Raw genomic sequence first — 142,622 nt, forward strand, 5'->3', positions numbered from 1 at the left:
CATCCAAATGTCAGAACAGGCATTTGTTTATTTGTTTCCCAGACAGTCAGGTCCTGAAAGCATTACTTCCAGGTCCCCTGTTTAAAGCCTCTTAAGCTTCTGGACTCCACATGCTGAGTGGGAGTGTGGATGGTGTGAGGAAAGACATCAGCTCTGTCAGCCAGCTGAGCTCAGCTGTGAATTTCTGACACCCCTCACCCTCGCCCCCATACCTGGAGAATAGATGTGACCATTCACTGAAGAAGACGGAATTAAATTCTGGTGGACGTGGGGAAGCCTGAAACAACAGCAGTAGCCTATTCCAAGAGCACAGACAATTTATATAAAGAAAACTTCACTAGATCTTGTTAGATTTTTATTGTTATAAGCACAGAAAAGACACAGAGCTGTATGCTGGCATGCTATTAAGACACGGCTGAAAATCCCAAGTTATAAATTAGAAACCTGTAGCATCTCATTCCAAAGCTAACATCTTTGAAATGATGAGACACTATTTTCACTGGCGTTCAGAAAATACATGAGAGAGACAGACCCACTGAAAGCCCCTCCTTTATTTTGGACACTCAGGGAATCAGAGTTCTGTTGGCCTGAGTTATTGACTTTCTCTTAGGGGTGCAGAGCCCCATTTAACATCACCTTCACCTGCCACAAATAAAATGCATTCCACCTACATGGCATTTCTATGACCACACTTGTTTCCTTTTGTCTTCTCAAATGGTCGTGACTTTCTGTTCCACTTGCCTCAGAATAACTCCTTCCCCCACCTGTTCTTGCTGGTTGCTATAATCTTTCTCGTCTCCATGAAACTTTTTTTTTCAGTCTTCCAACCTCTCTGAAGGTCCCTAGATAAACCACAAAGGGCTATGACTTCCCACAGTGCTTCTTAATTTCTGGCCTTAGCAACCTACATCCTGAAATCCCCATGGACCTGTATTTACCTCTTTCTCCAAGTAAACAGTAAGGCATGGGAAGGAGGATGGCAGATACATGACTCATTCAAGAGATGATGTGTTGCACTGGCCTTAGAATATTATACTGGGCTTAGAATATTTCTGTAGTTTATATTCATTGCTCATTGGTGAATGCTCCAACCTCACAACCTCTGAAGCATTAGCACAGATCCCTTTGCAAGAAACTGACTTCGTAGAACATCCCTTAATGCAAGAAGGTTTTGGCCCATGGAACGGACTTTATACACTGAGAGATTTCAGGGACGTGGGGAAAGTATTGCCCACTTTCCAAGTGAAGTTGACCCCATATCTCACTTTGTATCAAAACCAGAGCCCATGTTCTCCCTTCCCTCGGAAATCTGCTGTGAAAAGCCTCGGAATCCTTGCGGATTGAGAACTGGTGACCTTGGGGCCAAGCACAGCTCCGGCTTTCATGTAATTTACAGATTCACGGACCACTGTTTTTTACAATTTTGAATTCTGTTGCTTATTTTAGGATCTTGGCAAAGAGCAGTGGCTGAACTATGTGTCTTGCAGTTGAGCAGAAAACCAGCAGTTATTGTCTTTCTCCAATCTTTTGTTTGTATAGCTTTCCTGGGACTTGGATCCGGCGCTGTGACTTGAAAGGTGGGAGGTACGTGCACACCTCTGTGTGTGTGTGTGTGCTGGGGGTAGTGAACGTGCCCCCGCCCCATGGTAATCAACGTGGAGAGAGAGCCAGATCCACGTCCTGGGGAGCCCTGCTGAAGGCTCCTGTCATTACAGAGGTCCCCTTCACAAAGTCAAACACAATGATTCCCAAAGGATCCCTACAGAAGCGGGTGGAAGGTCAGTGTTTCTTGTCACTTTGTGGTTTTGAACACGAGACCCACAGCCTCCAGGGTGCTGTGCTTTCCCTGGCCGATCACATCAAGGTGGCCGTGTTAACATACTGTCTAACCCTGCCTCAGTCCACACTGATAGAACCCCAGAGGCCACAGCAGCAACGCCGTGCTTTCCCTAATAGCTAAATCTAATTCAGTTCATCCTCCTAACCTCTGGGTCTGTCTTCTAAGTACCAAACTCTGCCCAAAGTTGATCATTCCCTGAAAAATGTTAAGCCTGACAATCATTTCCTTTAGGGACTTTAAATAATGAACTATTCAGCTGGGATAATGATGTGACAATTTGCAGGCAAATGTGGGCGTAGATGTCTGCGTCGTTTGTGAATAGGTATGAAAAAAGAGTTCATTTCCTTGAAACATTAGGACTTCTGTCTCACCTCCCCCTCTCCATAAAGAAAAGAGAGATGAAAATGGAATTTAAAATTTAAAATAAACGGAAGAGATTTTAAAGAGTTAAAACATTTACAGAATACTCTTTCCAACCTCAATAAATAAATGGTTGCTGAATCTCGGACTCTTTTGGCCTTTCTTCCTGGTGGTTGGACCCGTTTAAATTTGTCCTTATGAAGACCACACAACCCACATTTTCAGAGAAGCCCCACATTTTTATTCTGTTTCACTGTCTCCCTGGGATCCGACTTTGATTTGGAATGTACGGTTGCTGTGGCTACGGTACATGGTTAACATTTTTTTTAAGATTAATTTATTTATTTTGGCTGCGTTGGGTCTTTGTTGCTGTGTACGGGCTTTCTCTAGTTGTGGCGAGCGGGGGCTACTCTTCATTGCGGTGCGTGGGCTTCTCATTGTCGTGGCTTCTCTTGTTGCGGAGCACGGGCTGTAGGCACACGGGCTTCAGTAGTTGTGACGTGCGGGCTTAGTTGCTCCACGGCATTACGTGGTTAACTTTGATAAGGATGCTATTTTAATCTTTGTATTTTTATGAACTGCACACACACAAGCAAAATACACACATGCACATAATTCACAAACAATCTTCACCATCTGTTCATCAAGGTAAAGTGTCATCAGAAGCACAGACTAGCTGGTTGTAAAATTTCTTTCTAGAAGATTTCCACGTGGTTGAAATAAACACGAATTAGACAGTAGAAAACTCTTAATGTATATTGGTCTAGGAACTTAGGAACTGAAAGAATTAATACATAGAGAGCTATACAACACACCCAGGGCCCCTAAATCCACAGTAACTACAACAATAATAATATACAATGCTGTAAGGTCATGAAAATCTATTCTATCATGCACAGAAAAGTACCTGGTTAAAGCTGTTAATATATGACAGTAGAGGGGGCTTCTGTATTTCAGTGCAATATATCACATTTGGAAATGAATGGATATAAAAATATATTTTTTTTGCTTTCAAAAAGTGGAAGCAAAACATAAGCCTTTTCTGCTAAACTATAAAAGTGTAATCAGCAGTTGGTCTGCTGTGATCTAATAAGGCATGGCCATCACACTTTCTCTGTCTATTCATTCCACTTAGCTCCAACCTTAACATACAGTAGCATATGTGTATATGTTTAGCATCAGGAGAATCATGTCTTCTTCCATGAATTTCTTATAAATATTATCATCCACTTGAAAGCATCTTTGATATAATTTCCTCCCTAATTTTTTCATTGCTTTTGTTTTTTTTTTGGTCCCTCTTAACTAAGGAAATACCAGGAAGATATTGAAGTTTCTCCACGGCTAATTTTCCATTTCCATTTTGGAGTCATTTTTGAATTTTCAGTGTTGCAGCACCTGAGAAGCAATTGTATTAGGTCATTAACATGGAAATCTTAAAATATGGTCCTTATGTTGTTCTCTATTTTTTTCTTTTCCTTCTAGTTTCCTCCATCTCTCCCTTCTTTCTTCCTTTCTTCTTGCCTTCCTTCCTTCCTTCCTTCCTAGAATTCACTGAAGTATTTCCTAGGTCCTAGCCTTTCACTTATTATTTTAATCAAAGCTTATCTTTGGGCCCAGGGTGTGAAAAGTAAAAATGTCTCTGAAATTCTATTTTACAATATAGACAGAGAAGTTGGCTTGAGTTTCACTTAAATACTATACACATTCGGTATCACACAAGGGGTGGGGGTAGGGCTGCAACATAAATGTAACAATTCCTTTTAGTCTGTATTTACAAAAGAAAGCCCCTTCCCTAATGAAAAAGTCTCTTCAGCATCTGTTCCCTGAAGCCTGCGGAGAAAACATTTTATCCATGGCTTGGTAAGGATCTCTTTTTCAGAGAACGTCCACTGTTCCCCAAGAGGTTCCATGGGCTGGATTCTCCTGTTCTTAGTTGAGCAATGAATAAGCACTGGATGTGTTTTCCAGGGATGAGCTGGTTATTTCCGGGGTGGAAACATTGTATGTTCCTGAAAAACAGAACAGCAGCTCAGCTGAAGGCCAAGTCTTCATGATTACCAGGGTGTGAACCTCTGCTCATGGACCAGGGGGCGCTCTACTCCAGGAGCCAGGTAAGCTCAGGCCATGCCTGGATAGGAACACATGCCTGCCCTCCTCCCCAGACCCAGAAGTCCTGGAGAACAAACAAAGCTGTTCTCAAGCATGCGTGGCGGCCGACAAGACAAGCACTAACTATTTCACATCATACCAGCAGCCAGATTTCTACAAAAGACAGGGAGATCGCGACAGGGGCAGCCCTCTGCATGCCACCACATGCACTGGCTTGGAGGCATCCGTGGGAGGGAATATCCCTGGTCCCTTTGGGTTGGTGTGACTTTGGGAAGCTCTTGGGAGGGGCCTGGGGACTGAGCTGGGCAAAGGGAGAAAAGGAAAGAAAAGAGAAAATTACAGGAGAAGAAAAGGCAGGACCGAAAAAGCAGCAGGAGTCAGAGAATGCCAACAAGAGCGCTGAGGATGAGTGTAGCAGGGCGGGTGGCCCGCGAGCTACTGCACAGGCTCGTGTCAGCAGGGGGGTGGGGACTGAACACGGGGACGGTACGGGCTGTGTGTTGGGCAGGGGAAGCGACACAGTGCCCCACCCTACCATCAGACGGGCGGACTGCCACGGCTAACAAGGTTTCCATCATTGCCTGGGGGGCCCTTTGTCGCTGCTGACAACACAAACCAAAGTTACAGTGATTATGGACCCCTCAGATAGGCCAACCTGGATCTGCATTAATGACCCTGAAAGGCTAAGTGGCAATGGCCGGGGCCCTTAGGCCCCGAGACCTCGGGAACAGGACCCCAACTCTTGACCTGACTGGCTCAGAAACAATGAATACATTTTACTGACCTTACATATTGCATAATTCTGATTCTGTGGAATCGTTTCACAGAGTTTTCACTGTTCTTGCTTTAATGCAAACGATAAACATGATCCGGGGACAGTGCTGGCCAAAGGGAATAGTTCTAACAGACCCTGGAGATCTGATCATTTCACAACAGGTCCAATCAAAAGTGAAGGTCCTCCAGTTTCACGAGCCATGCATCAAAATGAAGCTCAAAACACCAAGTTCTCTGGAGTTTCAATAATTAATAGGCATTCTCAAAAGTTGCTTTATATGAAAAGCTTTAGTCAGGAAGGCTTTTGATACATTTGATACATGTCTTCATTTGTGAGGTTTGTTCAGTTTTGAGGAGCTGAAAGGAAGTCTGGTGCCTATTTTCCTAAGGGGAGGAGGTGGTGGTGACATGGGACAGGAGTTTCAGCTTGCCAGAACAGCTGAAACCCACTCCCCAAAGTCATTAACATTCTTTATCTTATGTCTACAAGGAGGAAACGTTCACTGCGCCACGCCCCTAATAGAACGGCTAACTTGGGTGATCCCTCATATGTATGCACAGTTTTATAAATGTCGATGTATAAAAGAAGCACACTCCAAAAAAAGAAAAGGGAAAAAAAAAGGGAAATGAAACTCACAGCATGGGATCCTATGGTAGGATTCTCTAAATATATTCTTCGCTGCCCTGTAACCCATAAACATGACCGACCTATTCTTATACAACAGGAATAGAAGAGAACCGTGTTTGACCAGTCCAGCAATTTACAGTTCCCAGTTTTACGGTGGATACAGTTTTTATGGAGAGCTCTCCACAGGTTGAAGGCAACTGCCCTCTGTACCAACCCCTTGGGTGTTTGGGAAAATATAAGCAAGTACTTAACCTCTGCCCCAAATAAGGTCATTATGGGTCAATGCCATGAAGTGGGCAGTGGGACAGTAGGGGCGTGAGATTCCCCCCAGGGAAATATGTTTAGGTCAAGCCAGGAAACATCTAGAGGTCAGCACGTACCTGTCTTACCAAACAAATTGTTAAATCTTCTTGATATTGGAGAACTCATAGAAAATACTGGAGTGGATGAACCTAGGGATGTTGACTAGAAAAGAAAAGAAGAATTACACAGCAAACGTGTTAGACCAAGGCCCAGTTTTGATCTGTAGGATGATTCGTTTGCTGCCTGCCGGTGGTCACTGACTGCATCTTTCATTTCACTTTAAGGAGAGAGCCTGGATGAGCATGAATTTCTATTTCAGACAAACTAAGCAGGGGAGCCACCTTTTGAAACACTGTAACATCACCACCAGTAGGAGGGAAATAGCTTCCAAATACATTTTTTACTGTTCGATAGGGTTTACTATCTTCTGACATAGGAAAACAAATATATTTAAGTGCAATAGTTATCTTCCAAGATGAACTACAGAAAATTCTATTCATCATTATTCTTCAAATTTTGTTCTTTATGGCCTTGAGTTTCCCCAGAAGAGTACTTCTCATTGAAATTTGGTTTTAACCTCCAGTTGATATTATCTGTGCTATTTGTAACCTCTATTTAAAGATGTGGGGACAGCATCTTAATGCTAGTTCTGTTCCATGACTATGTTTAATAGGCAGAATCAGGTAAGAAGAAAACACAGTAGAATAATCTATGTTATAACTGGTAGTGGAGAGAGAGGGGTTTGTGTAAGTCTCTACAAAGGAAGTATTTACCTTTGAGTGCTGTGAAGACCATCTCGACAGTGAAAACTTATTCAGCAAGGCTTCCTGTACCTGCATCATTTAAAAGAAGCCATTGTCAACTCAACATGTCACTGCAATTTAGACTTTTCTAGAATCATGACGGTCACTGTTCTTACCTTCTGATCCCAAAGGCATCCAAAGAGTAAAATGAATAATCCCTGAAAAAAGAATTGGGAAGAAGTGCATTTTAATCATATTAATTATATTAATCACATTGTAGTCTAGCAAACCAGGAAGTATTGTTCACCTGCTATAGAATTTGTACTACCTCTTTCCACATCTGCATTTATGGTCCAGTAGATGACAATGATGTAGTAGGTCCACACCAAGGGACCTCTGATGTTATAATGTCATAAGGATATTTTCAATTTCCCTATTTCCACCCAATTGTGCGCTGGAGATCCTGCTGGTTATGTTATTAAACATACCTCTTATGTCTACAGTAGCCCTCATGTAGTTGTGATGAGAACATAGGGCATGAGGTGGAATAATCAGTCCCTTCTAGTCAAGGCATATTATAAACATCATTAGACATGAGCCTTAGAGTTTGGAGCCATGGGCCCAGTAGCAGAAGTTAGAATTTGCATGGTCTTGGCGTTAGCATCTAGGGCAACGTCTCGGCATCACCTCCAGATGCCCTGGATCCTCACCAGCTCATGGGGACCTAGGCCTACCACTGGTTGAATCAGAATTAAGCATCCCCTTCCCTGTGCTCCAAAGGCTTGTTGTCTGTACCTCTGCTAAAGCCCACCTAACAACGTGGCTTGTATTATAGTTACATGCTGCTGGAGAGCAAAGAGAATGTCTTTTTCATTTTCACATAATGGAGCAAAATGTCTACCTTAGAGCATTCATTCTTTCATCCTTCAGAAAAATGTTGCCTGAGAACCCACCATGTGGTACAGAGCCTTCATTGCATTTGCCAAGGTGCTCATGACTGAGCATCTAGTCTGTGCCAAGGTCTTTGCAGGCACTAGGAATGTACTGATAAATAAGACAGACGCTGCCCCTGACCTCACCAAGGCAGGGCTCGTTTAATGCTAGTGGAAATTAACTGGAGAGATTGTTTGGTTTAACGGTGGTATTTTCATTTAGGAGATAATAAACGGCATCAAGATAATGTTAGATAAATAGCAAAATCCAGTGTAGGGAAGGGACTTTCCTCCTATTTGTATTATCAGGGCACTTAGAAGAGAGGTGCATAGGCAACTAAATTATAATGCAGGTGATAAGAGGCATGTGGTTCCATGGGAGCAGAGGAATGCACCCTTTCTATTTCACTGACTTCTCGTCATTACCGTTCTTTAGGGCTAGGGCCTCCTAGGAACAAAAGTCCTTCCCCGTTCCTACCCCTGTTTGTGTTTCTATCATTATAGATCCTTCCTGAGAGCGCTGCCCTGCAGAACGTACCTGGAAGGCATTGAGGAGGGTAAATACAATATGGAAGACAGCATTGCTCCCCTGGAACACGGTGGCGAGACCGAAACCCCAGGTGAGCCCCAAGAGCGGTGTGAGGACCCCAAGGCTCTTGGTGATCTGGAACAGGCTGCTTTTCTCCTGCCTGCTCGGCTTGTCCCCGATGGAAGGTCTCAGGATCTTGGTGATGACCACGACCGTGATGGTCACGTTGACCACCACAATGATCAGTGCTGGGATAACGAAGGCCAGCAGGGCCTTGGTGTCCTCCCAGTTGAGCCAACAGGCATTTTTCCTCGTGTAGACCTCCCGGGGCTGGGTGGCCCCCACCGTGATGACGGAGATGACCAGAGGGCAACCGTAGCCGAGAGAAAACGCAATGGCCTTCTGAATGGACTTGCTCGTGTCATGCAGGATGAAAACCAACCGGTAGAAGAGCATGAGGCCCAGAGTCAGCATCCAGAAGAAGACGCTGAGGTAGGAGAAGTGGACGAAGAAGGTGGCAGCCACACAGGCCGTCTGGTTGAGCGGGTAGCGGTAGTTGTGGACGGCGGCGGCCACGATGAACCAGACGTCGGCGACCAGAAGGGAGGCCGCGATGTTCACGATGCAGATGTGGCGCATGGAGGAAGTCCGGTTCTTGGTGACCGATTTCCACACCACGGCTTCCACAGCGAGGCAGGCCGCCAAGCTCAAGATGGAAAAGCACAGCCCGATGTAGGAAATGATATCCAGCAGGATTTTCAGGAGAGAATCAGGGTCCGGGGAATCAGGGGACATGAGGATGGAGAAGGATGTGAGGTGGTCACAGCTGCAAGACACACTGTCCTCAGTGACTTCTTTAACATAACACCCACTGCTGTCCCACCCCCCTGTGTGGTTGGCGAGGTTGAAGTTCCAGAAGACACACCTCGGTACCCTGCCCGAAGGGTTGTTGTTTTTGAAGGTCATCGAAATCCTGAATGGCGATGGCGCGGTTAGATTCTGGCTGACAGTGGTTGTCATCACTAGGCTGTTTGCAAAAGTCTTTCCTGGGACATCCTGGGCGAGGATGGTTTTGAGAGTTGGGAAAGCCACGGTGACGATAAATGAATCTGGTTGCAGGTGTTCCAGCTGGCATTCATTAATAGTCACGTTGCCCCAGAGCTCAGAGTCTAAGAAAACAAAGCTCTGTGTGTAGGATTTGGGGTGGCCAGATTTTATGACCATGCTCTTCATCTGAACGTTAGGTTGGGAGATGGTGCTATCTTCTGACCGCAAGGCTCGGGAAAATCTTTCCAATGAATCCAGTAACTGTGAGCTCTGATTGGTCTTTTGCTGTTGTGACATCATCCAGGTATTCAAAATGGGTTTGCCGAGGATGACGTTGACCGTGGAGAGGACGTGCTGTAATTGACAAGGCATGGGATCAAACCAACCGAACGTTTTCAATCGTAAGAGAGAAGAAGAGAACATCTCCCTGGAAACTCATTAAGTGGGTACAGGGAAGAAGAAAATAGAAGAGAAAAATGCAGCATCACAGGCTGTGGAGGACTCTGATCCACCTTCTTATGGAGGGAATTAGCAGGGGATGGGGCCTCACAACTGCGAGACTTACTAAACACTTAGCAGTCGTGACGGTGAGAACTGCCCCCACCTCTCACTAAGGTCGACTCAGCAGGCTGACAGAGATATTTATTAATTGTTTTATTTTATTTTAAATCTCAAGCCTGTAAAGGCTTTTGGGTGGGTGGTATCTCACCAGCAAGGGTGAGGTAGTCTCAGAAGACCCTCTCAAATGCTAAGCATCAAACACGCCATGGGAGTGTTGTTAAAGGCATCTTTCTTTTCAGCTCAACATTTTGATTCTCTCGCCCATAAACTTGGCACTGTCATTTGTGGCTTCTCTCCATGGAGCGAAGTGGCTTTTTCTCTCTGCCCTTCTTTGCCTTGTTCTGTTCTCTGAAATGATGAGCCCTGCAGTTAGTTGAATGGTGGCCCTTATTTGGAGAAAACCTCATTTGGAGAAAGCATCTTTGTAGATGTAATTAAGGATCTTGAGAGAAAAATCAACCTGGATTACCTAAATGGGCCCTAAATCCAAGTATCCTTATAAGAGACAGAAGAGGAGAAGGTACATGGAGAAGAAGAGAAGGTCATGTGAAGACAAAGCCAGAGGTTAGAATGAAGCAATTTGTTACAGCAGCCCTAGGAAATCTGTATAAGCTCCTTAGACTCCTGGTACCCAAGCTGCTTGCCAGTTACCTCTGGTTGGGTTTGGCCAATGAGAAGCATCGGCGGGAGATGAGAGGGTGAGAGAAGAAAGAAGCTGAGATATATTTTTCCTGCTACCCGCTGCACCTTCATTTCACTCTCAGCACACCTTTGGTGATAGTTCCATACTTCCAATACTGTAGTTCCTGCTCAGTGACCCCTCCTCCAACGCTATGGGTGCACTATTTCCTCTCCTTCCCACCTTAATCCTCAGGGTAGTAACGGCTTCTAAATGTCGCTGGTCTCTGGGTGCCTTATGCCTTTTTTTTTTTTTTTTTTTTTAATTCCTGGTTTTACTTCTGTAAGTATCCCTTCATTAAAGTCTCTTCATGTGAATTCTGGTGGGTGAATTCTCTTTGCTCTCAGAATGCGGATTGCTTCAAAGATCATGTTTTGTGAGAGACCATTGAGAATCCCACCTTGTACATATTCTGAAAACCTTTCACTCCTAGTTTTCTTAGAAAGCAGGTAAGAATTCATTCTCTTTTAATGAAGATACTAAAACAGACCTTCTCTAAAGAAATCTTAAGATCCCAAAATGTACACTGAAAATATTCACTGATATGCTAAACGCCGGAGCTGGCAAAGCGTTGTTCGGGAAAAGACAGAGAAGAAGTTGCAATGGAGAGAAGTTATGTTTCTTGACCCCAAGTCCTGAGGGATGAAAAGACAAGACCCCAAACTCCTGCAAGGCTTAAGCAAACTCACCATCATCATTTCTGAATTCACTTGGGTTGGAACTGTTGAGAGCAAATCAAGGATGTTAATAATGGCTCCCAGGCTCCCAGGAAATGACTTGACTTCAAGTTTCACCTGGTTTGTGCTAATGGAAAGATTCTTTAGGTATGAAGGGAGCTTCTCATCCTGAGAGGGGCTCTTCATCAAAGCCTAGTAAAACAAAAGCCGACACAGAAAAAAACAAAAAACTTGCCCATCAGTCATCAAATACTGCTCATACATCCATGACAAAAATCTCTCACATCTGAGTTTCCTTTTTGATTCCTCCGTTCTCATAAGTATATCCCATAAGGTAATGTACTTATCTCTTAAACTGTGCTTGCTCTTCAGAATAGAATATTACATGAGACCTCACACACAGAAGGGGAACAGTAGAGCATATGTCAACCTGAAGACTCGTTGAAAAGAAAAAGGAAGGGAAGTAGATATGACTGCTAGAGAACTAGATTAAAGTTGCATGAAATTGTCACTTGACTGTCTGTATGAAAGCACATTTGCCACTCTGAGGTTTCTATCCCAAATTTCCTGGGACAGTTCTGGTTTACATCTGATGTCCCAGTGTAATTATAAATAGTGTCCTCTTTTATTTTCAAAAATGATACAAATGAACGTATATACAAAACAGAAATAGACCCATATACATAGAAATCAAACTTAAGGTTACCAAAGGGGAAAGGGGGGGAGGGAAAATTAGGACCAACAAGGACCTACTGTATAGCACAGGGAACTATACTCAATATTTTGTAATAACCTATAAGGGAAAAGAATCTGAAATATTCTTTTTTAGATTCTTTTCCCTAACGCAACATTGTAAATTAACTCTACTTCAATAAAACACACACACACACACACACACAAACAAAAAAACCAAAAAGTAAAAAGTATCCTGGTTTGGATGATGAATTATATGGTCACCTTATCTATAATGATCACATTTGTGTTTTCTAACTATCTGACTCCTCACTATAATTAAAGAATGAATTAAAAGTTGGTCTTCTCCATAAAGAACTTTGATGAGTGTTCTAACCCAGGGGAGTTTCTTCCTCTGAATGCAGAAGTATTTGTTTTACTTAACGGAATTTACATTTGTGACATCTCTACCAATGTCATCCTGTGTTTTAATTTCAATCTCTCTCCCATTAAATGATAAGCTCCTTAACAATGGGAACCACGTGTTGCATTTCTTTGTATCTTCTCATATCCCATAATCCCTAACATAGTCACTTAACTTCGTATGTAGTAGGTATTCAATAACATATGTTGAATGGATAAATTAGACGGAGCATGATAGGTCAGCATGCCCCCTTTCCACTGAAGGGGTATGTAGTATCTAGAATTGGGACCAGGGCCCAATGTTGAGTTCAAATTATAATTTCTATCTTCCTCAATTGGGATAGTTTATATTCCCGATGCTTTACGCATCAAGGTCTAACTCAGATGCCACGTTTTTCAAGCAGAACTTCCTGATTATCCTAGCCCCAGTTAATACATATATAACATCTATATTCCATATCCAATCAGAGGTCAAGTTTTGATTTGGCCCCTTTACCCTGATAGCACCTATAATAATGCTTTATACATAGTCGGTATTTTAAGGAATTTGATGTGAGACAAGAGATAATTAGATAAAATGCAAACCAATATCACCCTTTTTTTCTCAGTCCTTCTTCCCAGGATGCAAGAATTAGGAGCTAACCAGATGTTAGCTCCAAATATAGCTCACAGTCTGAAGATGTTACCATGAGCTATAACCCCACTAATTGCCTCATTTATTGTAACTCATGGAATTGTAGGCGTCTCGAACTTTCAGCAACCTAAGTATGAGAGGTAATTTATATTTATTTTGATGAAGTGAAACATGTTTTTCCTACCACATGGCAGTAACCTCTATTCTAGGTAAGAGAGGTCAGCGAGGCCCTTCTATAACTATAGGCTACCTCTAAGGATTAAGGAAATCTCAGACTTGTAAAAGCGTAAAGCCCAACTATTTTTTTTGACTGATGAACCTTATTTTTTGTGTTGCTCCCCTTTCTGAAAAGATTAGCGCTATTAGCTTGATATAAAAATTCTTCAAAGGAGAGCAGTTAGAGGGGATAACACGACTTCCATCTTGGAGGTAATGGAAACAAGGTATTAAGAAGTCAAGGTGACGCTGTACAGCTGGTCCTAGGGCAGAACACGTATTTCGCTGCCTCCATATTTGGATTCAAGCAAAATATTCAGCATTTCTAGGGTTGCATCTTCTTTGGAATTAAATAAGTATAGCTTTGAGAGCAACACCAAGCAGCTCAAAGCCCGTTTTCCTAAGTGCTGAGAAATAGGATCAGCTAGACACACCTCCCCACCAAGAGTTCAGAGTCAAGTGTTTAAGGATCACCTCAGGGGGCTTCCCTGGTGGCGCAGTGGTTGAGAGTCTGCCTGCTAATGCAGGGGACACGGGTTCGAGCCCTGGTCTGGGAGGATCCCACATGCCGCGGAGCGGCTGGGCCCGTGAGCCACGGCTGCTGAGCCTGCGCATCTGGAGCCTGTGCTCCGCAACGGGAGAGGCCGTGACAGTGAGAGGCCCGCGCACCGCGATGAAGAGTGGCCCCCGCTTGCCGCAACTAGAGAAAGCCCTCGCACAGAAACGAAGACCCAACACAGCAAAAATAAATAAAATAAATTAATAAACTCCTACCCCCAACATTTTATAAAAAAAAAAAGAATCACCTCAGCCAGCTGGAGCAGAGTATTTATGGGGGCAGAGATGCAGTTGTTTTTCTTGACCTTCCACTGGGAGCCCACACATCTGTAAGTTATGATCCCGCCAATGGGACTCCCAGGGATTCTGGGAACATTAGAGAACTGGCAAAGCTTCTGGATGACTTTTCCGGGTTCCCCAACACCTATGATAGGATCTTGGCATGTGACGTTCTCCCCTGCATTGGAAAAATGGACATAAAAAGGACAATTGAAGAGAGGAGAAAAGATAGTGGAAATAGGGTCAGGCTTAGGTAGAGCTTTGATCTTTGAACTCATCTTCTTTTTTCCTTTCAGTGACCTTTTCGGAGTTGCCCAATTACTTTATTTTGCCCCTGATTTTCTAAAGCCCCTTAGGGCTTTCCATGCAAATCCGATTCTACTCTGCGCTGGCTTTTTCTAACAGAATTTATTTCCTCAGTGCCTCATTCCCACCTCTGACCTCCAGGAATCTTCCCTCTGATGCCTGTAAAACCTAAGCCATGGAAAATAATGAGAGCTTGACGTGTACTCATCCAGATGAAAGACAGGCAGGTTAACAAGGGTCTTAGGGACATAATGACTTAATCCAAGGGGTTCTCAGCTCTGGTGTATTAGAATCTTCAGAGGAGCTTGGAAAATACCAATGTCCAGGCTCACTCCAGCCCAAGAAGATCAAAACCCCTTGGGCTGGAATTCAGGCATCAGCAGTTTTTTAAGCTTCCCCGGTGATTCTAGGGTGCAGGCAAGTTTGAGAAGCACCACCTTAATCCAAGGATATAATTAGTAGCAGAAATCCCAGGCACCCATGACCTGAATATTCTGGGCAACATTCCTAAGCATTTATTCCTTCTGGTTTCCCGTAAGGATGACTTTTCTTTACCTCGACTCAAGACAGACTTGAATGGGAAAATGTCATTTATTGCAGAATCTCTAGTCTCCAAGGGACCCTGACTCTCTGATGAGCAGACCCCCGCTCTCATCATCTTTTAAACTTAGCATGAATTGAGTTCTTAGCCATTGTGTAAAATCTTAGAATACCTAAGTAATGTTCTATTAGGAAAAAGAAGAGGAATCAGACTTGGTATGAAGAAAGAAGAGCAGAACAAAGGTAAGTGGATAAAACATGATGATGTCTAGGCTAAGATGGAGGGACAGTGGAGAAGTGACCTTGGCTGCCCCCTGGAAGAGGTGTGCTTGGTGGGGTCCAGGGGACGGTGACTCAGAGAGACAGGGAGCTCTCAGTGGCTTCCTACTTTGTTGTCTAGGGCTCAGATACCAACAGATGTTGAGAAGGACCTCAAATCCCTCAGTAAACTCAAACAAGCTTGGTAATGGAGCCATGGATCCTACAGACATCGCGGGTTCTATTAGAGAGAAGATTTCTGCAGGGAGGGGATTGCTTATGATGCAAGCCCAGGAGTATCCTTTATCCACTTGCCCCTCAGTTGCTACTGAGGAGAGTTCTTCGGTATTGGTTATTACAGAGAGGACTCCACAAATCACGACCTTTTACCTTGACAATAGTATTTAGGGGGATATTGGCTCAGTGATGACAAAGCATGGGAAAGACAGTTTCTGATTCTTTTTACGTAGCCCTTTTTACATAGTTTCTGATTCTTTTTACGTACGGAAATACGGCTTCATCTGCAAGGCTTTCTTGATCAATTTCTCCCCACCTAATCACTAGCAGAGTTAAACCAGGCAGCCCCTTCTAACCACCCACAACTGCCTCTTGTTTAGAATCTACCACATTATATGTGATAACATTTTAAAATCACATTTATCTCTCCCCTAGGCTTGAGGCCGAGAAACATAGCTTATTTCTTTTCAAAGCCCCATGCTTAGCTCAAGGCTTGCTCCATGAACGTGATTAACATGTATTTATTGATGGATGAATGAGGGAGTGAATGAATACATGAATCCCTGCTCATGACTATAACATTTTAAAATAATTTAAAATGCTCTCACCAGGAACCAGATTAAGCTTCATAGATGGGCTCCGGACTGAATTATTAGCGGTATTGGTAATGTGACAAAACACATCCATATTTTCTGGACAGGAAATTGAGTTTGCCACGAAATGGTGTTTGTAGCACACTTGCTTTCCGTTAACTTCTTTTGCTAAGGTACAATGAAAGAATGAAGTCACAGCATTAGTATTCAAAGCACAAATTTTGTTAAAATCATCCAATGTGGATAAACTTGTCCAAACTTTTCCCAAGAATGTGCCACATTCACTTTAATGTGGTTTTCAAAATGCCTCTAGCCTAGAAGTAGCAGTGAATGTACGCGTGTTGACCACAGAATGTTAAAACACTTAAATAGGTCGGTACCCAGATTGATTTCATATCCCCCCTACCATGCAGTCTCTAAATTGTCCGGTCTTTATGGGATCCCCATTTTTCTGAACTTCCATAGTTCTTTCTATCTGTAGTGCTCATTTTGTATAGTTAATGCTCTATGTACTTTCTTTTACAACATACGCCCTTCTAGGTATCGATATATATGCCCCACTTCTTTTGTCTCCTTTTCATTGCCTACTTTTATGTTTTGTATTAAGCATAGGTCCCAAAGAACAGCTCTTGAAAGTATGAATGAGCTTAAAAATCCCTCGTGAACGTGTCCATGCATTACGATTTGTGGTTGTGAGTTCATATTTGGTTGACCTTAATCTACAGCAATCCTGAGGGATCTGGATGGAGGGTACATTCAACCAGAGAGGATTTAAATTTTTTGGCCAGGTACCACTGAGTGCTACCAACGGACTATTTTAAGTTAATTACTCCTCAGCTTGGAGTTATTGGACCACATAGGTTGTATAAATTCAAGCCCCAAATCTGTATGTAGGCAGGACAGTTATACTTCTCAGGGGAAATTCTTGCCCACCCAGCGCTGAGGCTCTGAACTCTGTCAGATGAATTTTATTTTTCTAGCTTCTTCTTTTACTGAGCATGTCATTGTCTGAGGGTCCTGACATTGTGTTGATGGGGTAGGTTGCCTTAGTTACTGCATTGGGAGCAAGGCCTTTTCTTTCATACACTTCAGAGCCTTCAAATTCAAATTCAAGATTCTGGGGTTTCTGGGCTTCCCTGGTGGCCCAGTGGTTGAGAATCTGCCTGCCAATGCAGGGGACACGGGTTCGAACCCTGGTCTGGGAAGATCCCACATGCCACAGAGCAGCTAGGCCCGTGAGCCACAACTACTGAGCCTGTGCGTCTGGAGCCTGTGCTCCACAACAAGAGAGGCCGCAATAGTGAGAGGCCCGCGCACCGCGATGAAGAGTGGCCCCCGCTTGCCACAACTAGAGAAAGCCCTCGCACAGAAACGAAGACCCAACACAGTCAAAAATAATAAATAAATTAATTAAAAAAAAAAAAGATTCTGAGGTTTCTGATATTGGCAGATGCCCTCAGGGAAACTCCAGCATTAGCTAAAGCATTACCTCTATTTTTCTTTTCTTCTATGTTTTTGACCCTTGGTTATTTCTCTTACTCTCTTGCCTGCTCAACTGTGCATTTAAAAGGATTTTTGCCGTACTTTTTTTTTTTTTTTTTTTTGCTGTACTCGGGCCTCTCACTGCTGTGGCCTCTCCCGTTGCGGAGCACAGGCTCCGGACGCGCAGGCTCAGCGGCCATGGCTCACGGGCCCAGCCGCTCCGCGGCATGTGGGATCTTCCCGGACCGGGGCACGAACCCGTGTCCCCTGCATCGGCAGGTGGATGCCCAACCACTGCGCCACCAGGGAAGCCCCTGCCATACTTTTATTGCGTGCTGATTCATAGCATAGAGGGAGCAGTGATCAGAATATCGAGTCTACTGAGCACGTAGAAGGCTTGTGACGGTAACTCAATACTATCTTCAACAGCTGTCACTAAAAACAGTGGGCTCCACCCTCACAGACTCTCAAGATGTTGTCACAAACCAATGAGCCACTGGTCACATAGCAAAATAGAAGGCAATAAAGCCTCATGGGCTTCCCTCTGTTACATTATGTCTCTGAAGCAATCCCTCTGTCTCTTTACCCCTATTTTAAGAGTAAAGTTTTAGACTCGACATATATGGAATCATGTGTCCTTACAATTCAACAGTGGGCATCTTACCAGCCGGAAAGGACGAGGAACCAGCTTGGAAAATGACCTTGTAGTCTCTGTCCTCCTCAATGCAGCACTTGATGTGACGGGAGCTTGTGCATGGAATGGCAGCTTCCAAAGGATCAACCATGATATTGGGCTGTAGGGGCAGCGGGTGGACGGTGACATCTTTGGCCATGACGCTGTATGAATTCTTGTATCGAAATATGCAGTGATAGGTTCCTGAGTGGAAGGAAGCCAAGATGAGATGGAACGAAGTCATCGCTCCAAATAGACATTTGCTGAGAAAGTTGAGAAGAGGCTTGGTTTTCCTTGTCAAACTGGGGCACAGGCACAGCACCCGCTCCTGGGCCCTGGACTAGAAAATGCTCCACAGGTTCCCCTCCTGGGATCGCTATGCATTTGAAGGACTAGCTCATCGCCACCTAAATATTCACTTACTTCCGAATAAAATCAAGTGGCGTATCCAGAGTCATATAGCCTGTTGGGGGTGGAACTGAGTTTCAAATCTGGTTCACAAAACCTACTCCAAGGCTCTTTCTTTAGTCGGGGTTGCAGCGGGGGCAGAATGCGAATTTTGGGGTGTGCTGGGCTGGGGAGTTCTTTGAAGAAAGTTGCCAGTGAGAGGGAAATAGAGCACTGCGGTCCTGCGAGGCCCCCTTTCCCCATCTTTAAGGGAGTAGGTGCCTCTGGTCTGGGACCTCAGGGTACCACTAAGGAATGTGGGGGGGGAGTGGGGAGGGAGGGAGAGAGGTTGACTGTGAGTTCTTGGGAGAGCTTGGTCTGTGGACTCTGAGATTAGATGTCTGACTCTTATCTAGAAAAGTCTAAAGAGGAGAGCAGGCCGACTTTGCAGGAGTGAAAAGAGAAGGCTGCAGCAGGAGTTGCCTGCACGCCCAGTGCTTGGTGAAGCAGAGAGGACTGTGGACAGGGCTTGGGTTGAGCTTCATGAAAGGAACTTTTCCTACGGGACTTCACACCAGAGCCCATCAGAGGATGAACCGCCATTGGATCAGCTGTTGTCGGGACAGTGGAAGATGATAACAGCATCTACAGTTAAGCAGGACCTTTCAATGTTCCTGACATTCCTTCTCTTTGCCCCGACTCTGGAGGAGCCAGAGTAGCCGCTAGCCAGAGGGGAAACACGTAGAACGAGAACAGAGAGGAAACGCTTTTTGATTCCCATTGGGAGGGAGGGGACATTTACATTGAATATAAAATAAAAGTGTAGTCGATTTAGATGAGAATAGATGATTTTTAGCACCTGAGACTGTTTAATAGTTCAGTGTGACCAGAACAGCCACAGCTCTTCCTAAGTTATTGCCTGATAGTAGGAAAGGGCAGTTGGGCAGAGCAACTCTCCTGTGTGAGTTCAGCACAGGAGAAAAAGACTCCCATTTCCCGATTGTATCTACCAAGTCCAGCCAGATAATAAGTAGTTATTTCTACAATATTGCCTAGGCCTTATATGAAAAAGTGAAGAACTCACAGGATCTGGACTGATTAAGCTTATAATGAATGAAACGCTTTAGAATAGAGGAGTTAAGAGTTGGCCTCTGTAGCAACACAGTCTCTGTTTCCCTTTGACTTTGCTGTCTACTAGATGTATAACCTCAGGTAGTTTCCTTAACCTCACTGGGCCTCAGTTTCCTCATCTGTGAAATGGAGATAATAATAGCACTCTCGATTCCTGGAGTGCAGCAAACAAAGAAGCAGTGAAGCAAAGCCCTTGTCCTATTCCTGTGTTTTCCTGGGACAGCGAAAAGAATGACAAGGACTCCTGGAGTCAGCTTTGCACCGAGGATTCTCAGGGCCAGTGGGTCACTGCCCACAACTCTAGAGTTCCTTTCCGAGATGTAACCAATGACCGGAATCAGGGCTTAGGACAGCTTCTTAACAGCCCTTGGGCTCAGCGCCAGGATAGGACCACTCAGTTAAATCTGCAGCCTGATTTGCTCTTTACCCAGGACTCTGAAGGTAATCAAGTTATCAGGCACCAAGTCTAAATGTCTTTGTGAGGGTTTGGTTCTAGAAGTATCTTGAAATGACATATAACAAAGTATCTTCAGGAGGTGAGTATATTGGAGTGGGGGAATGTAAGACCTCTGTTTTAGAAGGTCATTCAGGAGAATGATCTTGGGTGGGAGGGAGGCATGGGATGATGCTGTTACGACTGAGCATCTCCTCTGTGTAAATAAAGCAGGTGGTGCCGCTTGTTGAGACAGTGTGATTGGCATCGTGCCCCTCCCTGAGGAGCAGGTGGCTGCTATATTCCCTGCATGAGTCTATGGTGAACACGGAGGAGGCAGGGCAGGTGCTCATCTCCCCACTGAAGAGCCTGCTACTCAGCCTGCACAGAGCCACCTCTCTGCCCTTTCAGATGCCTGACTGGGATACTGCTTCTTATGGATGTGTGGTCTTTTCATCTCTGGCTGTAATCTTACCCATGCGACCTAAGCTGTGACCATTACTCTTGACACTTTTTTGAGTGATAAGGCAAATCTCCCAGACCCAGGTGTACAGGGGCAGGGAGGATGGAGAGAGAGGTAGAATGATTAGGTAGTTTTGTTCTTTTATTTTTGTGGTAACTTTACGACATTTTAAAGTTATATACTATATGTTTAAACATCTCCCTAAAAAAGGCTGACCTATATAACAATCTAAATGGGACTATATCATTCTGCTACTACAAGGTGGGAAAGAATTCCCTTTGTAAAACTATGAATCCAAATAAATGACTGTTTACAAAAAAATAAATAAATAATAGCACTCTCCTCTAGGTTTATTGTTTGAAATTAATTCATACACTTAAATACGTAAAACAATACCTATCACATAGCAACAGCTCAAGAAATGTCAGCTATTATTGAAGCAATTCTATCAAATGCCCTTTTCTTTCAAAAATTTGCATTTCCTCCCAACCTAAACAATGTCTAGGGATAAGTAGAAAACAAAAACGTGTTTTTCCCCCCTTTGGAACTAGGCATATAAAATCTTTAGGCAGAATTTTTATACCTCAGTTGGGTGAAACACAAGAGTCTGGTAAAAATATTTTAAAAAAACAATCCTCCTAAGAGTTTGGAATTAACATATACAAATCACTAATACGGTAAGTCCCCTACATACGAACATTTAAGCTGTGAACTTTCAAAGATGCGAACTTGCCCCTGTATGCCAGCTGTTGTACTGTACTACTGTACTTTTCAAGGTACTGTACTGTAAGATTAAAAATGTTTTATTTTTTGTGTTTTTTATGTATTTTTTGTGTGAAAAGTATTATAAACCTATGACAGTACCGTACTATATAACTGATTGTGTTAGTTGGGTACCTACGCTTAACTTTGTTGGACTTATGAACAAATTGGACTTACGAACGCACTCTCGGAACGGAACTCGGTCATGTGTAGGGGACTTATTGTATATAAAATAGATGAACAGCAAGGACCTACTGTATAGCACGGGTACTATACTCAATATCTTGTAATAACGTATAATGGAAAAGAATCTAAAAAAGTGTATATGTGTGTGTGTGTGTGTGTGTGTGTGTATAAAACTGAATCACTTTGTTGTACACCTGAAACTAACACATTGTAAATTAACTATGCTTCAATAAAAAAAAAATCCTCTTAACTTAATGGCAAAGCAAAGACTCTAGAATCAAAGAGACTAGTTGTAATCCTGGCTCTACAGCTTAAATTGTGGAAACCTAGGCTCACTTTGCACATCTGTAAAATGGGAATAGTGACATCTTCCCCCGGAAGGCTGCTGCACTTCGTGTGAGCACATATGTCATATAGAGTGGCTGGCACGGGCATGGCCCAGGGCAGGCCCTCCAGGGATGGTAATGATTACAGTGTGTTTCCAGGGGTCCAGGTATCAGGGTCCAGTGTATCTGGGCTTTCACTCACCGTTCCACTCCCTGGTCGAGGTCTTGACTGTCAGCACCGACTCTGCTCCATTAGGATACCTCCTCGTGGTATAAAACCTTTTGTATATTTTAATTCCAGCAGAAGTGTTCCAATACACCTCATCATAGTTACTCATATCACTGATGCACCTTATAGAAAAGCTTTGTCCCTCAGAAACAGAAATTGGGTCCGGGGTTATTTTTAGGTTGGCTAAAAGAATGCAAACAAAACAGACAAAAGAAAACCAATAACAAGTAAAATGTTTAGTCTTTCTGGTGACATCAACACCTGAGTGAAATTTCACATAGAGACAGAAAGCATGGGCTGTCCTGACTCTACTAGGGTCAACGTGGGATTGGTACCTTGCTGCTCCGGAGCTTTACTTGTTTCTAGGCTGTTCTCGGTGGTGCTCTGAACTGTACCCATTTCCATCACATGCCTTGGGAACTCGTGCACTTCCCCTTTGTGGCTGGAATTATCTCCTAATGATCAGCAGGGCAAAAGGTTGTAAACTACGGTGTCGACTTAACCCAAACTCCCCTCCAACCTTTTCCAGGCACCTCAAGGGGGACTCAATGGCTCAGTTCTTATAACCACACCATTCTCTACTCTTTTAAAATAACTTCAAAAAATACCATGCTGTATTTTCATTTCTTTCTTCTGTATCTCTTCTCCATAAACATGTGAGCCCCTTAAGAGTAGGACCCTCTCATCTGCATCTTCACATCCCCAGCATTAGCATTGGGTCCAGTACCCAGCCAGTGCTTTCCAAGCAGACGAGTGGTTTTTGGAATTACATGTTAAGTACAGGGATCACAGTGTTTACTGCCCAAATAATTATACCTGGGCTGGGAAGTACAGGCACCCTAATTTATGTCCCTATTTACTCCTATTTCTGAGAATTTTCTTGTAAGTTCATGAGGAACTAGTCACTGAAACTGTTAACCAGACCCTTATAAATAAAAGCTTCTATGAACATTCTACTGGTTTTGCCTCTGGTTCTCTTTCTACTCCTCTTTGAGCATAGCTGTCATTTCAAAATGCCATTCACTCTGCCTTCTCTACGTGGACAATGTCATACCTTGAGCCCACAGATGCTGGCCAGCTTTTCCAATCAGTGTGAAATCTTATTCTTAGCCATAAACAAAAGAAATCAGGGCTTTCCATAGTACCCACCAGAAGTTGGGATTCAAATGTTCAGATGCAGCCCCAAAGTCACAGAGAAGGGATTCATTCATATGCCCTTCATGTTGCCCTCCCTGGCTATAAGGATCTTGAGATGGTTTTCTAAGGCTGAGTTGTTTCTGAGGGTGGAAAGGAAAAGGCGCATGGAAGCCTCAATCTGGTTCTCTTGATTCCAGATGAGAATCAAACTACCAGACCGGTGGTTTTCAGCGAAGACTAAGCATGTCCCTGAGATAGCCAAAAGCCCACAGAATCAACACAACTCTCTGAGTTAAAACTTGCAGAGTATAACTGCTCTCATTCTAGAAAACCGCAAATACCTCAAAAGACCCTGAACTTTTCTATAGTAATAATGTTTCAGATAAATCTAATCTTGATCTTTGTAAAAGTGCTAAGTCAGGATAGTAGAAAATGGAAACAAGAGTAACAAGTATGTTTATCTCAGTCCTTTCTCCAAATTGTTCAGAAAGGGGAACTGAGGATTTATCTAAATATAATAGTTTGTATTTGTATGATGGGTGGGTAGAAAAACACGTTTGTCTGCCCCACTTTAGCAGATAGGGATGAAGTTATAATGCTTTATGATATGAGCAGAAGAAATGATACTTTTAAGAGGCCTAGAATTACTTAAAATATTTTTTAAAACCCATTTGTAACAACCGTAAAATAATCACAAAATACCAGACTCTTAAATCTTCCTGCAGCATTCTCTCCGGAAAAGACGAAATGGGAGAGAAAGAGGGGGTGGAGGATGGTGGGGAGTGAGCCAGGCTATTGGAATTCAAGGGAGGCAGAATGGGATTATGGGAGGAAAAAGTGGGAAATTGGCGGTGTTATCCTCATTCAGTGACTAATCTGAGTGTGAAACCCTACTTCCCATCCACTTTCTGTCTTTCTAGTACAATGCAGGCTGTTCCTTCCCTGCAACCGCTGTTTCTTACCCCTACCCTTCCTGCTTTTAAAGACTTCGTAAGAATTTAAAGGGCAGAGATGGAAATCCCATTCTGTGGTTGACCCCAGTCACACTCTCACTACCATGGAAGGCCCTGCTTTACTGCTCATGGATATTCCCAGTTGATTGGCAGCCCTTAGTTTGAAGTGCAAGGCAAAAAATTCTAGCGAAAGAGTCCTTACCCACAGAGTTGAATGTCACTTTTATGTCTTTACTGCCTCTGGCTCCGTGGGCGCTGATGAACTCACACGTGTAGATCACTGTCGTTCCAGACAATCTGCTCGGACACTGAGTGCCATTGGCCGTGAGGGTGTATCTGCTGCAGCGAGGGTCTGCGTCTGTTTCAGGGCTTCCTGCAACCACATAAGAGGTTCTTTTACTGTCACAGCTGGCTGACTGTCTGATTCGGTAGCAAAGAAGCCAAATCAGTGAAAAGGAATTCTTATTTCAATTTCTTCTCTTTGAATGGAGAGGCGGGATGGTGTAATGTTAGCCCTGCCACCTCCGCATCCAGGTGGCCCGGCTGCAGATTGCAACGTTACTACTTACCAGTAGGGTGTTACTGGGAAAGTCACTAAACCACTCTGTGCCTCAGTTTCTCCAGATGTAAAATGAGAATAAATAACAGCTGTGACCTGGGATTGTAGTGTAACTGTGTAAACACTTAGAACAGTGCCTGGCTGGGGCCGACCCCTAACAAAGACCCTTCGTGATGGTAGTTGGAGTGTGAAAAATAAAAAAGGAAGCCATGTGTTTGGATATGACTTCAACTGGAAGGAAGAAAATGTCAGATTATTTTGACTATTATTATTGTTGAAAGGAGGAAGAAACAGGACACGGACTCTGATATTCATCTCATTTGAGACCTGTTTTCATAACGTGTTCCTTCTTATTAGTATATATGTTTTAGTGGAAGCTTCAACGTCATGCTTTCTCAGGGTAACAGCAATTTACCCTTCAGAATAGCTGTTCTTCGCTATCTTCCTTTCCATTCCCGACGCTGTGCCCTCCAAGCCATCCTGCCTGTGGCTCTGTAACAGCCTCTCGGCCATTTTTTTTGGTTCGGTCCTTTCACTCTCTCTCCTCCAGCCCTGCCCTCTGCAATGTACTTCTGCCAGGCGTTCTTCAAACACTGGCAATCTTCCAAAAATTAAAGAAAAAAAAAACCCTTCTGATGAACTCCATCCAGCCTTGGCTGGATGATCAATGATCTTTAAAATATTTTGATAAGTCACCAGCTTTTCTCCCCAGTCCCCAAAATGGTCGTTCAGAATACCAAACTGATTTCCCACCTTGAGTAAGTTACCTGCTAGTTCATAGGTACAAATGTCCCTTTCCTCTCTAAGGCTCACCCCTCTACTTATTTTTGGAAAACCTACTTTCTCTAATTCCTCCAGGACCTCACTCCATCCTTTATCGTTCCTCTCCCTTGACTGCAGAACAATGGAAGTTACTGAATGCAGCCTATAAGTTCGCGCTCTGTTTTCTGGAGTAGAGCTGGTAGGCAGTTAACCTAGCAGCGGCTCAAGGTTAAATAATATCCAGTGAAAATTGCCCACGACACTGAGGATACATAAAGGCATGATTTGCAAAGCTTTCATCCTTACCAGAAAGCAGTTATTGCGGCAGATGCAAAGTATGCAACTGTTTTAAATGTTGACATTTATCTTCTTTTTTTTCCTCCTCTCAAAAGTCTTGCAAAGTGGGTACCATTGTCACTATTTAAAAGATGAAGGTCTGGGACTTCCCTGGCGATCTAGTGGTTAGGACTCAGTGCTCTCAGTGCCACTGCCCAGGTTCAATCCCTGGTCAGGGAACTAAGATCCCGCAAGCTGTGCGGCGCAGCCAAAAAAAAAAAGATTAAGTTCTCAGAGCCAAGATGACCCAACTTGCTCTGCAGCAGGAACAGGGCAGAGCTGGAATGACAGCTCTTCAGGACCAGATTCTGTCTTACTGGAAAGCACGGGTTGTAAGGCTAATTTTTCTACAGTAGAAGCCTGGGTTCAAGTTCTTTTTTTTTCTTTTTCCTTTTTTAAGCCCAATTTTGTGTGCATTCCTACAAGTAGAGAAATCACTATTTAAAATCAGATTTGCCTACAGCACCATTAGGAACACAGAGGGAGGCACAGGGGGTAGGAGAGAGAGCAGTGGGCGAGGAGGGGACCCTTGGTGCTCTCGGGGAGATGGTGGGCAGCTCACGGAAAGCCTCAGTCTCCTCATGTGGAAGACGAGGGATGGGATGAAATCCGTGGTTCTCACAATAACATCTCCTGTGAAACTGAAGAAAATTAAATTGCCTGGAGCCCAAACGTGGAGACTGTGAACGAGTGGCTCTCAGGAGGAACCTTGACAGCTGGTCTTTTTCAAAAGACAACTGTGGACACCCTGAGGGGCAGCCAGGCTGGGAGAGGCCGCCTCTGACGGGGCTGTTTGCCACTTCCAGCTGCTTCTCTAGGTCTCGCCTCAGCCCCCGAGGCAGGCCTGTCTCTAGCGGCCCTTTATAATGTGACTTGAAGGCCACAAGGCCGATTTCTGCTCAATAAAGAAAAAAAAAGTCTCACTTATCTCTTACTTATGTCCTACTGGGCTACAAACATAACATTTCAGATGGCACAGAAGCATAAATAATAACACACAATTAGGGCTTCCCTGGTGGCGCAGTGGTTGGGAGTCCGCCTGCCGATGCAGGGGACGCGGGTTCGTGCCCCGGTCCGGGAGGATCCCGCGTGCCGCGGAGTGGCTGGGCCCATGGGCCGTGGCCGCGGAGCCTGTGCTCCGCAGCGGGAGAGGCCGCAACAGTGAGAGGCCCACGTACCGCAAAAAAAAAAAAAAAAAAAAAAAAAAAAGTCAGTGGTAGTCAGGGCAAAGAAGAAGTTGACGAACTCGTCTGGAAACTGTTCTGTCAAAGAGGGAATTAGACTGTTGTTTTTTCATCATCGCATAACAAGAGCGACGGTGAGAATACAAACGCTGTTGCCTTTAAATTTCCCAGGTGGTCAGTACCTTCCCGTACAGGCAAAGCTAGCGCTAAGTACAGGCGAACCAGAAGTTGCACTAATGACTATTCGTACCTCTGTTATTACTACTAGTACTATTAACACTATTACTTGTTACCATTACCACTTATATCATCAACCCATGCCCCATGATTTGAAATAGCCTCAGAAAGCCCTCCCTATTCGAAAAAGACCGCCTTCTTAAAGCTAGAAATTGTCACGCAGATTACTTCCTTTCTGTCTTATCCTTTGCCAGAAGTGCTTTGAAAATCCAGTGCAACCGTTTCTGAGAAGCTGTAATACATGCACTTCTAGATGCTTTGGGGTGAATCATCTAGCTAGACTGCTTTCTGCTGAGCTGGAAAAACGGGTGATAGAAGAACTGGTGGAATCTGGAGAAAGACTGCCGCAGAGAGGGGACGGCAAGGGAGACGGAAGGAGGGCAGGGTGTTGAAAGCAGGGGCTAAATTCATCAGAGAAACAACCCTGCCGGCCCCCGGCGGCCAGCCCTGTGGCAGGAAATCCACTGTTCTGCCGGTCGGTTCAGCCCACCCTGGGCGTTACGAATGTCTGTAGCAGCGGTGGCCACAGCGAGGTTCCTGAGCATCTGCACAGCAGACTTCCTGGTTCTCTTGCCAGATGGCGAGGCTTTTCACCTCTCACAGTTGAAAGCGTCTAAGTCAGTACTCCGGGAACTGTGCAAGGTCCTTCTACCATCTGGCAGTTCCTCCAGGATGTCTACACCTCCTCTTCCTTAAAAATTAGGGAAGTGACTAAATGGACCATATGTCAACATGTTCAACAGTTACCAGATGCTTTTTCCATTCTCTGGAGCACTTTAAGGTAGAAAACAAATGTGCTTTTCAAACTAGATGTGCTCAGAAAACGTTACATCCAAACTGATCCTTATTTTATTTATGATTTAATAATGTCTGATAGCAACAGCTTTATAAAATAAAAGCTCCACCACACTGATGTATTTCATGGGTAAAGCCACATTTTCCTTTAAGAATTTTTTACTAAAAAAGGTGAGCAAGAGTTTCCCTGGTGGCACAGTGGTTGAGAGTCTGCCTGCCGATGCAGGGGACGCGGGTTCATGCCCCGGTCCGGGAAGATCCCACATGCTGCGGAGCGGCTGGGCCCGTGAGCCATGGCCGCTGAGCCTGTGCATCCGGAGCCTGTGCTCCGCAATGGGAGAGGCCACAACAGTGAGAGGCCCGCGTACCGCAAAAAACAAACAAACAAACAAAAAAAAGGTGAGCATATAATACTGTCATTTCTTAAGGGAAAGATTGGATCTTGTTATGTGAGGTTTCTAGGCAGAAAACAGTCTTCTGTTTCAATACAAATTCTGCCGGATCAACTCACTCTAGTGCTGGCTCACCAGGCACGTGTGATATAGTTTGACCAAGGCGAAGGCTGTGAAACAAGGTGAGTCCCAATTCTTTTCTTTTCCTAATTATGACAATCTTGGATAAGTCATTTCATTTGAACCTCGATTTCCTTATTTGAAAATGGGAGGCAAAAAAACGCCAGCTTCAAACTTGTGGTCAAGTTTAAGTGGGATTAAAAGTGATAACATATCTTTTAAAAATCGGTTGATCATAAACTAGTATACAAAACAGAATCACCAATGCTATTTTAATTTCTCCTTCTTGTCATTCATCAGTATAAACTGGAAGGTGGGGAATTTCCAGTGATATCTCAGATCTGCAAACAGGATCAGAAATTGACATTGGTTGAGAGACACACAGGTTGACAGAGAAAGATATAAAACCAGAGGCATGGAGTCAGATAATACAGAAAGAGACACGGTGACAAAGGCAGAGAAGTGGGAAGGACAGACACCAAGAGGAGAGACACAGGAATGAGACTCTCAGAGTCAGACCCCAAAGCAAAGCCAATGACCTAATCCTTGGCTCTCTGCTGAAGAGGGAAAGGAGAGGGCGGTGGGGACAAGCTTGTCTTGTCTGTAGGCAAGACACCATGCACCTGCATCATCCCGTCACTCCCTCTTGGGTCTTCTCTGCCAGAATCTTGTCTACAACCCAGCATGAAACTTGTGTGTGTATATTTTGGGAATTTTGTTTTAGAATGGCTAAGCTGGAGCTGGCATCAAACCTCATACTTTTTCAGTCTGGAAAAAAACCCAGCCACCTGACATTGGCTCTTTCACCGACCGCATCTCCCATTTTTACTTGGCCAAGAGGCAAAAACCTGTTTGCAGAAGGGCTTCTAACAGTCTCACCTGGAATGCTTACAGACCCCTGTTGCTTCCATTCAACTTGACTCCAATTCACCGTCATCTCACTGCAGCAGTTCAAAGACACAGGACTGTTGTCACACATCACCTTCATGTCTTCATTTGCCCAAATCTGGATGGATGTAACATCTATTTTTTTTCTGGACCCATATTCAAAAATATCTAATGTCAGTTTGCAAATATATTCACCTGTATTGAACACACAAAGGCATTTATTATTACTATTACACATGTCTATTTCCTTAGAAGAATGATAGCCTCATCTCATGTGTCATGACGGTACTTCGTGAAACATCACTTCCAAAAGCATCTGAGACTTGGTCTAAACAACGCTAAAGGAAGATTCAGGAAGTGCAGAAGGTCAAGGCAGGTATTTCTGATGCCATAAGATAAAAGAGTAGAGAGCTGTTCTCAGGAAAGAGCAGAAATCTGAGTCCTTGCTAGTAAGAAAAGAAGTGTGGGGATGCTTCAGAGGTAGAAAGGGAACATGGGAAAACCTTGGAGAATTAGGAGATCATGGATAATTTTGGCATCCTGTTTAACTCTGTGGCAGGTCAGAGTCAACAAACATACGATAGAACCCATGTGTCTGCAGCCCAGTTTCTCATTCAGAGAAAAAGAGATGCTCCTGTTGACATCTGGGTTACCATGGGGCTATTAAATTCTAGAATGTCAGGTACAAAACGTATGCTTCTGTGGTTGCTGGGGAGGGACAAGCGGGAGGGATTAAAACAGAGGACAAGAAAATGGGCGGGGGAGGAGAGCAGGCACCCATATGTTCACTACCTTGATTGTGGTCATAGTTGTACGGGTGTACACACATGTCAAAACTTATTAAATTATACACTTCACATATGTACAGCTTATTATATGTCAATTCTACCTCAACAAGGCTCTTCTAAATTTTTTTTAAATGTTAAAAAAAGGAGTTTACTTTTTGTCTTAGGTTCCAACTCAAAAGCTTCAGTAAATGTGGAAAATTATATTTGTCTCCCAAGGCTAAAGTTGCTTGGCTCATTCATCATGGGATTAATCTTCAGTTTTGAAAAGCTGAGCCTGGTGACTTCGTTTTGAAGAGGAAAAGGCTATCTACACACACCACCACGGTCTGATTCTTTCTTAGCCCTTCATTCCTTTCCTCGCCCTGGTTACTGGATGGCAACCCACCCGCGTCATCCTGCGTGATGTTGTAAATGGTGAGGCGAGACACGGAGGTCATGTTGTTGAGCACGTAGGTATAGATGGAGAATCTGCTGCTGTTCTGGATGTCGAAGCCTGTGTCCACGTGCTGCCAGGATACGTTGGAGGACAAAACTTCATTCTCACACATCAGAGTTACCGTATCCCCTTCAAAGATGATTTCTGGGGTGATGGAGAACTTCGTTTCATCTGGAAACCCAAAACAAAAGATATCAGGGTCCCAAAGCAAATACATGGAATTAATGCTACTCTCTGAATGCCACCACCACTGGGGTTCTCGAGAGGTCTTCGTGATGATGAATGAGGCAACGCATCTTCCTCACTCCACCCCTGGGCAGCTGGGATCTGAGGCCCCAGAGTGACAGTCTGCCAGCTACTAGGGACATGGTTCCCAGTTTGGGATCTTTGCACACTTAACAGTCCTCAATGGTACTAATGGGGATCCCAAAGCTATTTTCAATATTTCAAATAATCTGTCACAGACATAGAGAACAGACTTGTGGTTGCCAAGGGGGAGGGGGGGAGGGGAGGGATGGACTGGGAGTTTGGGATTAGCAAATGCAAACTATTATATACAGGATGGATAAACATCAAGGTCTTACTGTATAGCACAGGGAACTATATTCAATATAGTTGTGATAAACCATAATGGAAAAGAATATGAAAAAGAATGTGTAATATATATGTATAACTGAACCACGTTGCTGTACAGCAGAAATTAACACAACATTGTAAATCAACTATATTCAATAAAATTTATAAAATAAAATAAAAATGCAAAAAAAATTTTAAATAGTCTGGTAGAAAATTGCACATTTGCTTATGAAAAAGCCACCCCAGCTAACCTAAACATCAAGTTTCTTTGCTACTGATTTGAAAGATATCAACTGCTTCTTACTGATAACTGATACCTCATGCTGACTGAAAGCTCTGTCCTGTGTCTTTGATGAATTAAGAGTGGGAAAATAAATTAATTTTTTACAATGAAGTATGCTTGGGAAATAAGAATGTTTTTAAAGACCTAACACCCATGGGCCCATAAGAGTGGGAGCTTATGAGATACACAGGTCTGTATTTGAATCCTGGTTCTGTACCAGGCATAGCTGTGTGGCCCTGGGGAACTTGCTTAGCATCTCTGAGCCTCAGCTCCCTTGTCTGGAAAACAGGAGCAGTGAGCACTACCACGGGAGGTGATTTGGAGGAATAGTAACTATTCTTATTGTTTTCACAGTAAAATTCTGGGGAACCCTGGTATTAAGCCATTTCACAGACAGAAATGAAAACACGGTGTTTGCTGTTTTTGTGTGTGTTTTTATGGCCGTCCCTTGTTTACACAACATACAGATTTTTCCCTCTAAGCTGTGCTATGTCCTTCATGAGCTCCATGTGCTGAGAAAATCAGAGGAGCTGGGGAAGCAGGTTTGGCAACTCCTCTTTTGGATGGTTCTTTACGCCCACGCCACACCCTGTCCGTACTGTAAACGTGGACTAAAATACCACACAATTAATTTAGGGTGCTGTGATGTTCTGGTCAAAATATCAAGGTATCTAAATATTTGTTATCCCGTTTTTTAGGCTCCTGGATAAAATAAGATTTCAGAAAATTGCATTCAACTATTAGGAAGCAAGGCCATCCGTGAATATTTCATGTAGTGAACTGACCAGGAAGCCACAGAAACTTATGTTACTTACTACGTGGCCTTGAGCAAATGATTGAAATCGAAGCCTCCACTTCCCCACCTGTAAAATGGCGATAATAGTATCTACCTCACAGGATGTATGAAGATGAAAAATGTGTAAAACACTGGGTTTAACATAGAAAAGGTACAATAACCGTGCCCGCTTTTCATTAGCACCACTGCTAATTACAAGGTTCCGGAAAACTGCCGGATTTCCGTGGTTATATGGAATTGATCATAAATATATTGGGAGAGATTAAAGAAAGGGGCGTTCCGGTTAAGGGACCCTGCTGATTGGTCAAACATCACTAGAGGATTAATATACGGCAAACTAAAAGGGACCATTCTGAAGACTGCCATGTGCCTTTCCTGAAATAGTTTCATGAAGATGGACTTAAAAATAATTTCCTGATACCACCTCATTCATTCAGCATTTTTCTTTCTTTTTCTCTTCCTCTCCCCTGCACCCCTCAGTCTTGCCGCCAGATAAAATTATAATTTAAGAAAAACCCACCCAGGGACTCCCCTGGTGGTGCAGTGGTTAATACTCTGCGTTTCCAATGCAGGGGGCGTGGGTTCGATACCTGGTCGGGGAACTAAGATCCTACATGCTGCGCGGCCAAAAAAAAAAAACCTACTCAGCTACTTGACTTTTTTGGATCCTTGTATTTTGGATAAACCCCACTAACCCTATGGAGAGCAGGCTGGTATTTAAGCTCCCGGGGGTGGAATTGCATGTGACATAGTTCATGGTCATTGGTCTAAGGCTGTGCGTATCAAGGACAGAGATGAATGTAGATTCTCTTGCAAAAAGGGGCATCGAGTGTCATTCGCAGCAAATTCATGGCTCTTTGGAAGAATAAGCTACAGACACTAGAACACTTTTGTGGTTTTGGACTGACTGTCAGCCACCGGTCAGGAAAACTGCTGGATACTTATTCCTGTAAATGTCTGACTATATTCAGCACAATGGAAATTTGGGGGAAAGAGTCATCATAATTGAAGCTCATGTATGCTAGAGCTTGCTATTCTCCTGTGCCCTCAGAACCATAAAGAAAAAAGTTTTTTCAGGCCAAAGCATCTGCCGGTTGGTGGGATGGCATTAGGGGTGAGGAAGGGGTTGGCGATGCTGGGATTACTTCCATGTGAGTCCGCACCTGGAGGCCACTTATTTCCCTGCGTTGAATTTTTCAGTTTTCATCTATGTGGTTGCTGCCTTATTCATTCTGAATTTTTATCTTGCTGTTTTTCTCTTTCTTATGTTGTAGCACTTTCTTACCGTTGTGTATATCCCTTTCAATATTTTATTTTTAAAAATGATCCAATGTTTAAAAATATGAGCAGCGAATGTAGAGAGAAAGAGTATGGACCTGTTGTAAGGATGGTCTGACTCCTAAGAAGGGGCACTTTTCCTTCCAGCTGTGCCTCAGACAATCCCTTCAGTGCCCTCCCCATGGTGAACTGTGTTGTTCCAAAGAGGAGTCACCTTCACTCTGGAACCACGGACCTGAGTTAGACAGAACACCTACCGGCCAGTACCGGTCCACCAAATCTCTGCTCAGTTGGCTCCCCTTTCTATCCCCCAAGTAACAATCGATCCACCCACCTAATTACACAACAGAGCTCAACTCTATACCCCGTTTGTAAAATGAGGGAGAACATCTACAATACCAGGACTCTTACCACTGCTACATCTGATCCAAAGCAGTGTTTCTCAAACTTTCCATGCATCAGAATCACCTGGAGGGCTTGCCGAAACAGATTGGCCCAGGTTGGTCTGGGGTGGCCCCAAGAATTTGCTTTTCTAACAAGTACCAAGATGCTGCTGATGCTGCTGGTCTGGGGGGTCACACTTTGAGAACTACTGCTCGAAAGTAACAACGGTCCCCCTAGTCAATATCAATGCATTTCATGAATATCCCCCACTTCCACCACCACAACGTTAGTTCTACTTTTTTGGATGTTTTGGGTCTGTTAATTTAAAAAAAATCCATAAACCCAGATGGCTCTGTGGCCCCCTTGTAAAATCTCTCCCTCCTGGGAACCCCCCCCCCCCACTTCCCCAGTCGCAGTGATATTAGCAGTGTAAGGAGGCTCTGAACAGGCCTAAGATGGGGAGAAGGTACCAAAACTCTATGCCAGGAACTGGAGAGTCTCTCTCCACGGAGGGCACTGTAATGTGATTTCCCAGATTTAAGCATCATGATAAATGCCGTTACCATATCTAAGTAGAATCTACACATTGGAAAAATGTAGCGATGTTCTACTTACTGCTGTAAGTAACCTGGAAGGAACTGCTGTCCATCTTGTAGGTCTGACTGAGGTTCTGTGTTACTTGCTCGTTTGCTTTGCGCATTAATTCAGGTGACGCTGCTGTTGTAGTGACTTCATACACCACAACCACACTTCCAGGCCTGGATGGAGACCACTCAGTTCAGTAAAGCAGTAAGTGATCTGGAAGAGTCTAGATCCTTATGGTTTATTTGCATAAGAAAACAAAATGGCAGGAAGAGCCTGGGGACTTTATCTTCAAGGGTCCACTGAAATCCAACCTGTTTCTAAGCTCTAGCTGAAAGCCTGAGGCAGGGCTCGAACACTCAAGTGTCTGCAGATGGGTAACATCAATGACTGGAAGAGCCAGATGGGGCAGAGGGAATTGAATCCTACAAATGGGTCAAAGGATATAAGCCACAAGGTAGAGACTGTTGTCACACAGTCTGCTGGCCCAGGTTACCAGCTATGCTGAATATCCAGTGAAGCCAAAATCCTCAACGTTTCTGTAAACATTCTTCATTTTTTAATTGGCAACTAACTTTTTGAAACACTGTGCAAACACACTTAGGGCTGCCCGGTGCCTAACTCCACAGGGGTGCATTCACATGACAGTGTGCAACTCTGTGGCCATGGCTAGCTAGCTAACTTTTTTTAATAAAGGCATCATTGCCTGCATGACTTTATTTCATTTTTGTATTTCTGACTTCCCTAGATGGCAAATGTATCCCACATCTTTGTTTGCAAAATTTTTGCGTGCATAGAATGAACACAAGTCTTTTTCTCACCTTCCTTCTAAGTAGGTACATCTCTTAGGAGTGAGCTACTATTCTCAGTATTTCCTTTCACTTTAAGCCCTGGAAATCTGACACTGTCTTCACCTTTACCAAACTGCCCCCACTGGGCATCCCAGATGGTGCCCTTCTAACGGGCTTCTGCTTTTTCACTAACGTTTTGGTATCTGCCATTGGATAAAAATGACCCAGTTATAGCATTCTTACCTGAACTCTGTCACTGTCACCAATTTGAAGCCTGGTAAAATACTGTAACCCTTCCAGAACTGGAAAATAAAGCAAGACAAGTGTCACGGATCAAGGTCCACTGAGAGACGGGTCAGCGATCTGAAACAGAGTGAAGAGTGTCTATTTCTTATCACCCTGGGTAAAATGCTCTCCTGTATATTTTGTTAGCGCTAGCACCGGCGATCTTTGAAGAAGTGATTCCTCTCTACCTAGGTCACTCTGGGTTCTCCAGGAAGCAAACACCAGAGTAAGTGTGCAAAAAGTATATGTGCAAGAGTCACGTGCCAGAAATTTACTTAGGGAAATGCCTAGGGGAAAATAACGGGAAGGCAGTGGGGAAGACAGGGAGAGCCATCAGACCCGAGTGAAATTGTGCAGGACAGGCTGGATGAAATCATCCTAGACTGAGCCTGGGAAGGTTCAGTACAGCCTTCAAAGGAGTCCCACGTGTGCTAGACAGACCCGCCCTGCTCGTTCACTAGCAGCAGGCAGCCAGCCCTGCCATGCGGCAGCAGCCGGGCCCTCGATCAATTGCATTTCCTGTAGTTGGAGATCTTCGAGGTGCCTTCTTGCAGCTGCCACACTGCCGGACCGGATCCCTCACTTAACATATCACAGCTCTGGTTGAGCCAATGTGGTTTTTACTGATGTTTTTACTTCATTTTGTTTCCCTGAATTCCAACCCCACAGGAAATTCAATTTGAATCAAGTCATATTTACAGAGCGGACGCCGTGTGCCAAGTGCTGTGTTAAGTAGCTGGATGGGTGGGATCCAAAGGTTAATACGTAACTCTCCTTTTTTCCTCAAAAGTGTATAATTTAGTGTGTCACGTGTGTGCATAAGGAGGATTCTCATGCTGTGCAGAACTATTACATGTCGGATATGCAAATCAGATATCCTACAGCTCATCTGTATCCGAGTTTCATCATGGCGCCCATGAACAATGGTAATATTTGACTGGGTAAACAGGAGGCCGCTCCTGGCTTGAGGCAGAGGGTTGGCTGCCCAGAGGGTTAAGGGGAGTCATTACCTCAGCCCACCTGCAGCAATTTGTACCACACCAGTTGAGAAGCTCTATTCCAAATGAATTGACTCAGCAAAGCATTTAGGTTTAGATGAATTAATCCAATGTAAAGCACTTAGAATAGTGTCTGGCCCACAGTTTACAATGAGAGAATATCCTCTTTTTTTGCATGAGTAAATTTACATATGTATACAGTCTTTTTCATATTCTTTTCCATTATGGTTTATCACAGGATATTGAATATAGTTCCCTGTGCTATACGGTAGGACCTTGTTTATCCATTCTATATAAAATAGTTTGCATCTGCTCATCCCAAACTCCCAATCCATCCTGCCCCTTCCCCCACTCCCCCTGGGCAACCACAAATTTGTTCTCTATGTCTATGAGTCTGTTTCTGTTATGTGGAATCTACAATATGACACAAATGAACCTATCTACGTGAGTAAATTTAAATCTGCCTTAAGTGTGAATGCCTTGGGACCTGCAGTGTAGAGTGGTGTGGAATCCTCTGTGCCAGACTTGGGCTGGTCTGCACAAAAGATGTTAGGGGTTTCACCCACGTGATGTGCGAAGATGAATAGAAATGCACCATCTGATGCTTCTAGACCAGGTTCTTGGACCTTTTAGTAGGTTTCTGTGAGTTGATGCTGCCAAATTTTATGTGAATCAATTGTATCCTGGGAGGAAGTTCCACCTATAGGTCAAGATGATGTCCCATCATCCCCTGAACACTGTCTGATTTGAGCGCTTCTTAATTCATCGTCCCAGAGGTATAGAAATAATTTCAACATTCACATTCATAAATACTGACAGATTCAAGCAAACGACCCACTGTAAATGCAACAGATTCAGTTCAGCTCAGAGTTTGTTGGTTAAGAGCCTCCTGGGACCAAAACTCACCGCTGTTTCCAAGTCAGTCTTGTAGGACCTATAGAGGGCAGAGGAAGAGTTCTTGAGTTCTTCTTGAAAGCCCACATTGAGTCTGACCGACATTCGCAGGGTAATATCTGCTGAAGAACACAGGGCAATATTTTAAAAATCCCATGTCAGCATTTGAGTACACACAGGACAGAGAAGCATCTGGTTGAGTTGATATCAAATAGCCACTCAACAAACAAACATTCAGTGAGCAGTTACTTACCTCCCTGGAGCTGGCAAAAAGGTCCCTTGGGAGGCAGTCCCTTAAGGAGACTGCAATGATGCCCTGAAGGGGAGCCATCATGCCCTTGACAAGTGAGATTGTGGAGGCACTTTTCCTGAGGCCACTTATAGCCTTTCTCACAGGAGCACCAGATTTCATTTCCAGTAGGTCTGCAGACTGCCATCAACCAGAACAATGAGGAGAGAAAAGGTAGTTACCGCTTTTGTGTTTATAGACGTCAAGTATTTATACTTGTAGGAAACGCTAACTCCACTTCATATTGCCCTTCTGGGAAGTTCAGTAGTTCTGCATGAGATTCTCATGATTCCCGTACATGTCACCTTGCTGTTAGGCACGGCCATCTAAAAGATGACAGCTCTGACCATCCCAGGGGCTGCCTACAATGATAAAGTGCTCAACAGATTCCCGGACTAGAGGGTATGGCAGCCAGCCTCCAAGATGGCACGACCCATCCCCGTCTCTGGGTACTCACACCCTTTTATAACTCCCTCTCGCGTTGTACTAGGGTTGGTCTGTGTGACCGAGAGAATATAGAAAGAAGTGGTGGTGCATCGCTTCTGAGATTAGGTTATAAAAGACACTGTGGCTTCCCTCTTGGTTATACTCTCTCGCTCTCTCTCTCTCTGATCACTTGCTCTGGGGGAAGCCAGCTGCATTGCATGAGGACACGTCCTAGAGAGGCCCACATGATTAGGAAGTGAGGTCTCTAGCCAATAGCTAGTGAGGAGCTGAGGGCTGCCAACAACCGCATGCGTGAGCCTGAAAGTGGGTTTTCCAGGCTCAGCTGAGCCTTCAGATGATTGCAACTCGGGCTGACGGCTTGACTACCACCTCATGAGAGACCCCAGAGCCAGTGCTATCCAGCTAAGCTCTTCCTGGATTTTTGGCCCTCAGAAACTGTGTGACGTAATAAACATTTGTAGCTTTTTGTTTGTTTTGTTTTGGGTTTTTTTTCCGGCCATGCTGTGCGGCTTGTGGGATCTTTGTTTCCCAACCTGGGATCAAATCCGGGGCCTCGGCAGTGAAAGCGCAGAGTCCTAACCACTAGATCGCCAGGGAATTCCGAGTTTGTTGTTTTAAGATGCTAAGTTTGGGGGTAATTCATTACGCAGCAATAGATAACAAATGTAGAGTATAAGGAAAAATTCTAAACTTGTGCCTTTTACATTTCAAGTCAAATGTGAACAGCCCAAACAGACTCCAATCCCATTAAAAACTGACACTGAAAAATGCTCTGAAAACAGAGGGCTTGGAATTGATGTCTAAAACTGGACTAAAGCCACGTCACTGTGAGCTGTTTGTTCTGCAGGTGGGCATCTAGGCAAAGGCCCACAGAGTGACCACCCAAAGGAAAGCCGTCAAATAATTGTTCCTGAAATAGGAGGGACAACCAAGTCCCCTGGGATCCTTGGACACCGCTCCCGTCCTGTGCTCCAGCAGCAGGAGGGGGTGAAGGAGAAGCAGAAGGAATGGAGGAAGTCAAGGCTGCTAGTGAGTGTGGTGAACATTGGCCAGGGATAATTCGAAGGGAGCCAACAAGATCCCCTTTGTCAAAATCTCTCTCCCGCTGACGTGAAAAGCATTTTTTTGGTTGTTCTATTTTTGTTGTTGTTGTTTTTCATTTACTTTTGTTTTTGCTGTACGCGGGCCTCTCACTGCTGTGGCCTCTCACGTTGCGGAGGACAGGCTCCGGACGCTCAGGCTCAGCGGCCATGGCTCACGGGCCCTGCCGCTCCGCAGCATGTGGGATCTTCCCGGCCTGGGGCACGAACCCGTGTCCCCTGCATCGGCAGGCGGACTCTCAACCACTGCGCCACCAGGGAAGCCCTCATTTACTTATTTTTGAGATGGATGTGGAGGTGATATTAGCAGAACTTTTGACTCCATGTAAGATATAAATGTGCCTTAAGAGGATGGCGGAAGCGACCACCCCGGACCTACCGCATTTAGGGCTTGACACACATTGGCCATAAAAATACTCGGTTTTGTGTACTATGATTAAAAATGCCTTTCCGATAACTAATAAGAACCTACTGAATAGCACAGGAAACTCTATTCAATGCTTTGTAATGACTGATATGGAAACAGAATCTAAAAAAAGAGTGGATATATGTGTATGTAGAACTGACTCACTTTGCTGTACAGCGGAAACTAACATTGTAAATCAACTATACTCCAGTTTTAAAAATTTGATTAAAACATGCCTTTCTTGAAAGGATCGTAAGATAAGCTGTTGGAAGAGTGGGTGGGGGAGGCACAGGAAGAGGGGAACGGAGAAAATTTGGGGTGCTTAGATATGAGTATCATGGTCAGTAAGTCTAATCTTCCTTACCCAGCCATCCCATTACCTCCTCTCTGAGGTCAACTCTCCCCAGGCTACCCCCCTCCACACCCCACATCCCCCTCTAACAGGAAGGGGCTCAAAGCAACACTTCTCCTGATTGGCCCAATCCTCCTATTTCAAGCAATGGGTCTTTTACTCACCTGCTGTCACCTCGATGCTCAAAATGTTGGTAGCTGGGTCAGCGTCATCCCCTTGAACTGGAAAACTGAGGTTTTTCAAGTAAGCTTTGCTAGGCTCCAGGAAGGAGGCATCTTCAAAACTGACCTCAACATTGACAGTGAACTCTTGGGCTGCAGGACTGCTCACGGCAACTGGAACGAAAGCATATGAAGGCTGTGAGAACTCACTGTGGTGGGCAGAGAGAGAACGTGATGGACCTTTCAGCGCTTAAAGCCAATGACGTTTTAATTAGGTGGTTGGGATGAACAGACGCACACTACTATATATAAGATAGATAACCAACAAGGACCTACTGCATAGCACAGGGAACTCTGCTCAGTGTTCTGTGATAACCTATAGGGGAAAAGAATCTGAAAAAGAATAGAGGTATATGTACGTGTATAACTGAATCACTTTGCCGTACACCTGAAACTAACGCAGCATTGTAAATCAACTAGACTCCAATATAAAATAAAAAGCAGAAGTTTCTTGGGAATCCCCTGGGGTCCAGTGGTTAGGGCTCCACGCTTCCACTGTGGGGGGCATGGGTTCGATGCCTGGTCGGGGAACTAAGATCCCGCATGCCGTGTGGTGCAGTTAAATAAATAAATAAAAATTAAAATAAAAAAAAAAAAGCTAATGACGGGGACATGTGGATGCTGGACACATCACCCTTTAAGAATTTCTAATGAACTTTTTTAGAGAAAAAGAAGTTTGTTTACTGATCACCACCAAGCCCTCCCTTCATGATTCTTCCTCTCTACGACTCTGCTATATTAGAGGAGAAAGGAAACAGATCTAGCTCGTATCAGCGCTGTGGTCTCTGGCCATTTGAGAGTTTCACAGGCCAAGCTGAGGACTTGTCCATCCTCTCCATTCCCACACCCCCCTTGGTGTCCAAGGCCAAGGGTGACTGTGTGGAAAATGGACTCAAATGGGACACGAATAGAAAAAAGGAGACCCGGCAGGGAGGCCTGGCAACCATCTAGACAATAAAAGCCATGGTCCTGACTCACCAGCATGAGTCAGTATGTTTCTGACACCATTCAGTGGTCATGCATGTATTTTGAGAGCTGAAGGATACACTCACGGCCTGAAGACCTCTGGGAAAAGTCATGTAGTTAATTCCCTTTGTTCTTAGCCTGTGTGCAAAGCTTGGGTTCTTTGTTCTTACTCTGTATCTCTGGTGTTCAGCACATGCTAGGTACTCAACAAAAGCAAAACTGGCAAATTGGAAATTAAAATAAAAGAGATCTTCAGCAATTCATTGTTCTTCCAAATTGTCTCCAGACTGGTTGCCCGGCTGGCATTCTAGATGAGTCTGTTTCCCAATCCAGGCAAGCCAGACAATAGATCTATTGGAATGTTCCTGCATAATTACCACTATTACATCATGTCTGGGCTGTTGGTTGTAAGTTCTCAAGGGCAGAAACGGCTTCTTTTACTTCTCATGGCCGTACCCACTCCATCTGGCATGCAGCCCAGCACATAATAAATTCATGTCCAATCAATTCTTGATAAACCTGTGATTTCTGAGTTGAGTCACAGATTCACCTTTCTGTCATGGCCAGAATCTTTGGCTCATTCCTGGTTGAAATATATAACTGGAGCAGAAGCCATGGGCTTGGTTAGTAGCTAATGACGAACCTTCAAAAAATAGGAGAATTTTTAATACTGATGCCTTGAGAAGACAAGTTGTGGCTTATTTTATCCTGTCAGTTAAATAAGGAAAAGATTAGTGAATACCTGCAAGCCTTTTACTTTAAAATATAAGTAAAATCTGGAAGTACGATACATATATATATATATATGTATATATATAAAACCATAACATTAAAGTTCTATGTCTGTTTTCTAAAATGACAAAGAATTTCCCCCATAATATCACAAGATTTGTTTTAAATATTCCAAGGATTATTTATGAGAAACACTAAAATGGAGTACGTTTGCTATGGGAAACTCCAACTGATAAATGTTTATTGTAGAAAATGGTAATATTTGTCCACTTACAGCTGTAAACTATGTTTGTCTAGGAGTTTGGTTTTACTTATCAACCTTGTTGAGAATTATTTCATTTTGGCATCCTTCAACTTGCTGTAATAAACTCAAACTGTAAAAAATGTCTGTGCACATTTTCTTAAAATTTGGAATGCATCTTGCAGTATGTTTCCTCCTTATAAAAATGTATTTACAAGTAGAACACAGTGACTTTTAAAACCCAGTGCGGAATCTCAGTTTGTCACGATATTATGGCATTGCTTGAAATTTCCTGTTTTCTTTCTGATTTGCAAACGGTTCTGTGATGCAGACAAGCTTCCTGGAAGGACTGCTAATCTTAATCTGAGTGATCCTAACCCTAGACATAGTATGTGGCCTGCTGGGAACATCTGCAAGGAGGGCGACTGCATGGTATTTATAAGCTCTGTTTTAGAGCACATTCTTTTTCCTGAAAAGTAATGCAGCAATGTTTATACCCTCCGGAGGATTCAGAAGCTCCAGGATCCTCTTTGCTGTGGTCAGTCTACTCTCCTGCCAGGAATGAATGTAAACAGGATTTCCTGGACGGTAGCTGCTTTTGAGATGAGTGAGGTCAGTAACAATCCCGTATCACCCACTCCATCACCTGCATTATTGCCTCCCAGGGTCTGATCCCAGCATGATTTCCATGCCTGCCTGAGGGTAGTGAGTATCACCCATCCCTGAGCCCACCTCTTTCTGCTCTTTACAGATGTAATTGGAGAACGAGCATGTGCCTGAAAAGCACATGGTGCTTCCTGGATGTCATCATTCCCCACTGAAGCCAAGGTAGTTCTTCCGCTGAGGTCCTACAAGGAGCTGAGCCAAAAGCTTAAAATACGACTAAGAGGACAGTTCCTGTGACTTGAGCGAGTTCTAGTCTATGGCGTTTGTGCAAATATGAATTGAAGCACCAGCTCTAAGACCCCCTTCCCCTCAGCCACCTGTTATGTTCTTGACAACTTCTAAGGGGGTTTCAGAGTAACCCTCAGCCTGAGCATCAGTTCTCTATAGAGACTGATAAGGATGGGAAACATTTAATAGAGAAAGAAATGTCTTCTTGAAAATGGTCAATTCTTCAAAACAGGCTCGAAAACACCATAGTAACTCAGAAGGCTACAGGTCTGCCCTTGGCGATCATCTATTCCCGTGGTCCCCGCTCCTGACTGATGATTACCCACACGTAGGGATTCTACACACACAGATACTGTGGGGCCTCGACCCAGGTGAGTCAAAGTAGAATATTTATAAGTTAGTCCCAGAAATTTCTGCTTTTAGGCATGAGAAAAATGATTCCCCCAAAGAGTAAATGACTTTCCCCAGCTTCTGCTGCTGGTTGGTGGTGTCCACAGGACCAGAACTTGGATCTCTGGACTTCTAGAACGGGGTTCTTTCCATTACCTCACTCTGACAGTGTGACCGGTAGAATCATTTCTCCCTTAATGGTGCCACGTGTTCCTCAGGAAAAGAGAATAAAGGATGTTTTGGAGGTGGGGTGGGAGTGCAGTAATTAATAACTTTAAGATAGAGATAGCTTGGCTGGACCTACCAGTGACCATTGGCTTGGCCCTGAACCCAAAGCATCCTGGTGTTACAGGCAAGCAGAACACAGAAACGCCACTGGGCCTCCAGTCCCTGTAATGCCCAGGGAGAGCATCTGATTAACGGAAGAAGCCCAGATGCTCAGAATTAGTATGACTTGTGTAGGGTGGGGTCAGGGGCCCAAGATTTGGGGTCAAAAGGCCACGCCCTGTCCACCTCACCTCCTCCAAACCTGAGGGCTTCAGAGCTTCGGAAAGTGATCCTGGTGGGCTTGCCCCAGGCTACAAGGGACCCAGGAGGAACAGGAAGGTTCCTCCTACTCTGTGTAAGTGTGTATTTTAGAGACCCTTCCATGCTTCTCTGCTGCCCCTGGACCACCTGATTCCAGACAGTTCGCTCCGCCTCGGGTTCCTTCGCCCTGGTGTTGTTTGTCTGAGTTCTTCTGACTCACCGATGCCCCAGTGGAAGGTAGCACATTCCAGGGGTCATCAGTGTCACAGACGCAGGCTTATCCCTGGCCTGGGAGGCACAGACCAACCAGGATTTCCCCTCTCCTTTCCCATTAATCAGTGCCCACCACACAGCACTTATCTTATAGAGACATTTCTGGAAAGTTGGCCACAAACTGTGACAAGCAGTTCTGGGTCTTCATCACAGCTGTTTAAGCAAACAAGACTATTTTTGCCTGGCCACTCTACTGGTAATTACAGCTTCTCAGAAGTCAGGGCCTAAATCAATGTATAAATGAACCTCTCACCTGCAAGAGAGTGGGGCCTGCTGACATCACTCAGGAGAAATGAGGTTCGTGTGGTTTTCTCTTGACCAAAGGGGCCCATGCTTCCTTATCACTGAAGATTTAGATTTGTTTCTCCCCCTTCGTCCTGTAGCAGGTAAATATTAAAAGCTACCTGCTCTGCTTTTTTTCTCGACATGTTCTCATAGGTACCAATTTGGCAGCATCATCTGGGTCTGCTGTACCTTTGTCAGGAGAGAGTCAAAGATCCTGTTCTCCCTTTAGGTTTTGAAAGGTTTGTTCACACTATGGCTATGGTCTGGGGGGCAGGCATGGATGGGGGAGAGGGAGGGCAGCACTGTGGCATAAAACAATGGGCTGTGAGGCCTGGAGAAAAGAATCAATTCTACTAGCTCATCATACACCCAAATCATCAAAGTCAGCCCCACGTAAAGCGATGCTAGAGCCCCTCACTCAACAAATCTGCCCCGAGAATCACAGCTGCGTAAACTTCCTCTAAATGTGGTCAGCGAGAACACAGTTTCCTTCTGCAATATATGCGTAAGAAAAAGCCCCAGGCCATCAAGAATCTCCTCGTATTCCCTCTGCCTGGAGCTCCCTCCTCCCTCCCTTCTTCTGTCCCATTTCTGCTCCTTCTTTCATGCCTCAACCTCAGTCAATTCTTTCCTGGTCACTCTCTGAGCCTATGTGCTCAGTGACCTGAGGACTCACAGAATCAAGGCATCGTGAAGTTGAGTATTTTGAAGATCATCTTGGGTAACCACTCATCAGATGCCGTGATTCCCCCTATAAACGCTCCTGCCAGGTGCTTATTCAGATTGGCTTAAATACCTTGCATGACATGAAACTCACCTCCATATAAGACGGTCCAACCCACCTTTAGTTAGTTCTGTTAGAAACTTACATTTAGCCCAGACCTATCTCTCTGTAGCTCCTACCATTTTCTAGCCAGTAGCTTTGCCTTTTTCAGGCTCCCAATATGGGATGACTCTGCTTTTGATATTACAGAATTCGAATTTAACTTAGGGTGCGTGCATATCCTCTCCTTACAACCAGATTAAAAGTTGATAGCAGCAGTCAGCATGTTTTATGTTCTTTGTGCCCGATAGGTGCTTAATAAATGTATACTAATTAAATATTAAAAACACTTCTTTGCTAAAAAAAAAAAAAAAATCATGGCACAGAATCTCACAGGCAAGATCCAGAAAGTCATGTTGAAAACTCTGACTCTTAACTATGAGCTAGGACTTGGAGCCTAGAGAGCTGGGGTAAACGCCCTCTCACCTGGGAGGCTACTGAACCCCTGTGAGCCACGCTTTGCTCATCTGTAAATCAGGAGCACTATTTTCTCTGCAGAATTTGTTGTTAAGGAGTTGGGGTAGGAAGACCCCTAGCAAATTGCCTGGCATATAATAGCCATTCCGAAACAGCGTGTAGAAATAATAATACTGATCATAATAAGTGTACAGATTAACATCTATGCAGCCATCTGCTGGTAGGTCAACTAAACCTAATTCTCTTCCAATCAGGTCTCACTTTTGAGACAGGTAAGCAAAAAAAAAAAAAAAAAACCCACCAGGCAGAGAGAACCAGCCTTCTCTTCTTACTTTGCCACCACTACTGCCTGCTCAGAGCACGAAATGCCACAAGTTATCATAAGAAAGATTAAAGCCAGGAAAATCCCCAAATGTGTTTCTCAACCTGGAGAATGCACAGCATTTCCTGAACACATATCAAAAGGAGACAGCACAGCCGGCGGGGCTGCAGGTCTGCAGAAAGGTCAGGATTTCCGAGCTGGCAGCTGGCAACCCAATCTGGTAGGAACCTTGCTCTCACTGGATCTGTGAAGATGAATAGTGCCTCCAGCTCGGGCTTAGGACACCCTGGGTCTCCCTTTCTCCTACCAGCCATTCCTTTTGAAACCAAAGAAGCACCAGTGGGGACTCTTCAGCCCAGGACCCAAGACACATTCCCAGTTAAGCTCAGAAATCTGACATGGGGAACTTCATAATTGATGCTGAGGACACATTTGCGTTACTTCCAACCTAAGAAGACTCTTTTTAGGAAAAAAACCTTTCAAATCAGTGCATCCCGGCACTTTATTTATTTTTGGCCGCACGCATGCAGGATCTTAATTCTCCAACCAGGGATCGAACCCGTGCCCCCTGCAGTGGAAGCACGGAGCCTTAACCACTGGACCCCCAGGGAATTCCCAAGAAACTTGTGCTTTCAGTCCCCTGTGAAGATTGCCCTTAAGACTAAATTTCCCGCTGACTGTTGTACTTCCAAAATAAGATTTTCATTCCAGCTCCGGCTTCTACCCGTGGCCTCCACCTCCCCAGTCACCCGGGTCTGTGCACTCCCAAGTATCATATAAATCATCCCTCCTGTCACCCCCATGTCAAGTCTGTCCCCAAGTCCTTTTGACCCAATTCTCCAAATGTCTCTCACAAGTGTTCGCCATGTTCCTTTCCTAACGTCATTCCAGGCACCAGGGCCGATGACAGTCCACACTGCTGCATCCTTGCTGGTCTCCCGGCACTAACCTCTTCATCTAATTCCTTCAACCGTAACCATCTGGCAAATTTTCACTTCAGATGGCTTCCACCAATGCCTTCTCTGTGCCAGCCTCTCGGCTGGTCTAGAATCCACTTCCTGGTGGAATCAGGACAGAATTCTGGAGGCTTTGACGGATGCTTATTTCCCTCTGCTCCCCAAGAGCCACTAACAAGCAGGTTCATACTCTTCTTGCCCCTGGCCTCCGAGTTTTTGGTGAAGGTTTCTCTGCCCCCACAGAGTTTTGAGATAGTTCTCCTAAAATGCTAATATTGTGGCATCCAACCTCCTGCCTTCAGTAGTTCTACAAAACCTTCTCCGTACCAGGTATATTTCAGGCTCTGTCAAATGCAATATTTTTATAAATAAATCCATTAAATTGTTTTTTAATTATTAAAACAAACAAAAACATCAAATACCCCCCCAGATAACTATATTAACATTTAAAAAATAAGTACATACTATTATTTAATCCTCTCAACAACCCTGTACAGTAAAAATATATTTGTATATTTGTATGTATGTATATATATGTGTGTGTGTTTGGCTGTGTGTGATATATTTGTGATACCTAACATGTGGTAAAGGAAGAAGTCCACAGCTCTGAGAATAAATGTGAGTGTTGATCCTACCTTTAAAGGATCAAACTTTAAAGCTCTGAAGAGTTGGTCCAGTGCCTCAAAAGGAAATTCCTTCTGAGAATTCTCTTTCTCTTGGAAACTTTGTTTGCCACTTTCTGGCACGAAGGCTCCAGAACACAGACGCTTCTGTGTGGCATCTGCTGAATGTAACCTTCCTATTTCTTGCTTTCCTAGTTTTCCTGGAGAGCGATGCTCTTAATGGCAACTTATATTCTGAGCATCTGCGGCCCAGCGCCTGGGCCTTTCCATGACCACTTCTTACTTCAGTGATTTTGTACAAGTACCAAGGCCAATCCTTCTTCTGCAGATGACGGGTTGAGTCATCAACACCTCCAGAATGACCCTAGAGAGGCCCAAACCATGTATAAAAAATGGAAAACATGTTTTCATGGCGATGTATCATCTTCGTGACTGTTTGTAATGAAAGCACGTCTGGAAAAATTTTGGAATGTCAAATCCTAGAAGTGGAAGTGGTTTCCTCTCTGAGGGCTAACCTCTCATGCTGGCACCAGGGATCACAAATAGCTAGGACTGGAAGTGCAGAAAGATGTTACTTTTCCAGGTGTCGGGTCACTGACTGGTTCCGAGGCAGGTGGCAGCCTGAGCCCTAGAAGAAGCTGGCAGAACCTGGAGCTGGAACTTAACGCAAGTGGTTTGATTTTAAGAAGAAAAGTCTTTCAAAATATTGAGTGGGGACATCTCTGGTCCTGTTCCTGTCGTGGGGGTGGGAGGGTTCAGGGGGTTGTCGTGGGGGAGGGGTGGGTAGAGGTGATATTGCTTGTTTTAAAAGCACAGGAAGTACAAAGTACAGTCTGTGCTGTAGATCACGTTAGGGAAGGAGAGGAGGGCGAGTGAGCATCCCATAGGGATATAAAACAAGGTTAAAATAGAAAAAAAAGGGAAGGAAGGGAAGGAGAGAGGACCCATGCTATGAACTTCCGGCGAGCACTGGTTGAATTCTCATTTCACGCACGGGGCAGCAGGCGGATCTTGTTATGGCCCTGTAAGGGGCTCTACCGGATGCCTTTATCCTGCCCTTGGGGCAAGCCTGCTCCCTCTGGCAGCCTGAAGTCTCTTTTAGACCACCAGACTGAACAGACCAAGTCCCAACATGCTTGGAAAAGGATTCAGTCCCCATGTTACAAGTGAAGAAGTTTCTAGACGGTTGGTCCAGCCACGAAGCCAGCAGACTCTTAGCAAAAAGGAACATATCCTCTGAACTCACACAGGGACAGCTATGACAGAGACATGCCTTCTCTTTATTTGTTCACTCATCTGTTGGGACACTGGGCTGCATGCCAGGCTGCAGAGAGGAAGAGGGTTCAAGGGAGCTCATGTCTCCTGGGAGTTGCAAACAGGAAGCAAAAGAATTACAATGCATTGGGATAAATGTTGGGCTACGAGGATGTATTGTGGGTAAGGGGAACCCAGGAACACAGCCCCTCCCTGTCTGGGGAATTGATGGAAGACCTTCCAGGGCAGGAGCCTATGTGAATTGAGTCCCCCAGACAAGCAAAGGGGTGTGGTGAGTGGGATACTGACTCTGCGAAAAGCAGCAGCAGGAGAGTGAGTGGGCAAAGCACTTAGGGTCCAGTGAGCGGATAATCAGATTTTATCTCCAAAGCAATTGGCAGCCCTTGAAGGATTTTCTGCAGGGAAATGAGAAAATCAGGTTGATGCTTTTGCAAGGTTGCTGTGGTGGGAGGAGCTGGTCCTTGGAAAATGCAGCCTCCAGATGTACCCACCTGCTCAGGGCCCCACATGAGGGAGGAGACACTGACCATCGCCATGCAGGTGTTCACAGCTCTCACCTGCCCCCAACCCTCCAAAGGGCAGAGCCCTGTGTTTTCCAGACAGCTTCTTGGGAATTCAGTAGGCAACTGGAGTGGCAGGCAGAAAAAGGACTTGGGTCTAGCAATTCAACTGATCCACAAAATAAAGTGCTGAGTGAGAGGAGACGAGGTTAAAAGAGAAAAAGAAAAAGAAAAAAGGCAAGGCTGCTGGGCTGAGAAGAGAGAAGCAGGCTTTTTGGTGGTGGCAGAGGGCAGCTGAAGGAAGGGGCCTCGGGGAAATCTTCAGGCTCTGAGGAGAGGTGACGGGAGAGGACACGAGCCCTGAATGTGCTGATAAGACCCCTTTAATGTCATTGGATAGAGAATGGAGTTCCTTTGCAGTTACTTCTAGAAACTGAACACTGAGGTGCTCAGAGACTGTATTATGTGGATCCCAGTGTTTCAAAAAGTTACAACAAATGTCATTTGTTGGGATTTACTAGAAAAATGGCCAAGCAAAGGGTTACATACCGGCTCGTTTTTGCCTTATTGGGTCCTCCCCTGCTAGTTCATGTTCATGGAGAAGCTGAAAGAACATTTTAGAAAATAGTCAGTGAGCGTTAGAGACGTCTTTTCACAATGGTTCTCTGTTCACATGCCCCGGGATGTTCAAGCGGAGGGTAGGGCTGCAGATTCTGGGTCAGCACCTCGTGCCCTGGGGATGGCAGGCAACCAGTGATTGAAGGGTCGGGGAAATGAAATGGATTCGTCTCTGTGGTATGATCTGGGCATCGACTTTTTATAGACCAGTCTCTAGATGCAGGAGCGGAAGAAATCAGCCTATCTGAGCTTCTCAGAGTTCCTGCAGCTTGAGGTCTGTCAAGAAATATAAATGACGCTGTCCTCCACTGTACTGAGACTTGAACCCTGAGTCATTCGCATGACCTTTTAGACGAGTCTCACGACCTCCCCTCCACACTCAGCCTGTCCCCACCCTAATATTTCTGCAGCATTAGGGCTGTTTAGATTGTGCATGCTTAGAAATTATTTTCTCCTCCTCTGGCCCTTTTTCTCCTAGATGGTTCGATGGTTGCCTTCTGAGGCGGGGGCTTTGAGAGCCAGCTCTAGAGCCAGAATGCCTAGGTACAGGCCCTTACTAGCTACGCCACCTTGAAGAAGTTACTCGTCCTCTCTGAGCCTCAGTTTTCTTTTCTGTAAAATGGAATAATAATAGTGCTGACCTCATAGAATTGTTATGAGAGATAAGCCAACCGCAACGTGGAACATAGTAAGCTCTTAATAAATGTTAGTTAGATCATATAGTACAATAATTAAGCATAAGGACTCTGCAGAAATTGAATTCAAATCCTAACTCTGCCATAAAATGGCTGTGTGACCTTGGGCAAGTTACTTAACCTCTCAGTGCCTCAGTACTCACCTAAAGTAGAGCGATAAAAATAGCTTTCCTCATGAGGTTGCTGTGAGGATCAAATGAGTAATCAATGAAAAACACTAGAATAGTTTTGATGACAGAGTAAGTGCTATTCTGGGACAGGGCATCACGCTGTCCTGGGGGCACCATTCACATGGACCCCCCCCATTTGCATACTGCCACTTGCTTCATCTCCATAAAGCTCATCTACTGTCATCAGGTGGCTTCTTTGTTTAAGACCTGACACTGATTGGCTTTGCTGCTGAGTTCACTGCCAGCTCCGTAGCTTATAACCTTACCTCGACCTGATATGGGGCTCCTAGCTCATCCCTGCCTCCAAGTGAATTTTCCTATGATGTGTTTCCCAATCCAAACTTCCTTAAGTCTCAGTAGAAGAGCCAGATAACCCCTGCCCTCCAGGGTGTGTGCTTTATCATGAACCCCATGCACCAACGAACACCCCCCGAGAGACAGAGAGCTCTGCCACCTGTGGTCTCTACCATTTTCTCCTAGTTATCTCACCTCATAATGATAACAAAAACAATAATTCCTAAGACTTCTTCAACACCCTGTGCCAGGCACTGTTAAGTACTTGGTGTGTGCTTATGTATTTAACCCTCATGACAATCTAAGGCGTAGATACCGTTATTATCTCCATTTCACGGATGAGAAAACACAGGGGCAGAGAGGTCAAATAACTTGCCTAAGGTCACACAGCCTTGAAATGGCAGAATCAGGACTCAAACCCAGCTAGCCTGCATCCTAAGTTTGCGCTTATCCACATAGGTACGGCACCGTCTTATCAGGAGGTACCCCGGAAACTGTGGGGGAACTGGGCTCCCCTCGGTGACCCAGTATCTCTTAACCGGTGTCTTTTCTCTTTCTTTCTCTGTTGTCTCCTCCACCCCCTCCTTCTTTTCAATGACTAGTATTCACGTCCACAGGAACTGTGGCGGGACCTGAGAGTTCACAAATGTTCTTGAAGAAATGAACAGAGGAATGATGGCTGATGATTAGAATTTCCAAAGCCCAGGTGCTGCTTCGTTGCAGTGAGATTATCTCAGGTCTACCGCAATGTTCAGAAAGCGAGAAATAACAAGGTCAACGTACAGGGCTGGTTCCCGTGCGGCTTGCCCTGGAGCCTTCTCTGGCTCCGTGCCTGGGCAGAAGGAAGAGTTCTTCCGCTGCCTTGCTGTCTCCATCCTCCCTGGGGCTTGGGGCTGGGGAAGGGGAGCCACCAGGAAGCTTTCTCTGTCCACTCTCCATGGCTTGCTGCTGGGGAACTCAGCCCAGGAGAAGGTGACTACTGGTGGTCACTTTTGGGAAGCTCTCCCAAGCTGAGATTTCATTTCTCCCATTTTCCAGGGGTGCTAAAAAATTAAGGACTGGCTGCCGGCAGCTGTGGGTTAAAATCAAGGAATATTTCAATCCTCTCATGCAGAGCATTTCAAATCTCTGTGGGCATAAGGATCACCTCCCTCCCTCCCCTAATCCGATTCAGCAGGTCTAGAATCGGGTGAAGAAAACTGCTTTTTTAGGGGCTTCCCTGGTGGCGCAGTGGTTAAGAATCCACCTGCTGGTGCAGGGGACACAGGTTCGAGCCCTGCTCCGGGAAGATCCCACATGCCACGGAACAACGAAGCCCATGCGCCACAACTACTGAGCCCACGTGCTACAACGACTGAAGCCCGCTCGCCTAGAGTCTGTGCTCCACAATAAGAAGCCCGCGCACCGCAACGAAGAGTAGTAGCCCCCACTTGCCACGGCTAGAGAAAGCCCGCGAGCAGCAACGAAGACCCAACACGGCCAAAAATAAATACATAAATTAATTAATTAAAAAAAACTACCATACGATCCATTTGATGGATAAATGGATCAACAAAGTAGGATATACATACAATGGGTCCATGTTCAGACTTAAGAAAGGAAGGAAATTCTGATGCAGACTACAACATAGATATATTTTTAGGACATTATTCTAAGTGAAATAAGGCAGTCATGAAAAGACAAATACTATATGGTTCCACTTGTATGAGGTACTTGGAGTAGCCAAAATCATGGAGACAGAAAGTAGAACAGTGAGTTCCAGGAACTAGGAGGTGCAGAGCTAGGGAGGTATCGTTTACTGTTTACAGAGTTTCAGTTTTGCGAGATGGTTCTGGAGACTGGCTGCACGAAAATGTGAATATATTTAACACTACTAAACTATACACTTAAAAATGGTGAAGATGGTACATTTTGTATTTACCACAGTTTTTTTTAAAAGCTCATCACCCCATGTTGCTTTTAAAATGGTAGAAGTGGGAGCTGAGTGGCAGCTTAGGCTGAGCTGATAAGGCAGGTTCAAGGGCACCTCTCCAATGGAGGTCTTCAGCCTCTAGGCTGGATGAAGATATTATATCTTGAAGGCAGATCTAGGGGGGACAATTGGGGCCTTTTGGCATGGTGGTGGGAGCTTTCAGGAAGACAAATTTAAAGTTCCACCAGCAGTCCTGGGAGGCCTATCCCCTCATCAGCCTGGGCCATGAGGCAGATGGAGTGACTTTGCTAAGGATGCTGTGATGAGGGCCGAGCTGGCACAGTGGGAGGGCACTGCTGCAGCTAGGAACACTGGGAAACTCTGGAACAGAGGTAAGGCTGACCCCATTGCTGGGATCACTTCAGGCTCCGGCTTTCTCCCCACAGGCTTGGGGAAAGTAGAGCTCTGTACTGACCGTGCAAACTCACAGGAAAAGTAATGTTTCCCTCCTCTATTTATGAGAGCAAGCTGCCGCATATGATTGCATGGGCTGCATCCCACATAGCGGAGTTTGGAAGAAGACATACAAAGTATACCTCCCAAGTCATGAGAGAAATAAAAAAGATAAAACCTAGGTCCAAACAAAGAAAGACACAAAAACAGAAGCGAGGAAGGAAATGCATAGACTCATAAAAAAAAACATCCTGAAAGTAAGAGCAAGCATTTTAAATATGACATCAAATGTGAATAAATTATACTCCCCAAATCACAGTCAGATGAAAAAAAAAGAACCTCAAACATTCCTTGTTTATAAGAGAACCAGTAGAACAAAGGAATATACTGAAAGCTAAAAAAAAGTAAAGAACAAAGATCAGGCAAACACAAATAAAAAACAGAACTGACCATTGGAATATAAGACAAAGAATTAAAATTGAAAAGTACCAAGCAGGGCAAAAAGAGACATTTTATCATGGTAAAATCTACCAGTGAAGCTCTAACAATAGTGACAGACTGGATAAAGTAGCACTAAATATCTTTTTAAAAAGTCAGTAGAAAAAATGCTATTACAAGAAGAGAAATCATAATAGCAAACACTGATAGAGCCTTTTTAAAAATGTATGAGGCACAGGGAGTTTACTGGGTCAGGAGATGGAGGGCAGTCAGGACTCATACTTCTTTTTTTTTTTTCCAAACGCCTGTTGGAGAAAAATCTCATGTAACCTGTGTGAGTCAGTCGTGAGTGTTTCTGCTTCTGGAAGGATACATCTGTGACTATATTCGAGTGTATCAGATAAAGAGACGCTGCATTTCACCCTCTCCAGAGAATAAACTTCCAGACTTCTGCCAGGGTGGAGGAAGGGCAGCTTGCCCAAGTTCATGGCATGGGAGAGGGGATATAGGGACCCAACCACTTTTCACACATCCTTCAACCAGTCTCCTTGTATCAGCATTCTCTTCATGCCCCACTTTCAGAGGGTTTCATCAATTCTTGAACATTTTGATGAATATTAAGTTAGCTTTCTCCACTGTTGGCTTAAGATTCAGCTTTCGTGAGTTTTCCAATTTGATTGCCAGTTGACTATTTGTCTTCTTGTCTCCAAAATTCTGTTTTATATTTCCTTTTCTGCTCCATCATTATGATTTTACTTTTATTGATGCTGCAGTCATAAGAGGACTGTGCTCAGCATTATTTTGTTGACCAAGCGTATTCCTGGCTCTGCTCACTGCTACTGAAAAGATTTATTGCAAAAATAAAAACTATATTATCGGTACTACGGGAAGGCTCAAACCAAAGAGTACTTCCCAGAACTTCTGCTGCCAGTGTCTTGTCCCCGCAGTGAGCCACAGCCACCACCCGCCTCAGCAGGAGACCCTTCAACACTAGCAGCTGTGCGACTGGCTGAAACACAGAGGGGAAGTAGAGCTGTGGAAATCAGAAGAATTAAAAACTGTGAGGCTGACAGGGTCTTGGTGCTCTGGCCAGGTGTCAGGCCTGAGCCTCTGATGTGGGAGAGCCGAGTTCAGGACATTGGTCCACCAGAGACCTCCCGGCCCCACGTAATATCAATTGTCGAGAGCTCTCCCAGAGATCTCCGTCTCAATGCTAAGACCCAGCTCCAATCAACGACCAGCAAGCTCTAGTGCTGGACTCCCCATGCCAAACAACTAGCAAGACAGGAACACAACCCCACCCATTAGCAGAGAGGCTGCCTAAAATCATAGTAAGTTCACAGACACCCAAAACACACCACCAGATGTGGTCCTGCCCACCAGAAAGACAAGATCCAGCCTCATCCACCAGAAAACAGGCACCAGTCCCCTCCACCAAGAGGCCTACACAAGCCACTAAACCAACCTTAGCCACTGGGGGCAGACACCAAAAACAACGGGAACTACAAACCTGCAGCCTGTGAAAAGGAGACCCCAAACACAGTAAGTTAAGCAATAGGAGAAGACAGAGAAACATACAGCAGATGAAGCAGCAAGGTAAAACCCACCAGACCAAACAAATGAAGAGGAAATAGGCAGTCTACCTGAAAAAGAATTCAGAGTAATGACAGTAAAGATGATCCAAAATCTTGGAAATAGAATAGAGAAAATACAAGAAACGTTTAACAAGGACCTAGAAGAACTAAAGAGCAAACAAACAATGATGAAAAACACAGTAAGTGAAATGAAAAATTCACTAGAAGGGATCAATAGCAGAATAACTGAGGCAGATGAACGGATAAGTGACCTGGAAGATAAAATAGTGGAAATAACTACCACAGAGAAGAATAAAGAAAAAAGAATGAAAAGAATTGAGGACAGTCTCAGAGACCCCTGGGACAACATTAAACACACGAACATTCAAATTATAGGAGTCTCAGAAGAAGAAGAGCAAAAGAAAGGGACTGAGAAAATATTTGAAGAGATTATAGTTGAAAACTTCTCTAATATGGGAAAGGAAATAAGTCCAGGAAGCGCAGAGAGTCCCATACAGGATAAATCCAAGGGGAAACACTCCAAGACACATATTAATCAAACTATCAAAAATTAAATACAAGGAAAAATATTAAAAGCAGCAAGGGAAAAGCAACAAATAACATACAAGAGAAGCCCCATAAGGTTAACAGCTGATCTTTCAGCAGAAACTCTGCAAGCCAGAAGGGACTGGCAGGACATATTTAAAGTAATAAAAGGGAAGAACCTACAACCAAGATTACTCTACCCAGCAAGGATCTCATTCAGATTTGATGGATAAATTAAAACCTTTACAGACAAGCAAAAGCTAAGAGAATTCAGCACCACCAAACCAGCTTTACAACAACTGCTACAGGAACTTCTGTAGGCAGGAAATACAAGAGGAGGAAAAGACCTACAATAACAAAAACAAAACAATTAAGAAAATGATAATAGGAACTTACATACGATAATTACCTTAAATGTAAATGGATTAAATGCTCCAACCAAAAGACGCAGACTGGCTGAATGGATACAAAAACAAGACCCGCATATATGCTGTCTATAAGAGACACACTTCAGACCTAGGGACGCATACAGACTGAAAGCGAGGGGACGGAAAAAGAGATTCCATGCAAATGGAAATCAAAAGAAAGCTGGAGTAGCAATTCTCATATCAGACAAAATAGACTTTAAAATAAAGACTATTATGAAAGACAAGAAGGACACTACATAATAATCAAGGGATCAATCCAAGAAGAAGATATAACAATTGTAAATATTTATGCACCCAACATTGGAGCGCCTCAATACATAAGGCACATGCTAACAGCCATAAAAGGGGAAATGGACAGAAACACAATAATAGTAGGGGACTTTAACACTCCACTTTCACCAATGGACAGATCATCCAAAATAAAAATAAATAAGGAAACACAAGCTTTAAATGACACATTAAACAAGATGGACTTAATTGATATTTATAGGACACGCCATCCAAAAACAACAGAATACACTTTCTTCTCAAGTGTTCATGGAACATTCTCCAGGATAGATCATACCTTGGGTCACAAATCAAGCCTTGGTAAATTTAAGAAAATTGAAATCATATCAAGTATCTTTTCTGACCACAACGCCATGAGACTAGATATCAATTACAGGAAAAGATCTGTAAAAAATACAAACACATGGAGGCTAAACAATACACTACTTAATAATGAAGTGATCACTGAAGAAATCAAAGAGGAAATCAAAAAATACCTAGAAACAAATGACAATGGAGACACAATGGCCCAAAACCTATGGGATGCAGCAAAAGCAGTTCTAAGAGGGAAGTTTATAGTATTACAATTCTACCTTAAGAAACAAGAAACATCTCAAATAAACAACCTAACATTACAACTAAAGCAATCAGAGAAAAAAGAACAACAACAAAAAAAAAACCCCAAAGTTAGCAGAAGGAAAGAAATCATAAAGATCAGATCAGAAATAAATGAAAAAGAAATGAAGGAAACTATAGCAGAGATCAATAAAACTAAAAGCTGGTTCTTTGAGAAGATAAACAAAATTGATAAAACATTAGCCAGACTCATCAAGAAAAAAAGGGAGGACTCACATCAACAGAATTAGAAATGAAAAAGGGGAACTAACAACTGACACTGCAGAAATACAAAGGATCATGAGAGATTACTGCAAGTAACTATATGCCAAAAAAATGGACAACCTGGAAGAAATGGACAAATTCTTAGAAAAGCACAACCTTCCAAGACTGAACCAGGAAGAAACAGAAAATATAAACAGACCAATCACAAATAATGAAATTGAGGCTGTGATTAAAAATCTTCCAAAAAACAAAAGTCCAGGACCAGATGGCTTCACAGGGGAATTCTATCTAACATTTAGAAAAGAGCTAACACCTATCCTTTTCAAACTCTTCCAAAATATAGCAGAGGGAGGAACACTCCCAAACTCATTCTACGAGGCCACCATCACCCTGATACCAAAACCAGACAAAGATGTCACAAAAGAAGAAAACGACAGGCCAATATCACTGATGAAAATAGATGCAAAAATCCTCAACAAAATACTGGCAAACAGAATCCAACAGCACATAAAAAGGATCATACACCCTGATCAAGTCGGGTTTATCCCAGGAATGCAGGGATTCTTCAATATATGCAAATCAATCAATGTGATACACCATATTAACAAATTAAAGGAGAAAAACCATATGATCATCTCAATAGATGCAGAAAAAGCTTTCGACAAAATTCAACACCCATTTATGATAAAAACTCTCCGGAAAGTAGGCATAGAGGGAACGTACCTTAACATAATAAAGGCCATATATGACAAATACACAGCCAACATTATTTTCAATGGTGAAAAACTGAAATCATTTCCACTAAGATCAGGAACAAGACAAGGTTGCCCACTCTCACCACTATTATTCAACATACTTTTGGAAGTTTTAGCCCCAGCAATCAGAGAACAAAAAGAAATAAAAGGAATACAAATTGGAAAAGAAGAAGTAAAACTGTCACTGTTTGCAGATGACATGATACTATACATAGAGAATTCTAAAGATGTTACCAGAAAACTACTAGAGCTAATTGATGAATCTGGTAAAGTAGCAGGATACAAAATTAATGCACAGAAATCTCTTGCATTCCTATACACTAATAATGAAAAATCTGAAAGAGTAATTAAGTAAACACGTCCATTTAATATTGCAACAACAACAATAAAATACCTAGGAATAAACCTACCTAAGGAGACAAAAGACCTGTACGCAGAAAACTATAAGACACTAATGAAAGAAATTAAAGATGATAGAGGGCTTCCCTGGTGGGGCAGTGGTTAAGAATCCGCCTGCCAATGCAGGGGAGATGGGTTCAATCTCTGGTCCGGGAAGATCCCACATGCCGCATAGCAACTAAGCCCATGCGCCACAGCTACTGAGCCTGTGCTCTAGAGCCTGCGAGCCACAACTACTGAAGCCCACATGCCTAGAGCCCATGCTCTGCAACAAGAGAAGCCACCGCAATGAGAAGCCCACGCACTGCAACGAAGACCCAACACACCCAAAAATAAATAAATTTATAAAAATAAATAAATAACGATGATAGAGACAGATGGAGAGATATACCATGTTCTTGGATTGGAAGAATCAACATTGTGAAAATGACTATATTACCCAAGAAATCTACAGGTTCAATGCAATCCCTATCAAACTACCAATGGCATTTTTCACAGAACTAGAGCAAAACATTTCACAATTTGTATGGAAACCCAAAAGACCCTGAATAACCAAAGCAATCTTGAGAAAGAAAAACGGAGCTGGTGGAATCAGGCTCCCTGTGTTCAGACTATACTACAAAGCTACAGTAATCACGACAGTATGGTACTGGCACAAAAACAGAAATATAGATCAATGGAACAGGATAGAAAGCCCAGCGATAAACCCACGTACATATGGTCACCTTATCTTTGATAAAGGAGACAAGAATATACAATGGAGAAAAGACAGCCTGTTCAATAAGTGGTGCTGGGAAAACTGGACAGCTACATGTAAAAGAATGAAATTAGAACACTTCCTAACACTATGCACAAAAATAAACTCAAAATGGATTAAAGACCTAAATGTAAGGTCAGACACTATAAGACTCTTAGAGGAAAACATAGGCAGAACACTCTATGACATAAATCACAGCAAGATCCTTTTTGATCCACCTCCTAGAGAAATGGAAATAAAAACAAAAATAAACAAATGGGACTTAATGAAACTTAAAAGCTTTTGCACAGCAAAGGAAACCATAAACCAGACGAAAAGACAACCCTCAGAATGGGAGAAAACATTTGCAAATGAAGCAACTGACAAAGGGTTAGTCTCCAAAATATACAAGCAGCTCATGCAGCTCAATTTCAAAAAAACAAACAACCCAATCCAAAAATGGGCAGAAGACCTAAATAGACATTTCTCCAAAGAAGATATACAGATTGCCAACAAACACACGAAAGGATGCTCAACATCACTAATCATTAGAGAAATGCAAATCAAAATTACAACGAGGTATCACCTCACACTCGTCAGAATGGCCATCATCAAAAAATCTACCAAAAAAAAAAAATCTACAAACAATAAATGCTGTAGAGAGTGTGGAGAAAAGAGAACCCTCTTGCACTGCTGACGGGAATGTAAATTGATATATCCACTATGGAGAACAGTATGGAGGTTCCTTAAAAAACTAAAAATAGAACTACCATATGACCCAGCAACCCCACTACTGGGCATATACCCTGAGAAAACCATAATTCAAAAAGAGTCATGCACCACAGTGTTCGTTGCAGCTCTATTTACAATAGCCCGGAGATGGAAACAACCTAAGTGTCCATCGACAGATAAATGGATAAAGAAGATGTGGCACATGTATACAATGGACTATTACTCAGCCATAAAAAGAAACAAAATTGAGTTATTTGTAGTGAGGTGAATGGACCTAGAGTCTGTCATACAGAGTGAAGTAAGTCAGAAAGAGTAAAACAAATACCATATGCTAACACATATATATGGAATTTTAAAATAAATGGTTCTGAAGAAACTGGGGCAGGACAGGAATAAAGATGCAGACATAGAGAATGGACCTGAGGACACGGGGAGGGGGAAGCGTAAGCTGGGATGAAGTGAGAGAGTGGCATGAATGTAAAATAGATAGCGAGTGGGAAGCAGCCTCATAGCACAGGGAGATCAGCTCGTTGCTTTGTGACCGCCTAGAGGGGTGGTATAGGGAGGGTGGGAGGGAGACGCAAGAGGGTGGGGATATGGGGGTATATGTGCATGTATAGCTGATTTACTTTGTTGTACGGCAAAAACTAACACAATATTGTAAAGCAATTATACTCCAATAAGGTTGTGAAAAAAATGTATCAGACACAGTTCTAAGGCATCTTATAAATATTAACTAATTTAATTCTCATAGAGATCAGTAAATAAATACTCTTATTTTCATCATTTTACAGATGAGAAAACTGAGACACAGAATCACATCAGTCTCGTGAGATTTCATAACCAGTAACATGCCCTGTCTCTGGTGCATGGAGTAGCCTAAGGAAAGAAGATACCAAGGATTCCCACAAGGAACAAGGGGGTACTTATCACCCTCTTGAGTTGAGCTAAACTCCCATTAACTTCCCAAAGGTAGACGACCTGGCTAATTTGTTAGCAAAAAGCCTGGATGATATCTATGGCCCTTTCAACTATATCAGTCTGTGATTATAACACAGACACAAATGAACACCTTTTGAAATGTGTTCTAGTCTGATGCTGGAGTTCAAGTGAATATTTTGAGAACATAGGTCCTGCTCAGTCCTCAAAATCTGCTTTATAGATGTTGTTGTCAGTTTCACAGGGTGGGGCTTCAGGCCTAGACGTGGCAAATTTTTAAGGAGGGAAGCCAGGAGGATGTTCCCTTGACACTACCACTGATTTCAGAGTGTGGCAAGGTGCAGCCCAGTAGATACCTTAACATCCATTTATGTTCACCACCCCCTCCCACCATTTGTGACATTTTCTCAAAGACCTTAAACATTTGTTTAAAGCAATTTCCGTCTGTGACATTCCCAGGAAATCAGAAAAATGTGACAGGGAAAATACAGCAGACACGGATTTACTCACCGAAGGATAAACAATAGACTCTAAATTCAAGTTCAGTGTAGCTTGGGAAGAAAAAATCACACTAATCATGAAGCACAAAGTGGTTCTCCTTGGGGATTTCATGTCTTCAAGTTTGAGTTGCCTTGCCTGAAATGGAAATAGGATGGTTTAGAGATACAGTAATTCATTTATCAAACACAGAAAGAACTAGCAAACCCTGTCTCAAAGTTTGCACTACAAAAGGACCTTTTCAGTGAAGGGGAGAAAGGAAAAAGCATAAATACATCAAATGTAGACAACAGTGTCTGCTCCAGACCGCGGGTGAGGGAAGGATGGCGTTAGGAAGGATGGGGGTTGGGAGGGCTGGGGATGGTACCTGCAAACAGCACAAAGATGGCAGATGTCTGGGTACCTTTCCTAGAGACATAGAGAAGGAGAGAGGGAAGGAAAGAGAAAGGAGAAAGAGGAAAGAGAGGGAAAGCAAGAAAAAGGGAGAGACTACTCAGTACAAAGTACTTTTAACCTTGTGGTTCAGTACATAGCATATGAACAAAAGGATTCAGAGAACAGTACTTTCCTTTGCTATGTGCGACACAGTCTGATATTTTCAATTCTATTCTATTACCTTACACTATTTTTTTCTTTGAATTCTGGCAGTAAACCATTCCATTGACTTTATGACCCACATTAATGGGCTATGACCCATTAGTATGAAAAATTCTGGACTCAGTCATAAAAATACAAGTTGTATTTTAGAGATTTTTAGAGTGTATAATATGGAACATTGACATATATCTCAATATATTGATTTTTTATAGCTATCTTTTACAATGCTAGTAATGAAAACAAACTTTTTCAGCGACCAGATGAATCATTGTTGCATTTGAAAGTTAGAGTATCACGTGGAATAATCCCACCTCTCATGGGTCTGAGGACCACGACAAACTACTTTGTGTAGATTCCTTTCCTTACTGACATTTTTATGTCCATGTGTTTTTGTGAAAAGAATACTTGACTAAGGAGATATGGGTTAGGATCCAGGATGACTACAAACTAATTGCATCCTTGACACTTCTCTGCATCCAGTTTGCTCATCTATGAAATGGGGATACTCAGACCTCCTCTAATTCTCTCACAGACTTCTCTGAGGCTCAGATGTGACTAAAAGCCGTGCAGAGCTCCAGGGATGCCGGCTGCAATGGTTTCATCCTGACCTTAGTGGAATCCAGAGAGCCGCCATCAAGGACAGCCCTTGGTCCAGGCGTTGCCGGGGCCACCAGGGGACCTGGCCAGGATAACACACGGAGAGACAGCCAAGACTTACATGCCAGGGAAGACTGTGTTTCAATCACCAGCTGTCGCTGTCTCCTTTTCCTCTTCCCCAGTGGAAAAGAAGGAAGAATAAGGCCCTGGAAAACTGAGCCAATTTGCAGATCTGGCAATCAAATACATTTTTAAAATTCTACAACTCAACGGCTTTTGGAAAACGCTTTGCAATTTAGGTTACAGGAATAGATATTTAAGGCCAGATGCATCTACTGCAGGGAAAGCATAACCACTCATTCCTTGTTGAAGGGAGGAGGCTTTTGTGACTGTGGAGCAGGCTGATTTAGCCTGGGGATAACAACTGTTTTGGGGATGAATCGGGTATTTTGGAGGGAATTTAATCTTTTTAGGCATTGACTTAGTGCACTGGACTGGCTGGTTCCATTTTGAGGCAGTTAATCGAGGAGACGAGAATTAGTAACTGACTAGTTAATGAGCCTCCCTTAGTACGTGACAGCCATGGAGGGACTCAGGCATTAAAGGAATTCAAGCTGACTCCACGTCTTTCTCTGGTCCCAATGTTGGCCTTTGTCAGAGTTAGCAAGGATCATCTTGGTCATGATAATGACCAAATAAAGGGTCACAACCTAAATGGTCATGTCTGGCCCTTTTGTATAATAGCCACTGGCCAATACTGTCCACTGTCCCCATCTTCCCCCAGCCTCCCTGGACATAGCTCTTGATGAAACTGACATCCTTTTCTCTGTTGGCCTATTTTGTGGCCACAAAATCACAATTCAGTAGAAATAGGGATACAGGAAGGACTGCACTGTGGGGAGGGGATGTTCTCTGGATACAGAAGAAAGGAAACAGCTACATACAGTCATCAGTTACACGGTAAGGGTGAAGGGCAGGCCCTCCACGTGAAGGAAGAAGGCCATCGTTTCGAGGGAGAGGTAATATTAAAAATATTTGACAACCAATATGGCGTGAGCCTGACCAGTCTGAACAGTGATACCAACTGAAGATCAATTCAGTTTTCAGGGCTCCTGCTATGTTTGGGGAGAGCCTTCTGAAGACACACTATTCTCACCTATATCAATAACGTCTCAGTAACCGTCCAGCTGTTCTCATCAGTGAGGAATCCAGTGGAGGCTGTTTAACTTGGCTAACAGGGAAGAGAATCCAACGAAAAGCCCAGAGTAGCAGCCCACGTCAAGGCAATATATCTTCAGTAGGGCCCCTTTAATGGTAAAGCCCTGAGAAGTTTATATTTATTCCAAATTCCTGGAGTAAATGGCAGAGCACAACTAAGAAACTCAGAGACAAGCAGAGGCAGAAAGGGAAAGAAACATATCTGATGTCATTTCCAATTTCCTTCTCCTTTTACATTATAAATTCTGGACACTGTCTACTAAAACTCACCAACCTATATGAGCCTGCTGTGTCTTAGAAAAAGCTGGGAGATATGACCTCATGCTCAGGAGTAACCCTGGGAAGATGAGCAACTTCCTGGTTCCTCAGACTCTGTCTTCCTGTCTGTGAAGTTAGAAGAGAGGGGGAGGGAAATCAAGCACCCTGACATCATAAGCCTCCTATGCCAGGAAGAAGTTGCCAGGACTCTCAGCATCACTGCACTTGGAGGACGAGGGCCTGGGTTCCTTGGAGCAGTCTTTAACAGCATTCTCTTTTGGAGGGATGTGCACCAGAAACATTCATTGTGAAACTGACCTGAAACACATCAGGGAACGGTTCTCCCAAATCTTCTAAACAACCAGTGCTTCAGATCAGCTGGTCTCCAGGAAACCCTTCATCAGCCCTGAGCTGTGGCAATTTGATGGAGGGGGTGGGAGCAGGAGTGAAGAGGCTTGTACACCTTGCAAGTTCAGAAGCCTGTTCTTGAAATGACCACATCTGTGTGGTCTGATGACCCAATGTCATCATCAATTTATGATTCCAAGCTCCGTATAAATAGGGCAATCGTGAGACTCGTTCTGGGAATGATTTCCTGAGCTCTACACAGCTCTGCCCTCCCGGTGCTCTCTGGTGTTCTCGGCCCCTCTCCCCTGGGGATCCCAGCCTGGATACTCTCCTTGGCTCCCCCTGGGGAGAAGGAAGGCAAGAGGTGAAAGCAAGCCCACATTTGATCAGCCTCTGCCCAGGTGCCTCGTCCTTCCTCCAGCCCAGGGCTCTGCTCCTGGCTTGGTCCCTGAGCACAACCCCTCCCCTTAACATTGCCTGGGTACCACCACCCTGGAAGGAAGTTCCCTGGAGTATTTGAGCATCATCTGCTTAAATGGTTCTTATCCCTGCCTGCACGTCAGAACAAGCACCTGGGGAATTTCTCTTTTTTTTTTTTTCCTCTTTTCATTTGTTTATTTGTTGTTTTAATATCATGCCAGACCAATTAAATGAGCATTTCTGGCAGGGTAGGGAACTGAGCATCTGTATCTGTCCCAGCTGTTTCTGATGCAGAGGGAGGTTTGAGGTCTGCAGGTCCACATTTTCAGCATCCCATTGCTCTATCCACACTCCTGTCACTTTCCATCACCAGCCTATGGTCCTCTGTCTACTAAAGAAACTACATAGAAACAGAATCTTAAGGGGGATGCATTTAGGAGGCAGTCAATCAATGGTGGATGAATGAATGGTTTCATGGGATTATGGACTCAAATGTGATCTACCAATAGTTTTTGATGCAATTAAGCAGCCAAGTCTGTTATTTGAGGTTTATTATATATCTCACATAGAATCAATCACGGTGCACAATTATGAACCAACAAACATTGAGAACTTTCTGTAGGCCTAAATTCGTGCCACGCATTCATGAATTGACATGAGTCATGGTCCTTGTTCCTAAGAAGTTCTCAATCTCATCGGGAAGGCATGCAACAGAGACTGGAAGAAAAAATGTAAGTTTAAAAGATGCTATTTACTAATCGCCTGCTAGGTACCAGGCACAGCCCTCAGTGCCATTAATATGTTCATTCACTTAATTTGCCTCTCACAATAAGCCTGTGAGGTAGGTATTTTAATCCTAATTCATAGATGAGGACGTGAAGGGTCTCAGAGAGGTTACCGTACTGACCCAGGCGGCCCAGCTAGTAAGTAACAGAGTGAGAATCGCCCCCAACTTGGCCTGTCTCCAACGTGAGCTGCAGTGTGAAGGGATGAGATGACTGGAGGAGGTTGGACAGGGGGAAGTTGGGTGAGTTTGGGAGTGACCGAGGTCGCCAGCCAGACCCTGAAGGATGGGTAACTTTTTAATGTAAAACGGGAAAAGAAAAGAGAATCCCAGGCAAAGGAGAAGAGCCTAAGCAGAGGCCCTTGTCTCTTTAAAGGGAACAAAGCAGCCCAACGGGCGCTGTTTAGCTGTCCCTTGAATTCCTTGTGGACGTTGCCTTGGTCAGCTTGTCCAACCACTGTGACAAAGGCTCAGCCACGGTCCCTGGGTGTGCGTTGCTCTCCTGAGCAATCACCATCAACAGAGAAGGCAGAGCTATTGTTTGCTCTGACTTGGAAAGAAAATGAATGTAATGACATTAGGGGTCCAGTGATTCTCTCCTTCCTATAACAGACTGTAGTGGAAAGAGCACTAGCTTTGATGCAAAACAGGCCTATGTTCTGATTCCAGCTCCATCACTTAGTAACTGTTGGTGAGACACTTAACCCCATGGAGCCTCAGTTTCCTGATGTGAATAATGGGGATCACAGCACCCGCTTTGCAGCATTGTTGTAAAGATTAGAGATTGTGCCCACGAAGCACAAGAAAGCCTGGTCACAGCTGAATTTCTTAAGGGCTGAGTCGTGTCCTCCAAAATTAATGTGTTGAATTCCAACACCCCAGCAGCTCAGAATGTGACCTTATTTGGAGACAGGGTCTTTAAAGAGGTCATTGCATCAAAATGAGGTCATATGGGTGGGGCCCTAATCCAATATATCCAGTGACCATGTAAGAGGAGATTAGGACACAGACCCACGCAGAGGAATGACCACATGAAGACACCAGAGGAAGACAGCATCTACAAGCCAAGGAGAGAGGCTTCTGAAGAAACCAATTCTGCCAACACCTTGATTTCAGACCTCCAAGCTCCAGAACTGTGAGAAAATAAATTTCTGTTGTTTAAGCTACCCAATCTGCAGGACTTTATTACAGTGTTCCTAGCAAACTAATACAGAATTCAATAAAAATGATATCTCTTTTTATTTTTTATCACTCAAAAAGTGTGAGTGTGGCCCTCTGGTCTGCTGCCCAGTATTTACTATTTACTCTGGGAATGTTTTTATGAAAATTGAAAAATGGATTATTGGTGTGTCTGAATAGAGCATAAAACATACACAGTTTAAAACTGAAAGACAAACGAGAATTCATGTCTAGTTCAAGCACTCTTGCCAGCCCTCTACAAACACACACACACACACACATACTAACACACACACACACACACATGCACGCACGCACACCTCTTAGTTTTTTAGATGAGAAAACTAGGGCCTGGCAAGGGCTATGTGTCTCAAAGGCAGCTAGGGGTTGAGTCAGTCAGGACTGAAGAACTCAACCAAGGATTCTTAAAATTCTATCAATAGATAATAGTGTTGTCCTACAGTCAGACAAGTTGTTTGTGATAGGATGGTGGAGAATAATTATCAGCAATGAAGATGGTGATGATGCTGATGGTGATGATGATGCTGATGGTGATGCTGGTGATGCTGATGGTGATGATGCTGATGGTGATGATGATGCTGATGGTGATGCTGATGGTGATGATGATGGTGATGATGGTGATGCTGATGGTGATGATGCTGATGGTGATGAGAATGCTGATGGTGATGATGATGGTGATGATGGTGGTGATGATGGTGATGCTGATGGTGATAGATCCCTGTCATTTACTGGATCTGTTTCAGGCATGGTGCTAAGCTCTCTCCAAGGATTATGTCATTTAACCCTCTCAATGATCCTATGATACCACTAAATTATCCCTAATTATTCCATATTCAAAAATGGAAATGGAAGGTTAGAAGGATGAGTAGCTCACCAAGATTGCACAGTTGATATGTGGTAGTGACAAAATTATAAATTTTGCAATCTATTCCATTGGGAAAAGGTACCATTTGGCCTATGAGATCTTCTCAGTGGGATATCAATAAGAATAAATGAAATACTTTCTCTATATGGACCTTAGACCAGGCAACTGAATTCTAGCCTCACTTTGGCACTGATTGGTTCGTGAACTGGGGCAAGTCACTTCACCTCTCTGAGTCTCAGTTTTCTTTTCAGCAAAGCCAGGGAGCTGATGGCCCCTGGTGATTTCAGATTTGGGGTAGAGGAATTGTCCTCTGAAGGTGCCAAAATTTCTCACAATTACTTCAAATCCATTGTAACCTCACTTAGGCTTCTGAGCCTAATCGTAACTATCTCTTGCACTTATCTCTCACATCTCTGGTTGACTACACAAGTCCAGGCCTTCACTGCCCCTCACATGCACCACTGCGATGGCTGGATTCTTTTCCTCTCTGTGCATCACCTATATAGATGCAAGATTGACCTTCTGGAAGTGCTCTTCTCATGTGTCACCTCTGTTCAGCTCCCAGCTGCCTTCGGAACAAAGGCAATGGCTTTTGCTGATGCTGAAGGCCTCGTGACCTGGAGCTGGCTTATTTAATAAGCACCTATCATATTTTCACTACTGTAGCTGGTTGCTTTTTCATAATTTAAAATAGTACAAGAGATTTCCCAGTGTTCATGCAAAAGTAATAATATGAACATTAATCTTTGAGACTTAATCGTGGGAGTGGGGAAGGCTAGTTATTATGGTCAAACTTTTTCAGTGTTTGGCAAAACCAAAGTAATCCTGTCATCATTTACTTGGTTTCTTGATCTCCCTTTTTTTCCTGTCCCTTTGCCTCAACATAATCACCACATATTTAAATTCTATCCACCCTTTAATGCTCAGGCAGACGACTGCCTCCTGGTTGGAGATTCCCTGCTCTGTTCAGCTATAAATGGGAGGTCAGGACTTGTGAATGTGGTGGGCACATAAAACTCAAGGTATTTGGTTAAAAAGTGGAGGAGAGAGTAGCGATTCTTCCCATAGGTAAACTGCTTGGTTTCTGTGTCATGCACAGAAGGTGATGTTATATGCATGGCTTTCTTTTTAAGAAAGGAAGAATTGCACTGCATGCTAGGACACTAACAGGGGAAAGCCATGCATCTTACTAATCCTTGGCCTGTGTGTGACTAACTAGACAGGTATTGTATCCTTTGAAAAAGCCAATGGTATATCTTCCTATGCCCCGTTCCCTATGTTCTGGGGCACATATATCTATATTATGCTACTACTAGAGAATAATTCAAAGCAGAGCTCCTCCTGATGGCAGGTGATGAATGGTAGTATGAAATTTCAGGACTTCCATTGCAAATTTGACTGAGATTATTATTCTTTGCTCAGGGTTGCAATTAAGACAGGATGTCATCAATAACCTCCCTCCTGAATTGCAGAAGTGAAGATTAAAAGTCCTCAAGGACTCCTTTAAGAGCCCGCCTTCACAGATCTGTATTTTCAAACACAGAAGTGATAAAACTTACCTTTGCTGACCTTATCTAATGAGATGATTCATCCGTCACACATGCAGAACTATAAGCTAAATATTTATTTAACACAAACACGAAACACAATACCAATGAAAGAACTGCCTTTAAAATTTTTTTTTTCTATTTAATTTTCCTTTGCCTTAAAATAAAGTCCTGCAGTAGCATTGTGTCAGGGTCGCTCAGTCCTATCAGATTACAGAGGAACATTTGTTTGTACACAATGGGGTCAAGCTTTCTAAAACACACTGCACATGTGTGTGGCATTGATAACCTTTTATCCTTCTTTCCTTGTTGTAAATCACTGGAGGATTTTAACCTTTGAGCAAGAGATTGCCATCTCCACGAAAACATTAAGTTCCTAACTCTGCTCTTATCTCAACCATCTTGCTACTTTCATTTACCACATGGAGGGGTTTCCCTAAGCCCTGGCAAGACAATGCATTTCGACTGCCATATGGGGTTGGCTGCCAGGCTGTATAGAGCCTCAGGGGACTTGGGTGTTGGTCCAAACCTTTACAGTTCTGTGGTTCTACCCTTTACGAGGTGAGATTCAAAATAACAGAGTATTCTAATAACAACAATAGTGGCCCAATCAGAGCAGTCCCTGGTCACTGCAAGAGCAGAGGCCTCAGGGCCCTCATTGCCAGTTAGTGGGGAGGTCTGTGCAAGGGTCCAAGGCAAGCAACCCGGTGACCGAGGCAGAGCGGGGAGGGGGCACTTCGGACAATCCAGGGGCCCCGGGACAGCAGTTATTTATCTACTTTGTGGTTTCAATTATTCCAACATTTTAATATTTGTCAGCGCCATCTTAGCCTTCTGTGTTCCCTCCTTTCCCAGCCCCCATTCACTCCATATCTCTGACATCAGGCATTGGTGTCCTTAGCCAGTGACTTCACTTCTCTTAAATTTCCATTTTGTTAGACTTTAAGAATAATGTCTGTATGTGTGCTACTTAAAATGAAAAAAGTATTATTTTTCCCCCCAAATACAGTACCCTGAGAAGTCATGGCCATTCCAAAACTTCCTTAATCTGGTTGGTCTGACTTTAGTCCTCACCTTATTATGAAAGGTATTTTCTAAAGGGTAAGCTGGGACAAAGTGAGAGAGAGGCATGGACATAGATACACTACCAAACATAGATAGCTAGTGGGAAGCAGCCGCATAGCACAGGGAGATCAGCTCGGTGCTTTGTGACCACCTAGAGGGGTGGGATAGGGAGGGTGGGAGGGAGGGAGATGCAAGAGGGAGGAGATATGGGGACATACGTAGATGTATAACTGATTCACTTCGTTATAAAGCAGAAACTAGCACACCATTGTAAAGCAATTATACTCTAATAAAGATGTTCTAAAAAAAAAAAGTATTTCCTTTTTTTTTTTTTTTTGCGGTACGCGGGCCTCTCACTGTTGTGGCCTCTCCCGTTGCAGAGCACAGGCTCCAGACGCGCAGGCTCAGCGGCCATGGCTCACGGGCCCAGGCGGTCCGCGGTATGTGGGATCTTCCCGGACTGGGGCACGTACCCGCGTCCCCTGCATCGCAGGCGGACTCTCAACCACTGCGCCACCAGGGAAGCCCACATCTGTAGTTTTAATTATCAGTTTAACTTTATTTCCACCTTGATCTCTTTGCTAAATATTAGGAGCATCTTTCCAACTGGACTATTCCACCTGGGTGTAAATTCAGCTCAGCCAGAACTCATGTGTCTCTTCTCTCCTAACCCACCTCTTCCCAGGTTTGCCAGCTGCTGGCTTCATTCTTCAGTTTCACAGACTCACAACCCCACAGGTATTCCTGGTTACAAGAATCGAGGGCAGGAGTCGGGGGAGCAATTCAACCATTCGCTAAGTCCTGTAAATACCTCCACTGCCATGTTTTCTTTTCCTCGGCCTCCATCTTGGTGTGGACATTACCATCTCAGCATTATCACTATCACCGGGATGACTGCAGCAATCTCCTGAACCCTCCCTCCTTTCCTCCCTGTCCAATATCCAATACCATCAGCTGATTCTTTTGCCTAGAACACTATTTTTCATAGATTGCCACTGTACCACATTCAAGTACTCTGAACATTCTCAAATGCCCAGAGAATTCACCTGGCAAGCATGGTCACCGCAACCTAAGGAAAACCCAGCCCTGCTACATTTTTCTTCCATGACACTTGGATACAGAACAGGCTGACCTACTCACAAGCTGTTATTGTACCTTTTTTTGCAAAATGTGTCCCAAATATTAACAACAAATATTGGTTGAATGGATTGCTAGCTCTTAGCTTCTTCTCACACAATTCGTGGCAGCTGAAATGACCCACTCCTCCCTTCTGAGATTTACTCATTATTTCAGGTCTTGCTTATTCCCTTAGTAACAACAGTTGCTATCATTTATCAAGCCCTCGCTATATGCTGGCATTAGACTAAGCGCTCTGCATGTACTAGGCTCATTTAATCCTTAAATCCTATATTGTTTGAAATAGCAATATCCCCATTTTACTGATGGAGAAACTGAGACTTCGGTAGATTAAATCACACCCCCCAAGTCACACAGTATGTAGCCAACTCTGTTGCCGAATCTGAGCTCTTACCCTTTATAGCACATGCCTCTTTTCTTGTCTTTCGAGCGATACATCATTCTTTGGACTACTCTGCATTTCTCTCCTCCGCTACTCTGCTGGCCCTGGCATTTGGATTTTTTTGCAGCACTGTTGTGGTTTTTGGAGCACAGCGTAGGAATTAGGCCTCTGGACTGGTAAGTCAGGCTGCCTGAGCTGGAATCCCAACTTCCCTACTTGCCAGCTTTGTGTGCCTCGGGCAACTTACTTAAAACTCTGTGTCCTTTTGTCTATAAAGTACGTATTATAATAGTACCTGAGGTATTGGATTATTGGAATAACTATATGACTTAATAGTCTTTGTAAAGCACTGAACACAGTGCCTGGCACATAATAAGTACTCAGTAAATATTACCTGTTATTATTAAAATTCCCAAGGCCTGTGCCTTGCCTCCCATTCCGAGTATAAGCTGATTAAAGGAAAGGATTCTCTGTCTTTGTAATTCCACAGCTCTTTGCACACCTATCACCGTAAATGCTTCCACTAAGCTGTGACTTTAAAGGTTTCACCTTGGTGATTTTCTTTTAGGAAACAGGCAAGACGCCAGTTATTTTAACCATCATCACTAGAATCAGACAACGTGAGTTGAAATGCTGAGCTGGTAAATAACGTGTGAATTCATAGCGCCTCAACACAGATATTTAACCCAACAAGCCTTCCTGCAGCACCTACTCTGTGTTGAAACTCCCAGGACCTGGGGAAACTGAGGCTGAGAGGCCCCACCCCCACCCAGTGCTCCTTATAAAGGAGACAAAGATTACAGCGATGAGTGATACTAATTTGGATTTTACTGAGAAATGTCAGCGAGGAAGTTTCTAGGGACACATCTTCTGATTAAAAAACAGCTCTGGGGATTCCCTGATGGCGCAGTGGTTAAGAATCCACCTGCCAATGCAGGGGACACAGGTTTGATCCCTGGTCCAGGAAGATCCCACATGCCGCAGAGCAACTAACCCCGTGAGCCACGACTGCTGAGCCCACGTGCCACAACTACTGAAGCCCACGCACCTAGAGCCCGTGCTCTGCAACAAGAGAAGCCACTGTAATGAGAAGCCCAGGCACCGCCACGAAGAGTAACACCCGCTCGCCACAACTACAGAAAAGCCCGCGCGCAGTAACGAAGACCCAACTCGGCCAAAAATAAATAAGTAAATAAATAAAATCTATTAAAAAAAACCCAAACAGCTCTGAATTATTGTCTATCCATCTATAGATCAATCCAGAAAGTGGCAGATCATGCAAAGGATAATTAGTATTTCTTTTTCTGGGAACTGAGACACATGTTAAAATGACACTGAGTAGAATAGATGACCCCCACCCCCGTAGTCATTTGGCGGCAGAAGAGCACGTCCTGTTTACCTAGAACATTTCATCTGATTTTGTAAACTCTGCAAGTAACAGGGAGCCCATGAATCTGCAGAGAAGCCAGTGGGGTTGTTCTGATTTAAACTTGAAAGGCAGTGCCATTGTCTGGGGAGTAGAGATGCCTCTTCATTCTCACCTGCAGACGTGAGACGGGACTGTTCCTCTCATAAATAGGGCCACCAGAATCCTAATCCATGATGTTCACAGCTGCTGGGACTCCTGCCCCCAACTTCTCGGCTCCATGAAGCGGTTATCACTTCTGCTTCTCAATTTAGACTTTATCTCTTACAGTTTGGACTCAGTGGTTCTCAACCCTCACTGCATAACAGAATCACTTTGGAGGTTTAAAAACAAACGAACCACACAAAAAAACCATGCCCGAGCCGTTTCCCCAGAGATTCTGACTCAGTTGTTCCAGGGAAGTGTCTGGGCATCGTTTTCTTTTTGTTAAGTTTCTGGGGGTGATACCAATGGACAGCAGGCATTAGAATCTGCTAAAATCTGGACCAGGCAATAGCTTAATCTGCCTACAGACTTCCAGCACAACTGGGAATCCATGTTGCTACCGAGTTGATAGAATCTAGCCAATCCCATTCATTCTCTATTCCACATGACTTTTATCCTTATGTTGGAAAGGCAGACGTCTGGGCTTCTTCTTATTTCAGTGCCCCCAAAAGATTAATTGTGAGACGCTGAGCAAACAACGAAACCTCCGAGCCTCTCATTTTCGTATTCCATAAAATGGGAACAAGTTACCTGCTTTACCTATGACATGGTGAAGGATGAGGCGGTCTCTACCAGGGGCTAGCACTGCGCAGTAGGGTGAAATGATTAACTGAATTACCCTGAGAAAGAGTCAAGGCAGGCAAATTTAACAGGATGGTCAAGAAAGCACCAGAGAATGTCCAAAATCAGCAGGGCCGACTGGCCCTCTAGTATGGGGTAGAGAAGCCTTGGGAAGGGCAAGAAGATGCCAAGTAGCAACTGAAAGTATTTTGTGATTATTCTTGGACTTGACGTTGCTCATGCAACTTCATTCCAGATCCTCTCTCCATGACCCATACCGACTAGTTCACAGTGCTTTCTTCTTATTCACTTGTCTCATAATAATGTATGGAAGGAAAAAAAAAAAAAAGGCCACCTTTTTACAGAAAGCTAGAAGAAATAGAAAATGAACCCATCTGTTAAACCCAACTATTATCCACTAAATGAAAAGGGAATCTCTCCCACACTCTCCCCATTTTCCCAGAGCCAACCACTTAATCTAGCTGGCTAGCTATCATCTATCTATCCATCCATCCATCCATCCATCTATCTATCTGGTTAATTTTCTTTTCTTTTATTTTCCAGAACAGAATGCCTTTGATGGCCTTCAGGAGAGAGGCCCAAGCTACTAGTTGAAAAACCTAGAATTTAATCCCTGGGAAATTGTTATGAACACTATTAGTTGCCAAAACCAACACAAAAATAATAATGCCGAAAATGAATAAAACTCTTCCAAACTTTTCTAAATATTAAAAGAGCTGTTCACATTCCCCATGTATTAGTTTTTCTTTCCAGTGAGAGGAAGGTATTGTTAAAGAACAATACATGGATCTGACAATGCGAATTTCTTGTACTCCTATGTGCCCTGACTTGTCCTAAGAGCTGGGAAGACAGAAAAACAAGTCATTTAACTGGTAACATACACAGCAAACAACTGATGGGATAAATTTGGGGAGGGAAAAAAACTAATGCATATCGGGTATGCGGGACTTGAAAAATTGTTAGGCATAGTCTATTATAGTACGAATATAGTCATGCATTACTTGTGTAATTCAAAAATGAAAGGCCCCAAACATTAGCCCTTTATGAAGGGAAAAACTGAGCTGCAGTGAAGTGGTGTGGCCTGGCTTTCTACAAAGTACAAGAAAACATGGTTTAAACCCAATCCAAAAATGGGCAGAAGACCTAAATAGACGTTTCTCCAAAGAAGACATACAGATGGCCAAGAGGCACATGAAAAGCTGCTCAACATCACTAATCATTAGAGAAATGCAAATCAAAACTACAATGAGGTTTCACCTCACACCTGTTAGAATGGGTATCATCAGAAAATCTACAAACAACAAATGCTGGAGAGGGTGTGGAGAAAAGGGAACCCTCTTGCACTGTTGGTGGGAATGTAAATTGATACAGCCACTATGGAGAACAGTATGGAGGTTCCTTAAAAAACTAAAAATAAAACTACCATATAACCCAGCAATCCCACTACTGGGCATATACCCTGAGAAAACCATAATTCAAAAAGAGTCATATACAAAAATGTTCATTGCAGCTCTATTTACAATAGGCAGGACATGGAAGCAACCTAAGTGTCCATCGACAGATGAATGGATAAAGAAGATGTGGCACATATATACAATGGATATTACTCAGCCATATAAAGAAACGAAATTGAGTTATTTGAGTGAGGTGGATGGACCTAGAGTCTGTCATACAGAGTGAAGTCAGAAACAGAAAAACAAATACCGTATGCTAACACATATATATGGAATCTAAAAAAAAAAGGTTCTGAAGAACCTAGGGGCAGGGCAGGAATAAAGACGCAGACATAGAGAATGAACTTGAGGACACAGGGAGGGGGAAGGGTAAGCTGGGACGAAGTGAGAGAGTGGCATGAGTGTAAAATAGGTAGCTAGTGGGAAGCAGCCACATAGCACAGGGAGATCAGCTCGGTGCTTTATGTCCACCTAGAGGGGTGGGATAGGGAGGGTGGGAGGGAGATACAGAGGAAGGAGATATGGGGATATATGTGCACGTATAGCTGATTCACTCTGTTGTACGGCAGAAACTAACACAACATTGTAAAGCAATTATACTCTAATAAAGATGTTAAAAAAAATGGTTTAAGCAAACCACACATCATAGGGCATTTCCTTCCTTCTAGAACACTCGAGACAAGCCTGCCTGCTCTTGATCCCAGCACTTTTCCTGACATCCTTCCCAGCGCTGACCTGCAAACCCCTTTCCCCTCAGTCTGGGTGGGGCAGCATCTTACATTTCACATTCCCAGGACTGCCTGGGACCTGAGGATACCCATGCCCCTCCTGCTACACTCGGGGTAGCCTCCCCTGCTGCCTGGCATGGATACACTCACATAGCAATTCAAAAATGCTCTGGTCTTTACGGTACTTTCTGGCTCAGGGATGGGAAAACTAATTAAAAAGAAAGAAAAAGGAAAGGAAAGCTTTTTTTATTTTAGAGGAAATCCTAAAAGCATCCCAGCTCACTGCCTGACACTCAGTCTCCCTAAACGCAGTGTCACCAACTTAACAAACAGCCTGCATGCAAAATGCCCTTGACCAGACATGCTCTGTGCTCCCAACACACGTCACAGCTACAGAAAAGAAAATCAGGCAGAGGGTCGTAACTGAAAGATGACTTAAAGCAGTGTCAGAGTGACCTAGCTGCCCCTGAGATCTTGCTACAGAGGGAGACAGACCCCCATTAGGAGAAATGCCTGTTACCTTCCCAGCACCGTTGTCCCAGGCCAGCTCCTGCTCTGATCAGACGTCTAACAAACTTCCAGGTCTCCACTACGAGGCCATTCACCCCACAGCCTCATGCTCGGTGAAGGGAGAGTCAAGCAGGACTCGTCGGGAGGGCTCAGGCAGGTCCGGCAGCTCCAAGCCGAGCTTAGTCTCGCTGCTGACCAGTGCCTTCCTGCCGTGGTCCTCCGAGCCTCACAGGGCCATCCCCGATGGCTAGGCGCTGTTTGAAAGCAAGAAGTGGTTTCTGGTCCTCTTCCCTGGATGGCGCATGCGATTTCCCTCACGCCCATGGGAAGTCCTTCAGGTCATTCTTATCTGGAAACCTATTCACTGAGTGGCCAGACTTGTTTGGCCAATGCCCTAGTTTTTGTTTTCCTTTCTCCAAGAAAAAGTTCAGAAAATGAAACCAGAGAGGACCCCAAATGTGTTAGAGCTCATGGCCGGTGTAGGATGCCTGGATTAAACCTTTGAAAGATGTCCACTAAATGAGATTGCGTTTTCAGAAAGGAAATTACAATTATCAATGAGTTTCCTTTCTAGTGGCACCAAGAAATCAGAGATTAAAAAAATCTTGAATATGAGAAGACCTAGTGAGGTTGTTTAGTCCTAGCCCCGGGCTTAAGGGAGGGTTGCACTTCAAATATGTCACCTTCAGGGGCATCCAGTTCTCCCAGATTTCCAGGGAAACTCTATGAATATTTGTGCATCTAACTACAAATTCTGTAACACTTAAAATATCATCTCAATAACACTAATGTTTAAAGATAAGGAGATACCTGGAAAAGGGCAGGTTGACAGGCTGCAGTCAGGTGGTTGGGTTTAAAATGAATTAGAATCACTATGTATAAAATAGTCAGTGAGAACCTACTGCATAGCACAGGGAACTCTACTCAGTGCTCTGTGGTGACCTAAACGGGAAGGAAATCCAAAAAAGAGGGGATATACGTATACATATAGCTGATTCACTTTGCTGTACAGCAGAAACTAACACAACATTGTAAAGCAACTATACTCCAATAAAAATTTTTTTAAAAAAGAAGAAGGAGCAAAATAACATCCCTACAGATAAGAAAACATGGCCTAATCTTACCCACAAACGAGAACTGTGAATTCCTATTTCAAAATAAATTTAAATACATTTTTAAAAAACATAGTAATCAACTATACTTCAATTTAAAAAATAATTCTATAAAAAATAAATAAAATACTACCCTTGACCAATAAGTAAATAAATAAATAAGAAGAATATTAAGACACATACACACAGAGGCAAACAGCTTAAATCATGTCTTAGAATACAGTTGATCCTTGAACAATGTGTGTTTGAAGTGCTTAGGTCTACTTACACGCCGATTTTTTTCACTAACTACACACGACTGTATGACACGATCCACAGTTAGCTGGTTGACTCCTTGTATGTGGAACCAGGTTACGGAGCGCTGATTGTAAAGTTATACACAGATTTTCGAGTGCGGGGGTGGGGGGAGTGCCCTTAACCCCTACGTTGTTCAAGGGTCAAATGTATTCCAAATTTCTTACACTAAATATTTGTGGTATTGACTTTTTCTATACGAAATGGACAAAGACATTCCAGATTCTTTTTTATACTAAAAACCTATAATATTAAATTTAAGTAGTAGAGAACACCTGAGTCTTGAGAATGCAAAGTAGCCTGGGGTTAAGCGTGTGGACAGCAGATCTGCCCACTAGTAGCTCCTCAGAAACTTAACAGGTTATTTCATCTTTCTGTGCCTCAGTTTCCTCTTCTGTAAAATCAGGTTAATAATAAGACCTACCTCGGGGTTGTTGGGAAGATTAAATGAGTTCCGTACATGTATAAAGGCTTGTAATAGTGCCTGGCAGTTAGTGAACATGTGTGTTAGCTATCGCTATTTCTGCAGAAAAGAGGTTTTTGTTGTAATATCATGTAGGGATTTGGTACTGTCTTCGCCTTTGTTTTCTGCTGGCTTTGCCTCTGGTTCCATACAGGCGGGCACTTTGAAGATACCTCTAAAATATACCTTCTTGTGTTTGTCATGAGATGTGGTTCCTCTGGGGGTATCTTGAGTGGATTAGTATAGATGTAGATGAACGACACCAGCTGTGTTGGAAGGAATGAAGAAAACGTAGGAGAAGCCTGTACATCATCATGGGGGTAAAGGACACTAACAGAACTTTGCAGGCTGGCGACTTTGGAAAGTAACTGTAAGAGAGAACTGAATGTCTGGTGGCAGAGTTCGCCCACTCCGGGAGAGGAAAGCTTGCAGACCTTGATACTTCAAAAAAGAGTGACAACGTGGGGGACCTTGACTCAGATGCATCTTGTCTTAAAAAACACCCTGCTGTCAGTCAGCTCCTGGGTTAACGCTTCTTTGAAAGCGCTGTCTTTTCCCTATTTGCGTCGGTTTGTGGGATGCCATCAACTCTGACATGGGACAGGGCGCTGTCAAGGTGGCTGTCCCTTTGCCTCACTGAAGAGCAATTCCTCTCTCATCCATAGTCCCGTTTGTTGCTAGGAACACTCTGTGCTCGTGGCACTCACTTTACAATGAAAACAAAGACAAACAGAAAACGGGACCACCATATGGTCTCGGCTGCAACCCAGAATTCACTGCTGATGGGAAGACTTTGCCCTGTCGCAGCTACAGCTGCCCTGCCGTTGGCTGGGACAGAGCCCTTCTCCTGAGTTCTAAGATGTTGTAGTTGGTGGCAAATTGAACCCAGACTTCAACCAGACTGCGATGGTGCAGCCTGAGTAACTAATTCACTAGTCGTGTTAATCTATGTTTGCGTTAGTATGAGGCACCTCTTAGGGCTTGAGGGGATAACCTCATTGGAGACAGAGCTATTTGCTCAGGCAGAAATGTCAGCACCAAATAAATGTGTCTTTCCCAGCATGCTCCAGGCTGTGTCACGCCTCTGCCCTTCCCCCTTCTTCATCTGGCTAACTTTTAATGTTCAGTTAAATTGCAGATGTTATTTCTTCCAAGGACCCTCCTAGCTCTCCCCGGCTGGGCCATGTGTTTCCTCTCCCTGACCCCAAACTATCAGGTATGTGTCTTTCTGCAGGTACCAGACTGAGCTCAAATGATCATTTTAATGCTTAATGCATTGACTGTAAGTGCCTTGAGGGCCGGGCCCCATCTTATTTATCATATGCCCAGCTCCTCACTCGGTGCTGGCATGTCCTAGCTGATCCATAAAAGCAAACAAAAGGATTACCATATGGTCCAGCAATCCCACTCCTGGGCGTATATCTGGAGACAACCATAATTTGAAAAGGTACATGCACCCCAATGTTCACTGCAGCACTATTTACAATAGCCAAGCCATGGAAGCAACCTAAATGTCCAGTGACAGAGGAACGAATAAAGAAGATGTGGTACATAGATACAATGGAATATTACTCAGCCATAAAAAAGAATGAAATGATGCCATTTGCAGCAATATGGATGGACCTAGAGGTTATCATACTAAGTGAAGTAAGTCAAAGAAAGACAAATATTATACGATATCACTCATATGTGGAATCTAATTTAAAAATGATACAAAATGAACTTATTTACAAAAACAGAAACAGACTCACAGATTTCAAAAACAAACTTATGGTTACCAAAGGGGAAATGTGGGGAGGGAGGGATAAATTAGGAGCTTGGGATTAACATATGCGCACTACTATATATAAGATAGATAAACAACAAGGACCTACTGCATAGCACAGGGAACTCTACTCAATATTCTGTAATAACCTATATGGGAAAAGAATCTGAAAAAGACTGAATATATGTACAACTGAATCACTTTGCTGTACACCTGAAGCTAACTCAACTATACCCCAATAAAATTTTTTTAAAAAGGCAAACATAAGGAAACTGCTTCATCTCATTCCATGGCTGGGTTCTCCTCTTAACACTGGCATGTCCCATGGCTCAGTCTTTGGAACTCTTCTCTGTTGACACTTATTCCCCAGGTGATCTCCACCAGTTTTGTGGTTTAAATCTTGGTGCTGGTGACTTCCAAACATCTACCTCAATCACAGACCTCACTCCTGCACTTCTGACCAGTACATCCAACCTCTCACTTGATAAATCCACTTGTATCTTCAATAGGCTCTCAAACGTAACATGTCCGAAAACAAAACTGGTCTTCCCTCCCAAGCTAGCTTTTCCAACCGTCTCTCCCATCTCAGTGAAGGGCGTCTCCATCCTTCCAGGTTAGCCAGACCAAAACTCCAAGATTCATCCTCGAGTCCTCCCTTGCACACTTTAATTTGTCAACAAATCCTGTCTACCTCCAAAATACACACGTGGCTGGGTATTTCTTACCCCTTCCACTGCTATCACTCTTATCAAACCATCATCACCTCTTGCCTGGATGATCATCTTTACCTCTAATTGGTCTCTGTGTAAGACTGCAGTTAAAATGGTCTTCATAAGATCTAAGCTATGTAATGTCCACCTGCGCTCAGCCATGCGCTCATCTCACACAGTCAAGCTGAAAGTCTTTTCAGTGGCCTGTAAGGCCTACACCATTGGCAGCTTTGCTCCTCCCACCATATCCCCCCTTAATTCCTCTCCTTCTTTCCACGTTGCTCCAGCCATGCCGGCTTTCCTGTGAGCCAGGTTGTGCCATCCCAGAATCTTGGCACTGGCCATTCTCTCTGCCTCGATGCTTTTAGCCCAGATACCCTCGTGTCTCACTCCCTCACCTCATTCCCACCTTTGCCCAAACATTGCTTCCTTAGTGATGCCTTCCCTGACCACCATACGTCACACTTCAGTCTTCCCAACCCCGTTCCCTGAGGAATTTTTTCCATATCACGTATCACCTCTAATACACTATAATGTACTTATTTATTTTATTGGCTGTCTCCACCTTCTAACCCTCCACTAGGGTGTAAGCTCGCTGAGGGGAGAGATGCCTATTTGGTTCACTAAAGAAGCATATTTGAAAGTGTAACATGAAAGCAGAGGTAAGAATGCCACGATATTAGTATATACACAGCAGAGGTATACACCAAAGTCCATAATTATTCTACTTGTAAAACGCTCACACTTCCACGTCTTGGCAGGGTACGCCCTATTTGTCTTTTTTTAATCCACAACCAGATGCTGGTAACACTTTTGACCCAGTGTGACTCAGGGTCAGCTCTCCTTTGTTATTTCTATAACGAGGCCAGGAAAATTCCCCTCTGGCACTGACTGCAAGGAAGAAACCGACAGAAAATTGGGCGGTTTTATGGTATACAAATGGTCTTCTTCTTATCTTGTGTGTGTATCTTGGCAGAGTCTCTGCTAATTGGAGTTGATCATATTTGTACTCAGCTGCGGCCTCTCAGGTTTTATTTGCATTTGCTGTTACTGGATCCATTCCAGCGATAGACAGATTTATTATGCCTTCTTGGCATAAGTATCTTTCAGATACTTACATTATTTTGCTGTGGTAGATCCCAAAGCTTTCCATCTTTTGGACCAACTGGATACAGTTGACTGCCATATTCCACCCACCTTCTTATGTCTCCCGTGATGGTCCTAGCTTCGGTCAGAAATCCAAAGCACCCTCCAAGTGAAGTCCTATTTTGGACCACAGCCAAGACTACCTTCCCTGCCTTTTCTTGGAAGAGGGAGAGACAGCATATGGGAAAATGGAGACAGATGCAGATGAAATGCAGAAAATGCAGAAAATGGAGACAGATCTGTAGAGGTGACATCAACAGCCTTCTCTTGGCCTTTGTTGACCTTTTCTTATGCAGGGTTGACCGTCAGTGGCCTGGCAATCATCCCTAGCCTTTGGATTCCACCTTTGGCTCTTACAGGTGACCCACTAGCCCATCCATGCAGCAGGAAGTGCATACTGTTGCCCATATGTCAGCCACACGCTGCAGCCTTGGTGTGCACGGATGTCAGAGTTATTGATGGACCAAATGTATCACTGACTCCTCCTCCTTTATCCCCGCCCCCATCCCCACTACCCTCTCTTTCAGCAACATGGAGAAGAGCTAGGTATTTGAGGACATGGGCATTCCTTCTTGTCTTGGTCTGGGAAGGAAGCTCTTTTGAAGGAAGCTGAATCTGGTCTCAAGTGTGCAAGTTCCTTTGTACGTGAACATGGGTGGTGGCTCCTCTTCTAACTTCTGCTCCTTCACTGTGTGTCCTGGGTGCAGGTGCTCTGATGCAGGTATCATATGCCTCAGGCAGCAGTGAGGGCATCTGCTAACATCCCTAGTCCCCATAAGGGCACTTTCCATCCCGATTCAGGGCCTCAACACTTCCTCTGCCACCAAAACAAAGGTTCCCCCATTTTTGCCTTTGATCGGAGAGGTGATTTCCTCAGAATTTATCAAGCCAATGAGTGAATAGCCATGATGTTAAAAGCACCAGACAAATGAGAGCTGAAGAGTCACACATGCCAAGAGAAAAGTCAGAATCACAGGATCTGAGAGCCAAGGGGACCGGGCGATCATTCATTCCAGCGACCATGCTAGAGGGAGCTGAGAGGCTTCACCAAGGCCACAACACCCATTAGTGTCGGAACCAGAATTAGACTTGATATCTCCTGTCTTCCCAGGCAGGACTCTTAGCATGGTGCCTTGGCGCCTGCCCCAACCCCCTCTGGATACTCAGATACCCTTTCTTCTTACCTCTAAATTAAGACAATTCCCCAGGTACAGGTAAGGGGTTGATCCCTATCCCTAATGCCTAAGATACAGTGATGATTTCTGAGTAGAGAGAGACAGTATTAAGCTTGTGTTAGACCTGTAGTCTTTTCTTTATGATGCTTGGTCCACAATTTAATTAGTGCCAGAAATGATGCTCTAAGTAAGTTATGCCAAAGCCTATATCCTTTCAAGAAAGAAGGTTAAATGATTCTTTCTACTGTATTAGGATACAGCTGAACTGAAAGTGTAGTGAAGGGCACCATAGTGGTCTGAAAATTTTGGCGCCAGGTAACATAAGCAGTGTAGACTGTCACCTCTGTGGGAGGATTTGAGAAGCAATAGATAAACCTATGTCCACCTGCCTCTAATTCCTAAACTTACACCTTTAGAGACAAATTGCTTTAAGCGAAGGAACCACCTCTGCTCTGACTCAGATGCCTTTGAAAGGTGGATATATTATCCATTTCCAATGAGTTGCATGTAAGCATGAATTAGTTTAAGTCATCAAAGAGGCTTTAATAACAAGAGGGCAATTGGGTAAGGGGGGGAGGGATAAATTGAGAGGCTGGGATTGACAATATACACACTACAATATATAAAATAAATAACAAATAAGGATCAACTGCAGAGCACAGGGAACTCTGCTCAAAACTCTGTAGTAGCCTATATGGCAAAAGAATCTAAAAAAGAGTGGATATATGTGTATGTATAACAGATTCACTTCGCTGTACACCTGAAACTAACACATTGTAAATCAACTACACTCCAATAAAATTTTTTAAAAAGAGGGCAATGGGGTTAGAGAGAAGTGGGGTATAGTGGAAAGGGGGGAGTATTTCAGAGAGCAGTTCTTATCTGTGTCTGAGAGCAGACAGACAGCTTATTTATTAAAATTATCCTGCTAATTGTTGGTGGAATTGCTACAATCACGTGGCCCGACAATGCTCTTATTTATGTTGGTTTTCTCACTCCTCCAAATCACCATTTCACATTTTCTCTTTTCTCCTCACTCCTGGCTGTAGTCTTGCCTCCTACTTTATTGAGAAAACAGAATCAATCAAACGCTCGTCTTCCTATATGCAAACATCCCACACTCTTGCACCTGAACTGCCCTCTGGTTTGAGAGGATGACTCAGCCCTGCTCCTGCCGACGACCTGCCTCTTCCTCCACTCGGCTCTGGGTGCCATTTCCTCTTTCATCTTCAGCACTGGATCAGTCCCAGTAGCACACCAACATGTTCTAGAATCTCTCTTGAAAAGCCTTTGACATCTGTCTCTTTCCTCATTGACTGCAATATTTTTCTGCTCCCCTTTACAGCAACTCTTGACCAAAGAGCTGAACACATTGACTTTGTCTCCACTTCTTCACCCCTCTTCTTTGGCTCCCAAGTCAGTCAAATCCATCTTCCTTCCCTAGCTCTGCACTAGCGACTCTCATGACCGTCACCATGGTCTCCACATCACCATGGTCAATGGTCCATTTGCTGCTCTCATCCTCCTTGACTCTGCAGCACCATGTGACAGAGCTGGCTGCTCCTGCCTCCTTGAAATCCCATTGGCATCCAGTCTTCTGATGTTCCTCCTACCCCACGGGTTCCTCCCACCTCTCAATCCCCTTGGCACCCTTTCTTTCTCTACCTGCCCTCTATATTTAGCCTGCCCCAAGCCTTGTCCATGGTCCCACCATCCTTTTCCACCTGTACTTTCTTCCAGGGTGGCCTCACCTGGTTCCACACTTGAAAAAACATTCATGGATGAGGGCAAAGTAAAGATATTTCTAGACATATAAAGACTGAAAGAGTTTGTATCTCCCTGGCCCTGGATGAAAGGACTGTAGGATAAAAAAAAAAAATGATTTGGGGGCATGGACCCTTTTGGCCATCTGGTAAAGACTATGATTCCTTCTCTGAATAATGCCTTTAAATGTATAGAACAAAATACATAGGATTACAAGAGAAAATAATTATATTGAAATATAGTTATCAAAATAGTAAAACAATGTGATTTAGTAATATATTTACTTCTTTCTTAATTTATTCAATTAAAAAATTTAATGAGGCAGCTTTAATGACTATCACACATTTCATGGGGTGATGGGAATAAACCAGATTTTTGAGGGTCTGCAACATAGTAATGTGATACCAAAATATCTGCGATTTCTATTGGTGACAAAGTCATAGGTACTGCTAATACTGCTGTGGCTTGTTACCTAGGTAACAAATTAACAAATTAACAAATATTAATTAACAAATTAACAAACAAATTAACAAATTAACAAATATTAATTTCCTAATTAAAGGAAATCCTAAACTGCAGTTAGAGGTTAGTAAAAATAAAGATATATTTTTCCCATTCAAGTTTGTGGACCCACCGCCAAATTTTATTCATGTGACGTCCATGAACTTAAGATAATGTAGTTAAGAAAGAAAAATGGACACTCAAGAACTGATCACTTAAAATCTGTTTTTTAACTATTAGTTTTTTAAATTATTAGTTAAAAATGACTAATTTGGAGGTGAGATTATAATAGAAAATATGAAAATACTAAGTAGCTGTGACAAGGAACATCGTAGGTATTCAACGAATACATTTTTAAAGACTGAATCAAGGGGAGGTTTTGTTTTGCAGCTCATCCCGTTTTCGGGGGCTAGGATGTCTATACCGTCAGGAGAATCCAGTGCTTTCAAGGGCACAGTCACGGCATGGTTATGGCTGCTAACACACCATGCCCACCAAGGCCCCCCAGTAGGGTTGCAGGAGTCCCCCTACATAGATGGGGAGGTATTCCACCATCTTAGCCAAAGAGTGAAAATAACTTCTAAGGTAGAGCTAGAAATCCCCAGCACATAAGAGGTGCTCAATAAATTTCCCAAGACCTACAATACAAAGATAACACTATTAGGTCAATATCACCTCTGGTCAACCAGCGAAGGCCATCCCTGTGCTAAAGATGGCCACCTCCCCATCCCCCAGGGACACATCCCACCTCCCTCCTGAGTCCCTGCTCCGTGGCTCCTGCTTCACGTCTTAAGAGTGGGGTCCCTCCACCACCACTTCCCTCAGTTCTTCAGACACCAATGATGTATTCAGAGCCATGATGTATTCTTTTTAAAATGCTCTTTCAAGAATACATACTATGTCAGGCACAATGACAACATTTGTTTGAGAAAGAACTCGGAAAAGGTTGGGCTGATGCCTGTGTCTGTGAGCAACAATGGTTCTGAACTCCAGCCCCAAGAAGGGGCCTAAAATAAGCTCACTGAGGAGAAGCATAAAGTTGGGAGAACAGTGGTGAGAATGGAAAATGAAGCACAAATGGAAATTAATCAACATTTCTGAAGTTCAGCTACTTGGGGAGCAGGAAAAATGTGCTTTTAAAAGCCTAGAGATGTGGAATGCTGGAAAACCAGATGGCTTGTAATTGAGCCCTGGAGAAACGAGCTATTCCATCATTAGCAAGACCTTGTTAGACCACTCTTTATTTTACCTGAAGTGAATCTTTTAAAGAAAATGGAAAGGCACACACTTTCCAGATATTACACATATTACTCAGTAAACTAGCTCCTGTTCAAAACAACTTGCTTGTTTTAATATTAGGAAAAGCATTAGTTGTTCACTTCGAGCGCCCTACCCATAGGTTTATGAAATTCTGTCTCCCCAAATCTAAGTTGTGCATAAGCCATCTCTTTGGAATCTCCTTTATTCACTGGTCTGTTCCATTTCATACCATGATGGCAAACTCTTGAGACCCTGTCTGACCTTCCAGTGTGCTTGGTCATCAAGTTGGTAAACCCAAAGTTTAGTTGCCCTGCGTTCTAGCCTGTACTTTTTGAGTGTTTCAGGGACAGACAGAGTTAAGAGATGAAGGGAAAGGTGTTCACAGTGGCTGCTACAGCCCTTGGCAATGGCCCAGCACTGTGCAAACTGTCACTGTGCTGCATGGAAGTTGCCCAGCTCCCCACAGCTCCACGACCTGTCCCAGAACAATGAGTCCAGGTTTCCAAGTTCAAGACTGTTCCTAACTACATCACCACCTATAATTCAAAGCTGGCCTCTTGGGACCACTGAACTATTTTTAGACCTGATGCATAGTACACAAAACATAGCTACCTATTAACAATTACATGGTGATTCCAGGACCACACCCCTTCGGTTTACCTTGTCTGACCTGGAACATTAAGATAGGGAAAACAACATATATTGATATTTTTAGTCTTTTCCTGAATTCCTCAAATGTTCCATTTTCCATTTTACTTAGAGTCAGTGAGATCTGGACTCTGTGCTTTACCCAGTGGGATATTCACACACATACCTCTTCCTAAGACTCTTTATTTGAACCGGCTGGACCCTCACTAAACAAGGGCACTCTTATGAATGAGCTCCAGCCCTTGGATCACTTACTGGTCTACATGAGAAATGGTCCCATATCTTCCCTTCTTAAGTGCCAGAATCACCTTATACAACAAATGCCTGATCAGGGATATTTATGTATAAATATAACATATATATGACTAACAGGAGCGATATTTAAGTAAACTTCTATGGTTGACATCATAAAATTTCCCAGGAATCACATAACGACAAAGAGTGAAAACTGGTTCCCTACACCCATGAATACACACATGCACACGGGCACACGCATGCACGTGTTCACCTCCCTCTCTCTGTCTCTCTCTGTCTTTCTCTCTCTCTCTCTCTCTCACACTCACTTCTCTGCATCGTAAAATCCGATTGAAGAAGGCAACAGCCTGCGCTCATAATTCTGGACCATGGAAGCATCTAGTATATTTGACATCTGGACCAGATTTTTTTATTAACTCTACCCTCTTTTATATGAGAACATTATTTTCAGTAATAGTCCTTATTTTCTTGATTAATTCTTTAGATTTAAAACAATTAAAAAAAAGAAAAAATTTTCACTTAAATATTAATTTTCGGTAAAACATTGAGGTGTGAGCTAAAACGTGTAGCTGTCAAATAAAGAGTACACCATGCGGGTAGTACTCTGCTTCACTGTTTTCAATTTTAAACACAAATCAGAACTCTATGAAGTCCCATAGAATGACAGAATTGAAGCAACTCGTTCCGTTTATTTGTCTCTACAATTACTGTGCTAATGTTACTTATTTTTAGCCTGCTGTTCAAATGCAGGGATATGTCATGCCCCAGGAGATAGAGTCACTTCAAGCAACCTCAGACAGTTCCAAACCATTAGGAACTTATTCTTGGAACACAAACATGTAGTGGAGTCCCTCTGTGCCAGGAGCCAGTATATGACTGAGTTTTCTGAATCAACTTCTATGTAGAACACAATCTTTATTAAATATGTGTGGAATCTAGAAAAATGATACAGATGAACTTATTTGCAAAGCAGAAATAGAGACACAAATGTAGAGAACAGACATATGGATATGGGGGGCGCAGGGAACGGGGGTGGGATGAGTTGGGAGATTGGGATTGACATATATACACTACTACGTACAGATAACTAGTGAGAACTTACTGTATAGCACAGGGAACTTTACTCACTGCTCTGGGGTGACCTGAATGGGAAGGAAATCCAAAAAAAGAGGGGATATATGTATACGTATAGCTGATTCACTTTGCTGTACAGCAGAAATTAACACAACATTGTAAAGCAACTATACTCTGATAAAAATGAATAAAAAATAAGTAATACAAATATGGTAACTAGCAGCTTAGATTCTATTACTGAAACTCACCCGTGATGACAGCAATTGTTTAGAACTTAGACCAACAAAAGTTTTTTTTTGGAAGAGTATTTTGCCACTGACATTGTTTGGAATTGCCACTGCATGGTGATCATTAAAAAAAAAAAAAAAGACTTTTAGTTGGTTTTATTATTGATTTTAAGTTCTCTCCAGACATGTACCACCTTATTGCCTGCAGCCGGGGTGACATTTCCCCACCACCAACCCTCGTGCCCCGGATTCCAGAGTGTTTCTTGTAAGCTTGTCATGCAACCACAGGAGACCTTGGTGTCAAAGGCTAGCTCGTTTTCTCTTTATCAGCCTCCTCTGTTTTAACTTGGAGCAGTCTTTTTTTTTTCAGTGGGAAACTAGCTAAATTAATTGTATTGCATATACACAATAAAATACCATGAAGAGAGCAAACACATATATAGTCTTTGGTTGAACCATATACCATTCTAAGTGCCCTACATTACATATACTATCTCACATAATTTCCCAACACTACTCCTACTATCCCATTTTACATATAAAACAAGAAGTTAAGTAACATGCCCAAGATGACACACACACATATATATTTTTTTTCTATGTCATAATATTGACATTCAGTCCAGTAATCCTCCACTGTAACAGCGTGGAGCAGTCATTTTAGCGATACAGACCCGAAGAGCGTGGAGGAAGGACTTGCCACCAGCAAATGTAAGTGGTGGAGAGCCCTTGGCAAAGGAAGACCACGTGAACCCCCAGACCCTAAAGGCATTGCCCATCTTCTCCAAGGGAAGCTCATCTTCCCAGAGTCCCCCACCTGCTCCTCATTTCAGCTCCCTCTGGGAACATCTCCCTGACCCTGAGGAAGGAAGAACTGCACAGTCTCTTTCTCAGTGCACTTCTAAGCCACCCTAGGCCACCTGGAAAAAAAAAAAAAAAGTGTGTGTGTGGTACTGACTGGGGGTCAGAAGGGAAACCAGCTTCTGCTCCACTTAATCCTGAAAGAAGGAAGCAGGAAGCCCTGCTTTGGGGATTGGGCAAAGCCTCCTCCAGGATGGGCTATCCTGTTGCCTCCTGACCCTCTCCCTGATCAAGGATCCAGTGCAGAAAACAGAGCCTCTGCCGCATGTCCCATGCCTCTCCCAGGAGCAGAGACAAGAAACAATCCTTAAGGCTACTACTAAGTGTTTACATACTGCCAGGCAGTGGGTCAGTACCCAGCTGGGCCTCACATCTCTGAAAGGGGGGCACGATTGTCATCCCCATTTTACAGAAAGTCTGTAAAGCTCAGCCTCAGAGCCTCTGAGGTGGCGAAGATAGAACCAGAGCAGCCCATGTCCTAGGCCTATCTGTCCTGCCTGGGGTAGGGTTGGCTGGGGGTGAACCCTCCCATGCCTCTAGCATCTGTAGAAACCAGAGCATGAACCTTCACAACCTGCTGTTGTGCTGTTGGATGTACAGCATCGGGGCCCGTCTATTACCATGAATCAAGTCTGGCTGCTCACAGAGCAAGACTGAGAAGTGGGCATGAAACCAACACAACATTGTAAACCAACTATACTCTAATATAAAATTTTTTAAAAACATAAAAAAAAGAAATGGGCAAAGTGAATTTCTTGATAACTTATTAGTATAATATGTGTATAATCAGATGCTGGGCATCTTCTCACTCTTACATCCAGGTCTTCCTGCTGTACCTGCCCCTCAAAATATCCCTTCGCATGAAAACATTGTGAGCAAGGATGAATTGAGTTAAGTATCATAATAGGGACGGTGTGGGGGGTTTGCATCACACATTCTGCCTCTTCAATATGCCTCTTCTTCCAAGTCATGCATCATTCATTCCTTCACCAAATGTTGTTGAAAACCTGTGCACCAGACACTAATGGAGCCCTTGGAGATAAGCAGTAACTAACACAACTGTCCCCGAGGAGTTTCATTCCAGCTGGAGGAACGTGCTGGCTGGCCTCTCGGTTCATTTCCACCCTTCTCTGCCGTGCTCTGTGCCCCGGGGGACCCACCCCACACCCTGCAGTGCCTTGTCCTCTGGGAGAGCAGGAGATGCCAGCAGGAGATCCTGGATGGGAGGAAAGGGGAGCCAGGGATGTACTCCCCCCGCTCCTTTTGGGGCTACAGTTTGGCAATGGCCTTATTGTGTTGCTCCACCCTCAGCCATGGATTCTGGGGGACCCCCTCTCCCACATCCACAGGTCTTGCCAGGCTCCTCTGACACCCCACCCAAAACATCTGGCCCCTTCCTGCCCTACGGGAGGTGATCAAGGGCTTCCTGGTACTGCTAGTGGCTTGTTGACAAAATGCCTTCACCTTTTCAGTTAACCTTTGAGAGTGATTTCCTTCCTGGTGTGGCCTTGACTGATACAGTAATATTGACAATAAACAAACAAATAAGTTATGTACCAGATGAGCAAAAATGCTATATAGAAACATAAAGGCAGTAAGGAGTATGTGTGTGTATTCACGTGTGTTGGTGGAGGTGGCATCACGCCCCTCTTTCTAACAAGTTACTGGAAATCCCCTTTCCAACCCTCGCCACATCCGTCCCCAGCCTCACTAGCTCAAATCCCACGTTATTGGGTTTTCCACCGGGTCCTCAATTTTTCTTATCTGTATTAACCAGAGCAGGTCAGCCTATGACAGCGCCAGCCTTCAAATGTGTATCCCAATTTCCCAAGCAAAGTGCCCTCCACCGGTCACCATCCTAGTTCCGAGGTGATGGTACGAATTATCGACAATCAGAAATGTTTTTATGACATGTAGTTTGTAAGTCAACATGACTTATAGTTTAATTTTCTGTATTTGGGGAGCCTGTACACTCTTCAACCATGGAAAGCCCGCAGAACAAATTCCAGTACTTGTTCTGGAAACTATTTGCTAGAAAAAGGACAATGCTCAGGGTGCTCTCAAAGTATCTTCCTCTCCTGCCCTGCCTTTCTGCTGGACTCAGACTCCACCACCTGTTGACTGCCAAGTCACGCTCATCTATTTCTCTATTTTTTGTTGTTCTCCTCCCCTGCACCTCAGATCCATGGGTGAGACCTTGGGGCCCACTGCTCTTCCCACCATATGAGGGAACCTCTTGGTGGGTACCGTTCAGCACTTAATAAGCCTACGTGGTCCACTGGCCGGGACTTCCTGGTCCTGCCTGCAACCTTCTCACCAGAATCTCAGGGTGGGGTCCAGAATCATTATGAACAAGCTCTCTGGGTGACTCCTGTGCAAACTAAACTCTAAGAAGTACTGTCCTAGAGACCACCCACCCTGTTCCACCACAAAGGGCTTTGCAGGGGCCTTTACCTCTCCCCCCAGTTCACCTTATTTTTCCTTTTCTTCCCCCATTTTTCAGATGACTGCAAAGCAAAAGAGACTCACTCTTCCCTCCTTTAACTAGGGATTCTTTTCTATGTGTAGGAATCGTGCCATAACATGGTCAGCCGAGTGGCCAAGCTCCAGGCATTTAGATTGAACACAAGCGGACAGGGCTAAGCTGGGGCTGGAACCCAGGTGAGTTCAAAGGTGTGGGGGAGACATCAGGAAACGTGAGAGCACTGGGCACCCGTGAGCTTGGGGAGGCACAGGGTAACTAGACAACCAGACTGGTGTATTTGGGGGACTTCCACTAAAATCCCTAGGTGAAAATTAAACAAATGAGGGGAAAGAGCAAGTTAATAAAAGTTTGTTTCTTGGACTCAATGAAAGTAGTTTTCTGCTTATTTCCTTTTCATACAATCACAGTTCATTCCGATTATTTTTAGTAACTTCCCTTTGACCTCATTGTTTCAAAACTCCTAAGTGACTTTCAGTAAAGGTTGAATTTTATTGTAAGGATATAGAACGTGGAACTCCACTAATTAATTTTCCTGGTAAATGAAGGCGAAACATTGTGTAGTACTGAGAAGTCTTAAAGCATATATCTAGCCCTTTTCTTCTTTTTGAAACAGAGATAGTTGATAGAATTGATCCTACTTTGGATGAAAGAGTTGCTTCCAGATATTCAGCATGGCATTTGCATTTCAGTACTCCACACAGATGAGTTTAAGATACCAGACTGGTAATAAAACCCTCAGAGGAACTTGGATTTTTATGATTTGTAGTTATTTCTGTTCCAGGGAGCCTTGCTTTGATTCACCACTCACTTGTACTAAAGACTGTTAATTTGGTCACATGAATATTTTCTTCTAAATCTTTGGTGTGAGAAATTTAGTTTGTGACCATGACATTTAAAAAAATGGTAGTTTTGGGGGGTTCTGTTTTTTATAGGCAAAAGGGAAACATTAAACATCCAGGATTCTTTTCCCCCATCTATCCTTTCCCTCCTTTCTTTCTTTTTTTTTTTTTTGTGGTACGCGGGCCTCTCACTGTTGTGGCCTCTCCCGTTGTAGAGTGCAGGCTCAGCGGCCATGGCTCACGGGCCCAGCCGCTCCGCGGCATGTGGGATCTTCCGGACCGGGGCACGAACCCGTGTCCCCTGCATCGACAGGCAGACTCTCAACCACTGCGCCACCAGGGAAGCCCCCTCCTTTCTTGTTCAAGGTGACTTTGGGTTTCCCAGCCTCTTCCTGCCTTATCTATGAAGGAAGAAATAACAACCCTTGGGACACATGTTGGCCTTAGCCATGGTTACCCTCAAAGACACCCACATTTCTACATTCCACATCTCACATTTCTACATTTACAGCCCATTCCATCAAAACCCAGATTCAAGTTGTTCTAAAAACATAGAGAGACAAGTCCCTCCCATCAGGAAACTTGCACAAGCCTCTTAGATAGACTCATCCACCAGAGGACAGACAGCAGAAGCAAGAAGAACTACAATCCTGCAGCCTGTGGCACAAAAACCACATTCACAGAAAGATAGACAAGATGTAAAGGCAGAGGGCTATGTACCAGATGAAGGAACAGGATAAAACCCCAGAAAAACAACTAAATGAAGTGGAGATAGGCAACCTTCCAGAAAAAGAATTCAGAATAATGATAGTGAAGATGATCCAGGACCTTGGAAAAAGAATGGAGGCAAAGATCGAGAAGATGCAAGAAATGTTTAACAAGACCTAGAAGAATAAAAGAACAAACAAACAGAGATGAACAATACAATAACTGAAATGAAAAAAACCCTGGAAGGAATCACTAGCAGAATAGCTGAGGCAGAAGAACAGATAAGTGACCTGGAAGACAGAATGGTGGAATTCACTGCTGTGGAGCAGAATAAAGAAAAAGAATGAAAACAAATGAAGACAGCCTAAGAGACCTCTGGGACAACATTAAACTCAACAACGTTCGCCATAGGGGTCCCAGAAGTAGAAGAGAGAGAGAAAGGACCCGAGAAAATATTTGAAGAGATTATAGTCGAAAACTTCCCTAACATGGGAAAGGAAACAGCCACCCAAGCCCAGGAAGCACAGGGAGTCCCATACAGGATAAACCCAAGGAGAAACATGCCGAGACACATAGTACTCAAATTAGCAAAAATTAAAGACAAAGAAAAATTATTGAAAGCAGCAAGGGAAAAATGACAAATAACATAAAAGGAAACTCCCATAACGTTAACAGCTGATTTCTCAGCAAAAACTCTACAAGCCAGAAGGGAGTGGCATGTTATACTTAAAATGATGAAAGGGAAGAACCTACAACCAAAATTAGTCTGGCCGGCAAGGATCTCATTCAGATTCAATGGAGAAATAAAAAGTTTTACAGACAAACAAAAGCTAAGAGAATTCAGCACCACCAAACCAGCTCTACAAAAAATGCTAAAGGAACTTCTCAAAGTGGGAAACACAAGAGAAGAAAAGGACCTACAAAAACAAACCCAAAACATATTAAGAAAATGGTAATAGGAACATACATATCGATAAATACCTTAAACGTGAATGGATTAAATTCTCCAACCAAAAGACGCAGGCTTGCTGAATGGATACAAAAACAAGACCCATATACATGCTGTCTACAAGAGACCCACTTCAGACCTAGGGACACATACAGACAGAGTGAGGGGATGGAAAAAGGTATTCCATGCAAATGGAAATCAAAAGAAAGCTGGAGTAGCAATACTCATATCGGATAAAATAGACTTTAAAATAAAGAATGTTACAAGAGACAAGGAAGGACACTACATAATGATCAAGGGCTCAATCCAAGAAGAAGATATAACAATTATAAATATATATGCACCCAACATAGGAGCACCTCAATACATAAGGCAACTGCTAACAGCTATAAAAGAGGAAATCAACAGTAACACAATAATAGTGGGGGACTTTAACACCTCACTTACACCAATGGACAGAGCATCCAAAATGAAAACAAATAAGGAAACAGAAGCTTTAAATGACACAATAGACCAGATAGATTTAATTGATATTTATAGGACATTCCATCCAAAAACAGCAGATTACACTTTCTTCTCAAGTGTGCATGGATCATTCTCCAGGATAGATCACATCCTGGTTCACAAATCAAGCCTCAGTAAATTTAAGAAAATTGAAATCATATCAAGCATCTTTTCTGACCACACTGCTATGAGATTAGAAATGAATTACAGGGGAAAAAACGTAAAAAAGACAAACACATGGAGGGTAAAAAATATGTTGCTGAATAACCAAGAGATCATGGAAGAAATCAAAGAGGAAATCAAGAAATACCTAAAGACAAATGACAATAAAAACACGACAATCCAAAACCTATGGGATGCAGCAAAAGCAGTTCTAAGAGGGAAGTTTATAGCAATACAAGCCTACCTCAAGAAACAAGAAAAATCTCAAATAAACAATCTAACCATACACCTAAAGGAACTAGAGAAAAAGGAACAAACAAAACCCAAAGTTAGCAGAAGGAAAGAAATCATAAAGATCAGAGCAGAAATAAATGAAATAGAAACAAAGAAAACAATAGCAAAGATCAATAAAACTAAAAGCTGGTTCTTTGAGAAGATAAACAAAATTGATAAACCATTAGTCAGATTCATCAAGAAAAAGAGGGCGAGAACTCAAATCAATAAAATTAGAAATGAAAAAGGGGAAGTTACAAGGGACACTGCAGAAATACAAAGCATCCTAAGAGACTACTACAAGCAACTCTATGCCAATAAAATGGACAACCTGGAAGAAATGGACAAATTCTTAGAAAGGTATAACCTTCCAAGACGGAACCAGGAAGAAATAGAAAATATAAACAGACCAATCACGAGTAATGAAATTGAAACTGTGATTAAAAATCTTCAAACAAACAAAAGTCCAGGACTAGAGGGCTTCACAAGTGAATTTTATCAAACATTTAGAGAAGAGCTAACACCCATCCTTTCAAACCCTTCCAAAAACTTGTGGAGGAAAGAACACTCCAAAACTAATTCTATGAGGCCACCATCACCCTGATACCAAAACCAGACAAAGATACTACAAAAAAAGAAAATTACAGACCAATATCACTGATGAATATAGATGCAAAAATCCTCAACAGAATACTAGCAAACAGAATCCAACAACACATTAAAAGGATCATACACCATGATCAAGTGGGATTTATCCCAGGGATGCAAGGATTCTTCAATATATGCAAAACAATCAATGTGATACAGCATAGTAACAAATTAAAGAAGAAACCATATTACCATCTCAATAGATGCAGAAAAAGCTTTTGACAAAATTCAACACCCATTTATGATAAAAACTCTCCAGAAAGTGGGCATAAAGGGAACCTACCTCAACATAATAAAGGTCATATAGGACAAACCCACAGCAAACATCATTCTCAATGGTGAAAAACTGAAAGCCCTCTAACATCAGATACAGGACAAGGATGTCCACTCTCACCACTATTATTCCACATAGTTTTGGAAGTCCTAGCCACAGCAATCAGAGGAGAAAAAGAAATAAAAGGAATACAAATTGGAAAAGAAGAAGTAAATCTGTCACTGTTTGCAGATGACATGATAGTATACGTAGAGAATCCTAAAGATGCCACCAGAAAACTACTAGTGCTAACCAATGAATTTGATAAAGTTGCAGGATACAAAATCAATGCACAGAAATCTCTTGCATTCCTATACACTGATGATGAAAAATCTGAAAGAGGAATTAAGGAAACACTCCCATTTACCATTGCAACAAAAAGAATAAAATACCTAGGAATAAATCTACCTAGGGAGACAAAAGACCTGTATGCAGACAAATATACAACACTGATGAAAGAAATTAAAGATGATACAAATAGATGGAGAGATATACCATGTTCTTCGATTGGAAGAATCAATATTGTGAAAATGACTATACTACTCAAAGCAATCTACAGATTCAATGCAATCCCTATCAAATTACCAATGGCATTTTTTATGGAACTAAAACAAAAAATCTTAAAATTTGTATGGAGACACAGAAGACCCCGAATAGCCAAAGCAGTCTTGAGGGGAAAAAAAGGAGCTGGAGGAATCAGACCCCCTGACTTCAGACTATACTACAAGCTACAGTAATCAAGACAATGGCACAAAAACGGAAACATAGATCAATGGAACAAGATGGAAAGCCCAGAGATAAACCCACACACCTATGGTCAACTAATCTATGACAAAGGAGGCAAGGATATACAATGGAGGAAAGACAGACTCTTCAATAAGTGGTGCTGGGAAAACTGCACAGGTACATGTAAAAGAATGAAATTAGAACAATCCCTAACACCATACACAAAAATAAACTCAAAATGGATTAGAGACCTAAATGTAAGACCAGACACTATAAAACTCTTAGAGGAAAACATAGGAAGAACACTCTTTGACATAAATCACAGCAAGATCCTTTTTGATCCACCTCCTAGAGTAATGGAAATAAAAACAAAAATAAACAAATGGGACCTAATTAAACTTAAAAGCTTCTGCACAGCAAAGGAAACCATAAACAAGACAAAAAGACAACCCTCAGAATGGGAGAAAATATTTGCAAATGAATCAACGGACAAAGGATTAATCTCCAAAATATATAAACAGCTCCTGCAGCTCAATATTAAAAAACAAACAACCCAATCCAAAAATGGGCAGAAGACCTAAATAGACATTTCTCCAAAGAAGACATACAGATGGCCAAGAGGCACATGAAAAGCTGCTCAACATCACTAATTATTAGAGAAATGCAAATCAAAACTACAATGAGGTATCACCTCACACCAGTTAGAATGGGCACCATCAGAAAATCTACAAACAGCAAATGCTAGACAGGGTGTGGAGAAAAGGGAACCCTCTTGTATGTTGGTGGGAATGTAAATTGGTATAGCCACTATAGAGAACAGTATGGAGGTTCCTTAAAAAACTAAAAATAGAATTACCATATGATTCAGCAATCCCACTACTGGGCATATACCCAGAGAAAAACATAACTCAAAAAGACACATGCGGGCTTCCCTGGTGGCGCAGGGTTTAAGAGTCTGCCTGCCGATGCAGGGGACACAGGTTCGTGCCCCAGTCCAGGAAGATCTCACATGCCGTAGAGCGGCTGGGCCCGTGAGCCATGGCCGCTGAGCCTGCGCGTCCAGAGCCTGTGCTCCGCAACAGGAGAGGCCACAACAGTGAGAGGCCCGTGTACTGAAAAAAAAAAAAAAAAAGACAGATGCACCCCAATGTTAAGTGCAGCACTATTTACAATAGCCAGGTCATGGTAGCAACCTAAATGCCCATCGACAGACAAATGGAGGTGGTACATATATACAATGGAATATTACTCAGTCATAAAAAAGAACGAAATTGGGTCATTTGTTGAGACGTAAAAGGATCTAGAGACTGTCATACAGAGTGAAGTAAGTCAGAAAGAGAAAAACAAATATCGTATATTAACGCATATATGTGGAACCTAGAAAAATGGTACAGATGAATCGGTTTGCAGGGCAGAAGTTGAGACACAGATATAGAGAACAAACGTAGGCACCAAGGTGGAAGGCAATGGGGCAGTGGTGATGGTGGTGTGATGAATTGGGAGATTGGGATTGACATGTACACACTGATGTGTATAAAATTGATGACTAATAAGAACCTGCTGTATAAAAAAAAATTAAATAAAATTCAAAAATTAAAAAAATTAAACATCACAAGAACTTTAAGGATTACTTTTCCTCATTTATAAATAAAATCTAATAAATTAATTAAGATTATTGCTAACTTAAGGAAGTAACTATCCAGGGAATCAATAAAAATTTTTGAGTGTAGTGATTTTATTGTTCGTTTATTTGTTTTGTTTACTGTAATGCAAGTGCTGTCTCTGCCTCAAGAACGTACCTAATGGCTGGGTCACTGGTGGCCAGGTGCAGCACATGCACGGTGGCTTGCTGTTCCAAGATATCAAGTTCAGATCACTAAATATTTCATATTTTAAGAGCAGCAGGCATTACTAGTATTCATTTATACAGTACACTTTTGGTCTCTCGCTATAGATAGATGATAGGTAATAGATGCATGTATATATATATATATACATATATATATATATACACACACACACACACACACACACGGAAAAAACAAAAAACAACATAAAGAAACTTGATCAAAAGCTGCAGAGCTAAAGGCTCCAAAGGGACAAACCCTCCACCTGAGTGTTTGCCCTGGGTAGCAAGTGACTTCCTGCTTTGCAAACAAACGTTTCAAAGGGCTGATGTTTAAAATTCCAAAGAATCCTACATGTCACCATTTTTTGACCATTTACAGAGCAAAATGAACCAGAATATCAGGAATATTGGGGTTGGATTTTCTTAAGCTACAGAAATATTTAAAAGTTAAAGGAGGGGCTTCCCTGGTGGCGCAGGGGTTGAGAGTCCGCCTGCCGATGCAGGGGACACGGGTTCGTGCCCCGGTCGGGGAAGATCCCACATGCCGCGGAGCGGCTGGGCCCGTGAGCCATGGCCGCTGAGCCTGCGCGTCCGGAGCCTGTGCTCCTCAATGGAAGAGGCCACAACAGTGAGAGGCCCGCGAAAATAGTTAAAGGAGCATTACAGCAAAGAAGATAAGAGGTTTCAATCACTCTTCCTCCCAGGAATTTTCAGATTTTAGTGCAGCTTAAGAATCACCCAAATACTATGGCCTAAGTTCCTGGCTTCCTGGCTTCACACTCTGAGATTCTGCTCTGTAAAGTGCCAAAGACCAGCAGCCTTAGCACCACCTGGGAACTTGCTAGAAATGCAAACTCTTTATTTTTCTTAGGCTGCACCGCTCGGCTTGTGAGATTTTAATTGCTTGACCAGGGATTGAACCCGGGCCCTTGGCAGTGAAGTCATGGAGTCCTAACCACTGGATCACCAGGGAATTCCCTAGAAATGCAAATTCTTGAGCCCACTCCAGACCTCCAGAATCTAAAACTCTGGGGGTAGGATCCAGTCAGCCGTGTTTAAACAAATTCTCAGAGGTGATTCTGATGCACACAAAAGCTTACTAATCAGTGAGATATAGCACGATTATTTTTACCATGGTGGTTCTCACTTTGCAAAAGTACTGATGCCTCGTCTCCAGGTCCAGGCCAGTAGAATCAGAAGCTCTGCCTACATTTAGAGAAACACTGGCAGATAGATAGCTGCTGGATTAGTTTGTGGAAAGTCTCTCCTCTCTCTAAAATGACATACAACTATCTTCAGCTAAAACCCTGAATAATTATAGCTTCTGCCTACACACCCATCTTCACTTCTCTCCATCACTTTCTTCTCTTCCTACTCTCCCCTCTCTGTAGCCCCTCAGTGCCCTGCAAGCACTGTGTCCTCCAGCCTCTGCCTAGAACTGCCACCTTGCCCCATATTCATTGGTCTAATACCCATTGTCTTTCAAGGCCCCAGTCAAGGTCATTCCAGGCAAGAATCTGCTTTGACTCCATCTAGTTGTGTGTACATCTCTGCCCGTCACTTCCCTCCATCAAGGCATTTCCTGAACTACATTAGAAAGGCTTATTTGTGAGCTCCTCCTCTATCCTATGATTCTCCTAGAGCCCGCCTTCACGGCCAAGGCGAGGCCTTGTTTGTCTACTGCTGTGTGCTTAGCATCTAACAGTGTAGGCCGGTGCTCCATCACTGTTTGTTAGGAATGACTCCCCAGGTGGCACATTATTAGAGGTGCTATAAAATGTTAAGAGCATGGGCTTTAGCACCAGACTACTTGGGTTCACGTCCTAGCTCTACCATTTACTAGCTATGTAAGTTTGGACAAATTACTTCATCTCTGTTCCTCCGTGGTTGTTGTTGATGAAACTTTTGTTGTTATTTTTTTATTGAAGTATAGTTGATTTATAATGTGTTCATTTCTGCTGTACAGCAAAGTGATTCAGTTATACATTTATATATACATTCTTTTTTTCTATTCTTTTCCATTATGGTTTATTATAGGTTATTGAATATAGTCCTCTGTGCTATACAGTGGGAGCTTGTTGTTTATCTGTTGTTATTTTTAATTGCTCTCTCTTGCTGAGAAACTACTCTGGCCCAGGGTCTGTGCTGAGTGCCTTTCAAAAAAATTGTGTGTGCATGATGTCATTTAATTTTCACAACAATCTGGGAACTGGTTAGCTCTTCCCACTCAAGGGAGGGAGGCTTGGAGAGGTTACTCAACTTGCCAAGCCCCGTTTAAAAAACAACATAGATTGGAGGTCACATGGAAGAATTTGAGGCAGAATCCAAACTCCAAACCCAGCTCTTGCCTCTCTACTATCTCGTGCTCTGAGACGAGCTGCCAAGATTTAAATACACAGAGTTAAACACACGATGGTGAGAAGGATGGTACAAAGCGGTATAGGATTCTCTTCCAAACTTGTGGCCCAGAGAAGGGCTACAAATTCAGCAGGAAGAATGTCGCGGCAAAGATGAGCCCAGATGGCAAACTCATTAACCTACCCAGTGGGATGCACCGAGGGTAAGGAGGCCCAGTGTAGACACTTTTCTAAACAGAAGCTGGCAGGCATTTCCTAAATATCGTTACTGATGGGTAATACAATGTCCTTCCCACCCCCAGCCTCACTTCCCCCTACAGGCTTGATTTAATAGATCCAGGTAGAGCGTGGCAATTTGCATCATGACCAGTGCCCCAGTCCATTCACCTCTTGGTGATCTCTAGACCACACTTGGACAAACGATGCTTTGTATCTCTCATATAGCCATCTTCTGTTGTTTTGTGCTAATATTTTATAAGCATTATTACAAACACCTAACATAGAGATTTTAAAGGGATGACCTTTTTCAACATAAATAGCGATTCTCCTATTTTCTCCTCATAGCCCCAGGGAGGATGCAGAATACTGTCACCGCCCAGGGTTGGGTAAGCCTCTCTGCCCTGCCTTCTGAGACCCATCCCTGCCCTACGTGCTCCCGGGAGACAGGACCTTGGGTGGATTCAGCCCTGACTCAGTGATCAGGCTGATTCTCCTGGGATCCCCCTGGTTCTCCTTCAAACAACTCGGCAAATCAATCTCTGTGGCTTCAACGGACCTGCAGGTGCAGCTGTGGAAAGTTTACATAATGCCAGCTGCACGGTGAAGTGGCAAAACCTTGACAAAATATTAGCTCTGTTCCACCTGGCAACCCCACTTCAGGTGCACGAAAATACGGTGTCATTCATGAAACATTCAGACATTTTCCCTGAGGGGAAATTTAAATTTAACATGAAATCAGGTTGTCGTTCCTTTCGGCTTCTAAACAGAGATTGAACACTCAGATAGGAAGTGCTCGGAACTGTGATTTTGATTTTAAGGAAAAGTGGAATATTGTTAGTAGTCTAAATGTGAGTAATTTAACTTTAAAGATTATATTTAAATATAATTTTTATATTTTTAATTTAATTATGTATTTAAATAAAAACTTATTAGTACTTTTACCCTCAAACAGTAAAGATGTTATTTAAGCTCAAGGATAAGTTCACCAAAATGTCTGTTTGTTAAATGACACTTTGATGTTCCCAACTCTTTATCAAACATTTATCGAAAACCCAATGTGCCAGGTGTCATGCTGGGGGCTAGGAATAAAAAGATCAATAAGATGGCGTCTCTATGTCCTAGGAAAGAAGTGCATGGGAACAATTACTGAGAATACAAATACAAAAAGCACTACAACGAAGGAATGTGAGGGCTCCGAGAAGAGAGGTCAGATCTGCACGTGGATGGAGAGACTTGTAAAAAGGAAGTAATCTGGTGGCATTTAAAATAAGCTTTGAATAAGAACCTGCTGTATAAAAAAATAAAATAGGGTTTGGATGATCAATAGATTACTTAACAGACAAGGGAGAAAAGAGGACTCTGGACAGAGACGTGAATTGCAGCTGGGTGGTGATGTAGATGGAGAAGGCAAGGTGGTCCAGATCACGGCCATCAGGAAGTGGAGGGAACAGCAGAGGGAAAGGAACCTGCAAAGAAAACTGAGTAGTAGCTGGGAAGCCAGGAAGCAGGACAAGAGCAGAGAAGGTGGTAGTCCATGAGGTCACATGCTGTAGACAATGAAGTGAGAGTCTTGACAAGACTAAGGTGCCGAGGTGCAGCTAAGGTGCCCCAGGGGGTCGGGCAGATGAGGAGATAGAGCAGAATGGTTTCCTGGGTGAATGGCTGACGATGACACGAGGATGTCATCAACAGTTCTTTCATGCACTTCCTGATGGGGAGGAAAGGAAGATGGAAGAGTAGCTGCATGGTCGGCAAAGGTTGTTTTGCCATGAGGAGGTCTGAAGCAGATTTAAATGACAGTGGAAAGAGCCAATCAGAGGGGAGTGTGGTGATGGGGAGGGTGGGAGGGGGTGAGAGCCAGCTTTGAATCAGGGAAGGGCCGTCTCTTCCCTTGAGGCAGGAAAGGAGGAGGAAGAGATGGGTGTGGGAGGAGATACTTTCGTGGAGTTGGTGGTGAGAAGCGATTTCCTCTGAGATGGCAAAGCTGTCTCCCGAGAGTGAGGTGTGTGTGCACGTGTGTACGTGTGTGTGTCCCCCATGCGTGGGTGGGGAAATGTATCTGGGAATCATTAGCGTCTCCAGCAGCACGAGGGCTCAGGTGCCTCTTCTGATATTTCTGGACTTAGATCACACTGTTCCCTGGCTGCTTTGTGCTCTCCCGTACAACGCATGAGTGTGTGTGTCTGGATTTAGGTATAAAAATTCAGATGTGCTTGCACTTTCTTGCCGGCAGAACTTCTACTTTCCCTGGGTTCCTGGTGGAGCTCAGGTACGTAGCATGTGCTCCATAAAGAACTTGGTTCATGAAAGATCTTTCCACTCATCGTGCCCCTACTTTAGCCTGACTCCAAAGGGGAAGAGCAACTATCATTCTAGAGGGATCCCGCCCTGGGGACAGGGAACTGAAATTGCGTCAGCATTTTTAGTACAAAAGTCTATTATGGTAAATAAAGCAGAAATTTTACCTGGTCTGAACAATGACTGGGTGTATGCTGTGATATTGAATGAGAGCTTTAAAAAAAAAAAAAAAAAGTAAGTTTTATGCTTTATTGCCTATCTCCTCCACCAACACACACACACACACACACACAGCCTGTTCTGCATATGCACTTGTGGGTGCCCACACACAACCCAAGTCTGAAATCTTTCTGCACCTTCAAAGGCTGGCAGCAGGATTTGTCTGCAATGTGGCAGGCAGGGAGAAAGGGTTAATAAGGATCTGGAGCAATGCTTCCACTTGTCCTTTGAGGAGTAACAAAGAGAGGAAGCACAGCCTTTGTGGAAGGAAATTCCCAGGCCCCACGTGACCTGCCCTGTGAACCCCTGAGGGGTGTCTGATAATAAACACTTGCAAACAAAACAATCCATAAAGGTGTTTTTTTACTAACATTTGCACATTTTTCACCAAAGGGCTAGAACAGCTTTTCCTGCATCTGCAGACCCCAGAGGGGGCCTGGTCATCCACCTGCTGGCAAAGCCCAACCATCTTGTCCAGGCTCAGGGCTGGCATTTCTATGTGCAGGTCCCCTGGCCCCTGGGGCCTCTGATTGTGCAGGGGCCCCATCTTCACAGCAGGCTGCTGGGATGCAGATGGTAGACCCCGCACAGGGTGGGTATGGACCACTGTGTGCAGACCTGAGACCCACCTTTCCTCCTCCACCGTAACCCCCAGAGGGCAAGCCTGAGCACTGCAACCTTGACTCCGTGCAGTGACCTTCCCAGGAGTGGGGAGCTTGACAAACGCATGAAACCTCTCCTAATAAAGTGTGTCCATTAAGTAACAAATTAGGCTTCCTCCTCTGCAAGGAGGAAGAAAAAACAAACCTAACCGAAACCAAAACAAAATAGCAAACCCCCCAAACAACAACAAAACCCCCTGGAGACTTGATGGTAAATATTCCTACAAAAATTTCTTGGAAGGAGCTCAAAGCATATTAAGACCAAAATGCAAAACTTTGAGCAAAAGTCTAGTTTGGGTCAGTTTATTTGTAGTTTTGCACCTTATTTCTACCAAAACTAATAGGATGTGAGGTTTATTGCATCCATTTTGTAGATAAATAAATCAAGGATCAGAAACTGGTCTAGGATAATAGGAAAGATCTAGGTGACTCAGGTGTCTTTTCTCCTCTGTGTGTGTGTGTGTTGGCGCTGTGTGTACATGCATCTATGCTTTTTAAAAACTATAATATGCTTTAAAACCCCTTTATTAATTGCAATCTAACCCAGGATCTTAGCATGACAACCCCGTTTCTGGGCTAGACCTGAATCCATCTCACGACAAGGGTGAGGGTTGAGTAGATCAACTACAAACAGAAAGCTGAAACTTTATTTCCGAAATGCCATTGCTGATCTCTGGGATATTTTTAGATGAGATAATCATACACGTCTACTCATTTGCATGTGCCCAGAGCTGCCGGACGACCTGCATGGTGACCCCAGCACTGAGGACCATGTAGACCGAAGGAACGATAAGTTCCAGATATCATGGGGGCAGGGTTACCCGGAGCTTTGCACTCAAGCCCCCCGCTGCCCTTTGTACTGTGACAATGCCCGGAAGCACAGGCTTGTTAGAGGAAATTCCCAGGGCCTTAGTTTGGACATTAGACCGCTGCTTTGCCATGCTGGGCCGGCATCTAAAAATAAACACGCGGGTCTGCACGGGTTTCTGTGATTTTGTCCTGCACAGCTGATTATATTTCAAGGGATTTTTAAAAATTTCGTTTTCAATAAAGTGAGCCTGGGTAAACCTGGAGAATAAAATATATTGTAGTTTTGTTTCAATTTGACAAAATGCAGCATTTGCTGACATCCACTTCTACTGAAAGAACCACAGCTTCTTTTCCCTGAGATTTCAAAACAAAGATGGAAGAAATGAAAAGCACGTGGACATGCTGCCCAAGCAACTGCAGAAAAGATGTGAGGGTCCAAAACTGCAAGACCAGAAAGTTCTTCTGAGTCCTGGAAGGATGACGTATTAGCAAAGCCTCCGAGGGGACCTGGAGCAGTGAGTGGTGTGCAGGCCCCTCTCCCCATAAGCTAAATTATCCCTTTTGTAAAAGCCTCCAGGTCCTTAGCTGGCAGAGAGGCTGTTATCATGTGGCTCATTTAGCAGAAAAGGAAAGGTGGGTGGAAAACAATGGCTGATGAACTAGACTCAGAGCAGGCAGCCAGCGGCAGCCAGCTCTCCTCTCCCCGCAAAAGTCAAATTCCACATTCACAGTCCCCGTAATTTAGAGGATGGTAGAACCATTTATTCTGCACTTTTTTTTTTTTTTTTTTGGCGGTACGCGGGCCTCTCACTGTTGTGGCCTCTCCCGTTGCGGAGCACAGGCTCTGGACGCACAGGCTCAGCGGCCATGGCTCACGGGCCCAGCCGCTCCGCAGCATGTGGGATCTTCCCGGACCGGGGCACGAACCCATGTCCCCTGCATCGGCAGGCGGACTCTCAACCACTGCGCCACCAGGGAAGCCCTATTTTGCACTTTTTAAAATTAGATTTCGAGATGGCAAAGAATACATAGACGTATCGTGTTTTCATTTTATACATAGAGCAAAAATCAGGGACAAAGCTTGGAGTCTTGCTGTTAACTTGCTTGATCCAGTTTGGGTGAAAATGTACCAAAATGTGGCAGTTTTCCATCAAATAGGAATGTGATTGCAGCACAAGAAGTAACCCACGATCTAGTTAAAGAGTAACCCAAGAAGAGCGGTTTGGAGTGAACTTTTCCCATCTCATTGTTCTCGTTTCTTTTTTGCTTTTTCCTGGAAATCCAACCTTTTGACTGTTGCTGCAAAGACCCTATTTAAAAAGCATCTCAGCTGATGTGTAGGGCTAGCTAGTCAAAAGGCAGCCCCGATCACTCTGTAGTCTGATGGGGTTTTTTTGCAGACTTTTATTTTGTGGCTTGGGCTGGAACCCTGACATCACGAGACTCTTGGTAGCTTTGAGTGGGAAGGACCTCGAGGTCATCACCCAGGCTCCACCCAGTGCAGGCTTCCCTTTGGGAACACCCTGGCCATGGTCTTCCAAGGTGCTGGAACACTGCCCAGGACAGGGTGTTCACCCTGCCACAAGGCAGCTCACCCAGTTTTAGACAATTCAAATGGTGGGTAAATCCTTCTGTACATTGAGCTAGGACCTGTTACCCTATAATTGCCACTGATCCATCCTCTGTTGACCTTGAGCAATCTTTAAATATTTGAAGGCAACCTTCATGGGCTGCAAGACTTACTTCTTACTTCAAATGTCCTCTGGTTCTTTTAACTATTCTGCACATGACAATTTTCTCATTTTCACCATCTTGGTCAACCTCCTTTTTTCAGATCTGATGTATTTTTTGAGGCAACATACTAGGTACTTAAGCTAATTAGTCTTCTCTACAACCTTGCTTGGTAAATATTATCTGCATTTTCAGAAACAAATCTAAGACTTGATGAGATACAACCACTTATTGAAGGAGATGGCAGATAGAGGATTCAGAAGTGGGTCTACCTCCTTCTAGCCCACTCCATGCCTCTGATGAAAAAACAAATGTTGGTCAGGTACAGGCAAGGTTGATCTCAGATACATCCCGAGATGTGCAGTAGGTCCTTAGAAACCTCCCATGCAGGTGAGCCTCTTTTTTTTGTTGCTACAAGGTGTGCTTACTGATAGAGATTGATGTTAACTTGAGGAGTTAGGAAATGACCATCAGAAAACACTGCCTGCTGGGAGGCAACTATACACAAGGTGGGTGTGCAGGAAATTTGGAGGCAAAGAGATACACGAGGAACAGGAAGCAAGAAGGAACTCAGAAGGTTTGGAAGGCATTTCGTTTGGAAGCTGCACACATGATGAAGCACGAAGAGAAGGCTCAGACAGGCAAAGGGTGAACCCTTGCGAGTGCCTAAAGAGTTTGCTGCAGCCTCGGCCTGGTGGTTGTATCTGGAGAACAAATAGAAAGTATTTGTTTCCTCCCAGCTGTGCATGCACCCCACGGGGGTGCAAAGCTCGGGGACAAAGGATACTATGTCCGGCCCCCAACCTCTGATTCTAGGTGAAATGAACACAAATTAGAAAGAACCCAAGTGGAATCAGAAAGGGAGTCCTTACAACCATGCCACAGTGGGGGTCAGGGATCCCTTCTTTGCTCTATGTCTACAAGTTTCCAGATTTTTCCTGCACGACTTGGTGGAGCCACTTCCTTCCCTTCTCCTGACTGCTTTCCAAAAGCAGAGACTGCCTGAGGATGACACTGCCTTTCTCCTCAGCTGCCCTACTTCAAACCAGCTCTCCACCCAACAATGAATACCAAGTGGATTCCTCTAAGCTGCAGGGCGCTGCTCCCTGGAAGCCACTGCCACATCGTGTTTGATGGAAGGTGCCAAAGGACAGCATTAATGTCACAGCCGAGCTCGTGGGCATAGTCATGAAATGTCTCCCTTAAGATGTCCTCTTTGCCAGTTTGACCCAGAGAACGGCAGAGCCCTGCCCTTCAGATCATCACGTAACGTGACAGAAGTGAGTGCAGAGGCTCCCTGGATATTATCTTCTCTGTACACTCATGAAGGCAGGGGCCTCTTTTCCTTCTAATTCTCCATCTTGGTCACCACTTGAGAAAATCCAGGTCCAGCAAATGCAATGGACCCACCCAGGGTCACCTGGCTAGGGAACTGCAGGTGCTGGAGTAAATCAAGGTGCAGAAACACAGCCCAGCTTCCTTTGTACTAAATCACTCTGCCTTCAAGCTCCTGCTGTCTTTACTAGGATGCGCCAGCTTTAGTTAAAGATGAGGCTTTCAGTTTTCCTTCAGACTTTCTAAGGAAAAGCAAGACAGAGGATGACAAAAGGCGCATCTTGTCTATGGGGAGCTGCATGGAGGCAGGGCTCGCATTTGTGTCGTTGGTCATCGTATTTGTAGCAGGGAGCACAGCAACTGGTATGGGGAAGGTACTCAGTACCTATTTGCTGAAAGATGAGTAAGTCTCTGACTTGGAGTGGTGGCGAATGAGGGGCACTGATAGAGAAACACCTTCTGGGAGAGACTATTCACAGCGACATAAAGAAATAGATTCGAAAAGGTATGGCATAGGGTAGGTACTCAAAATATTTGGTGAAAACAATGAATCCAGCCAAGTCTCATAAAGGAGAGTGTGGAAAAATATTATAGAGAGTGGCAATCTCCTTGGAAGACTTCAAACTACAGACCTCAATCTGGGGATGATTTGGGCCTCTTCAAACAATGTATCCATTCATTTGTCCATCCATTCATTCATTCATGAATTCAAAAACACTGAGCACAGGCTATGTACCTGGCATTGGTTCAAGTGCTAAGGATTCAGAAGTCAATCTCTAGTAACTCCTCAAGGATGAAAATAGTAAAGCTAGCAATGAGCATTTAAGGTACTAAGGGCTATGGCAGAAGCACTTCGCTAAGTTGCCATAAAATACCAGACTTGATGGGCATTTAGTTTAAGGTGGACTGGATGGGGGGAGGGGGCAGGAACAATCAGGCTGCAGCGGGTAGTTGGGTGGAGAAGATGAATGAAGTTATGGGGACAGAGAGAACAGCACACACAGACATAGGTAGGCGTTAGAGCTCTCTCATATTGGGGAAATGGAAGGTATTGGGTACAGCTGGAAAGTCAGAGGGTGAGAGGTAAGGCTGGCTGTATGATAAGGACCATACCTTGAAGGTCTTGTCTACCTTCCTTAAGTTGGGGCTTCACAAACTTTAATGCATGTGAATCACCCAGGGACCTGGTTAAAATGCAGATGCAGTAAATCTGGGGAGCAGATAGAGAACCTGCATCTCTAACAAGCTGCCCAATGATGCCTGATGCAGCTGGTCCCTGGACTACCCTTTAGGAAGCAAGGCTGTAAGCAACGGGATGCAATGGAAATATTTCACTGAAGCGAGTGACATTAAGAGAATTGCATTTTCCCAAGAACCCTGTAGCAGGGTATGGAGGACGGAATGGAGGGAGACTCTGCTGGGGTAAAATACAGAAGTGGCAAGAAATTTTGAGCATCTGAACTAAATAAAGTTAGGAAAGAACAGTCAATGTTCAAATAAACAGGTGCAGACTGGTATTCTATGAAGTCGCTGTAAAATATTTCTCCCAGAGGAAAGGTTGCTTGTGAGGATGAAGATGAAACAATGAAAGCATAAGAGGCAAAAAAAAAAAGTCAAAGAGGCACATAGTGTTATTTGAATAAGTCTAGACCCCCCTCTGGGTCTGAGTGGACACGTCATCTCCAGCCCCAGTAATGACTGACAAAGCAAGCAGCTAAGGGGCGCAGCATCCCTGCAGACAATTATCACAACAGAGCAAATAAAATCAGCCTTCTCAGCCATCACTTGAGAGACACTTGCATCTAGTTTCAGGAAGCTTCAGGAAAAACAACTGTTTCATAGCAAATTCTGGAAAATAACATGGCAGTCCACCTGATCTTGAACACAGTGCTTGTTCATTTCTTATAACTCACAGGTACCCGAAATTAGAAACACCTATCTATATTGCTGTCAGAAAATACCCTATCCGCTCTAAGCCATCTTTAACTGAAAGGAAAAACTCAGAAAGGAGGAAAAAAAAAAAAAAAAAAAAATCAAGGGAAGGGTCTACATTGTTGAAAAGGAAAGGCAGGTGGTAAACATTTTTCTCATATACTGAAGCCCCCAAAATGCAGCTTCTAATGGGATTTCCCTCCAAAGAAAAGAAGAATCAGCTTCGCGTTCTAGGTACTATTCTGGGTGGCATTCTGTATCCTAAGATGTCCAAAAGCAAAACCCCCAAGAGTCATCTCCCCTCTCACTCTTTTTCCCCACATCCTGTAAATGAGTTCAACCAGACACAGAGGTTGAAAACACGCAGCCAACTGGAAAAGCCATATGGACACACACTTCAGAACAGCTTGGTTCACAGTACAAGGCAAAAGAAAAGAGTGCAGGAACCTACCTTTCTCCTCTGTGCTTTGCAGCCTCCTGAAGTTTAACCCTGTACTGGAGAGCTTCCCAAGAACCTCTCTGGGGAGGTGAAACTGAAGGGCCTCCCCTTCAATTACAGCCGCGGAGAGGGTGGGGTTGCCCAAGACCAGACTTCAGCTCGTTGGCTCACGGGGACCTCAGGGAGCAGAGGTGAACTGCCTTCTAGTCTCTGCTGCAGGAAGAAACTGGGTGACTCGGTGTGGCTGGAGGTGGGGGTTGGAGGCTGGGGGAAGGGAAGTAATCTGGGAACCGTATTAAATAAGAGATCCTCTCCACATGATTTCCTGTAGTAGGTGCCTGTTGCCTCTCTCCAGGCTCCGCAGAGGAAATAAGACATTTAAATGTGTCCTTTGGCCACTGGCAAGAAGAGAATAAACATGCTAAGAATCGTGGAAATGAGAATTAGCAGGGCAGCAGGCAGGGGGCTGATGGGCCAGCTAGCTTTACCTTGTACCAAGTGCTTTCTTCCTGAAGTTTCTCCAAGTGTTCAACTCTGCAAAAGTCAAGCATGTCCTCATCCTCTTCCACCGAGCTGAAGAATTTTCTGGCCACACTCCAGATGCAGTGCTGCAGAGCCGTTGGTAAGAGGCAGGCCAGAACAGGCCTGAGAAGGGTCTGCTTGCCAGCGGAGGCAAAGACTCTCTCAGCTCTGTCTCTGGAAATGCTGATGACAGTCTGTGTCTAATTCTGGAACACTTCCTCAAGTCCTCAGGCCATTTTACCCTAGGGTGTAAAGAATTCTCTGCAGGCAAACATCTGTAGATTGCTAGAAGCAGGACTCCCCGCTACATAATTGATGGGGCTCAGTGCAGAATGAAAATGTGAGGTCACTCCTCCAGAAATTAAGGATTTCTAGATGGCAGCAGATCCTTGAACCCAGTGCGGGCCCTTCTGAGCACAGGGCTGTTTGCAGCTCATGTAGGTGGTACATCTGTGAAGCCCATCCTGCCCAGGTGTCACCGAACGCAAGTCGTGTGCCCGATGCACAGTGAGGCCAAACAAACCGAAACATCGGAGTTTGGAGAAGAGAAAGTTTTTTTTGCAGGGCCATGCGAGAAGAACGAGGGGCTTATGTCCCCCAAACCCCACATTCCCGAAGGGTTTCAGCAAAGCATTTTTAAAGGCCAGATGAGGCCGGGTGGGGGACGGGGGGTCCCAGGGTATGGGATCGGCTTGTGCACAATTCTCTGATGGGTTGGTGGCACAGGGGTGAACATTATCAATCCTTAGGTGCCAGAAGGTCCTGGGGGCTACATGCTTGTGATCATCAAGTAGTTAATTTCTTCCATCTGGTGGTTATTTTTAGCATCTGAAAAACTCAGGAAATATGCATGAAATACGATTATCTGGGTACTTCAGAGAGGAGCTAAAGCAGAGGACATGGGCGAGGGGTCCGCCCTGGGATGGCCCCATAGGGCCCTGCTCGGTTCCAGTAGGAAGAAGGCTGGAACTGTGGCCGTGTTGGTTTTAACAAGCTGTGTTATCAAGAGGCCTGGACTATTGCCACCTTGTTCTGAGGGGTGACAGTCAGCCTTTGAAGAGCAATGTACTCAGAAGCTGGTACAAAGGGGGGGGAAAGCTGGGTTGTGGTTGTAAGCGGGCACAGGCCACAAAAGCATCCCTGGGTTAAAATCCCACCAGTGGTCTCCTCAGTGCTTTTGGGTCCAACCCTCACACCCGTCCATTCTCTTCCCCGAAGTCAGAGCAACCTCTCAAGTGCTGTCTTCATGAAATCATCACATGCTTAAACTCTTCCAGTAGCCTAAGGATAAAGGCCAAATGCTTGCGCATGGCTCCCAGCCCCTTCAGGACCAGAACTGGCTATCCTCTTGCACCTGACCTCAAAGCCCACCTCCCCCTCTCTCTCTTCACCCCCCTTTTCCTTCTCTCCATCTCCACCTCTATCCTCTCCTGGAAATTGCTCTCTGAAGGATGCCCTCTACGAACCCCTAATCCTTTGAATCTCACGTCTTCTAGAAAGTCCTTTTCTGATTCCTGGGCCCCTTCTGTGTTCTTCCGTAGCCAACCATGCTTATCTCTCCCGGAACACGCATAACTGGAAGTGGTGAAGGGCTGTTACTTGTCCATGCCTCCTGCTGGGCTATAAATTCCATAAAGTCATGGACGGCATCTAGTTCAGCATTACACCCCTAGACCTAGGACCCACGAGGGCGTTATTTGTGTAAGGTGAGCATTAGCAGGAAAGGCACTGTTAATTACAGCTCTCCACTTTTTGAAAAAGGGAAAACATATGACTCAGAGGAAAACATAAGATTGTTGTTATGGTTTTACAGTTTAAACTCTGGCAGAAAAAGTGGAGCGATTTCACAGGCAATACGGCAGGGCTATTATTAAAACACCACAGTTTGTCATGTGCTGTCCGTCCCTGTTCTTACAGGGACTGTATTATGAGTAGAAAATGACCTCTATTCAGAAACTGAAGCTCTGGACATGCCAAGAGAATGGAGGACTGAAGTTAAAAGAAAGGGTGAAGGAAAATGGGAAGTGGTTGGAGGTGAGAAGGGGGTGGGGGGATGCCAAATGGGAGAGAGGAAAGGAAAGAGGAGGGGGAATGTAAGAGGAGGGAAGGGAAGACAGGTAAAGATGGAGAGGTGGGAAGAAACACAGGGTCCAGCAAAGGCTGGGAAACTGTGGGGTAGAGGGATAGAGGGATGGAGGGGGGTGACCCTCCAGGTCACCGTTTCATCTAGAAGCATCTAGAAACTCCTTGTTCCCTCCATGACTCCCCAGTGCCTTTCCTGTGCTCCCTGATAAATCAAGCTGGTGTGTTCTAAAACCCAAAATGCAGAAGCGGGTCGAGGGTTGTGCCACAGAGCTGCTGTGAGGACACAGAAATTAGCTTCTGTGTTTTGCTTGGATTTGGAAACATTTTGTAAGTCACCAAATTAGTTTTCTTTTCACGGTTGTAAATACTTTGTGACAATGTTCCTGCTAGAATTTCCGAGCCTGTATTCGTGTATTCTGGTCATTTGTCATAGTTCCTATGAACCAAAGGGTCACTTCATGTATGTATAAGAGCTGTGTTTAGCTGAGAGGCCTCAGCTGAGGCTGTCGGATTGGAGCACAAGCTGTAGTAGTGGAGATGCATAATCTAACATCTATAAAGATAAGGTAAAAGTCCGTTATTCTGAATATCTAGTTTTGTGCAGTTAATTGTAATTTAGTATATGCAGAGATCTATAATAAAGCAAAGATATTCCTTAATCCAACGGTTTAAATGTTCTTCACGGAGTCTCAATTTTGTTCCTACTTAATAGGCATTACTTCCACTGAAGATGGAATAGTCGAGAAACATAGTGAAAGACGTTAAAGTGGAAAAAGATGACTGGGTGCCGTGTCAACAGGACGTCGAGTATCGTCTGCAGACCCTCTGTGAGGCGCTGAGTCTATAGAGGTCGATACCTTTGATTCTTTTGGCTATTTTATAATTCTGAAAGATGTAGAAACTGATAGAAATGCAGATGATTCTTGTCCATAGAAACACGAATTACCTTTCTCCAGTAGAGATACCGTTAATTTTTACACTGTAGAAATGACTACCCCAAACATGGCATCTTAATGCTCTAGAGGCTATGAGTCAGTTTTGCATCTATGAGCCAATTCGGTTTAGCGTTCCTGGTTTGCCTGCACCAATGTCTGCTCTTAAGATTTGTCTTTGAATGAGCTTTAACGTCTTACCATCCCTTCATTAATAGATGAGTTAAATAAAAACTTTGTCACATGCTCATTTTATATTTGTATGAGAGTGACATTTCACCTTTGGATAACGATCTTTTAACAGAAGTCAGGTGATACTCAGTGAATACAGTAAGTCATGTTAGGAGTTTGCTGTAGCGGAACTCTTTTCCCTCAGGGAAAGAATGAAGCATGTTGATTACCAAAGTAAATAGAGAAACTGCCTCAGCTGAACAATGAAGAGTGCACAGAGTTTCAGGAAGGGCAGAAGTATAGGCAAAGCCCCAAGCGGGATGTTACAAAATGTAACTGGATGTGGATTTACCAGGTAAGGAAGAAGTGCTAAAGCTGGACTCATTGAAACTAGTAGCTTGGAGGAAAGAGGACCTTGATAAACAAAGGGCACACATTTTGGGTGTTTGATAATTCTTTAAAATGTTATTTTCAGAATCTGTAACCACATAAGACAGCCATCCAGAAATATCTTACTATCAATATATTTGTGTGGTTTGGTTTTTTTTAATGTTGGTATTTGTTGTGTTTTTAATTGATGTGACTTGCAAAATACATTTTTTTAATATCAAAGATGTAAACGATTTATCTCTAAGGAATGTTCTGGTCAATCCGTCCAATCTGCTCCTTAATGCTCTTGGATCCAGATAAGCAGGTCAACATAAAGGCTTTTATGTTTTGTTTTGTTTTTTACTTTTGAAATTAATTTGTCATTGGTTCCATTATTTTGAGGGAAAAAAAAAAAAAAAAAAAAACCTAAGAGCTCAGTGTGGTAGTTTGGATGTTTTCCTGAGAAGAGTGGTTCCTCATTTGGGAGGCATGGTGAGAAGTATGAACAGTCATGGTAACAGAACAAGTGTGTCTGCTGGATGCTCAAAGATCACTTCCTGCAAACATGGGGCTCTTTCTGCACGAGCTCCAAGTGTCTCCTGAAAAGAGAGTCAGTACCGCCAGCTTTGGCTGCACCTACATTGGAGGTGAAATTAGTCATGTTCCATTAGCCTTTTTTTCTCTTTGCCAAATATTAATATCACATTTGTCATTGAAGACGGAGCACTGAGAGGCGACTCCTAAGGAGTTCTATGACTTTCATTGTGTCACTGAGAGATGAAGAGGAAACGTGTGTTCCATAGTATCAACCCTGTCAAGGAGACAACATAACGCGAGAAACATCAGTAGGATTGTTCTTGGAAAATAAATGTTCGCCTTAGGTAAAACCACTGTCATATGCTTCCCTGGAAAATTAAGGTGTTAGGAAAAATGAAGGCAGAAAGAAAGAAGGAGAGAGAGAGAGAAAAGGAGGGAGGGAGGGAGGGAGGGAGGAAGGGAGGGAGAGCTAAGTCCAAATATTTTGGGGAACTAGGAATTCTCATACACTGCTGTTTAGGGGGGGCAATTAGGAACTCACACCGCTGAATGCGTGTTACTTAAATCACTTGCGAGAGCAATTTGACGTATCCAGGAGAGTTCAAAATTCTGGATATATACTACTATATATCTGAGAGAAATGCTTGCCTATATATACAAGGAGAAAATACAAGAGTGTTCAATTCCATTATTATTATTAATAGTTAGAATCTGAAGAAACCTATATGTGCATCAGTAGGGAAATGGATAAAATATTTTAGTATTATTACAGTAATAGTGAACTAGATCTATATGTGTCAACATGGATAGATAATTTTTTTTTTTTCTTTTTTTTTTGCAGTACGCGGGCCTCTCATTGTTGCGGCCTCTCCCGTTGCGGAGCACAGGCTCCGCACGCACAGGCTCAGCGGCCATGGCTCACGGGCCCAGCCGCTCCGCGGCATGTGGGATCTTCCCGGACCGGGGCACGAACCCGCGTCCCCTGCATCGGCAGGCGGACTCTCAACCACTGTGCCACCAGGGAAGCCCGGATAGATAATTTTTTTAAGTGAAAAAAAAAAAAAGGCCAGAATGAAAAAAGCCAGCTTCAAAACTATATATACACAATGATATATAATGGAAAAAATGAACTATACAATCCAGGAAAAAGAAGGTATGGGATATAGGACTAAGCAGACGATATAAGATTTTGCATTTTATTCTATGCCTTTGGTATTAAAAAAAAGAAAAATCACAAAATATTAATAGTTTAATTCTGTTTGGCATGTAATACAGATGCTGGTTTTTCTCTATAGTTTTTCTTTATAAAAAGAAAAGTCACTAAAATATTATTTAAAAAATAGAGACATGTTGAGTCATAGACTAGACACATTCTTTTCACATCCTCCACCTGCAACTGTGGTAGAAAAAAATTAAGGGAAGAGAACTCTGGGAAAATGCGAATTATCTCCAGTCCTTGATGGAATTGCAGTACTATCCTTGGCTAGATCTCAGATTCTCTCATTTCTTCCACGTGAAACAAAATCTTGAGGGTCTTCAGGGCCCCTTCAGGTACACAGTCACCTGCATGTTTACTGACAGCTCAGTATTGTCTACCACCTGCTCTTTGATGTAGTTCACAAGAGAACCTGTAAAACCTCGATGAATATGTGTAAAAATTTCCCGAAGACAACGTACTTTAAAAATATATGGGGCTTCCCTGGTGGCGCAATGGTTGAGAGTCCGCCTGCCGATGCAGGGGACACGGGTTCGTGCCCCGGTCAGGGAAGATCCCACATGCCGCGGAGCGGCTGCGCCCGAGAGCCATGGCCGCTGAGCCTGCGCATCCGGAGCCTGTGCTCCGCAACGGGAGAGGCCACAACAGTGAGAGGCCCATGTACTGCAAAAAAAAAAAAAAAAAAAAAAAAAAAAATATATATATATATATATATATGTATATATATATATCTTAGGAAGTTTGAAAGAGAAACCATTTTATTTGGATGATGTAAATAGAAACTTGTTTTTAAAAACTAAACTCGTTTGTTTGGTTGGTTTGGTTGATGGAGTTTTAGCAACAAACTAGTGTGGGTTGAAGAAAATTGGGGGGGTGGTGGGCAGAGGAAGAAGCTGTGGGTTTGTGAGATGTGTCCTAAATTTCTCTAAACTCTGACTTTCCTACCTGCTAAGGAATGAGAGGTAAGTGAGTCTCAGACTCACCTCCATCCTTGCTAGTCAACATCTCCGATGTAAAAGTGAATACACAGAGACCGTGTCTCTTTAAAGATGTGAGAGGGAAATCACTCATCATCCAGGAGATATTACTGTGATGATGTTACAGCCCCTGGTGACGCAGGGCTTCCTGGGTCAATGCACCCTAGATTGTCACCCTGAGGCATTTCCGTGCCCCATAAGCACACAATGTGGGTCTGGGTTTAAAGCCTTCTCCCTTCTCAGGAGCTTCTGACCCCAGTTCCCTTTCAATCTCCCTGGGTGACGAATCCTGGTCATCACACCTGCCCCACCCCATGCCCCCGGGCACAAATCCTTCCCCCTCCCTGTTCCCCTCCATCCCCCTCCTACTTACTCATCACCACTTGCTCTTCCACTGTTCCTTGATCGCTGACATCAGCTCATGCTTCGACTCTTTCCTCTGCAACCGTTCTCCAGGATTTCTGCATCCTCACATTCAAGACCCTGGGCTCTCACCTCCTTGAGCTCCTCCATGCCAATGACCTGCATCCCACTTTAGCGAATTGCCATGTTCTGCCACAATGTGACCATCGGGAACTGCTCTAATTTGAAAATACATGATTCTAAGTTTGAATATTTTTGATGGGGAGCACACCCTTTTACTGCCTCTTCCTCACTTTCATGGGACATCTGCCTTCATTGAGAGGCCCAGCTCTTCTACACCTCCTTCCTTAGCTTCCAACTATTCAAGCTACAACTACCTTCCTATTAAACCAGATGCCTTGCAAAGCTATTTAAATACTCTCTTTGTCAACCTTCCCTATATCATTCCCGCTTGACATTCCACTGTGCCACTGGCCACTCCTGGTCCTGGGGGACCTATCAATCCTCCCTGCTCTCTCTGTGACTGATGGGGAAGGCCACGGAACATTAGTGAAGAGATATTCCCATTGCAAAATACAACTGGATCCTCATAGCTGCTTGACAAGGATGTGCAGTACCCAGTAGCCTACTTGAGCTCTTGAGAGCTGACCTCTCACACGTCCTTTGTAACAATCCTCTTCTAGCATATTAATCTCTCCGTTTCTACTTGCTCCTTTATCCTTTTGCCTAAAAAGGTGTTCATACCTCTTACTCCAAAAACATTTCAACAACCAACTTTCTGTTAACTCTGCCTACTCTTGAATTACCATTCTATCTTTTCCCTTCCGTTTTCAACCAAACTTACGAAAAAAAAAAAATTGTTAATCACCCAGCCTCTTCCTCCTCTCTCTGAAGTGCTAGTAATCCATCCCTTTCTCTAAATCCGACTCTTAAAGTCACCAATGACTGTAGGCTAACAAGGGCTTTTCTCAAGTCTCCTGTTTCTCAACTTGAAGCTTTTAACATGTCAATCAATTCTTTCTTGAAAATCCTCTCTCATCTTCCCTGCATCTGTACCGCCCGGGGTCTCTATCCTAGGAATTCCCATTTCCTCCCTCCTAATCTGGCTTTTCTTCATTCCTCTTTTTTTTTTTTTTTTTTTTTTTACATCTTTATTAGAGTATAATTGCTTTACAATGGTGTGTTAGTTTCTGCTTTATAACAAAGTGAATCAGTTATACATATACATATGTTCCCATATCTCTTCCCTCTTCCCTCTCCCTCCCCCCCACCCTCCCTATCCCACCCCTCCAGGCGATCACAAAGCACCAAGCTGATCTCCCTGTGCTATGCGGCTGCTTCCCACTAGCTATCTACCTTACGTTTGGTAGTGTATATATGTCCATGACTCTCTCTTGCTTTGTCACAGCCTACCCTTCCCCCTCCCCGCTATTTACAATAGCCCGGAGATGGAAACAACCTAAGTGTCCATCATCGGATGAATGGATAAAGAAGATGTGGCACATATATACAATGGAATATTACTCAGCCATAAAAAGAAACGAAATTGAGCTATTTGTAATGAGGTAGATAGACCTAGAGTCTGTCATACAGAGTGAGGTAAGTCAGAAAGAGAAAGACATACCGTATGCTAACACATATATATGAATTTAAGAAAAAAGAAATGTCATGAAGAACCTAGGGGTAAGACAGGAATAAAGACACAGACCTACTAGAGAATGGTCTTCATTCCTCTTTAAATGAGGGCGTTTCCCAAAATATCTCACATCCCTTGTCCTGCTTTTGGCACCACCATCCTTCTAGTTCTTCAGGTTCAGATCTGGGGTGTGATGATTAACTTTGCTTCTATCTTTATTTTCCCAGCCCCCCCATCCTTTCCCCAACCCCAAATCAGTTTCCCAAATCTGCTGATTATGACTTAGACAGACAGCTCCCATATGTCTCTTTCTTTGCATATTCCCTGCCATCACTTCATGTTTTCATTTATCTCTTCCAGGCTGAATGACAAAAAAAAAAAACTATCCTCAGCAGTTCCTCTCCTAGATTCCCTCCTCCCGGCCACTGACACTCTGCTGTCAGGTGAATTTCCTTAAAGCAGGGCTGGGATTTTGATACTCCCTTCTCAAACATCTGTCCATGACATCTGTGTTGCGTATACACGCTACCTATCAAGAGACTTTGCTCTTTGTATTGCTATGCAAAATGCTCCCAGTCTATGCCCAGTCTGCCTTTCCAGTGTAACTTCTGCTCTTCTGTACTTAGCCTTGGCTCCAGACCCAAATGAATCTCCTTCCCTCCCTCCAACAAGCGTTGTCTTTTCCTTTCTGCAAAGAGCTGGGCTTTCGGGTGGAGTCATCCTTCAGTCTCACATAAGTCCACATGCACAGCATGAAGCCTGGCTCTTCCATAAACTTTTCCCTGATAAATGATGCCAGAGGTAATCTCTCCCATCACTAAAATTCTAGAACACATATTGTTTGTACCATTTAGTGACTTTTCCCGGTCTTGTATATTATCTATTTATGATTTCATAACCCAGCTGTTCAAATAATAATAAAATTAATAATACTCCAAACCCACTGAGAGTTTACTATATGCGAAGCCCTTGACATAGTAACCTATTTGATTCTCCCAACACACAATCTTTTGGTATGATTTCAGCCTTTCCTATATGATAGCAGAAGGAATGGCTGGAGTTTCCGTCCCATGCACTGTGGGAAATCCACCACCAGTTTTCCCACCCTCCATTCCTCTGGGATCCTCAAAGAAGGAGGTGGGGGAGAGAGTTGAGTTCTTGTGAGCCATCCTCACTGGAGGCTGCGCTGGAACCAGCACTAAATGGCTTGCTGCCAGCATATAGCTCTTGGTTCCTGCCTTTGAACCCTAAATCCTTCATTTCCCCAGAGCCTCATTAGCATAAGGCTGCTGGGTGGAAGAGATTTTTTGTTAACAGTCTGAGAAAAGAAAGAGGGTAATTACATCAAAACCCAGAAAACAACTTACATTGATCACTGGAATCAGTGTCCTATAGTCCCTCTGCCCCACCCCACGCGGAATTTTCCTGGTTAATGTTCTCCTGAAGCCTTTATCTATCTCATATGTCTGGGCTTTTCTTCCTTCCCAGAGCCTCTGACATCTCCCTCCTCCCATCCTCTCACTGCTGAATAAATTCTTAGTTCTTCTCACCCTCAAGATACAGAGTAACTCAGCTCTCCTTTTGTTTTGCACTCACTCATCCGAATGCCCAGTGGGTTTCAGCTTTCACCTCCAAAATGACCCAAGTGAAGTATCTTCTAAAATAAGCTTCCACCTTTATGCTACTCACTTAGAAGGCTGCTGTACTTTTATCAATTTAAACAGCAACATTTTATTTTTCTTCCTCACCTGTGTATATCGTCTCTTCCTGGCATATGCATGGCTTATCTTTTATTCTATATTGTAAGCATCTTGACTGCATCTTTTAATCAGCTTTGTACCCCCTCTTTGTGCCGAATACTTATTGAATAAATAAATTAAGAAGAGAAAGAAAAGGCATGAGGACAGATGGCTTTTAAGATGGATAAAGAGGGCTTCCCTGGTGGCACAGTGGTTGAGAGTCCTCCTGCCGATGCAGTGGACGCGGGTTCATGCCCCGGTCCGCGAGGACCCCACGTGCCGCGGAGCGGCTGGGCCCGTGAGCCACGGCCGCTGAGCCTGCGCGTCCGGAGCCTGTGCTCCGCAACGGGAGAGGCCACAGCAGTGAGAGGCCCGCATACCGCAAAAAAAAAAAAAAGATGGATAAAGAGAAGCAACGACTGGTTTCTATCGATGGCTAGGAAAGCTTAGAAAGCCTCTTTTTCAGGATTGCAGATAACCCAAAGCTGGGAGGTAGAAAGTACACAGAAAAATTCATCAAGGTCTTGAGAGTTCTGTACTATTTCCAGAATATACTGACTCTTACTAGGGCCAAGATTACAAAAAATGTATTCTGTAAATACTGAGCATCTCAGGAAATGACATGAGGTATTCTCCCCCGACTCCCTTTCTTTCTGGAATGAGAAATGTAGGGGAAACTAAGCTGCCATAGAGGTCTCCCTGGACTAAACCCTCACACCAAGGCGTGGGCAGCCCTGGGTTGAAATCACTTCCTCTGGTTTATCGTTGTTGAAATGACCACAAAGCTAATGATTCAGTTCATTCCCAGGGGATAACTTTCATTCTCTCTGCTTCAATAAGCTGTCATTTCTTCTCACAGAAACAGCAATGTTCCCAGATCTTAATTCTTCACATCAACTGGAATTTATAAAAACATGTTCTTGATTCCTCTCTGAGAATCACAAAGAATCTTCTTCATTTAATGTTTGTTCCTTATCATTCCCAGCTACCTTAGGGAGAAAACCTGCCAACAGCACCAAAGATGTGACAATTCCAGCCCAGTCTCCCTCTGAGCAGGTTTTGTTCCCAAGACTAGAGACCCAAGAAGCTCATAGTCTAAGCGATTAAGTAATTTCATAACTATTTAAGTTTAGAAACATTTGAACCTCAGAATGTTAATGTCATCCAGAGTCTGCATACAACTTTAAAGTCATTTGGAAAAATTTACTATCTACTATTATTTCAATTGTTCCCCTCATACTTCCATATCGGATGGAAATACGATAGAAATGAGGATAAAGCAGTTTAGACGTCACAAACAAAGCTCTACTCCAAAACATAGTCATTTATTTGGGAATGCAGAATGTATTTTTAACAAAAACAAAATTTCTAAAATAACAACAACAGCAGCAAGAAAAAATGCTATCATTTTCTGAGTACTTATCATGTACCAGGTACTATACTAGGTTGAATGATATTTCACTCAATTCTGATAACAACTCTGAAAAGTGGGTATGAGGCCTTCCATCTTTGCTAGGAAACTAAAGCTCAGAGAAGTTGTGTAACTTACTCATGGACACTTAGCTGTACTTTAAAAATATAGAGTTACTTTTCGACTCTCATAGTAAATACTGAATAAATAAATTAAGAAAAGAAATAAATGAACCAGTGGCTTCTTGAAACCATCCATGAAGCCTATGTAATTGTCCACATGCAAAGAAAAATAAGCACAAAAACTAAGTACAATCTTAGTAATAAGTTTATGCAGAAAATCAATTCTTTTGGATTAAAACGATTTTAACATTGAAGTCTGATGTTTGAGAGAAACTGGTCTAAATAGAGGAGGGAGATGAATATCTTGGGGAGATAATTCTAGTCACTTTGAATCGTACTCGAAAACTTTTGGCTTCACTTTTCTTTAATACATAAGTCCCCTACAGATGAACTAGTTCAGTTCTGAGAGCGTGTTCGTAAGTCCAATTTGTTCATCAAGTCCAACAAAGTTAGCCTAGGTACCCAACTAACACAATCGGCTATATAGTACTGTACTGTAATAGGTTTATAATACTTTTCGCATAAATAATACATTAAAAAACAAAAACAAACACAAAAAATAAACATTTTGAATCTTACAGTACATTACCTTGAAAACTACAGTAGTACAGTACAACTGCTGGCGTTTCTTAGCGTACCAGCTACATCACCACTGATTTTATGCTTGTTTCTGGACATCCTGGGCTTGAAATAAAGACTCTGTACTATTGTACTCTCTACAGTACTGTACAGTAAAGTACACAAAACACAACCACTTGTAGAGGACGCAAGCTCATGACCATGTACGCCACACATGTGAACTAACTTATGTGATTGGACATGCGAAATGCACGTTTGCATCCTTGAAAATTTGCAACTTGAAGGTTCGTATGTAGGGGACTTACTGTGCTAGTATTTCTCTTCACACTTTTATATTTATCATCATGAGAGGTTTCCTTTTACTGTCATATGGAACAAAATGAAACATACCTAGTTCCAGGTGGCAGAAATCCGGGCAGTGACTCTTCCATATTTTATATCTTATGATCCTTTGTCATTATTAGAGACTCTGGATCAAATCCTGATATCAACAAAAATCCCAGGCATCCCCCTTCCCCCAACCCAAATAGAGAAATAAATCAGCTTTGTGGTAACCGGGGGGGAGGGGGGAGGGAGGAGGGAGGAATTGGATGCAGGCAGTCAAAAGGTACAAACTTCCAGTTATATGATAAATAAGTACTAGGGGTATAATGCATAACATGATAAATATCATTAACCCTGATGTATGGATTATATAAAATTAAGAGAGTAAATCCTAAGGGTTCTTTTCACAGGAAAACATTTTGTTTCTATTTCTTTAATTTTGTATCTTTAGGAGATGATGGATGTTCACTAAACTTGTTGTGATCATCATTTCATAATGTATGTAAGTCAAATCATGAGGCTGAACACTTTAAATGTATACAGTGCTGTATGTCAACTATATTTCAGTAAAACTGGAGGAAAACAAAACAACTACTTTACAAAAAAAAAAAAAAGACTCAGTGTCTGGAGAGTCACCAGAACTAAGGGAAGGTGTGGGCAAGACACTGAGAGAACAGGGACGCACTCCAACCAGAGTCCCACACTCCTGGGAAAGGGTGGCCATTTGAGCTTCAAAATCCTTTACTTGCCTCACCCAATTCCATATGCAAGTGTCCTGGAGGTATCAAAAGGAAGCTGCTGACAGCAAAGAAAGGAGAAGGACGAATTCTTCTTGGGCCACTGGAAAAGAATTGGTAGCAAGGAAGGCAAAATAGTATTAGAAGCTGAATGGTCATGGGTGAAGAATAAGGGCCTAAGGAGTACCTAATTCACAAGTAAGGGTCAAAGATATTAGCTTATGAGGGGCTTTGCTGCCCCCCCAGCCCAGCTCTCACATCTGAGGAGCATTTGTCCTGGACCGTCAGCATCTGGGCTCGCGGGAATACTGGGTAAATCTAGAGAACAGAGGAGGTCAGAGAAGATACCGTGATTCTCAATGGAATGGTCAAAATCCTACCAATGGGCAAAATAGAGCAGACACTGTAAAGAGAAGATAAGGAAAGAGAAAAGGTAGCTATTTCAGGTCAGATTTGGAGAAGACATTTTTGGGGAGAAGTACCATGCATGTAGGCCTGTCCCTCCATCTAGAGAGCTGAGTAGTGGACATGTGGAGACTCACACACTCTGTGTGCCAATATTTAAAAAACTATCAATTAAACTAATTGTATCATGCAACATTCCACTGTTGAAACAGATCCTGATGGAGATGTACATTAGGAGATTTATTGGAAAAATTGGTTTATGCAGTTGGGTAGGCAGGTGAGTCCAGAAGCTGTAGGGCAGGCAATCAGGAAGCATAGGCTGAACACTTGGGCACCAGCTGAAGCCCCTGCCCACAGGCAAAATTTCTTCTCGCTCAGGAAAACTCAGTTCTGCTCTAAAGACTTTTCTACTGATAGAATCAAGTCCACCCAGATTATCTAGAATAATCTCTTTTACTTAAAGTCAACTCATTATAGATGTAAATCATATCTACAAGATACCTTCAGGGCAATACCTCCATCAGCATTTGATTGGATATCTGTGGACTCTAGCCCGGCCATGTTGACACATAAAACCGATCAACACACGGACACACTGTTCAGCAATAATGCAACAACTATCTCCCTTGACAAATATGCATCATGATGATAATATTAAAAAATATATATTGAGCAATGGTTTTTAAATGAGTGAAAAAACAGCAAAATATCAAAGATGGTTGAAAGTTATTATTAACTATTTCTGGGTATTCTCTTGACCAGTCAGGGATGTTTGGATGCTTCATAAAATAAAGATATATGTAACTTTCCAATTATATATTTATTTCATAAAATCTATTTTTCTTGCCTTAATGTCCACAAAATTGCGAAATATATTGTTATCAAGATTTTGGTATGTTACTAATAACGTCACCTCACACAACTTTTCTTGAGTCATCATCATTTCTAGGTAGTTTTATAAATTGATTTAAATTTGGAAAATTTTGCTCTGTAGGGGAAGAGGCAACTAGAATTGCCAATAGATGTCTTAAAGAAATGCTTAGATTGAGAAATAATTAGGAATTTTATATATTTTGTTCAAATATTCTAATAGAATCACATATGATAAATTAGCATTATCATAGAAAATTCTATGTTTTATCATATAAATTGCTATCATATATTGTGATTTTAATCATCTCAAGGCAAAATTTAGAGCCATATGATGTTTTTTTTTTTTGCAGAGATATAACATCTTTATTGGGGTATAATTGCTTTACAATGGTGTGTTAGTTTCTGCTTCATAACAAAGTGAATCAGTTACTCATATACATGTGTTCCCATATCTCTTCCCATATGATGTTTTAAAATTGCCTTTTCTTTCAAGTTTTTCCAAGTTGGGATAGTATAAAGAAAACTGAAAATAGCACTATGTTGCTGCATTTGCCCAAACCTCTCTTTAATAGGAGCATGCCGTGATCCATAAAGACCAGGAAATCATCCTTACAGAAATATGTTTTGGGATTATTTGTACATGAATCTTCTTTATATTCATGTACACATTTTTGTTTCCTTGTTCTAATATTTTATTGGAACGTCACTTTACTTGTACAGGTTATATGCAATTTCTTTTGATTTATAAAAACCCTTTTTCCTTAAAAAAAAAATTGTAATCCTTTTAAAGTGAAATGGCCAAACTCTGATCTTTTCTTTTTATAAGGTTTTGCTTAAATGCTTATACCAAATAAACAAAGTTCATTCCAAATAACAAAATAACGTGGGAAGCTCACATTCAAACTGAATTTAATTTTCTGCTGAAGACCACAGTTGGCTGTTTATTTGAAACTCTCCTGTTACTTAACTTAACTCTGCTATACATCTGACATCTTGTCTAAATTAAATCTTACTGCTTTAACAGCACTCAGTTCGCATTGCCATGACGTATTTAAGGATAGTTGCATGGCTGAATTTGATATTGGTTACTTCCATTTTCCCCCTTTTGACAGATATAGACAATAACATATATAAATGTTTAAATTGGTTCATAGAATGCCGTTGTTATCCACAAATTGAAATCTTGTCTCTTGGTAACAAATTCAAACTATGTTGAGTTCTCTTCTGGCTTAAACGTGTTTTTTTCTTCATCTGAGCACAATTCTCATCAAACTTTAAATCAATGCCTAAAATTAAAAGGTTTTTTTTTTCAGCTTCTTATAAAAGCCAAAACTTAGCTTTACAGAGAATGTAAAAGCCAATGAAACATTTATAAATGTTCACTTCTTTATTTCTTCATCTAGTAGTTTTTAATAATTTGTATGATAAATGTACGCATACAAGAAGACTTTTATTACTAATAGAATCCAGTTGACCTGAGATATGTATTCTTAAAAATTTTATATATTAAGTATTCTTATTTTACTACTGTTGATTAACAATCCCTTTTACAATTTTCCATTCTAGATACTGATCATTTGTTTCATTCTTTTTTTAATCTGTGTTTTTAATCTGTGTTTGGCTATTTTAGCATCAAATTTGGAAATCATTTCCGCTTAACCTAGAAATTTTCCATTGTTTTCTGTAAATATTGCCCTGTTATTGCCACAAAAACATCATTATGCTTGGATAAATATTAGACGCAATATTATTCTTTTAATAATATCACCCAATGCCCGGTGGTCTATTTTAGTGATTAAATACTATGAATTGTTTTCCAGTTATTCAGCTTTTTTTTTTCAGTTCTAATAATTGCTATTTTTCATGTGTATATCATTTTTGTTCCTCTTATTGAGAGCGTAAGAGTTTGCAGTCACAGATATCTTCATTGGCCAAAGCTGATCTTAAAAATGGATTATAAAACTTGCACCAGTAATATCAAAACACTATGTTTTTGAATTTAAAATAAAAACCAATTACATAGTTAGAAGGCATAGGTTTTATTTGTTAAAATGCCCAGAAACTTTCATACAAAGGTGCCTGTGAATTTTAAAAAGAAAAATTTTAAAGAACATCTCTAATTAGGTGTTTCAGGATCCAGCCTAATATTTATATCTGTAAATAAATATGTTTGGAAGATAAGGCCATTTTGTCATACCATTCAAATTACCAAGAAGGACTAAGATGAAAGTTATAAGCTTTCTCAGTGGTAGTTCTATTTATTTGCAAAGACCAAATTTTCTCCTTTCAAATTATTTTGCCTGCTATATTGGAATTTCAGCCTATTTCAAATGTGTTAATGAAGACACTTCTTCCACGTTTAGCCCTTCTGATGATAGCATGGCCGTTCCTCCAGTCCCTTGGGCTGGACACTCATTCCTCTCTTTCACCCCATGATCAATGGCAGTTGTTAAGCACCGACAGTCTTATCTTAGCAATGTCTCTCCTATCTGTCCTCCCCTTTCGGTTTCTACTAACACTTCCCTAGTTTGGGCCATCATTACAAAATGTCTAGACTTTTAAATAGGTTTCTAAGTTGGTTGCTTTTCTCCTGCTCAAGTCAATCCACCCACTGGTACACATTCATTCTCCACAATCTAGACTTAAATAGGTTTCTAAGTTGGATGCCCTTCTGCTCAAGTCAATCCACCCACTGGTACACATTCATTCTCCACAATCTCAGCCTGATTTTCGCTTGTGGATATCCTATGCATTCTTCAAAATTAATCTCAGTTGCTTTCTCTTCCATGAAGCTTTAGCTGATCCTCCCAACCACAGGATACCTCCCATTTGGAATCTCCTAGTCTCCTCCGGGAAGAACGTTCTTCGCGCTTTATCGTTGTCTGATTCCTTCTCTCAGTCCCCTTATAAACTGTGCGCTTCCTGTAGTCAAAGTCTTTCTCTCTATTCTTTATCTCCCCCATATCCCTAACATGTTCCCATATATACAGACAGTATCACTAAAAATTTGCTGAATTAAATAGTGTACGGGTGTTCCCTTTTCTCCACATCCTCTCCAGCATTTGTTATTTGTAGACTTTTTAATGATGGCCATTCTAACCCGTGTGAGGTGGTACCTCATTGTAGTTTTGATACAAGGGGAACAATCTAATTGCCGATTCGGAAAAAGATATCTCAGTTTTCATGGGAATGAAAACACCCGTAGAAAAAGGAATAAATACTGCTTTTCAGAGGTGGGAGACTGTGGGACACATTTGTTTTCAAAACTTCTGTTTGAAAAATCTCAACAGGAACCATAACATCAAACAAGCGAAACTCTCTCCAAGCCTGTTTTTTCCTGTTTGTTTCAATGAGAATACGCTATGATATTTTGGCTACCTGGTCTGCTTGTTTCCATGCTGAGGGACATTCTGTCCTCTGGAAGGAAAAAGGAAAGAACAAAACTTGAGTCTGAGAAAAGTGGAAGTAATCTCTTTCCCTAAAGCTAATCTTTTTGCAAAACCATAAATATGACACATTATTAATGGAGGATAATTAACTCATTCCTCATACATGTCATTCTTATTTCATCAATGTGGCTATTTTCTCCAGTGCTCTTATTTGACCCAAAAGTACAGACAACTCCCGATAAGACGTGGATTGCCTGATGAAATTAAGTCCCTCCCTCAAGAAAGCAAACATTTTGAGATTTACTAGGGCAATTCACACTGAAGGCAAATGATACGTTTATTTCAACCCTTTGCTCCTATCTCTCTGAAACTTTAAGGCAAATATGTAACCACGCCATCAGGAAATATGGCTGTCATCAACACAAAATTAATTTTTCATATACATGTCAGTCTCAGAAAGGTAAGTTATAAAAGAAGAGATTCATGGGTCCACAGGGGACTTAGTAAAAATTTGAAAAGGCAAGCTATTTTTCCTTATTCTTAGTTTGAGGGGAGGGGGCTTTCAAACAACATGATTTTAGCAGTATAATTTTAAATATAAAGTGAAAATCTTAAAGGTCTGCAGTCAATTATTAGCTTGTGTGATTTACACATGACTTTATCACACAAAGTCCTGATATAATACAAAATATTTGCAGAAACAACAGTATAACACACCTGTAAAGGGCAATGGAACAAAGTGAGAGCATTACAACCTTGAATTGTTCTTCAATCCTTGACGCTTTGGGGACTACTGGTAAACCCCAGACCTGGCCTTGAGAACCCAGGGCTTAAGCCAAGCCGGGCTTTGTACATTCATCTCCAGAGTCCTTCTCTGAACGAGTGGATGCAGTGGCGATAAAGAGGAGGGGGCAGATGGGAGAAATATTTAGGATTTGCTAGTAGACTGGTTGATAGAGAGCATGGTGAGAAGTCGAAGGAGCTGAGACAATGCCCAAGGTGGCTAGCGGGACCGAGGAGATAAATGATGGGGACATTTTCTGAGACAGGGAGTATAAGAGGAGGATCCTGTTTGGTGTTTAAGCTCAGAAAGAATCATGGATGCCTGCCCTCACTACAAAAAGCTTCCTACCTAGGTGGAGGCATTAGCATAGAATCTGGAAATAAGAAGAATCTGGGCATCTCCCAGTTAGACTGTAAAGGCTCCCTACACCTCAGACTCCAGCTGCATCACTTCTTGTGCCCTTAGCCTAGCCACATGGGTGTTCGCAACACATTTAACGATCAAAGTTAAACTGATTCAACTATGCGCCATCAGCATAGTTGGTGTGAAAAGGTACATTTTAATTGAGGCTTGGAGAAGTTAAATACTTGCCCAAAGGCAGTCACACAGTAAGTGACGAAGCTAGTATTTGAACCGTGCTGTCACTCCTACGCAGTGGTGGAACCACCAGGCTATACCACTTTCTTATTCAATGTCCTTGTAGTCTGCACACAGCCTCATACAGCTATCACTTCTCAAATCCTCTGAAATATAGTCAAAAAGTGAGCGAGAGCTGAGCATGAAAACTAGAGAGGAGACAGTCTTTTGCTGAGAGTGAGACCTTGGTTAAGGGGCATACATGCTTGAAAAGAGAATATATTTCTCCCTGGTTACTTAGGAGCCAAAAGTAGGCTCACTTTAGACTTGACCTTGGTTCCAAATATAGCCCTAACTGTCTCTTCTTGGAACTCAGGGTTGCAACTTCCAGGAAGAATACAGTCGGCTGATGACACTTTTATTCTCTTCCCATGAAGTAAGGAAATATTTAATACGTCATCCAGATGGAAAACTCACTTGAATGAGCTTTTTCTCCCCCATAATGCTAACAGTCCAAAAACAAAAGTCTAGCTATCCAAATGAAACAATGTGATAAAATACATTTTCTCCTAGTAAGTTTTGCTCAAAACATTTCTTTTGGTGAAACTAGCATTTCTCACACCAGTTAGTCTCAGAAACACTTTACATTAAAAATTAGAGCTTTTGTTGGTGTTTATGTTGTTATTGTGCTGTTAATGTTTATCAATATTAACCATATTGGGAATTAAATCAGAATTTAAAGTATACATATTTAGTAATTCATTTCATTTCTTTACAGTTATTTCAAAATACTGACTGTGTGCCCCATGTGGTACAGTACATCCTTGTAGCATATTTTACACTCAATAGCTTGTATCTCCCACTCCCCTACCCCTATATTTCCCTCCCCTGCACCACTGTAGCCACTAGTTTGCTCTCTATATCTGTGAGTCTGCTTCTTTTTTGTTATATTTACTAGTTTGTTGTGTTTTTTAGATTCCGCATATAAGTGATATCATGCAGTATTTGTCTTTCTCTGTGTGACTTATTTCACTAAGTATAAAGCCCTCCAAGTCCATCCACATTGCTGCAAATGGCAAAATTTTGATCTTTTTTATGGTTGAGTAGTATTCCATTGTGTGTGTGTGTGTGTGTGTGTGTGTATATATATATATATATATAAAACACATCTTTTTTATCCCTTCATAAAGGATGGACATTTAGGTTGCTTGCATATCTTGGCAATTGTAAATAATGCTGCTTGAACACTGGGGTTAGTAATTCGTTTTAAATGGCAATAGTAAACCCATTACATGTTAACAAAAAATTTTGTGTGTGAAAAATCATCGTGCTTTCCAAATCAAAAAAACAAACTGAGTGACTAGTGTCACTGTTTTATATTTTTGCAAACCTCTTTAATGTCTTTAATAGGAGACATGGACCCTCATGTTTGCTTCTGTATTCAGTCTGTGCTGTATCACACATGCAGCCTTTAGACAGACCCACATATGGGAAAACGAGAGTAAAAAAAGGCAAGTTGTATTTTAATATTATTTTGAAAATGGTTCTGATCTCATGATCTTCTCAGGGACTCTGATCACTGACTTATCCTTTGAGAACTTCTGAATTAAGCTCTGCCAGTCTTTATACATTTGTCTGCAGGGTCCTTCTCTGAAGGACTTCTCCTGGTCTATCCTGTGGGAGGCTGAATTTTGAGAGGACACCATGGTCTCCACTCCCTGGTGTTACTCCTGTATTAGGTTATTTCATGTGGAAAAAGATATTTTTGCAGATGTAATTGAGGTCAATAATCAGTTGACCTTAGGATAGGAAGATTTTCCAGTACATCTAACCTAATGACATGAGTCCCTTAAAAGCAGAGAGTTGTCTTTAACTGGGAACAGAAGAGGATGTCAGAGATCTGAAATGTGAGATGGAGGGGTCCCTGCAGCAGGGAACTGAGACAGTCTCTAGTTACTGAAAGCAGCCCTAGCCAGTAGCCAGCAAGAAAATGGGGACTTTTCCTTAGAAAAGGGCCCAAGTCCCAGATGAGAATGCATCCAGCCAATACCTTTATTTCACCCTGAGCAGAGAGCCCAGCCATGCCAGGCCAGACCCTGACATACAGAATGTGAGTCAATAAATGGGTATTGGTTTAACCTGCAAATACACATTAACGGAAAAGTTTAGAACCATTTCCTTACTATCATTTTTCAGAAGGAAGCCTATCACTGTTTCAAGTTGTGTGTAAGAACTATAAGAATTCTGAGGTCTTAGTAATTACCCTTCTGCTAAGAAGCCTCTGAGTCTAGATTCTGTCCATGTGACAAATGATCTGCCTGTTACCTATTTCCTCTGGCTGCTCTGGAATGATCAACTTTTAAATAGGTTTTGATGGGAGTTTCAGCTCCCTCAAATCCTTTGTGGAATGAGGTTCAACAACAGCTAGCCTCTTGCAAAGCCTGAAAGTCTTAATTTCTCCTACCTTGCAGGCCTGTAAGCATCTTGGATGACTTCACTATCATAAGAAGATTTATCTTCTTAATACTTTTCCTCAAATACTCACCTGTCCAAGCTTTCATTCTGTTCAGCCCAGATCATTCTCTCACTGGCCGTCCTGTCTCCATGCATCAGCCTCCTCTCATTGACCCACCTGGAAGGCTCATTTTCCTCCTTCCCCATCTCTTTTTTTTTTTTGCCATATGCGGGCCTCTCACTGTTGTGGCCTCTCCCGTTGCGGAGCACAGGCTCCGGACGCGCAGGCTCAGCGGCCATGGCTCACGGGCCCAGCCGCTCTGCGGCATGTGGGATCTTCCCAGACCGGGCAACAAACCCGTGTCCCCTGCATCGGCAGGCGGACTCTCAACCGCTGCGCCACCAGGGAAGCCCCTTCCTTCCCCATCTGTTGCTGCACATTCAAAGTTCCACATCCTTCAAGCTTGATGTCCAGGTCTTTCAACCAATTAATTCTACTTTTATGAATCTAATGTAAAGAAAGGGTCAAAGACACATATCCAAGTGCATACTATACATTACTATATTATTTTATATTATAAAAAAATGGAAACAATTTGCTTAATTTTCTTATTTCTAAGAGCCATATCTTAACACATTTAGCCTTTCTAATGCATATTACAAATGATGTATATGTCATGTAAATTTTTCTTTATTCTACAAAATGTTATTTTAAACTCATATTTCATTTTAAAGTCATTGACAACTTAGAACAAAGGGAAATATTAATGCTCCTGTGACGTTAGGGAGTACAGTCCACAAAACCACCCTCGTGTCTGATGCCAACTGCAGAGTTGGGAGTTCTCAAGGTCACCCTCTGATTCGATCATTCGCTAGAAGGATTCGCAGAACTCACTGAAAGCTGTTATACTTCTGGTTATGGGTTATTACAGTGAATGATGGCACATTAAAATCAGCCAAGGGCAAATGTGCACAGGGCAGAAAATTCCACAGGTGGAGTGTCCATTTGGCCTCTCCCAGTAGAGTCATGGACAGCGTGAAGTCCCCTTGCAACAATGTGTGGCAGTATGCCTAGAGTACTGCCACCCAGAGAGGGCCACCTGATCCTTGGGTGTCCAGAGTGTTTACTGGGCTCAATCGCGTAGACTTGAGTGGCTGCCTGTGTCGCTGTGTGGCGCATCCTACTTAATCTCCTGCCCCTCTGCACCTGGGGCAAATGCTGTGTGGCCTAAGGGGCCCATTATAAATCACACTGTTAGACTGTCCAGTTTAGCACAAGACCCCAAGTTAAACAAAGACATTCTTATCAGGCAGGACATTACAACGGCCAAGAGAATACCTCCCCGTAGCCAAGGTCAAAGGCCAGATCTCTCTCTGGGTGAGATTAATTCTTTGCTACAGAGCCCCCCCAGATGAGTTTAATTCATTAAATTAAATATAGTCCAACATCGTGATGGAGGAGCAGGCAGCTCACTAAAGATATGTTTTGAAAGTTACTTATGATATGGGGAAATTTATAGAGCATAGTCTTTGTACTTCTTTTAAATTATGTGTGTGTGTGTGTGTGTGTGTGAAGTCTTTCAGCTAACCAATGATATATTTACATTCTGCTTTAATGATTTTTCAAATTGTCCACAAATTTAGTTCCTATGAAATGTATTTTTTATTCCCCAGTTCAAGTTCTGAATTTTCTTACAGAATAACAGAGGCCTCTCCTTCTTTCCTATTACGTTTAACCCCAAACCGGGACTTGTGGCAATGTTTAAAGTCAAAGAATGGAAAGTCACTTTGGAAAGTCAGTTGTAGAGAGCAGAGAATTTCGCAGCAAGAATTCTCTGTTTCTCCACCTATAGAATCTATTCCTCATTCCTTCTTTCATTGAACAAACCCCATGGAATGTGTGCAAGGCTGGGGCTATAGAGATGCATGAGCCATGTGGTCTCACACTCAAAACACTGGGAATCTGGCGACAGAAGGAAACATATAAAGGCTAAGCTACCATATAGGACAGTGGTGTCCTCTCACCCCCTAAAACCCAAAGTGCCACAGCAAGTTCCAGTCTAGAAACTTACACAATCAATGAGAGGTTACTCTAGCTGGAGCCATAGAAGTAGGGCATCCACAGTAGATCTCACCTCTCTCCATAGGTCCTATACCTTCCAGGCCACAAACAGATCCCAGAGGGCAGTATTAGGATGGTGACCCAGGCATCTGCCACCTTATGGACCCAGAATCCCAATTATCTTTCTTTTCTTCTATTAACTTTGGAGTTTGACCACTTGCTCCCCTTCCAACCCTCATACTCAAAAGGCATATTTCATTGCTATTCAAGACATTAGAATAGCAGGACTGACACTTAAAGGAGGTGCTTCCAGTGACTCCGAGGTTTCCATACCTAATCTGTACTGATTTCACGGTCATTCACCCGGCACCATTTCTGGTTTTGTCATTTGCTGCAGAGCAAAACAAACAGACAAAATGAAGCAAAATAAAATATAAAGCACAAGTTTATTTTCCATCAAAATAAAAGATTGATTGAATGCAAAAATAAGTTATAAAAATATTCTTCAATATATTCAGGTACACACACACATTCACACAAAGTGGAAAATACCATAACATCTGAAAAAAGACTATAAAAATACAGAAAAAAAATTGGCATATCCTACTCAGGAAATAAGATGTCACTCCCCACCCCCTCAAACACAGAATCTGCCCCAATGTCCTTTGGTCTGAGGACCCATAAAAATTGTCTTTGACCCTGTCTCTAATGACAGTCACCACTGCTCTGTGTCACATCTAAGTCAGCTGTTTTTGATGCAGCCTTAGGTATTTTCTCAATTGCTTCGTAACAGCATTGTTATTACTAAGTTAAAAAACAATCTCCACCTTTCTGCTCTATTCAAAGGCCAAGGGCGTGGGGGAAATCTGTCTACCTACCAGCTGGGCAGTGCACACACAAACACACGCACACACAGGTCTACAGACCAAACAATCACCGAGAAGGAAATACGTTGCATTTTGCCTTGTCCAGAAGGACTTGGCAAACAATGGGAGACCTGAGATGGGAAAATACCCAAAAGCTGCTTGAAGTGCTTATTTGCATGTTAAAAAAAAAACAGGGAGCTGTGAGTGGCTCTGGATCATGCTGTGTTGAGGTGAATACACAGTCATTAAATGAATGAGCTTTACTTTCTGCATCTCCTCCAGCCACCTTTTCTCTCCCACACCCAGAGCCACTTTCTTCTTACTCCAAATTTACAAACGAATGATATAGAAGGCAAAATTGTTTTGACCAGAGGGATGCCCATTTTTCAAATTGCATGAAGGGGGAGATGCCTGTGAACAACTGCTGACTTAGGACTAGCTTGTGAATTAGTAGCTTAGTATCGAGAAGATGCAGGTCAATCTTCTGGTGGTTTCTTTTCTATGTTTTCAACATCTGGATAATCAATTAAATCTCTTTTGGCTTTTATCCGATCACCTGGCTTTCCTGTAGAAAATTGTAGCGTATATGTATACGTGTAGATGATTCCCTTTGCTGTACAGCAGAAACTAACACAACATTGTAAAGCAACTAGACGCCAATAAAAATATTTTTAAATTTATTTTATTCAAGTATAGTTGCTTTACAATGTTGTGAAAAGCTTTTTAATTCGCAAATGAAAATGTATACTTCAAAGGTATGCAATTCATTTCTTTATTTTTATTGAAGTATAGTGGATTTACAATATTGTGCTAGCTTTACATGTACAGGAAAGTGATTCAGTCATATATGTATTTTTTTCAGATTCTTTTCCATTATTGACATGATATTGAATATAGTTCTTCCCTGTGCTATACAGTAGGCCCTTGTTTATTTTATATATAGTAGTGTATATCTGTTAATCCAACACTCCTAATTTATCTCTCCCTCCCTTTCCTCTTTGGTAACCATAAGTTTGTTTTCTGTGTCTGTGAATCTGTTTCTGTTTTGTAAAGAAGTTCATTTGTATTATTTTTTAGATTCCACATAGAAATGATTATGATTGTCTTTCTCTGTCTGACTTACTTCACTCAGTATGATAATCTCTAGGTCCATCCATGTTGCTGCCAGTGGCATTATTTCATTCTTTTTTATGGCTGAGTAATATTCCATTGTATGTTATCAAATATATGCAATTGATATTCAAGTCTAATACCAATGAGTCAGCTATCATCAAAGTATAAAGCACAGTCTTCACTGGTGAGAAATGCATAATCCAGCAGGTGAAACAAAGTTAATAGGGATAAAAAACAGCAAATGATAGAAAAACTATGCAATCAATACCTCCTGCAACATCTTGGTGGCTACTTGAGTACGATAAGATTCAGAGGACAAGGGAGTCGATTCAGGCAGGAGCAGGCAGAAATGTTTTCAAGCAGGACGTAGGCTGCCATCTGAACCTTGAAGAACCAAGGAGGTTTGCAAAGGTGGAAGGGAGAGTGGGCGGGCTTTCTAGGTTGAATGAAACAACATGGGGAGTGGTAAGTTTTTCCTTTGGAAGTAGAGCATAAAAGTACATGAATATCAGATTATTTATTGACAGGGCCCAAGTATTCCAAATCAATAAAAAATAACCTCTCAAAAAGTAGCAGAGCCTAGGAGAGACTGACCAGACAAGCTGAAAAGTTGTAGACTTGTGATGGGTCTGTACCCACATGGATGGTGAGAGGCGCATGGGAACCTCATCTCTTCATCTTGTTCACCACTGTATCCCCAATACCTAGAACAGTGTATGGCCCACAGTAGGTGCCCAATAGATTTTTGTCAAATGGATGAATGAATCTTGGAAAGACTCAAAGTGAGACCTGGGCTCATACACTTCCAAGCAGAACCATTTCAGACCTACAGAGCTACTGTTAACGTTTGTTTTCCTGAATGGGTTGGTCTTCAGTGGCGTTTGCTAAGAATACAAGCCCATTTGCCCATTGGAGTAAAGGTGAAAGAACTCAAGGAATGTTCTCTTCCCTTCAGAAGTATGTGAGAGTAAATGTCCTTTTCTAAGCTGACCTGTTCCCTGCCCATGCCTGGAAGCTTGAAGTTTGACTGCTCACTCCAAAGTCTGCATGACTACTAATGTTAATAAAGGTCGCACAAGTGTTCGGCCCTTTACAAACAACTCAATTATTAATTTTGCTGGAATCATCTGCACACTCTGAGGGTTGAATATGTATGGTAGAGTTTATTGTGCATAATGGCTCCAAATCTAGTCAAATTCCCTGACTGAGCTCCAACTAAATACAAAGGAAAGATCTGTCCCAAGATTTACAGGATATATTTGGAAGGAGGAAATGCTCCAACTAAGAAAACATGGCGAGTTCAGGTGCCTCTTCAAAAGATAAAAATAAAAAGGAGACCATGTTTTATTCCTTTTCCTAGAACTAAGGGTAACTGTGATATTTCAGGGTTGTTGTTGTTCTTTTTTCTTAAAATGGCCCTTTCCTCTCCTTTCCATCTCTTCCACCTTGATATTTTACTTCTGACAAATGGAAGAAAGTAAAGAGATTCTCCCAGCACAAATCTCTTTTTCCTTGTGTGGTCTCATAAGCTCTTCAGGAAGAGAGGAAGGTCAGTGTCCTCTGTACAGTAATCCCCAGTGTCTGCACTTTGTTTTCCTTCTAGGAATATAGAACCCTTTGCAATTTCTCCACCACGTGCTCTCAGTAGCAGTAGAAATAGAAGTGATTTCTTTTTCCCTCCTTTTTACTTTTTTTTTCTCCCCCTCATGCCTCCAACATCCAATAAGGGTTTTTTGTTTTGTTTTGTTTTGCTTTGTTTTACATATTTGATTGTTTCTTGGACAGCTCTTCCCTGTCCCTATCTCCCTTGGAGATGAGCTGAGAATGAAACTGGAAGATTTCCTAGGGGCTTCTCAATGCCTGTCTTTGACGTTTCCACTGTGGGAGAAAGAACAGTTAACCTTCTCATTCAAGAAATTCAGCCTGGGGCTTCCCTGGTGGCGCTGTGGTTGAGAGTCCGCCTGCCGATGCAGGGGATGCGGGTTCGTGCCCCGGTCCGAGAGGATCCCGCAGGCCGCGGAGCGGCTGGGCCCGTGAGCCATGGCCGCTGAGCCTGCGCATCCGGAGCCTGTGCTCTGCAATGGGAGAGGCCACAACAGTGAGAGGCCCGCGTACCAGAAAAAAAAAAAAGCAGCAGATCTCTGATACCATATCATGTTACTCCTACATACTCCAGTATTAAAAGCACTTATTTTTAATAAGATGTGCTCTGAGAGGACTGGATAAGGTGGAGGTGATAACTATGAACATCACTAAGTGATGGCACAAGAAAAATGTACTTGTATCTAGGCAACTGTTCAACCAGGAGCCAGAGCCGTGTCTTAAAGTGATACATACGGACCCTAACTCCTGGTCTGCTTGCACCCCCTCCTCGCCCTGGGAATCTTGTAAGATAAATGAGCACATGTAGGAACCATATGCTATCATGTACTGTTGTTTATCTGAAAGAAACCTTTGCAGAGGAAGAGCTGGACTTCAATAGTGAAGTCTCACCTCTCGGCAGTGGAAGCTGCTGGTCCCTGCCAAGACAATGTCAGATCTTGAACAAAATGACTCATTGCCCATCTCTGTGTCTACAGTGTATTTTTGCACATGACCGTGGGTTTATCGGCTGCGCTGGAGGGAGGATCCTAGTTAACACTTTGATTTGGGGCTTTACAACACTATTGGGCTGTCAGGGAGATGGGAGAAGAAGGGCATGTGTGTGCAGAATTAACATTTCCCCACCTTCAGGGCCAGCATCACCATCTTCTAAATATCTGCTATGATGACAATACCAGCAACTTTGAGAAAGGTATGCATTTTTTGAGAAACTCACATGTATCCAGACCCATTCTTTTTGTAAATAATTCAGTAGCCACGTAGAACAAGGCAGTTTTTATTTTGAAAATTAGGTATAACTCCAAAGCTCCAATGTTATGAGATCTATTCCTTCTGTATTTCATACCTGGTTCAGTCTCATAGAAATTTTCCAAATCTCTTCTGTGATTTTTTTGAAGTAAACATCAAACACGAGCTGACAAGGGAGAATACGTGCACATAGAAAGTGGATCCCATTTGTGTGGAAGGATAAAGTCTTGAAAAATATAGTCCAAAAACAATGATTATTTACTGTGTGTGGCAGGGTACTGGGGAGGCAAAAGTAAACGTAAAAGTAAGGAAACGGATTTTTATATTCTATCATATGTATTTTTTTATTTATAATAAAATAAAAGCTAAACGTGATTATAGCTAACATATATTGAGCACATACTCTGTTCCAGGAATTTTGCTACATGTGTTATTTCATTTATCGATACTTCTCACAACAACCCTATAGGCAGTTCCTATCACTGTCTCCGTTTTACCATTGAGCAAATTGAGGCCTTGGAGGGACTAAATCACTTGCCAGAGGACAGGGCTAAGTGCCACGGTACTCAACTTCCTCAAATGAATAAACTTAAAATTCCTTTTTGGGAAACAAAGAATCAATCTCACTCACTCATAGTCACACCTGTTATACATCTTATGCTCAATACTTGGAATGTACACTTTGTTTCATTTAGACACTCAACCAAATGTCTATGACTGTACTACATAACCCTTCCCAGCACCTGCAACACCAGGATGAGGAAAATGTATACACATTGGGCTGGGGAGAGGCAGAAGGGAAGAGAGGCCAGAAAAAGACATCTGAGGCTGGTGACCAGTCTTCGTTAAAGTAAAAAACAAAAAGCAAAGAGAGATGGGCTAGAAAGGCATTGTCATTTAGGAACCTGAGAGTCCTGTACATTTGGAAATGTCCTAAGCGGAAGTTATGGCAATGCCTTTGATATTCTTAAAGTCTATTTTATATTAACAAGGGAAAAGTAATTAGACATTTCTTTTGGTTGTGAGTCTTCAGGATTCTTCCCTGTAAAGCCTTCTTTGGTCTGGACTATTTTTCTTTCTACTTGTCAAGGGTCATTACACTTTTCTATAGGATAGTGAACAAGAAAAAGAAATATACATCCAGGGTCCTTCTCTCCTTCACAGCTGCCCATGGCCTTTCTCCTCAGCTTTAAACAAGTATTTTGTAAGCCACCTCGACAGAACGCTCCGATATGAATGTTCTGCATGATTAAATTGCTGACACACTGACCTTCATACCCTTGAAAATTGGGTTTCTTTTCCCACTGAAAGAAGAGGAAGAAAAAAGAAAATGTATTGGACTCCTATATATTCAGGCATTAAACAAGCCTGAACATGATGACAATAGATAATTGTCATCTTTCCGATTTTTTTCTTTTTGCGGTACGCGGGCCTCTCACTGTTGTGGCCTCTCCCGTTGCGGAGCACAGGCTCCGGACGCACAGGCTCAGCGGCCATGGCTCACGGGCCCAGCCGCTCCGCGGCATGTGGGATCTTCCCGGACCGGGGCACGAACCTGTGTCCCCTGCATCGGCAGGCGGACTCTCAACCACTGCGTCACCAGGGAAGCCCCCATCTTTCCGATATTTAACAAATAACTAGAAATAAGATAGCCTGTCCAACGTGGTCAATAGCCGGACTGATATTCGAACCCTTGTCTCTGGACCTTGAAGACTGTATCTTTCCTCTAAGTGCACT

The 142,622-nt window shown here is 43.0% G+C and overlaps 1 protein-coding gene across 8 annotated transcripts; it reads right to left on the reverse strand.

Moving 5' to 3' along the window:
• Positions 1–341: 341 nt before the first annotated feature.
• On the reverse strand, positions 342–112,425 carry ADGRF5 (adhesion G protein-coupled receptor F5). 8 transcript variants are annotated; one of them, XM_049716329.1, is made up of 23 exons: positions 112,282–112,425; positions 61,771–61,896; positions 50,014–50,068; positions 40,183–40,353; positions 37,678–37,854; positions 37,437–37,546; positions 35,491–35,549; positions 34,490–34,632; positions 30,507–30,728; positions 29,325–29,528; positions 24,263–24,433; positions 22,306–22,425; positions 21,944–22,153; positions 18,045–18,257; positions 15,914–16,066; positions 13,934–14,142; positions 11,195–11,374; positions 8,228–9,619; positions 6,934–6,975; positions 6,788–6,847; positions 6,092–6,176; positions 4,845–4,911; positions 342–4,209 (listed from the first exon to the last, which is right to left on the reverse strand). In XM_049716329.1, the coding sequence occupies exons 1-22, from the start codon at positions 112,342–112,344 to the stop codon at positions 4,847–4,849; spliced, it is 4,230 nt and encodes a 1,409-aa protein (XP_049572286.1). In that variant the 5' UTR covers positions 112,345–112,425; the 3' UTR covers positions 342–4,209; positions 4,845–4,846. The 8 variants fall into 8 exon arrangements, with proteins under 8 accessions (XP_049572286.1, XP_049572285.1, XP_049572284.1 ...); XM_049716328.1 differs by lacking the exon at positions 4,845–4,911 and having other exon boundaries at positions 37,437–37,543; positions 112,282–112,423; XM_049716327.1 differs by lacking the exon at positions 4,845–4,911 and having other exon boundaries at positions 112,282–112,423.
• Positions 112,426–142,622: the final 30,197 nt, after the last annotated feature.

The sequence above is a fragment of the Orcinus orca genome, chromosome 10, assembly GCF_937001465.1.
Source record: "Orcinus orca chromosome 10, mOrcOrc1.1, whole genome shotgun sequence".
In the NCBI taxonomy this organism is placed as follows: domain Eukaryota; kingdom Metazoa; phylum Chordata; class Mammalia; order Artiodactyla; family Delphinidae; genus Orcinus; species Orcinus orca.

Coding starts and splice junctions, on each gene's coding strand:
- ADGRF5 (XM_049716327.1), bottom strand. CDS start 112,344: ATGCTTGACTTTTGCAGAGTTGAACACTTGGAGAAACTTCAGGAAGAA. Junction 50,069..61,770: donor AGTCTATTGTTTATCCTTCG/GTGAGTAAATCC, acceptor ATGTTCTTTCAG/CTTCTCCATGAACATGAACT. Junction 29,529..30,506: donor CATCACGCAGGATGACGCGG/GTGGGTTGCCAT, acceptor TGTTCAATACAG/GTGAATATATTTGCAAACTG.